This window comes from Crinia signifera, chromosome 5 (assembly GCF_055691185.1).
Source record: "Crinia signifera chromosome 5, ASM5569118v1, whole genome shotgun sequence".
NCBI lineage: Eukaryota > Metazoa > Chordata > Amphibia > Anura > Myobatrachidae > Crinia > Crinia signifera.
In genome coordinates, this window is record NC_139221.1 from 8,311,060 (window position 1) to 8,455,238 (window position 144,179).

At 48.2% G+C, this 144,179-nt stretch overlaps 4 protein-coding genes across 5 annotated transcripts; 1 reads left to right on the plus strand and 3 right to left on the minus strand.

Moving 5' to 3' along the window:
* Nucleotides 1–646: 646 nt before the first annotated feature.
* On the minus strand, nt 647–13,414 carry RARRES2 (retinoic acid receptor responder 2). Its single transcript, XM_083186653.1, has 6 exons — nt 13,239–13,414; nt 5,175–5,400; nt 3,694–3,798; nt 2,891–2,986; nt 1,789–1,908; nt 647–956 (listed from the first exon to the last, which is right to left on the minus strand). Exons 1-5 carry the CDS (start codon nt 13,406–13,408, stop codon nt 1,810–1,812), a joined length of 696 nt encoding a protein of 231 aa, XP_083042779.1. The 5' UTR covers nt 13,409–13,414; the 3' UTR covers nt 647–956; nt 1,789–1,809.
* A 4,235-nt stretch (nt 13,415–17,649) lies between these two features.
* LOC146079927 (uncharacterized) lies at nt 17,650–63,772 on the minus strand. The gene is made up of 8 exons (XM_083186655.1): nt 63,604–63,772; nt 46,468–46,602; nt 43,439–43,570; nt 42,203–42,304; nt 28,094–28,261; nt 24,007–24,159; nt 21,713–21,850; nt 17,650–20,251 (listed from the first exon to the last, which is right to left on the minus strand). The coding sequence occupies exons 2-7, from the start codon at nt 46,546–46,548 to the stop codon at nt 21,716–21,718; spliced, it is 771 nt and encodes a 256-aa protein (XP_083042781.1). The 5' UTR covers nt 46,549–46,602; nt 63,604–63,772; the 3' UTR covers nt 17,650–20,251; nt 21,713–21,715.
* A 7,164-nt stretch (nt 63,773–70,936) lies between these two features.
* Nucleotides 70,937–94,130, plus strand: LOC146079926 (zinc finger protein 777-like). Its single transcript, XM_083186654.1, has 5 exons — nt 70,937–71,088; nt 72,782–72,908; nt 89,769–89,870; nt 89,999–90,061; nt 93,972–94,130. Exons 1-5 carry the CDS (start codon nt 71,074–71,076, stop codon nt 94,055–94,057), a joined length of 393 nt encoding a protein of 130 aa, XP_083042780.1. The 5' UTR covers nt 70,937–71,073; the 3' UTR covers nt 94,058–94,130.
* Nucleotides 94,131–101,585: 7,455 nt separating this feature from the next.
* Nucleotides 101,586–116,884, minus strand: LOC146079918 (uncharacterized). Of its 2 annotated transcripts, none has more exons than XM_083186638.1 (4): nt 116,778–116,884; nt 108,896–109,022; nt 108,633–108,710; nt 101,586–108,520 (listed from the first exon to the last, which is right to left on the minus strand). In XM_083186638.1, the coding sequence occupies exons 1-4, from the start codon at nt 116,856–116,858 to the stop codon at nt 105,267–105,269; spliced, it is 3,540 nt and encodes a 1,179-aa protein (XP_083042764.1). In that variant the 5' UTR covers nt 116,859–116,884; the 3' UTR covers nt 101,586–105,266. The 2 variants fall into 2 exon arrangements, with proteins under 2 accessions (XP_083042764.1, XP_083042763.1); XM_083186637.1 differs by having other exon boundaries at nt 101,586–108,523.
* Nucleotides 116,885–144,179: the final 27,295 nt, after the last annotated feature.

A 144,179-nucleotide genomic window follows, 5' to 3' on the forward strand; every position in this document is an offset into this window, starting at 1 on the left:
CACCCCCCTGCCTGCACACCCCCCCCTGCCTGCACACCCCCCCCTGCCTGCACACCACCTCCTGCCTGCACACACCCCCCTGCCTGCACCCCCCCCCCTGCCTGCACACCCCCCCCTGCCTGCACACCACCTCCTGCCTGCACACCACCCCCTGCCTGCACACCACCCCCTGCCTGCACACCCCCCTGCCTGCACACCACCCCCTGCTGCACACCACCCCCTGCCTGCACACCATCCCCTGCCTGCACACCACCTCCTGCCTGCACACCACTCCCTGCCTGCACACCACCCCCTGCCTGCACACCACTCCATGCCTGCACACCACCCCCTGCCTGCACACCACTCCATGCCTGCACCACCCCCTGCCTGCACACCACTCCATGCTTGTATACCGCCCCCTGCCTGCACACCACCCCCTGCCTGCACACCCCCCCTGCCTGCACACCACCCCCTGCCTGTATACCACCCCCTGCCTGTATACCAACCCCTGCCTGCACACCACCCCCTGCCTGCATACCACCCACAGCCTGCACACCACCCCCTGCCTGCACACCACCCCCTGCCTGTATACCACCCCCTGCCTGCACACCACCCCCTGCCTGTATACCGCCCCCTGTCTGTAGTGGCTAGTATCACACTGACACACTTTCCATCTTCATATGACTTTATTACATCCAGTGTACACTATTACAAGTGACGATCCCGATATCAGCGCTGGGAGGGATCAGCTGTGTAATTGTGACGCCAGAGATACATCAGAGGTTCCGTGCAGCTTCTCCGTCACCTGTATAATGCGCGTGGCAGCTGCTGTGTACAGTGCTCACTGTAGCCCTGCGTGTGAGGAGTAATGGTGCTGATATAGTATATACAATGTGGCATACAGGTAACTGGCAGCTCGGCAGAGGGTGTGATCTTCCTCAGTCCCATCAGCAACGACGGTCTTCTGCTCCGGGAACCTAGGGAGGGGAGAAGGCATCAGAGGGCAGAACCGGCACAGCACATAATGCATAGCTCTCTCTGTTATATCCCCCTATCTGTCTGTATGTCAACATTCCATCAGTGTCGCAGGGGCGTAACTATAGCACCACCGCGGGGGGGCGCTGTGCATGTGGGGGCGCCGGGGGCTGCGGTGCTATAGTTACCCCCCCAATCCCCCGCAGACTTACGTATCTTGCTGGTCCCGGCGGCTCCGTTCTTCTGATGAGGACCACAACAAAATGGCCGCCCCCATATAGCAAACTGTTCTCTGAAACTGTCTGCTGTACGGGGGCGGCCATTTTGTGGTGGTCCTCAGCAGATGAACGGACGGAGCCGCCGGGACCAGCGCGATAGGTAAGACTGCGGGGGAGGGGGGGGGGAACTATAGCACCGCAGCCCCCGGCGCCCCCACATGCACAGCGCCCCCCCCCCGCGGTGGCGGGGGCTGCGGTGCTATAGTTAGGCGGCGACGGGGTGGCCGGGGGGGGGGGGGGTGCTCGACGGGGCGGCGGCGGGGGGTGGGTATGGGCGCCCCCCCTAACGGTGGGGGGGCGCCCAAAACGTAGCTACGCCACTGCAGTGTCGACATATTGAACGTCACAGTGAGGAGGATCGTAGAGATTACCAGAAGACACATGTAACCTGGGGACACGTGTGATATCTCCTGTGTTACATTGTTGATGAATAAAATATTAATATTCACCAACTTTGGAAGAATTGAATGGGACTCGCAAGTCACGTGTGTCATTCCTCACTGTATGTCTGTAACCTCCACACTCTCCGCTTCCACTGACCCAGACCGTCTCTCACCTTTCTGTGTCCCAAAGACTGTTACTCGGACTTCACAAAACTGTAGGATCCAATTCTCCTCGGACCGGCAGATTTCAAGGAAACTTCTGTACAGGTTTTGTTCCTCTGATCCACCCGGCCCTAGAGAGATGGTGATGGAGGGAGAGAGAAGAGACAGAGAGAGAGAGAGAGGGTGGGTGGAGTCACTGAGGGGTGCAGGCTGCGCAGAGTTATCACCAGCTGAGGGGTGACACTGAAATTCTGTCTCCTGCTCATTGACAGGTTACTACCGACCTCTCTCGGTTACTACCGACCTCTCTCGGTTACTGCTGACCTCTCTAGGTTACTGCTGATCTCTCTCGGTTACTGCTGACCTCTCTCGGTTACTGCTGATCTCTCTCGGTTACTGATGACCTCTCTCGGTTACTGCTGACCTCTCTCGGTTACTGCTGGCCTCTCTCGGTTACTGCTGCCTCTCTCGGTTACTGCCGGCCTCTCTCGGTTACTGCCGGCCTCTCTCAGTTACTGATGACCTCGCTTTGTTACTGATGACCTCGCTCTGTTACTGATGACCTCTCTTGGTTACTGCTGACCTCAGGTTACTGCTGACCTCAGGTTACTGCTGACCTCTCTCGGTTACTGATGACCTCTCTTGGTTACTGATGACCTCAGGTTACTGCTGACCTCTCTCGGTTACTGCTGACCTCGCTCTGTTACTGATGACCTCGCTCTGTTACTGATGACCTCGCTCTGTTACTGATGACCTCTCTTGGTTACTGCTGACCTCAGGTTACTGCTGACCTCTCTCGGTTACTGCTGACCTCGCTCTGTTACTGATGACCTCTCTTGGTTACTGCTGACCTCTGGTTACTGCTGACCTCTCTCGGTTACTGCTGACCTCTCTCGGTTACTGCTGACCTCTCTCGGTTACTGCTGACCTTGCTCTGTTACTGATGACCTCTCTTGGTTACTGCTGACCTCAGGTTACTGTTGACCTCTCTCGGTTACCGCTGACCTCAGGTTACTCCCTGCACTGGAATCCCTCCAATTTCAATAAGATCTATAATACTTGGTAGTGTAATTCCACACACATGTGATACGCACTCAGTATCGGATAACTTACCTCCACAAAGCGCGGCCGGACGCAGTCGATGACCTGAGATATAACCTTGTGGGTCTCATACTCAAACTTGAAGCAGGCAAAGCAATTGAACATCCCCTGTATAGGAACAGAAGAAGAACAGAGGGAATGACGTAATGTCACACATTGCTGAGGTAGTAGTATCCTTTCCTGCAGACAGTTCTCTATGAAAAACCATCCGGAGAGTTAAGTCAGAAATTCCCAGTATCAGGGGCTTATTTATCTAATCATATTTGCAGAATATCCCCTGAATGTAAGCAAAGGCATCATTTACCCCCTCCAAGGACATAGACGTGGGAACTGACAGAGTTCAAGTAAATTACAGACAACATTACACCAATCCTGCCCTTCTTCTGGATCAAGCTTAGCCAGAAGGGGATAGGGATATTAGAATATTAGAGTTCAGCTATTGAAAACTACTGGTAATTGTTTTGTTGTTAATTGAATTTAATAGTTTAATTGTAATGGCCTACCCCCTTATCTGGGTAAATATATATGTAAGGAACACTGCTGTGTGGCATAATGTGTACAGGGCTACAACTGTGTGGTGTAATGTGAATATGGAGTATTACTGAGTGGCTTGTTATGTATAAGGGAGGCTCAGGTGATACAGTATTACATATTCCCGCCCTGACGCTTAGATCCTATGCAGCCAGACATATGATTGGTGGAGGATGTATGGGGTGAAATATGAACAAATAATTTGGATTTTGGGGATTTGATTATTCTGCTATTGGGATGAGTCTGAGTAAATTGATCCCTAAACATCATTGTGCGCCCCTCACCCCATTTCGGTTGAACTCGCAGTCAGACTTCTTCCAGTGATGTTTCGGGCAGGTCGTCTGTTTCACAGTAAACTCCACACTCACAAATACCCCGGCCACATATTCCTAGAGGAAGATAGATATAGTCATGAAGTACACAGAGGTAACCCCATATTTCATGCACCCTACATACTAGGGGACAAGGGGACAACTGGAGTAGGGAAACTGTGTCATCAGGGATGGACGCAGTGGTGATGACGTACACTGCAGAGCGAAACTTTCTCACTCTGCATATTATTTGCGCTGCACATGGCTGCCATGGTCTTGCAGTGGCGGTTGCAGTAATGCTAGTAATAGGGGAGGGGAGACTGAAATTTGGGTGTGTTGAACATGTCTGTGTTGACCATATCTGGACCTGCGACTGCTATCCTGTATGTGGGGTGGTCCAGAAACTCACTTTGAAGAGCCACGCCAACTGCCACCACGGGCACGGGTAAACATTGCCGGTGGACTCACTGGCAGTTGGTGGGGATCCCCCTATTTAATTTTTTTAAGCCACGTCTCTGTGGCAGCCACTTGACACAAGTGACCGATGTCCTAACTCTGCTCACGCTTCCCACTCCTGACCGCTCTGTGCCAGCACCCTGTGCTGTAGGTGAAGCTCCTCACAGATAGTTTATACCAGGGGTGGCCAAACCTGTCCTCAAGATCTACCAACAGTTCATGTGTCTCAGGCAACCTGTGGATCTATAGTAGGAATGATGCAGCATCCTTGAAAATATAACAGTTAGTAATGACTACAGCTGTGCACCAGCTAGGTGATCTGGGAATGTGACAGTTAGTAATGAATACAGCTGTGCACCAGCCAGGTGATCTGGGAATGTGACAGTTAGTAATGAATACAGCTGTGCACCACCTAGGTGGTCTGGGGAATGTGACAGTTAGTAATGACTGCACATGTGCACCAGCTAGGTGATCTGGGAATGTGACAGTAATGACTACACATGTGCACCAGCTAGGTGGTCTTGGAAATGTGACAGTTAGTAATGACTACACCTGTGCACCAGCTAGGTGATCTGGGAATGTGACAGTTAGTAATGACTGCACCTGTGCACCAGCTAGGAGGTCTGGGAAATGTGACAGTTAGTAATGACTACACCTGTGCACCGGCTAGGTGATCTGGGGAATGTGACAGTTAGTAATGACTGCACCTGTGCACCAGCTAGGAGGTCTGGGAAATGTGACAGTTAGTAATGACTACACCTGTGCACCGGCTAGGTGATATGGAAAACATGGATCGTTGGTAGATCTCGAGGACCGGTTTGGCCAGCCCTGGGTTACACCAACCAGATGCAGGTCCCCTCATATCAGAGTCATCCTAGTGGCCCCTATTGTCCAGCAGTTATGGCCCCTAGTGGCCTGGGTCCCTGGGGGTAACTAGCTTCCTCCGATAGGAGCAGAGGAGATTCCGTATATCCCACTCTCTATCGTACAACACTTACAATTTCATCCTTTTTCACTAGGGAGGAAAACTTGAAGCCATTCTTCAGGTAGTCCTTGCTGTGGAAATCCTCCATTACCAGCCTGACCGCCTTGTTCTGCATCTCCGAGAGTCCATTAACATGGACATCACCCGCTGCGGCCACAACTAGCAGCGCAGAAATCAGCCACCAAGTCCTAGTGGCGGGGCTCATGACTATGGACAGACAGCGCTGGGTCTTCTGGGAACTGTGGGGAGAAGAGCGCACCTCATTACTGGACGAGGATCACACATTACTGGACGAGGATCACACATTACTGGACGAGGATCACACATTACTGGACGAGGATCACACATTACTGGACGAGGATCACACATTACGCCACGAGGATCACACATTACGCCACGAGGATCACACATTACGCCACGAGGATCACACATTACGCCACGAGGATCACACATTACGCCATGAGGATCACACATTACGCCCCGAGGATCACACAAACCCATTTTTCCCCTGCAACAATAAAACTGCAGCGGAAACAAGGCTTCGTCTTGTGCATGATAATTGCTAAATCATGTGCCCGGGTGCCCCAAATGCATGGTCTATGCCTGAGCTGGCCCAGGCACATAGCGGGTGGCATTGCCATGTAGCCCAGTGAAAGAAAAAAGGGAAAGATTGTATTTTTTGCTGGCGCACTAAAGAAAGAAATTGAATCCTATTAAAATATACCCTTTAATTACCCTTTACCTCTAGTATCTAACATAAACTAGATGACAGAAAGTAGTGTGTAGGCTGTCTCTGTATAACACTGAATATTGTGCAGTGTGGCATATTATGAACTGGGGTCACTACTACTATTTGGCATAATGTGCACCGGGGCCCTGATATAATGTGGCATAATGTGCACTGAGGCACGAATATAATGTGGCGTAATGTGCACTGTGGCACTACTACTATGTGGCATAATGTGCACTGGGGCACTAATATAATGTGGCTTAATGTGCACTGTGGAACTACTACTATGTGGCATAATGTGCACTGGGGCACGAATATAATGTGGCGTAATGTGCACTGTGGCACTACTACTATGTGGCATAATGTGCACTGTGGCACTACTACTATGTGGCATAATGTGCACTGGGGCACGAATATAATGTGGCATAATGTGCACTGGGGCACAAATATAATGTGGCATAATGTGCACTGGGGCCCTGATATAATGTGGCATAATGTGCACTGGGGCACAAATATAATGTGGCGTAATGTGCACTGGGGCCCTGATATAATGTGGCATAATGTGCACTGGGGCACTACAATGTGACATAATGTAAACGAGCAGCACTGTGTTTCTATGGGGCCCGCAAAGTGTTAGTTATGCTATTGGCCTGAGCACCTATGAGTGTCTGCAGAGCTCTGACAAACAGCCAACCACAAAGGGGATCATCATCCTCATTACACTGACCCCGGCCCGAGCTCCCGCAGGGTATACGTCACAGATGTGCAGGCATCTACCTGTTAATACATATATTCCCCATACTAACTCAGCCTGTGCAGGCTTTTTAGTCAGCTCCATTGGTTTAGGGACTGGATGACACTGCAGCATATTCCGGCATGATAACATTTCTGTAACAACTGTCAGTGTTTCTGGGTTTTAGAATTTACCAAGAAGCAGGATTTGCATAACAGTCAGTTGGAGGGGGGGGGGGGGGGGGGGGGGGGGGGGGGGGGTGTCACAGACTATAGATAGTGCACAGTCAGATACACCAGGCTATGAAGACTTTTACATGCACAGTCACCCAGACTTTCCTCCTTCTCCCAATAACAGGAAGCCCAGTGGTCCCCCTGCGAGCGACTCATTTCCTGGGAGCTGGCAGCATCCCGTGTGGAGTTAATTCAATTGTTTACAGGAAACCGTCACATTCCGGGAACGCAGAGTCCTCAAATGTAGTGGGGGACGGGGACATGTATGAAAGGGGCAGACTCTATGGGCCGAATGGTTCTTATCTGCCGGCAGATTCTATGGATGGAATGTAACAGGGTGAGAGAATCAGAAAGTGAGAGGTTTGGTACATAAGTTGCATAGTTGCCTCCCCTCCTGCATTCTGCAGGAGACTCTCTGAAATAGCAGCAATCTCCCTCTCTCCCTCATTAGTCTAGCAATCTCCCTCATGTCACCTATCCCACATTACACTATTACATCATAGTTACCTCCCCTCCTGCATTCTGCAGGAGACTCCCTGAAATAGCAGCAATCTCCCTCTCTCCCTCATTAGTCTAGCAATCTCCCTCATGTCACCTATCCCACATTACACTGTTACATCATAGCTACCTCCCCTCCTGCATTCTGCAGGAGACTCCCTGACATAGCAGCAATCTCCCTCTCTCCCTCATTAGTCTAGCAATCTCCCTCATGTCACCTATCCCACATTACACTGTTACATCATAGCTACCTCCCCTCCTGCATTCTGCAGGAGACTCCCTGACATAGCAGTAATCTCCCTCTCTCCCTCATTAGTCTAGCAATCTTCTTCATGTCACCTAGCCCACATTACACTGTTACATCATAGCTACCTCCCCTCCTGCATTCTGCAGGAGACGCCCTGACATAGCAGTAATCTCCCTCTCTCCCTCATTAGTCTAGCAATCTTCTTCATGTCACCTAGCCCATGTTACACTGTTACATCATAGTTACCTCCCCACCTGCATTCTGCAGGAGACTCCCTGACATAGCAGCAATCTCCCTCTCTCCCTCATTATTCTAGCAATCTCCCTCATGTCACCTAGCCCACATTACACTGTTACATCATAGTTACCTACCCTCATGCATTCTGCAGGAGACTCCCTGACATAGCAGCAATCTCCCTCTCTCCCTCATTAGTCTAGCAATCTCCCTCATGTCACCTAGCCCACATTACACTGTTACATCATAGCTACCTCCCCTCCTGCATTCTGCAGGAGACTCCCTGACATAGCAGCAATCTCCCTCTCTCCCTCATTAGTCTAGCAATCTTCTTCATGTCACCTAGCCCACATTACACTGTTACATCATAGCTACCTCCCCTCCTGCATTCTGCAGGAGACTCCCTGACATAGCAGTAATCTCCCTCTCTCCCTCATTAGTCTAGCAATCTTCTTCATGTCACCTAGCCCATGTTACACTGTTACATCATAGTTACCTCCCCACCTGCATTCTGCAGGAGACTCCCTGACATAGCAGCAATCTCCCTCTCTCCCTCATTATTCTAGCAATCTCCCTCATGTCACCTAGCCCACATTACACTGTTACATCATAGTTACCTACCCTCATGCATTCTGCAGGAGACTCCCTGACATAGCAGCAATCTCCCTCTCTCCCTCATTAGTCTAGCAATCTCCCTCATGTCACCTAGCCCACATTACACTGTTACATCATAGCTACCTCCCCTCCTGCATTCTGCAGGAGACTCCCTGACATAGCAGCAATCTCCCTATCTCCCTCATTAGTCTAGCAATCTCCCCCATGTCACCTAGCCCACATTACACTGTTACATCATAGCTACCTCCCCTCCTGCATTCTGCAGGAGACTCCCTGACATAGCAGTAATCTCCCTCTCTCCCTCATTAGTCTAGCAATCTTCTTCATGTCACCTAGCCCACATTACACTGTTACATCATAGTTACCTCCCCTCCTGCATTCTGCAGGAGACTCCCTGACATAGCAGCAATCTCCCTCTCTCCCTCATTAGTCTAGCAATCTCCCTCATGTCACCTAGCCCACATTACACTGTTACATCATAGTTACCTCCCCTCCTGCATTCTGCATGAGACTCCCTGACATAGCAGCAATCCCCCTCTCTCCCTCATTAGTCTAGCAATCTCCTTCATGTCACCTAGCCCACATTACACTGTTACATCATAGTTGCCTCCCCACCTGCATTCTGCAGGAGACTCCCTGAAATAGCAGCAATCTCCCTCTCTCCCTCATTAGTCTAGCAATCTCCCCCATGTCACCTAGCCCACATTACACTGTTACATCATAGCTACCTCCCCTCCTGCATTCTGCAGGAGACTCCCTGACATAGCAGCAATCTCCCTCTCTCCCTCATTAGTCTAGCAATCTCCCTCATGTCACCTAGCCCACATTACACTGTTACATCATAGTTACCTCCTCTCCTGCATTCTGCAGGAGACTCCCTGAAATAGCAGCAATCTCCCTCTCTCCCTCATTAGTCTAGCAATCTCCCCCATGTCACCTAGCCCACATTACACTGTTACATCATAGCTACCTCCCCTCCTGCATTCTGCAGGAGACTCCCTGACATAGCAGCAATCTCCCTCTCTCCCTCATTAGTCTAGCAATCTCCCTCATGTCACCTAGCCCACATTACACTGTTACATCATAGTTACCTACCCTCCTGCATTCTGCAGGAGACTCCCTGACATAGCAGCAATCTCCCTGTCTCCCTCATTAGTCTAGCAATCTCCCTCATGTCACCTAGCCCACATTACACTGTTACATCATAGTTACCTCTCCTCCTGCATTCTGCAGGAGACTCCCTGACATAGCAGCAATCTCCCTCTCTCCCTCATTAGTCTAGCAATCTCCCTCATGTCACCTAGCTCACATTACACTGTTACATCATAGTTACCTCCCCTCCTGCATTCTGCAGGAGACTCCCTGACATAGCAGTAATCTCCCTCTCTCCCTCATTAGTCTAGCAATCTTCTTTATGTCACCTAGCCCACATTACACTGTTACATCATAGTTACCTCCCCTCCTGCATTCTGCAGGAGACTCCCTGACATAGCAGCAATCTCCCTCTCTCCCTCATTAGTCTAGCCATCTCCCTCATGTCACCTAGCCCACATTACACTGTTACATCATAGTTACCTCCCCTCCTGCATTCTGCAGGAGACTCCCTGACATAGCAGCAATCTCCCTGTCTCCCTCATTAGTCTAGCAATCTCCCTCATGTCACCTAGCCCACATTACACTGTTACATCATAGTTACCTCCCCTCTGCATTCTGCAGGAGACTCCCTGACATAGCAGCAATCTCCCTCTCTCCCTCATTAGTCTAGCAATCTCCCTCATGTCACCTAGCTTACATTACACTGTTACATCATAGTTACCTCCCCTCCTGCATTCTGCAGGAGACTCCCTGACATAGCAGCAATCTCCCTCTCTCCCTCATTAGTCTAGCAATCTCCCTCATGTCACCTAGCCCACATTACACTGTTACATCATAGTTACCTCCCCTCCTGCATTCTGCAGGAGACTCCCTGAAATAACAGCAATCTCACTCTCTCCCTCATTAGTCCACCAATCTCCCTCATGTCACCTATCCCACATTACATTGTTACACCATAGTTACCTCCCCTCCTACATTCTGCAGGAGACTCCCTGACATAGCAGCAATATCCCTCTCTCCCTCATTAGTCTAGCAATCTCCCTCATGTCACCTAGCCCACATTACACTGTTACATCATAGCTACCTCCCCTCCTGCATTCTGCAGGAGACTCCCTGACATAGCAGTAATCTCCCTCTCTCCCTCATTAGTCTAGCAATCTTCTTCATGTCACCTAGCCCACATTACACTGTTACATCATAGCTACCTCCCCTCCTGCATTCTGCAGGAGACTCCCTGACATAGCAGTAATCTCCCTCTCTCCCTCATTAGTCTAGCAATCTTCTTCATGTCACCTAGCCCATGTTACACTGTTACATCATAGTTACCTCCCCACCTGCATTCTGCAGGAGACTCCCTGACATAGCAGCAATCTCCCTCTCTCCCTCATTAGTCTAGCAATCTCCCTCCTGTCACCTAGCCCACGTTACACTGTTACATCATAGTTACCTCCCCACCTGCATTCTGCAGGAGACTCCCTGACATAGCAGCAATCTCCCTCTCTCCCTCATTAGTCTAGCAATCTCCCTCATGTCACCTAGCCCACATTACACTGTTACATCATAGTTACCTCCCCTCCTGCATTCTGCAGGAGACTCCCTGACATAGCAGCAATCTCCATCTCTCCCTCATTAGCCTAGCAATCTCCCTCATGTCACCTAGCCCACATTACACTGTTACATCATAGTTACCTCCCCTCCTGCATTCTGCAGGAGACTCCCTGAAATAGCAGCAATCTCCCTCTCTCCCTCATTAGTCTAGCAATCTCCCTCATGTCACCTAGCCCACATTACATTGTTACACCATAGTTACCTCCCCTCCTGCATTCTGCAGGAGACTCCCTGACATAGCAACAATCTCCCTCTCTCACTGATTAGTCTAGCAATCTCCCTTATGTCACCTAGCCCACATTACACTATGCAAAATTCTACTACTAACTATAATCTCCCTGAAACTAGTTTTTTAAAAGTAGGCAAGTATGCATCAGTGGCAATCATTTACACTGCAGAACCAGTCTGATCCTCTCACCCTATTACATTTCACCCTGAGGGCCAGATGTATCAAGCTTCCAAAAGTGATAAAGTGGAGAGGGATATAATACTATAAAGTTAAAAAGTATATCTATCTATCTATCTATCTATCTATCTATCTATCTATCTATCTATCTATCTATATATATATATATATATATATATATATATATATATATATATATATATATATATACAAAATATTTCTATAGAATAACTAGCATGAAAAGAAAGCGAGTTCTATATAAGGAGGGCAGTGGCTCAGCTAGTAGGGCTCCCGCTAAGCAAGCAGAGCTAGACAACAGCCCACAGGTTCAAATCCCCAGAATACTATAATATATATATTAGCTGGTGCCGATGTATTGCTGGCTGCCTCTCCGATGGTACCGATGTATTGCTGCCTCTCCGATGGTGACGATGTATTGCTGCCTCTCCGATGGTGCAGCGTTACCCCAGAATAATGCGGTGTCTCACCTGACGGGTATTGGCTGATACTCCAGGCTGTTACTGTGTAATACTCCTATGTCCTAAATGCTATAATGCCAGTGCCATACCCAGAATGGCTGGCAGCGAGTGAGTGCTTATGCATAAGCTGTAGAACTACAAATGCCAGCAAACAAAAATACTGTGTGGTGTGTATGGGGCTTTACCTACTTCTCTGTCTTATTTTTCTCCTGTGAGTGGGTAAGACTGTGAGTGGGTAAGACTGTGAGTGGGTAAGACTGTGAGTGGGTAAGACTGAGTGGGGAAGACTGTGAGTGTGGAAGACTGTGAGTGGGTAAGACTGTGAGCGGGTAAGACTGTGAGCGGGTAAGACTGTGAGCGGGTAAGACTGTGAGTGGGTAAGTCTGTGAGTGGGTAAGACTTTGAGTGGGTAAGATTGTGAGTGGGTAACCCAAGGCCCAGTGTAGACCCCCCCTCCCCCCCCCCGCCCCTCTATCATTAAACCACAGATGAGATTGGGCCAAGCAGGTGAGGAGAACCCAAAACTGGACATTGATGAAAGTGGTGAAACTAAAGTTGCAGGAAGGTGCAGATGGAACGCTGTCACTCTCTCATTCTGCATACATATGTATATACATAGTAACAGCCCCTCCCCCACCTGGATGTGTGCAGCCACCAATAGCTGCCCCAGACAGACACATCGGGGCATTTGCCAAATAGAAAAGCTACATTTGCAACATTTAAAAGCTACATTTAGGGGGATATTTAACTAAACGTGGAGAGCGATAAAGTGCAGAGAGATAAAGTACCAGCCAAACAGCTCCTATCTACCATGTCACAGGCTGTGTCTGAAAAATGGCAACGAGGAGCCGACTGGCCACTACTTTACCTCTCTCCACTTTATCACTTTCCAAGTCTTAGTAACTCTGCCCCACAGCTTGTAATATGATAGGATCTGATTGGCTAGTAGTTTACTCCTCTCCATGGCTCAGTACATCTCCCTGCATGTGCATGGATCTCATATCAGCACCCCCCCAACCCCCCTCCCCCCCACCCGTCCTGCCCCCCCCCCCTCCCGTCCTGCTTTCAGTTTCCCTTCTCCGATATAACAAACAACTGGAAATGTGACAGCGACAGAATTCTCTGCGATATGTAACACGCCTGTACACAGAGAGGTCACTATGTAACACGCCTGTACATGGAGAGAGTAACATACGTACATGGGTCTCTGCTGTGTGCGGGGTCTCTCCTCTGGGTGGACTGAGAGGGGATTTCTGGTCGTCTGGATATGACAAGGGAGGATGAGGAGGGGGCCCAGGAAGGGGGCGTTCTGGAGGGTTTGGGGACGGGTATAGGGATGGGTAATCATATGATGTTTCATCGGTAACATCAGATTTTTGGTTCCATTGTTCGATGTTTAACCCTGCAATGTTGAGGATCCAATGTTTTCTCAACATCGCCACATTTCTCCATTTTTCTCAATTTTCAAATGTTTTTTCTTTTGTGTGTCACTGTGTGGTGCTGTCACTGTGTGGTGCTGTCACTGTGTGGTGCTGACACTGTGTGGTGCTGTCACTGGTCTCGGCAGCCAGCTCACTACTTGTTTTATATTCATTGACGACTTAAAAAACAGATACAAAACAGATACAAAACTAAGCTTCAAAAGTGATAAAATGGCGAGTGGTAAACCACAGCCAATCAGATCCTACCTGACATGTCACAGACTGTGTTTAAAAAATGGCAGGCAGGATCTGATCTGATTGGTTGGCGGTTTATCACTCTCCACTTTATCACTGTGTGTGGTGATGATACAGACTTCAGTTGAGAGAAGAGAAGAGAGAAACAGATTAACTACAGAGGAAGTGAGAACATTAAGGTCCTGTATAGTGTACTCCTATATTATGTTCTATGTTGCACTGTATGGACAGTTTTTTTTGTTATTTTCTATGTTCAACTTCAGTTATTAGCCTGTTCTTACTGTTATAAATCAAGTTAAAAATGGTACTTCCTCATCTTTGCGGCCACCGCTTACACTACGGAACTTACGTTGTGCCTGTGGTGAGCCGCAAGGGTTATTTTCGAGGTCCACACCACCATCTATTACCTTTATTAATGTTGTAGCGAGCGAAGCACAGTGAGCCACCGAGCCCGAAACACGGTGAGGAGACAATCGCGATTCACGTAGCGGCTAAGGTAACTGGTGTAAGCGGTGGCCACAAAGACGAGGAAGTACCTTAAAAATATTTAAAAATAGCAGATTGTGCTGTGAGTTGTTACAATAAAGTTTTGCTCGTTAATGCTTCATTTTGTTCCCTCAAATCATATATCCAATGTGTGTGTAAACTGTAAGCCTCCAACAAGATAAACTTAATAGAAGGATTATTTATCATTTCATAAGTGTATTATATTCTTAAGTAGACAGTTTATTGTAAAATACATCGGTTAACATCGGTTTTAGAGTACCAATGTTTAGGTCTAAATGATGTTTTCTAACCAATGTTGAAAAACATCATTTAACTGATGTTTTCTTTCGATGTCCCATCCCTAGACGGGTAGTCTCTCCAGCTGGGAATCTGCTATCTCCGGTCTCTGCTGCGCCCCTGGGCATTCTGGGGATCCTTAGCATCTGCAGGCTCAATACATCTGTTTTTATGTTGTTGTTGTTGTTTTTTTAAAGCCCCCATACATAGCCGCTTACTTTTGAAAATGAGGGAGATTGGCGAGCCGACGAGGGGGTGTGTTACACTCTGCTTAAAGGGCGTGTCTAACTCCACATATGGGCGTGTCTATGACTACATGCTTGCTGTTGTGAGATATGGCGTAGCCACACCCCTGTGAAAAAATAAAGGAGAGGGAGAGAGAAGACAGGCTGCCGCTGCAGCTGTCTCTCTCCACAGCACAGTACACGGCACTGATCAGCATGTGCTGAGCTGGGGAGAGAGGCTGTGCTGAGGCTGTGATACTGACCCACAGCCCATGGCCAGCAGTGTCCCTGCCTCATCTACTCAGAGAGACAGAGGGGCTGGGGGCATGGCCAGCAGCTCACAGAACACTGGCCATACCCACACAGTGACAAACACAGGGTCGTGGCCTCATGGGAGTGCCGCGATAATAGGCCACGCCCCCTAGCTGAGAGGCCATGTACTCAAATTTCCTGCACACGCAGACATCCCTACTACAGTGTCTCCGAAGCTGGGAAGTATGCAATAGTAACAATCTACTTTGGTAAGTTCTGGAAGTATTATACTAGTGTTGCTGTCTGCACTATGGGGTTTCTTGTTTGCACCTATATATTAGCTGTGATATTTATTTTCTTCTCACTCAGCACAGTATACATGATTGATGTGATGTCTGTGCAATAAATTCCAATTTGACCTTGTGTGACTTCATCCCTGAGCATATAAGTATATTTCTGGGGTATTAAATGTAATTTTATTGTGAATGCTGGACTGTGTGAAACTTGTATGTACTATACTTTCTATATGTATTGGATGTATTGTTTTCTTTACCATTATAACATTAGCCAAAATAGTATAAACACCAGATACTGTAATTAAAAAAATGTGTTTAACTACAGAAGGGTGACCTCCCCTCCTGCATTCTGCAGGAGACTCCCTGACATAGCAGCAATCTCCCTCTCTCCCTCATTAGTCTAGCAATCTCCCTCATGTCACCTAGCCCACATTACACTGATACATTTACAGTGAATCATCAGCGCCATTTCCCAGCACTTTACCAAGTATAGTAGCTCTTACTAACTGCTTTGGGGCTCATCTACATTTGGATATAAGTCATAATAAAAGATTCCTCTCAGATGTAGCAGTACACACCCACGCTTCTAGGTGCCACGTTCACAATCTCTCCATATAAGGAACTAGACACGCCCTTTGGGTGGAGCATGACATACCCCCTCAATAGGGCACTGTGCAAAATTCTATTACCACCTATAATCTCCCTGAAACTAATTTTCAAAAGTAGGCAAGTATGCCTCAGTACCCTGTGTCCGTTCTCGACTGCCTCGAGATGCCCACTTTCTATGCCCAGGCACACTGCAGCTCTGTTGAAAGATCTAAGATCTAGACAATTCCCTATCGTGTGCACCATCGACGCTTGTTCCTGCCCTATGGCAGCTGCAGTGTATAAATAACTATTCTGCTTCCCCCTCTGCGCCATGCTTGTCATTGGGTTGCCCTTGGAGCCTACTAAGGATCATCAGAATGTAAGTAAGTATGTAAGTTTTATTTATATATTTTATATCTCAGGCGCTTTACAGACATAAAACAACAATGTTTCAGACCTAGCTTGCGTATACTTGCAGCCTAGTGAATGGGTCATTGCCGCCCATCGCCCCATCCCCAGGTATACCAGATGAGGCAGCCATGTTGGCGCACTACGGAGGTGACACGGTGGGAGGTGAGCCATACTAAGGCCCAATACAGATATGGGAAAGCGGGTGCTTGTGTAGTAAAGTGATATCCACGTGAAGCACATCCTGCCCGCAGAGGAACCATCTTGGGTACAGTGCGCAGGTCACAGAGATGTCCTAAGTCTGGGGACAGGTCCTGCTGTAAAAGGTGAGAAGTTGAGGTTTAAATCTCTTATATATTTGTCATCATTTGGACACTGTTGGACCAAATTGGACGAAATCAATGCAAGGTGGCTTGATTGGGTCCAGATTAGGTTCACGACAACTAAGACCCCCATCTCGACTCCATAGGGGTCCTGGGGGCCCAAAAAGGGGTCCGGCCAATACACAAAGTGGGTCAGGTAAGCAAGATACAAACCCATGCAACATCAATGAGGGGAATGGAAGCAGCAGGAAGCCACAGACTGAGAGTTATATAGTGGGAGGAGCAGGGTCCCCAGCAGCACAGAGTATATCAGGAGATGAGTGATGTGTCAGTGAGGACAGGGCTTCATGTGACAGGGGCAGTGACATGATGTGAGGAGGGAAATGGAGGCAGCAGGAAGCCACAGACTGAGAGTTATATAGTGGGGGGAGCAGGGTCCCCAGCAGCACAGAGTATATCAGGAGATGAGGAATGTGTCAGTGAGGAGAGGGCTGCATGTGACAGGGGCAGTGACATGATGTGAGGAGGGAAATGGAGGCAGCAGGAAGCCACAGACTGAGAGTTATATAGTGGGATGAGCAAGGTCCCCAGCAGCACAGAGTATATCTGGAGATGAGTGATGTGTCAGTGAGGACAGGGCTTCATGTGACAGGGGCAGTGACATGATGTGAGGAGGGAAATGGAGGCAGCAGGAAGCCACAGACTGAGAGTTATATAGTGGGATGAGCAAGGTCCCCAGCAGCACAGAGTATATCTGGAGATGAGTGATGTGTCAGTGAGGACAGGGCTGCATGTGACAGGGGCAGTGACATGATGTGATGAGTAGAATGGAGGCAGCAGGAAGCCACAGCCTGAGAGTTATATAGTGGGAGGAGCAGGATCCCCAGCAGCACAGAGTATATCAGGAGATGAGTGATGTGTCAGTGAGGACAGGGCTGCATGTGACAGGGACAGTGACATGATGTGAGGAGGGGAATGGGGGCAGCAGGAAGCCACAGACTGAGAGTTATATAGTGGGAGGTGCAGGGTCCCCAGCAGCACAGAGTATATCAGGAGATGAGGGATGTGTCAGTGAGGACAGGGCTGCATGTGACAGGGACAGTGACATGATGTGAGGAGGGGAATGGGGGCAGCAGGAGGCCACAGACTGAGAGTTATATAGTGGGAGGAGCAGGGTCCCAGCAGCACAGAGTATATCAGGAGATGAGGGATGTGTCAGTGAGGACAGGGCTGCATGTGACAGGGGCAGTGACATGATGTGAGGAGGGGAATGGAGGCAGCAGGAAGCCACAGACTGAGAGTTGTATAGTGGGAGGAGCATGGTCCCAGCAGCACAGAGTATATCAGGAGATGAGGTATGTGTCAGTGAGGACAGGGCTGCATGTGACAGGGGCAGTGACATGATGTGAGAAGGGGAATGGGGGCAGCAGGAAGCCACAGACTGAGAGATATATAGTGGGAGGAGCAGGGTCCCCAGCAGCACAGAGTGTGTCAGGAGATGAGGGATGTGTCAGTGAGGACAGGACTGCATGTGACAGGGGCAGTGACGTGATGTGAGGAGGGGAATGGAGGCAGCAGGAAGACGCAGACTGAGAGTTATATAGTGGGAGGAGCAGGGTCCCCAGCAGCACAGAGTATATCAGGAGCTGAGAGTTGTATCAGTGAGGACAGGGCTGCATGTGACAGGGGCAGTGACATGATGTGAGGAGGGGAATGGAGGCAGCAGGACGCCACAGGCTGAGAGTTATATAGTGGGAGGAGCAGGGTCACCAGCAGCACAGAGTATATTAGGAGATGAGTGATGTGTCAGTGAGGACAGGGCTGCACGTGACAGGGGCAGTGACATGACGTGAGGAGGGGAATGGAGGCAGCAGGAAGACACAGACTGAGTGTTATATAGTGAGGAGCAGGGCCCCAGCAGCACAGAGTATATCAGGAGGTGAGTTATGTGTCAGTGAGGACAGGGCTGCATGTGACAGGGGCAGTGACATGATGTGAGGAGGGGAATGGAGGCAGCAGGAAGCCACAGGCTGAGAGTTATATAGTGGGAGGAGCAGGCTCCCCAGCAGCACAGAGTATATCAGGAGATGAGTGAGGTGTCAGTGAGGACAGGGCTGCATGTATGGCTGCATGTGTGGGCACATTTAGGAGCTGATTGGTCAGTGTGTGGGCACATTTAGGAAATGATTGGTCAATGTGTGGGCACATGTAGGAGCTGATTGGTCAGTGTATGGGCACATGTAGGAGCTGATTGGTCAGTGTGTGGGCCCATGTAGGAGCTGATTGGTCAGTGTATGGGCACATGTAGAAGCTGATTGGTCAGTGTGTGGGCCCATGTAGGAGCTGATTGGTCAGTGTGTGGGCACATGTAGGAGCTGATTGGTCAGTGTATGGGCACATGTAGGAGCTGATTGGTCAGTACATTATCACTCTGCGCAGTTAGATACATTTTCCCCGTACAGTCTCTGTAGATGTTTCCCCCGCACCACCTGGCCAGGTGACAAGAATAGCCCCTTCTGGTACCTATACACCATCGTTTTGACAGAAGAGGTATATACTTATCCAAGATTCATTCCTATGGGAAATGGTGTTATTACAGTATATAGGAATCCACAGACTTTGGCTATTGGAATGTTAGTAAATCAGGGGATCCCACGTTTGGCTGTGTGAAAGTATCGATGGTTTGACCACATGTTATTTTTAGAGAAATTTGGCTTTATTCTATTATACATTTGATTCGGACTTTATGGAATGTATCCCATAGGCTAAAAAAGGGGCAGACTACATGGGCCAAATGGTTCTTATCTGCCGTCAAATTCTATGTTTCTATGTTTCTACAGTGGCTTCTGCCACCCTCGGTGAGAGCTGCTGGGGCAAACTCTGGAACACTGTGCAATAGCATTCCGCTAATTGCTACATCTGACAGCCTTGCAGCCCTTACAGACACCTATAGGGGGCAGCGTTTGTCATCGGAATGGCGACAATGCAGCAGATATTGTAGATATGATCCGTACAGTACATTGGGGTGATAGCCAATATTTGTGGGTATAAGCCCTAAATACTGCACGATGCACAGCCCCCTGCACCTGGCGCTGTGACACTAGATTGTCCTGTATCACACAAGTCACAGCACAGCGTTTAGTCTCCATGGAAACGGGGCGATTCTGTGGGAATCTGGAGCCTTTCGCTAGTGACATTGTATCATCGGTTACTTCTATATAACATTCCAATCCCAAGAACAAGGTACTGATATGTGACAACAGACTACAAATATATCATATTTATATATAACTTATCCATTACATACAGGAGGTTTTATCCTAATAATTGTCTCTATTTTTCACATATAGGTTGAGAAGTACTAAGCCTCGGAGAGTGATAGGGCAGAGACAGAGAGAGATAAAATGTTAACAATTTGCTCCAGTCGGATTTACTAATATTTTATATACTGCAAATTTTCATCTGTTCTTTTTCAATAAATGTCATTATAATAATGGTGGCTATATATATACAAAGTGAATACGCCTGCCGCCCTCCGATCTCGTCTCTCCTCCTGTTGCGTTGACATCTTCAGCGCTGACGTCTATAGAATCAATGGAATATACTGGAGAACATCACGCGGTACACGCCTCCTCCTGCTGGCGGTATAACCAGAGGGCGCTCTGTACGGAGAGGAAGTGTGACACCATGTAACAACATAAAGGGGTCATTCAGAAGTGTGACACCATGTAACAACATAAAGGGGTCATTCAGAAGTGTGACACCATGTAACAACATAAAGGGGTCATTCAGAAGTGTGACACCATGTAACAACATAAAGGGGTCATTCAGAAGTGTGACACCATGTAACAACATAAAGGGGTCATTCAGAAGTGTGACATCATGTAACAACATAAAGGGGTCATTCAGAAGTGTGACACCATGTAACAACATAAAGGGGTCATTCAGAAGTGTGACACCATGTGACAACATAAAGGGGTCATTCAGAAGTGTGACACCATGTAACAACATAAAGGGGTCATTCAGAAGTGTGACACCATGTAACAACATAAAGGGGTCATTCAGAAGTGCGACACCATGTAACAACATAAAGGGGTCATTCAGAAGTGTGACACCATGTAACAACATAAAGGGGTCATTCAGAAATGTGACACCATGTGACAACATAAAGGGGTCATTCAGAAGTGTGACATCATGTAACAACATAAAGGGGTCATTCAGAAGTGTGACATCATGTAACAACATAAAGGGGTCATTCAGAAGTGTGACACCATGTAACAACATAAAGGGGTCATTCAGAAGTGTGACACCATGTAACAACATAAAGGGGTCATTCAGAAGTGTGACACCATGTAACAACATAAAGGGGTAATTCAGAAGTGTGACACCATGTGACAACATAAAGGGGTCATTCAGAAGTGTGACACCATGTAACAACATAAAGGGGTCATTCAGAAGTGTGACACCATGTGACAACATAAAGGGGTCATTCAGAAGTGTGACACTATGTAACAACATAAAGGGGTCATTCAGAAGTGTGACACCATGTGACAACATAAAGGGGTCATTCAGAAGTGTGACACCATGTAACAACATAAAGGGGTCATTCAGAAGTGTGACATCATGTAACCACATAAAGGGGTCATTCAGAAGTGTGAGCCGTCATCTGCCCCAGTAATTGTAATGGGGGATGGTCACTAGGTAGACTCTATTTAGGTCAACATACATTGCGTCGACCACATGAATTAGGTCAACATGCCTAAGGTAGTCAGGGTTAGCATGTCAACACAAGCATTAGGTCGGCAATGGGAAGGCCGAAAGTTAAAAGGTCGACGAGTTTTTCACAATTTTTGTCAACCTTTTGACACAAATATTAAGTATCCCCCAAATGTACCAAAGAGGGGCCGCAGCAGTAACCTCCGATCCCCCCTGCACCACCGCCGGCCGCATCCCCCATAGGTTTCTATGGGGCATTTACTAATTCCAGGGCCGCATTATGGCCCAGTAACCCTGGTGGTCACTGCTGGAAGGTGCTGGTATGAGGGCGTTTGTGGCCTGAGGAAACGTTGGGGGTCAGCAGACGACCCCCCCCCCCCCCGCATCATTGAGGGAGAGTCACTCACAGTTCAGTCGTCCTCCTCGCTGGAGCTGGAAGAGTCCTCAGAGAATCCTAGAGCCGTTCTGCAGCCAAGATGGCGGCAGTGGTTTCCCGTCCTGCGCTGCAGGGGCTGTTGTCTATGATGTCTGGTCACAGAGATCTGCTGGGGGAGGGGAAAAAACAAACATCATCCGGAGACAGAGAAATCACAGCAGTTTACCTCACAACTGTCCCGCAACCCATTTTTTTGGGACGTTCCTGCGTCCCTCCCGCGGACGGCACTGTCCCACGACGGGGGCCAGTTGTGAGTTCCCCCCTGTCATCCATGAAACGACGCTGTGTGCATGCGCACAGCATCTATTCATTGCGGCCAGAGGGACTCACAGAGCTGCTGGCCATGCCCCACAGCAACGAAAATGGGGGTCCAAAAAAATTTGGCACGAACACTGTCCTGTAACGCTGGAGACTACTGTTGGGAGGTATGCAGCCCCCCCCCCCCCTCCCACCCAGTAATATACAATGCAGGCCCCATAGTAATATACACTCCAGGTCCCCCCAATACTATACACAGCAGGCCCCCCAGTAATATACACAGCAGCCCCCCAGTAATATACAATGCAGGCCCCATAGTAATATACACTGCAGGCCCCCCAGTAATATACACTGCAGGCCCCATAGTAATATACACTGCAGGCTCCATAGTAATATACACAGCAGCCCCCCAGTAATATACAATGCAGGCCCCCCAGTAATATACAATGCAGGCCCCATAGTAATATACACTGCAGGCCCCCCAGTAATATACACTGCAGGCCCCATAGTAATATACACTGCAGGCCCCATAGTAATATACACTGCAGGCTCCATAGTAATATACACTGCAGGCTCCATAGTAATATACACTGCAGGCTCCATAGTAATATACACTGCAGGCTCCCCAGTAATATACACTGCAGGATCCATAGTAATATACACTGCAGGCTCCATAGTAATATACACTGCAGGGCCCCCCAATATTATACACAGCAGCCCCCCCAGTAATATACAATGCAGGCCCCCCAGTAATATACACTGCAGGCTCCATAGTAATATACACTGCAGGTCCCCCCAATAATATACACTGCAGGCTCCATAGTAATATACACTGCAGGCTCCATAGTAATATACACTGCAGGCTCCATAGTAATATACACTGCAGGCTCCCCAGTAATATACACTGCAGGCTCCATAGTAATATACACTGCAGGCTCCATAGTAATATACACTGCAGGCTCCATAGTAATATACACTGCAGGGCCCCCCAATATTATACACAGCAGCCCCCCCAGTAATATACAATGCAGGCCCCCCAGTAATATACACTGCAGGCTCCATAGTAATATACACTGCAGGTCCCCCCAATAATATACACAGCAGGCTCCATAGTAATATATACTCCAGGTCCCCCCAATAATATACACTGCAGGCTCCATAGTAATATACACTCCAGGTCCCCCCAATACTATACACAGCAGCCCCCCCCCCCCCAGTAATATACACTGAAGGCCCCCCAGTAATATACACTGCAGGCTCCATAGTAATATACACTGAAGGCCCCCCAGTAATATACACTGCAGGCTCCATAGTAATATACACTGCAGGCCCCCCAGTAATATACACTGCAGGCTCCCCAGTAATATACACTGCAGGCCCCCCAGTAATATACAATGCAGGCCCCCCAGTAATATACACTGCAGGCCCCCCAGTAATATACACAGCAGCCCCCCCAGTAATATACAATGCAGGCTCCATAGTAATATACACTGCAGGTCCCATAGTAATATACACTGCAGGCCCCCCAGTAATATACACTGCAGGCCCCCCAGTAATATACACAGCAGCCCCCCCAGTAATATACAATGCAGGCTCCATAGTAATATACACTGCAGGCCCCCCAGTAATATACACTGCAGGCTCCATAGTAATATACACTGCAGGCTCCATAGTAATATACACTGCAGGCTCCATAGTAATATACACTGCAGGCCCCCCAGTAATATACACTGCAGGCTCCATAGTAATATACACTGCAGGCTCCATAGTAATATACACTGCAGGCCCCCCAGTAATATACACTGCAGGCCCCCCAGTAATATACAATGCAGGCCCCATAGTAATATACACTCCAGGTCCCCCAAATACTATACACAGCAGCCCCCCTCCCACCCAGTAATATACAATGCAGGCCCCATAGTAATATACACTGCAGGCTCCATAGTAATATACACTGCAGGCCCCCCAGTAATATACACTGCAGGCCCCTAGCTATGTTCCACCCACCTCCTCACTGGAGCTGGAAGACATCACCCTTGGGTGTGGGTTGCACCTCGGCAGGACACAGGGGGCATCATATACTCGCTGTGGCTTCTGTGGCCTCTGTCTTCCCATTGTCTGCAGTGTCACTCCTCTTCCTGACCCGCTTGTGGTTCCCTCCTGTCCGGAGACAAATGTATGAATTATTTATATACAGATAACACTCAATGCAGAACTCACCCTGATAGGGTTACCACCTCCCCTTTAATTCCGGACACATATTAATAACACAGGTTCTGTGGAAGTTTAAAACCAGGTGAAATGGAGTCTTGAAGTCAGCCAGCCACAGAACCTGTGTAATTAATGTGTCCGGAATTAAAGGGGAAGGTGGTAACCCTACGCCCTGAAATTGTCCAAACCCCCGGGAATAATGGGAAATTCTCTGGATTTGTTTTATAGTTGCATACTATAATGGATGGTGGAAGTAGCATCCATTCTTATCACATAGATGGTATTACACAGGAAGTACTTGTCATACAGGAAGTACTTGTCATACAGGAAGTGCTTGTCCTACAGGAAGTGCTGGTCATATAGGAAGTGCTTGTCATACAGGAAGTGCTTGTTCTACAGGAAGTGCTTGTCATATAGGAAGTGCTTTTCATATAGGAAGTGCTTGTCCTGCAGGAAGTGCTTGTCATATAGGAAGTGCTTGTCATATAGGAAGTGCTTGTTCTATAGGAAGTGATTGTCATATAGGAAGTGCTTGTCCTACAGGAAGTGCTTATCCTACAGGAAGTGCTTATCCTACAGGAAGTGTATGCTATACAGCCACTGTTTAGTAGAATTGCACTGAGAAAAGACACACTTCTGCAGCTCTCCAGAGTCCTGTGGTGATAGATGCAGCCTCTTAATACCTGTACTGGGTCTAGTATTCACAATTAAGTATGCAAGTCATTGAAGCCAATCACATAGGGAGGCTGCCCATATGGGGACGAGCCAAACACACTATATAGTGAGAGAACTAGAACCACCCCAGCTCCCTGCATTATATGGTGGTCACAGTGGTGCTGCGTGTATTATATGCCGATCACTGCAATGGTTCCTGCCTTATGTAGCGGTCACTGCGATGGTTCCTGCATTAAATGGCGGTCACTGCGATGAGGAGCCGCATATACTTAATACAGATAATCATTATTTGGCTGTGTAGATGCCCCTTTAAAATAAAAACTTCTGAGTTCGGCCAGCGGACTCGCACCACAATGAGTTGGCCCCTGTGCTGTAACTTTGGGGGTTATTCTGATTCACTCAGAAAGGCGCAATCACTCTCTCATGGACAAAACCATGCTGCACTGCAGGTGGGGCTGATGTTACATGTGCAGAGAGAGTTAGATCAGGGTTGCCGACTTTAATATTCTCCTCTCTGGGAGAAGCCCGGAGAGTTTCAGCAGCTGCTCGGGGGGGGGGGGGCTTGAGTGTGATGTCACTAAGCCCCACCCCCACGATGTTAAACAGGTGAATTTGCGTATCTCCGTGGAGGGGGCGGGGCCAAAATTAAGCGATTTTGCCATTTTAGCCCCGCCCCCTCCTCTGAGACCCGCGGATTGCGGCAATTAAATGCCGCGATCTGGGAGGGTTGCCCACCCTTCCGGGGGGCCTGGAGGGGGACCCGATTTTCAGGAGACTCCTGGTCATTCCGGGAGGGTCGGCAACCCTGAGTTAGATTTGGGTGTTTTATTGTTTCTGTGCAGAGTAAATACTGGCTGCTTTATTCTTACACTGCAATATAGATATCAGTTTGAAGTACACCCCCCACCCAAATCTAACTTTCTCTGCACAAGTTTCATCAGCCCCACCTACAGTGCACATGGTTTTTGTCCATAATCAGAATAACCCCCTTTGTCTTACTTTGCATAACTCTTACATACATTACAGTAATAATTATAGAAATCATGCACCATTCCCCAGAAGGCTGGAGCGTGGGACTTAAGTCCACGTGGCCCAAAAACAGGTAGGTGAGGTCATTAAGGGAAGAGCACGTGGAAAGCTATTTTTTTTTTTTTACCATATGTCATAACACCATTTGCCCATCAGGTGGCGCTGCAACCCCAATAAATGCCAAAATAGATTTATAATTTCGCAGATGACAAAAATATAGCATTTATTTATTTGTTTGCGATATTTGCTATGATAGTTATTTATTTCTTCTCACTCAGCAAAATATCATTATTATTATTATTGTTTATATATATATATATATATATATATATATATATATATATATATATATTGGCGGCACAAGGGCGCCTAACAATACATAGGTAATCAAAAAGCAATGAAATAACGAATTACAGTCCAAAGTCATTGAGGACATGTACATGGTAAGTAAAGTCAGCTCCATCTGGGAACAGGACACAGAATGAATTATCAGGGTGGCAAAGATATATATATTCTAAGAAAAGCACATGAGGAGAGAGGGCCCTGCTCGTGAGAGCTTACCTTGTGAAGGGGAGTGGCAGACAGACAGGGGTGACACAGAAGGGGTAGCAGTGAGCATAAATAGAAGGTTAGATGGCTGGGTTTAAAGAAGAAGTGGGTCTTGAGAATATACATGATAATAAATTTGATGTCTATGCAATAAATTTCAAATGCAATATAACCTTGTGTACATTCTCACTTCTATCATGATCTCTAGGTAAAAATGGATTTTAAGCTTTTGCATCGTCCTTTTTTGTGTATAACTAAAGACTAGATGGGAACAAGTGCTTCTAATCTGCCAATAAATACGATTTTGTTACTAATAAAACATTCTCACCCGCAGAGCATTAGCAGACACTGCAATAAGAAGACTACTATTACACAGACTGTGTTCTCTGCTGCAGGGGGGGCTATAAGAGGGGGTTGCTGAGAGTCGTCATCAGGGACTGCTGTGCCCAGATAGCAGTCACAGTGACTGCAGAAAATAACGTTCTTTCAAATTCCTTGGTGGTATCCCGCTGTAGTAAACAAGCTGGGAGATCTGATTTATGATGCAGGGTAGCAGGAGATAAGGACTTCAAACAGGACTTTCCCACCGGATCTGGGAGGGTAAGCAACTGTGTATTCAATAGGTCGACACCATTGGTTACCTTGGTCGAAGGTTGACATTAGCAAAATAGTTGACGTGGTTAAAGTCGACACATGAAAAGGTTCACAAAAGTTTTTTTAGGGATTTTTTCTATTTTTTGGCCATTTTCATTCATTAACATCCACGTGGACTCAGGGGCCGATAAAGTGCACCAAGCGCATCGATAGCCGAGTAAGGACCCTGGCCTGAAGCATGGCGAGCGAAGCACTAACTGGTGGTCCATGTGCTCAGGTCAACAAAAAGTGAAAAACTCTCGTGAAACCTTTCATGTTTTGACCTTTTCCACCTCAATCTTTTGATTGAGTCTACCTTGTGACTGTAGACTTTTTGGTGTTGGTGTAGACATTGTTGACCAAATATACCACACCATTAAATATTATCACGCTCTTGTTTCATTTAGTAAAACATTTCTGTAATGGCGGATCCAGAGCTACAATCCCCCATCACTAAGGTACAGTATCACATATCGCTGTACAGGGGGCAGAGCGGTAATTCCCATAACAGAGGACAGAGAAATGTATAATAACCAGGGCGCTGCCAGCAGAGACTACAACACCAACTGGGCGCAAGTCCAGAGATTCCATCTAGGAGCAGAGACCACAGCCTCCATCTGGGAGTGAGTCCAGAGACTCCATCTGGGAGCAGAGACCTCAGCCTCCATCTGGGAGTAAGTCCAGAGACCACTACACTAACTGCCACCAACATCCAGGAGACCGGCCTTCTCATGTGGGGACATCACAGCAGCCCCAGCCGTACTACACAAACATACATGACCACATTATACAGGCATACATGACCAGAGATCAAAACCATACATGACCCTGCAATTTATCCTTTAAAGATAATAGAAACCACAGAACCAGAGAGGGGGCGGCAGATTCCCACCAGGGTCACAACTGGATGAGTTGCCACCGCAGCTCTCTGCGGAACATTACACCAGAATCTCCTTGCAGAACATTATACTTTAACCTCATCTGTGCAGAACCTTACCCGAGTCCTTGGTGTCACTCCTAGGGTGGGAGCCACAGTGTCGTGGCAGCAGCCGAGGCACCGGTCATTGATGGCATTTGGTTCAGTTCCTAGTGCTTCAACACCCTCGGCCCGGAAGACAATCTGCCCAACTGTGTTTGAGAGTTCAGGTCTGGAGGTTGCTCTACCCTGAGGACAAATCCACAAAGTATCTGTTATCTCATTGCAACTGTGACATCAAAAGCAATGGCTGAGGATATACTGCCCTCTGGTGACCACTAAGTTGTGGCTACTGAAGTAGGTCAAAAAATATAATTATTATTATTATTTCCCCCATATATTGGTTGATCTGATCTCCTCCAGTCCTTCAGCCATCTTCATGTCCTCTTCATAGTCTCCTACAATACTATGTCCTCTCCACAGTCTCCTACAAGATGATGTCCTCTGCACAGTCTCCTAAATTTATTTATTTATTAACAGTTTCTTATATAGAGCAGCAGATTCCGTTACAAAGGAGACAGTGATAAAACAAACTGGGTATTTACAGACAGTCAAAGTTATGAGGGCCCTGCTCGCAAGCTTACAATCTCCTAGACTATGTCCTCTCTACAGTGTCCTAAAGACCATGTCATCTTCACAGTCTCCTACAAGACCATGTCCTCTCCACAGTCTCCTAAAGACCATGTCCTCTCCACACTCTCCTACAAGGCCATGTCCTCACTACAGTCTCCTACAATACTATGTCCTCTCCACCCTCTCCTACAATACTATGTCCTCGCCACAGTCTCCTACAATACTATGTCCTCTCCACACTCTCCTACAATACTATGTCCTCTCCACACTCTCCTACAATACTATGTCCTCTGCACACTCTCCTACAAGGCCATGTCCTCACTACAGTCTCCTACAATACTATGTCCTCTCCACACGCTCTTACAAGACCATGTCCTCTCCACAGTCTCCTAAAGACCATGTCCTCTCCACACTCTCCTACAAGGCCATGTCCTCACTACAGTCTCCTACAATACTATGTCCTCTCCACCCTCTCCTACAATACTATGTCCTCGCCACAGTCTCCTACAATACTATGTTCTCACCGCAGTCTCCTACAATACTATGTCCTCTCCACCCTCTCCTACAATACTATGTCCTCGCCACAGTCTCCTACAATACTATGTCCTCTCCACACTCTCCTACAATACTATGTCCTCTCCACACTCTCCTACAATACTATGTCCTCTCCACACTCTCCTACAAGGCCATGTCCTCACTACAGTCTCCTACAATACTATGTCCTCTCCACCCTCTCCTACAATACTATGTCCTCTCCACAGTCTCCTAAAGACCATGTCCTCTCCACACTCTCCTACAAGGCCATGTCCTCACTACAGTCTCCTACAATACTATGTCCTCTCCACCCTCTCCTACAATACTATGTCCTCGCCACAGTCTCCTACAATACTATGTTCTCACCGCAGTCTCCTACAATACTATGTCCTCTCCACCCTCTCCTACAATACTATGTCCTCGCCACAGTCTCCTACAATACTATGTCCTCTCCACACTCTCCTACAATACTATGTCCTCTCCACACTCTCCTACAATACTATGTCCTCTGCACACTCTCCTACAAGGCCATGTCCTCACTACAGTCTCCTACAATACTATGTCCTCTCCACACGCTCCTACAAGACCATGTCCTCTCCACAGTCTCCTAAAGACCATGTCCTCTCCACACTCTCCTACAAGGCCATGTCCTCACTACAGTCTCCTACAATACTATGTCCTCTCCACCCTCTCCTACAATACTATGTCCTCTCCACACTCTCCTACAATACTATGTCCTCTGAACACTCTCCTACAAGGCCATGTCCTCACTACAGTCTCCTACAATACTATGTCCTCTCCACACGCTCCTACAAGACCATGTCCTCTCCACAGTCTCCTAAAGACCATGTCCTCTCCACACTCTCCTACAAGGCCATGTCCTCACTACAGTCTCCTACAATACTATGTCCTCTCCACCCTCTCCTAGAATACTATGTCCTCTCCACAGTCTCCTAAAGACCATGTCCTCTCCACACTCTCCTACAAGGCCATGTCCTCACTACAGTCTCCTACAATACTATGTCCTCTCCACCCTCTCCTACAATACTATGTCCTCGCCACAGTCTCCTACAATACTATGTTCTCACCGCAGTCTCCTACAATACTATGTCCTCTCCACCCTCTCCTACAATACTATGTCCTCGCCACAGTCTCCTACAATACTATGTCCTCTCCACACTCTCCTACAATACTATGTCCTCTCCACACTCTCCTACAATACTATGTCCTTCCACACTCTCCTACAAGGCCATGTCCTCACTACAGTCTCCTACAATACTATGTCCTCTCCACACTCTCCTACAAGGCCATGTCCTCACTACAGTCTCCTACAATACCATGTCCTCTCCACCCTCTCCTACAATACTATGTTCTCACCGCAGTCTCCTACAATACTATGTCCTCTCCACACTCTCCTACAATACTATGTCCTCTCCACAGTCTCCTACAATACTATGTCCTCTCCACACTCTCCTACAATACTATGTCCTCTCCACACTCTCCTACAATACTATGTCCTCTCCACACTCTCCTACAATACTATGTCCTCTCCATACTCTCCTACAATACTAAGCTTATGTCCTCTCCACAGTCTCCTACAATACTATGTCCTCTCCACACTCTCCTACAATACTAAGCTTATGTCCTCTCCACAGTCTCCTACAATACTATGTCCTCTGCGGAGGCGTACCTAGATATTCGTAGGCCCCATAGCAAAAGTTTAAAGGCCCCTTATTTAGCAACTGATGGTGATAAATGTAAAACATATTACTTAGACAGCAAGGATAGACCCCCTTCAGCTCTGGGCCCCATAGCAGCTGCACCCCTTGCAACCATGGTAGTTACACTCTTGGTCCTCAGCAGGCTCTACACCGGTTGTACCACAAGTCGGAGTAACCCCACAAATGTATTCTTGTTTAGCCACCCCACCAGAGTATCTACCAGAGAGATGCAACAGATCAGATGAGGCTTTGGCCAGGTCTTGTCCACAATACAAAATGTAAGGTCTCCAAGGGGTCCTATAAGACGAAGGGGCCCATTTATCATACAATATTGCAGCTAAATCCCCGAAAACAGACGTTTTCTGGGGTTAGTCGCAAATATTACGTAACACCTGAATGTATCAGGAGGGACCGGAGGCCACCAGCCGTCCCCCCCATAGGTTTCTCATATCTGCATGCAGCCAAAAAGCCAGGTATCCTTATACCAACAAGACTGCTCACTTCCATCATTCCGGACCCGTGTATACATCATCAGGGGACTAATTCATCTCTTATCCACATCCAGCCAACAAGCCAGGTATCCTTATACCAACAAGACTGCTCACTTCCATCATTCCGGACCAGTGTATACATCATCAGAGGACTAATTCATCTCTTATCCACATCCAGCCAACAAGCCAGGTATCCTTATACCAACAAGACTGCTCACTTCGATAATTCCGGACCCGTGTATACATCATCAGGGGACTAATTCATCTCTTATCCACATCCAGCCAACAAGCCAGGTATCCTTATACCAACAAGACTGCTCACTTCCATCATTCTGGACCAGTGTATACATCATCAGGGTACTGATTCATCTCTTATCCACATCCAGCCAACAAGCCAGGTATCCTTATACCAACAAGACTGCTCACTTCCATCATTCCGGACCCGTGTATACATCATCAGGGGACTAATTCATCTCTTATCCACATCCAGCTAACAAGCCAGGTATCCTTATACCAACAAGACTGCTCACTACCATCATTCCGGACCAGTGTATACATCATCAGGGGACTAATTCATCTCTTATCCACATCCAGCCAACAAGCCAGGTATCCTTATACCAACAAGACTGATCACTTCCATTATTCCGGACCAGTGTATACATCATCAGGGGACTAATTCATCTCTTATCCACATCCAGCCAACAAGCCAGGCATCCTTATACCAACAAGACTGCTCACTTCCATCATTCCGGACCTGTGTATACATCATCAGGGGACTAATTCATCTCTTATCCACATCCAGCCAACAAGCCAGGTATCCTTACACCAACAAGACTGCTCACTTCCATCATTCCGGACCAGTGTATACATCATCAGGGGACTGATTCATCTGTTATCAACATCCATCCAACAAGCCAGGTATCCTTATACCAACAAGACTACTCACTACCTTCATTCCGGACCAGTGTATACATCATCAGGGGACTAATTCATCTCTTATCCACATCCAGCCAACAAGCCAGGTATCCTAATACCAACAAGACTGATCACTACCATCATTCCGGACCAGTGTATACATCATCAGGGGACTAATTCATCTCTTATCCACATCCAGCCAACAAGCCAGGTATCCTTATACCAACAAGACTGATCACTACCATCATTCCGGACCAGTGTATACATCATCAGGGGACTGATTCATCTGTTATCAACATCCAGCCAACAAGCAAGGTATCCTTATACCAACAAGACTGCTCACTACCTTCATTCCGGACCAGTGTATACATCATCAGGGGACTGATTCATCTCTTATCCACATCCAGCCAACAAGCCAGATATCCTTATACCAACAAGACTGCTCACTACCATCATTCCGGACCAGTGTATACATCATCAGGGGACTGATTCATCTCTTATCCACATCCAGCCAACAAGCCAGGTATCCTTATACCAACAAGACTGCTCACTTCCATCATTCCGGACCCATGTATACATCATCAGAGGACTGATTCATCTCTTATCCACATCCAGCCAACAAGCCAGGTATCCTTATACCAACAAGACTGCTCACTACCATCATTCCGGACCAGTGTATACATCATCAGGGGACTAATTCATCTCTTATCCACATCCATCCAACAAGCCAGGTATCCTTATACCAACAAGACTGCTCACTACCATCATTCCGGACCAGTGTATACATCATCAGGGGACTAATTCATCTCTTATCCACATCCATCCAACAAGCCAGGTATCCTTATACCAACAAGACTGCTCACTACCATCATTCCGGACCAGTGTATACATCATCAGGGGACTAATTCATCTCTTATCCACATCCATCCAACAAGCCAGGTTTTCTTATACCAACAAGACTGCTCACTACCTTCATTCCGGACCAGTGTATACATCATCAGGGGACTAATTCATCTCTTATCCACATCCAGCCAACAAGCCAGGTATCCTTATACCAACAAGACTGATCACTTCCATCATTCCGGACCTGTGTATACATCATCAGGGGACTGATTCATCTGTTATCAACATCCATCCAACAAGCCAGGTATCCTTATACCAACAAGACTGCTCACTACCTTCATTCCGGACCAGTGTATACATCATCAGGGGACTAATTCATCTCTTATCCACATCCAGCCAACAAGCCAGGTATCCTTATACCAACAAGACTGCTCACTACCTTCATTCCGGACCAGTGTATACATCATCAGGGGACTAATTCATCTCTTATCCACATCCAGCCAACAAGCCAGATATCCTTATACCAACAAGACTGATCACTACCATCATTCCGGACCAGTGTATACATCATCAGGGGACTAATTCATCTCTTATCCACATCCAGCCAACAAGCCAGTTATCCTTATACCAACAAGACTGCTCAGTACCATCATTCCGGACCCGTGTATACATCATCAGAGGACTAATTCATCTCTTATCTACATCCAGCCAATAAGCCAGGTATCCTTATACCAACAAGACTGCTCACTTCCATCATTCCGGACCCATGTATACATCATCAGAGGACTGATTCATCTCTTATCCACATCCAGCCAACAAGCCAGGTATCCTTATACCAACAAGACTGCTCACTACCATCATTCCGGACCAGTGTATACATCATCAGGGGACTAATTCATCTCTTATCCACATCCAGCCAACAAGCCAGGTATCCTTATACCAACAAGACTGCTCACTTCCATCATTCCGGACCAGTGTATACATCATCAGGGGACTAATTCATCTCTTATCCACATCCAGCCAACAAGCCAGGTATCCTTATACCAACAAGACTGCTCACTTCCATCATTCCGGACCAGTGTATACATCATCAGGGGACTAATTCATCTCTTATCCACATCCAGCCAACAAGCCAGGTATCCTTATACCAACAAGACTGCTCACTTCCATCATTCCGGACCAGTGTATACATCATCAGGGGACTAATTCATCTCTTATCCACATCCAGCCAACAAGCCAGGTATCCTTATACCAACAAGACTGCTCACTTCCATCATTCCGGACCAGTGTATACATCATCAGGGGACTAATTCATCTCTTATCCACATCCAGCCAACAAGCCAGGTATCCTTATACCAACAAGACTGCTCACTACCATCATTCCGGACCAGTGTATACATCATCAGGGGACTAATTCATCTCTTATCCACATCCAGCCAACAAGCCAGATATCCTTATACCAACAAGACTGATCACTACCATCATTCCGGACCAGTGTATACATCATCAGGGGACTAATTCATCTCTTATCCACATCCAGCCAACAAGCCAGTTATCCTTATACCAACAAGACTGCTCACTTCCATCATTACGGAACCGTGTATACATCATCAGGGGACTGATTCATCTCTTATCCACATCCAGCCAATAAGCCAGGTATCCTTATACCAACAAGACTGATCACTTCCATCATTCCGGACCCATGTATACATCATCAGGGGACTGATTCATCTCTTATCCACATCCAGCCAACAAGCCAGGTATCCTTATACCAACAAGACTAATCACTACCATCATTCCGGACCAGTGTATACATCATCAGGGGACTAATTCATCTCTTATCCACATCCAGCCAACAAGCCAGGTATCCTTATACCAACAAGACTGCTAACTTCCATCATTCCGGACCTGTGTATACATCATCAGAGGACTAATTCATCTCTTATACACATCCAGCCAACAAGCCAGGTATCCTTATACCAACAAGACTGATCACTACCATCATTCCGGACCAGTGTATACATCATCAGAGGACTGATTCATCTCTTATCCACATCCAGCCAACAAGCCAGGTATCCTTATACCAACAAGACTGATCACTACCATCATTCCGGACCAGTGTATACATCATCAGAGGACTAATTCATATCTTATCCACATCCAGCCAACAAGCCAGGTATCCTTATACCAACAAGACTGCTCACTTCCATCATTCCGGACCAGTGTATACATCATCAGAGGACTAATTCATCTCTTATACACATCCAGCCAACAAGCCAGCTATCCTTATACCAACAAGACTGATCACTACAATCATTCCGGACCAGTGTATACATCATCAGAGGACTGATTCATCTCTTATCCACATCCAGCCAACAAGCCAGGTATCGTTATACCAACAAGACTGCTCACTACCATCATTCCGGACCAGTGTATACATCATCAGAGGACTAATTCATCTCTTATCCACATCCAGCCAACAAGCCAGGTATCCTTATACCAACAAGACTGCTCACTACCATCATTCCGGACCAGTGTATACATCATCAGGGGACTAATTCATCTCTTATCCACATCCAGCCAACAAGCCAGGTATCCTTATACCAACAAGACTGCTCACTTCCATCATTCCGGACCCGTGTATACATCATCAGGGGACTAATTCATCTCTTATCCACATCCAGCTAACAAGCCAGGTATCCTTATACCAACAAGACTGATCACTTCCATCATTCCGGACCAGTGTATACATCATCAGGGGACTAATTCATCTCTTATCCACATCCAGCCAACAAGCCAGGTATCCTTATACCAACAAGACTGATCACTTCCATCATTCCGGACCAGTGTATACATCATCAGGGGACTAATTCATCTCTTATCCACATCCAGCCAACAAGCCAGGCATCCTTATACCAACAAGACTGCTCACTTCCATCATTCCGGACCTGTGTATACATCATCAGGGGACTGATTCATCTGTTATCAACATCCATCCAACAAGCCAGGTATCCTTATACCAACAAGACTGCTCACTACCTTCATTCCGGACCAGTGTATACATCATCAGGGGACTAATTCATCTCTTATCCACATCCAGCCAACAAGCCAGGTATCCTTATACCAACAAGACTGATCACTTCCATCATTCCGGACCAGTGTATACATCATCAGGGGACTGATTCATCTCTTATCCACATCCAGCCAACAAGCCAGGTACCTTATACCAACAAGACTGCTCACTTCTATCATTCCGGACCAGTGTATACATCATCAGGGAACTAATTCATCTCTTATTCACATCCAGCCAACAAGCCAGGTATCCTTATACCAACAAGACTGCTCACTACCATCATTCCGGACCAGTGTATACATCATCAGAGGACTGATTCATCTCTTATCCACATCCATCCAACAAGCCAGGTATCCTTATACCAACAAGACTGCTCAAATCCATCATTCCGGACCTGTGTATACATCATCAGGGGACTGATTCATCTCTTATCCACATCCAGCCAACAAGCCAGGTACCTTATACCAACAACACTGCTCACTTCCATCATTCCGGACCCGTGTATACATCATCAGGGGACTAATTCATCTCTTATCCACATCCAGCCAACAAGCCAGGTATCCTTATACCAACAAGACTGCTCAATACCATCATTCCGGACCAGTGTATACATCATCAGGGGACTGATTCATCTCTTATCCACATCCAGCCAACAAGCCCTGTATCCTTATACCAACAAGACTGCTCACTTCCATCATTCCGGACCAGTGTATACATCATCAGGGGACTAATTCATCTCTTATCCACATCCAGCCAACAAGCCCTGTATCCTTATACCAACAAGACTGCTCACTTCCATCATTCCGGACCCGTGTATACATCATCAGGGGACTGATTCATCTCTTATCCACATCCAGCCAACAAGCCAGATATTCTTATACCAACAAGAGTGCTCACTTCCATCATTCCGGACCCGTGTATACATCATCAGGGGACTGATTCATCTCTTATCCACATCCAGCCAACAAGCCAGGTATCCTTACACCAACAAGACTGCTCACTTCCATCATTCCGGACCCGTGTATACATCATCAGGGGACTGATTCATCTCTTATCCACATCCAGCCAACAAGCCAGATATTCTTATACCAACAAGAGTGCTCACTTCCATCATTCCGGACCAGTATATACATCATCAGGGGACTAATTCATCTCTTATCCACATCCAGCTAACAAGCCAGGTATCCTTATACCAACAAGACTGCTCACTTCCATCATTCCGGACCCGTGTATACATCATCAGGGGACTGATTCATCTCTTATCCACATCCAGCCAACAAGCCAGGTATCCTTACACCAACAAGACTGCTCACTTCCATCATTCCGGACCCGTGTATACATCATCAGAGGACTAATTCATCTCTTATCCACATCCAGCCAACAAGCCAGGTATCCTTATACCAACAAGACTGCTCACTACCATCATTCCGGACCCGTGTATACATCATCAGGGGACTGATTCATCTCTTATCCACATCCAGCCATCAAGCCAGGTATCCTTACACCAACAAGACTGCTCACTTCCATCATTCCGGACCCGTGTATACATCATCAGGGGACTAATTCATCTCTTATCCACATCCAGCCAACAAGCCAGGTATCCTTATACCAACAAGACTGCTCACTTCCATCATTCCGGACCAGTGTATACATCATCAGGGGACTAATTCATCTATTATCCACATCCAGCCAACAAGCCAGGTATCCTTATACCAACAAGACTGCTCACTTCCATCATTCCGGACCCGTGTATACATCATCAGGGGACTAATTCATCTCTTATCCACATCCAGCCAACAAGCCAGGGATCCTTATACCAACAAGACTGCTCACTTCCATCATTCCGGACCCGTGTATACATCATCAGGGGACTGATTCATCTCTTATCCACATCCAGCCAACAAGCCAGATATTCTTATACCAACAAGACTGCTCACTACCATCATTCCGGACCAGTGTATACATCATCATGGGACTAATTCATCTCTTATCCACATCCAGCCAACAAGCCAGGTATCCTTATACCAACAAGACTGCTCACTTCCATCATTCCGGACCAGTGTATACATCATCAGAGGACTAATTCATCTCTTATTCACATCCAGCCAACAAGCCAGGTATCCTTATACCAACAAGACTGCTCACTACCATCATTCCGGACCCGTGTATACATCATCAGGGGACTGATTCATCTCTTATCCACATCCAGCCATCAAGCCAGGTATCCTTACACCAACAAGACTGCTCACTTCCATCATTCCGGACCCGTGTATACATCATCAGGGGACTGATTCATCTCTTATCCACATCCAGCCAACAAGCCAGGTATCCTTATACCAACAAGACTGCTCACTACCATCATTCCGGACCCGTGTATACATCATCAGGGGACTGATTCATCTCTTATCCACATCCAGCCAACAAGCCAGATATTCTTATACCAACAAGAGTGCTCACTTCCATCATTCCGGACCCGTGTATACATCATCAGGGGACTGATTCATCTCTTATCCACATCCAGCCAACAAGCCAGGTATCCTTACACCAACAAGACTGCTCACTTCCATCATTCCGGACCCGTGTATACATCATCAGGGGACTAATTCATCTCTTATCCACATCCAGCTAACAAGCCAGGTATCCTTATACCAACAAGACTGCTCACTTCCATCATTCCGGACCCGTGTATACATCATCAGGGGACTAATTCATCTCTTATCCACATCCAGCCAACAAGCCAGGTATCCTTATACCAACAAGACTGATCACTTCCATCATTCCGGACCTGTGTATACATCATCAGGGCACTGATTCATCTCTTATCCACATCCAGCCAACAAGCCAGGTATCCTTATACCAACAAGAGTGCTCACTTCCATCATTCCGGACCCGTGTATACATCATCAGGGGACTGATTCATCTCTTATCCACATCCAGCCATCAAGCCAGGTATCCTTACACCAACAAGACTGCTCACTTCCATCATTCCGGACCCGTGTATACATCATCAGGGGACTAATTCATCTCTTATCCACATCCAGCCAACAAGCCAGGTATCCTTATACCAACAAGACTGCTCACTTCCATCATTCCGGACCCGTGTATACATCATCAGGGGACTGATTCATCTCTTATCCACATCCAGCCAACAAGCCAGATATTCTTATACCAACAAGAGTGCTCACTTCCATCATTCCGGACCAGCGTATACATCATCAGGTGACTAATTCATCTCTTATCCACATCCAGCCAACAAGCCAGGTATCCTTACACCAACAAGACTGCTCACTTCCATCATTCCGGACCCGTGTATACATCATCAGGGGACTAATTCATCTCTTATCCACATCCAGCCAACAAGCCAGGTATCCTTATACCAACAAGACTGCTCACTACCATCATTCCGGACCAGTGTATACATCATCAGGGGACTAATTCATCTATTATCCACATCCAGCCAACAAGCCAGGTATCCTTATACCAACAAGACTGCTCACTACCATCATTCCGGACCCGTGTATACATCATCAGGGGACTGATTCATCTCTTATCCACATCCAGCCAACAAGCCAGATATTCTTATACCAACAAGAGTGCTCACTTCCATCATTCCGGACCAGCGTATACATCATCAGGGGACTAATTCATCTCTTATCCACATCCAGCCAACAAGCCAGGTATCCTTACACCAACAAGACTGCTCACTTCCATCATTCCGGACCCGTGTATACATCATCAGGGGACTAATTCATCTCTTATCCACATCCAGCCAACAAGCCAGGTATCCTTATACCAACAAGACTGCTCACTACCATCATTCCGGACCTGTGTATACATCATCAGGGGACTGATTCATCTCTTATACACATCCAGCCAACAAGCCAGGTATCCTTATACCAACAAGACTGCTCACTACCATCATTCCGGACCCATGTATACATCATCAGGGGACTAATTCATCTCTTATCCCATCCAGCCAACAAGCCAGGTATCCTTATACCAACAAGACTGCTCACTTCCATCATTCCGGACCAGTGTATACATCATCAGGGGACTAATTCATCTCTTATCCACATCCAGCCAACAAGCCAGGTATCCTTATACCAACAAGACTGCTCACTTCCATCATTCCGGACCAGTGTATACATCATCAGAGGACTAATTCATCTCTTATCCACATCCAGCCAACAAGCCAGGTATCCTTATACCAACAAGACTGATCACTTCCATCATTCCGGACCAGTGTATACATCATCAGGGGACTAATTCATCTCTTATCCACATCCAGCCAACAAGCCAGGTATCCTTATACCAACAAGACTGCTCACTTCCATCATTCCGGACCCGTGTATACATCATCAGGGGACTGATTCATCTCTTATCCACATCCAGCCAACAAGCCAGATATTCTTATACCAACAAGAGTGCTCACTTCCATCATTCCGGACCAGCGTATACATCATCAGGGGACTAATTCATCTCTTATCCACATCCAGCCAACAAGCCAGGTATCCTTACACCAACAAGACTGCTCACTTCCATCATTCCGGACCCGTGTATACATCATCAGGGGACTAATTCATCTCTTATCCACATCCAGCCAACAAGCCAGGTATCCTTATACCAACAAGACTGCTCACTACCATCATTCCGGACCAGTGTATACATCATCAGGGGACTGATTCATCTCTTATCCACATCCAGCCATCAAGCCAGGTATCCTTACACCAACAAGACTGCTCACTTCCATCATTCCGGACCCGTGTATACATCATCAGGGGACTAATTCATCTCTTATCCACATCCAGCCAACAAGCCAGGTATCCTTATACCAACAAGACTGCTCACTTCCATCATTCCGGACCCGTGTATACATCATCAGGGGACTGATTCATCTCTTATCCACATCCAGCCAACAAGCCAGATATTCTTATACCAACAAGAGTGCTCACTTCCATCATTCCGGACCAGCGTATACATCATCAGAGGACTAATTCATCTCTTATCCACATCCAGCCAACAAGCCAGGTATCCTTATACCAACAAGAGTGCTCACTTCCATCATTCCGGACCCGTGTATACATCATCAGGGGACTAATTCATCTCTTATCCACATCCAGCCAACAAGCCAGGTATCCTTACACCAACAAGACTGCTCACTTCCATCATTCCGGACCCGTGTATACATCATCAGGGGACTAATTCATCTCTTATCCACATCCAGCCAACAAGCCAGGTATCCTTATACCAACAAGACTGCTCACTACCATCATTCCGGACCCATGTATACATCATCAGGGGACTAATTCATCTCTTATCCCATCCAGCCAACAAGCCAGGTATCCTTATACCAACAAGACTGGTCACTTCCATCATTCCGGACCTGTGTATACATCATCAGGGGACTAATTCATCTCTTATCCACATCCAGCCAACAAGCCAGGTATCCTTATACCAACAAGACTGCTCACTACCATGCTGATAATTCTGTGTCACCTGAGACTCTACTGGGCATTTATCTGGGACTTTGCTATCATCTTCCATTTCTACCACAAGGAAACTCCTTCAGCATCTCTGCTTATACCCATCATCAGTCTGGTAACCATTATACACCATTATATACCCAATTCTCAATGTTAGCATCCATACGTATATATTTGTGTGCACACTCCCTATACTTCAGGCACAGCCTGGACTGATAGGAAGCTATTGGCTGGTGCAGGCCCATTCCTCTGCTCTCATTCCTGCCTTGATGGGGACAGCGCAGCCCTGTAGGTGCCGAGTACCCAAACTCCCTACTAGGGGACCCCTGTACTATACATTGAGCTCATATTACAACCTTGCCACACAGCAGGTCCCTGTTACATCACCACCTACCCCCCTCCATGTGATACAGAGTATTTTTAGGATTAGTATATAGTACCCCCATGTATTCTGCCCTCACCCCCCCCCCCCCCCACCCCCCATACCATTTACTTACATTGACTGGTGCTTTAGCCCCACAGCAGCCGAGGCAGCGAAGTTCCAGCCCACTCTCCGGGTCTATTGGTGGGGGAGTGGTCTCTTCCACCTTCCCAGCGACCTGCACAATACATGGGAATTACATTATACTCCGCACATCCTTCTTCACCTCTCCGCTGTTACCTCCATGGCGGGCTGGCAGTGCTGACATCATCACAGTGTTGTGCACACCCCGCCCATCACATATGACATCACTGCTTACACATTACCATGCCACCCAACTATTTGTAGCCGGAGGTGCACCCGAAATTAGGGGGTCGTCTCCCCCCCATTTTCAGTCACTGTGGGGGATGCAGAGGAAGGGGCCCATGTTTATGGGTGTGGCCAGTCTCTAGAAGGGTGTGGCCAGCCACTACAGAGGTGTGGCTATCCATTAGAGAATGCACGGTGTGTGCTCCCTGATAAATGTATATATAGTAAATACCGCTGGTGCCTGCATGATATCGTACCAGAGTAACAGCAGCAATGCACAGACAGAATATACCATAGTCCTGTGCAGTGTATAATACAATCCTAGAGACGGGGGTGGGGGCCCCTTGTAGGCCAGTCCAACCCTGCCTGGGACTGACAACATAGGCGGGGCCCCCCCACTCTTATTTTACATACATCCTATAGGTTTACATATAGGACACCCTCGCTAGCAGTGGTGGGATGAGGGGGTGCAGCACAATTCAAACTTCAAATAGGGGAGCAGCACTAACTGCCAGTGAGTCAGTTTGGAATGACAGTTGGTGGCAGCGGGTTTCTCCCCTATTTGAATTTTGAGCTGTGCCGCAGCCCCCCCTCTGGATCCGCCACTGCTCCCTAGTATTCTTATCTGACCGTTACAAAGTAACACCTATAGGATCTCACCACGGGGAGCTGGATACACCGATCACTGACTACCAGGACAGTCACAGAGGGTTGGTGGTGGCCTGGAATCCCTCTATCCCAGCCTATGTCCTAGTGACATGTGGTCGCTCGTCCCCCCATTCCATGAACTTTGTGCCTGATACAGTAATTCTGCCGCTGGAGACTGTGACGCTGCCAGTGAGTGTTCCAGGTCAGTGTGTGATATGTGAGGGGGAGATACACTGACTGCCTCTGGCAGGGTTATACTGTATATTATATGTAGAGACTGGGGGGCTTCTCTCAGCATTCTACTCTCCTGCCACTAGAGGGAGACTCTGACCGCGGCTCATTATCAGCTCCTTACCAGGAATGCCAGCGACCTGTGGCCAGGCTTGTAGGACCAGATACTCTTCTTTCTCCCACGTTGGGCCGTGCGCGGTTGATATTGGAGGATTCCTCTTCTCTTAGTGGGGTCAGTCCGCACCGGGGTCCTTATCTAATAGAACCCAGGGAGATAGTTATTCTATATATATATATAGATATATATATATATATCTATATATATATATCATTGTCTGTATATTATTATTATTATTACCTTTATTTTCAAGTTTTATTTTTAAGCATGTGCAGCGCCGTACAAAATCTGTCCAGCAAACAGTAAGACTGTGTCAGAGCATAAACACAGCATGCAAATATCCAACATGGCGGAAACACTGGGGACGAGGATGGAGGGCCCTGCCTATAAGGGGCGGAGGAGGACAGTACCAGGGGCTGGTACAGTTGCGTATAAATATAGCACATGGGACACTGGCTGAGATTTTGATTCATTGAGGGAGCGAGATCGACTGTGATTAATGTTGACAGATTCAAAAGGTTGACATGACAGTGGTCGACAGTGGCATAACTACTGTAAGGCAGCCCCAGCAGCCGCTTGGGGGAGCAAGTGGCAGCGGGGTCTGTGTGGGCGCCGGCACCCGCTCGACGCACTGGCATGTTGCTGCCTGCCGCTGCCCACTGGCTGAGCACCGGAGACGAGTCAGCGACAGCACGGGTGGGGCCATGGCAGAGACGACAAGCCCCCCCCCCACCCACGGATTCAATTGATTGTACACAGAGCCGGCTATTGGCTACTGTGTACAGGATGGGCGGGCGGATGGGCGTGCTGGGGCGGCCTGTGTACAGGATGGGCGTGCTGGGGCGGCCTGTGTACAGGATGGGCGTGCTGGGCCGGCCTGTGTACAGGATGGGCGTGCTGGGCCGGCCTGTGTACAGGATGGGCGTGCTGGGGCGGCCTGTGTACAGGATGGGCGTGCTGGGCCGGCCTGTGTACAGGATGGGCGTGCTGGGGCGGCCTGTGTACAGGATGGGCGTGCTGGGGCGGCCTGTGTACAGGATGGGCGTGCTGGGCCGGCCTGTGTACAGGATGGGCGTGCTGGGGCGGCCTGTGTACAGGATGGGCGTGCTGGGGCGGCCTGTGTACAGGATGGGCGTGCTGGGGCGGCCTGTGTACAGGATGGGCGTGCTGGGGCGGCCTGTGTACAGGATGGGCGTGCTGGGGCGGCCTGTGTACAGGATGGGCGTGCTGGGGCGGCCTGGGATGCGTCGGAGCCAAGGGAGTCGGCACTGTCTGCTGGTCTCTCTTCCTCTCTCCTGCTGCAGCTTCTCTGTAATGCGTCATCACGTCACACGCTGGGGAAACAGGCTGGAGAGGAGCCGAGGGGGGGGGGCGCCACATTTATAGTAACGCCACTGGTGGTCGACTGCCGATAATTGACATGTTGACTGTTGAACTCTGTCGGCCTGAGACACAGTCGACCTTTTGAACATGTCAACTCCTGCAGCAATTAGTTCCCTGATCTCGGTCCTTTATTATTTGTGTGCATCCCTCAAACGCCCTCTCCCCCAAATGTTCTGGTATGGGTCATTGGGTCGACCAAATTAAGGTTGACATACATTGGGATGACCACTGAAGGTCAACATGCCTATGGTCGACAAGCTCAGAAAGTCGTCACTAGAATTAGGTTGACATTGGGAAGGTTGACAGTCAAAAAGTCAACATGGGTTTTTCAGGTCTTTTTTGTCCCAAATGTTGTCACAGTCGACATGGACATCGCTCGGCACACTATTATATTCTCCCTCCACGCCCTAGGGCATTAAATACCGCCTGTCGGCACATGTCGGCTCAAAGAAACATGAAAAACTCATGTCAACCTTTTGACTGTCAACATTCCCAATTTCGACCAATTTCGCTTGTGTCAACCTTTTGACCCTGTTGACCTAAGGCATGTCAACCTTTTTCATGGGTCAAGGTCGACCCAATGTATGTACATGTACATGCACATCTGTCATCATGACGTCGATCGCTTCCTGTATTCAGAGGCGTAGCTATGGTGGAGCCGGCGGAGCACAAGCTCCGGGCGTCTAAATGTCACCTGGCGCCGGCTCCCCCGCTGTGCCCGGCATCAGTCTCAGTGGGGTAAGGTTAGTAATAATCCGGCGAGCGCTCTCACTGTTTTGGGACACCGGAGGCAGGGATGTGGCGCTCTGATGTCATGGCGCCGCATCCCTGCCTCCGGTGCCCCAAACCAGCGCATGCGCAGTGAGAGCGTTCGCTGGATCTTTACTTTTCCCATTGAGACTGATGCCGGGCACAGCGGGGAGCGGGGGAGCCGGCGGCTTTGCGTGTTCTAGGCCAAGGCCAGCTGCTGCATACAAAGATGCAGCAGTGTTCATAGAGCAGCCAAGTATCAGCTTCTGAGGTAAAGTTCTTTCTGCCATTATTTGTAATGTGTGCACCACTATCTGTGACAATACAAGAAGTCTGTGTTTTTTCAGCTTTTCATTTTATTTTAAGTTCTTCTACTGTTATCACTTGGATATTTTTACACCCCTACCTGTAACTTCTATAATTAAAGTCACTCGATGGACCGCTCGCCAATAGGCGCTTGGCAACAAGCAAGGTCAGTCCTTTTAGCAACGAGCAAGGACAGTCCCCCTTGGCAACGAGCATGAAGCCCCGGCATAGAGCATGAAGTTCCTAGCAATGAGCATGTAGGTAAGTGGCACTTATGTGACAAATGTGCAATGGGCACTACGGTGTGTGGTATAATGTTAGGCCGTGCCCCCTTTTTGCTGTGCAAGGGTCCCACCTACTGCAAATCGGGGGGGGGGGGGGGAACATGTCCTTGCTCTGGGCACCGTGGAACCGAGCTACACCACTGCCTGTATTCATACACAGATAGTATAATGCACAGCACACGCGTCACCATGACCTCGATCGCTTCCTGCATTCATACACAGATAATATAATGCACAGCACACGCGTCACCATCACGCCGATCGCTTCCTGTATTCATACACAGATAATATAATACACCGTGCATCACCCACCTGTTTGTTGCTGGGACTTTCCGCCCCCACAGGGACACCCAGGGCTAGGAGCGCTACCGTCAGGAAGATGGAGCATCTCATGCTGCGAGCGGTCTGGGCCTTGTGGTGGACAGCGAATGTCTCCTCACGTGCAGGCTGTATGAGAGGACAACACAGTAATGCAGACACGTGATTGGATCATAGCTGTCGGAGCCTGGCCGTGTACACTGTACAAAGCAACCAATCAGCTCCTGTTTGTCATTTTGGATTGAGATTGACAACTTTATCTCTCTCTGTGTTTTCCACGACTCCCCTAATTAGAGACATCTCATTTAAAAAGAAATTGAAGTCTGAGGCGCACTCTCCAATTCCCTCAGCACAAACAGAATGGGCCCATGGACGCATGCACATGGCTTGGTGTGTGGCGATTCTGTCACTATCCTGACATTTATTCACATGCACGTGCCCATACACGGTACAATTATTGTATGCAATTTGGATTAGATTGTATCACATCACATTGCAAAACGTATGTGATGCAATGCAATCTATTTCAAATTGCATACAATAATTGTACAGTGTATGGGCACCTTTTCACCAAAGTGCGAGGAGCGCAGCACCGGAGAATGGCCCTTTTTCTGGTTCACTCGCAAAGGCAAATTTCTTCTCAAATAGACAAAACCAAAATGCACTGCAGGAGGGGGGGTGGTATGGGGCAGATGTAACATGTGCAGAGAGTTAGCTTTGGGTGAGTTAGTTTGTTTCTGTGCAGGGAAAATACTGGCTGCTTTATTTTACACTGCAATATAGATCTCACTTTGAAGTAAAACTCCCAAATCTAATTCTCTCTGGATGTTGTCCTTACCCAGTGTGACGCTGTGACAGCCGCGGAAGCCTGTCCCTGTATGTCCAGTCGCTGAGCACTGTGACGCTGTGACAGTCCCGGAAGCCTGTCCCTGTATGTCCAGTCGCTGAGCACTGTGACGCTGTGACAGTCCCGGAAGCCTGTCCCTGTATGTCCAGTCGCTGAGCACTGTGACGCTGTGACAGTCCCGGAAGCCTGTCCCTTTGTGTCCAGCCGCTGAGCACTGTGACGCTGTGACAGCCCCAGAAGCCTGTCCCTTTGTGTCCAGCCGCTGAGCACTGTGACGCTGTGACAGCCCCAGAAGCCTGTCCCTGTATGTCCAGCCGCTGATCACTGTGACGCTGTGACAGTCCCAGAAGCCTGTCCCTTTGTGTCCAGCCGCTGAGCACTGTGACGCTGTGACAGCCCCAGAAGCCTGTCCCTGTATGTCCAGCCGCTGAGCACTGTGACGCTGTGACAGCCCCAGAAGCCTGTCCCTGTATGTCCAGCCGCTGAGCACTGCGAGGCTGTGACAGTCCCAGAAGCCTGTCCCTGTATGTCCAGTCGCTCAGCACTGTGACAGTCCCAGAAGCCTGTCCCTTTGTGTCCAGCCGCTGAGCACTGTGACGCTGTGACAGTCTCAGAAGCCTGTCCCTTTGTGTCCAGCCGCTGAGCACTGTGACGCTGTGACAGTCCCGGAAGCCTGTCCCTGTATGTCCAGTCGCTGAGCACTGTGACGCTGTGACAGTCCCGGAAGCCTGTCCCTGTATGTCCAGTCGCTGAGCACTGTGACGCTGTGACAGTCCCGGAAGCCTGTCCCTTTGTGTCCAGCCGCTGAGCACTGTGACGCTGTGACAGCCCCAGAAGCCTGTCCCTTTGTGTCCAGCCGCTGAGCACTGTGACGCTGTGACAGCCCCAGAAGCCTGTCCCTGTATGTCCAGCCACTGAGCACTGTAACGCTGTGACAGTCCCGGAAGCCTGTCCCTTTGTGTCCAGCCGCTGAGCACTGTGACGCTGTGACAGTCTCAGAAGCCTGTCCCTTTGTGTCCAGCCGCTGAGCACTGTGACGCTGTGACAGTCCCGGAAGCCTGTCCCTGTATGTCCAGTCGCTGAGCACTGTGACGCTGTGACAGTCCCGGAAGCCTGTCCCTGTATGTCCAGTCGCTGAGCACTGTGACGCTGTGACAGTCCCGGAAGCCTGTCCCTTTGTGTCCAGCCGCTGAGCACTGTGACGCTGTGACAGCCCCAGAAGCCTGTCCCTTTGTGTCCAGCCGCTGAGCACTGTGACGCTGTGACAGCCCCAGAAGCCTGTCCCTGTATGTCCAGCCACTGAGCACTGTAACGCTGTGACAGTCCCGGAAGCCTGCCCCTGTATGTCCAGCTGCTGATCACTGTGACGCTGTGACAGTCCCAGAAGCCTGTCCCTTTGTGTCCAGCCGCTGAGCACTGTGACGCTGTGACAGCCCCAGAAGCCTGTCCCTGTATGTCCAGCCGCTGAGCACTGTGACGCTGTGACAGCCCTAGAAGCCTGTCCCTGTATGTCCAGTTGCTGAGCACTGCGAGGCTGTGACAGTCCCAGAAGCCTGTCCCTGTATGTCCAGTCGCTCAGCACTGTGACAGCCCCAGAAGCCTGTCCCTTTGTGTCCAGCCGCTGATCACTATGACGCTGTGACAGTCCCAGAAGCCTGTCCCTTTGTGTCCAGCCGCTGAGCACTGTGACGCTGTGACAGTCCCAGAAGCCTGTCCCTGTATTTCCAGTCGCTAAGCACTGTGACGCTGTGACAGCCCCAGAAGCCTGTCCCTGTATGTCCAGCCTCTGAGCACTGTGATGCTGTGACAGTCCCAGAAGCCTGTCCCTGTATTTCCAGTCGCTAAGCACTGTGACGCTGTGACAGCCCCAGAAGCCTGTCCCTGTATGTCCAGCCTCTGAGCACTGTGATGCTGTGACAGTCCCAGAAGCCTGTCCCTGTATGTCCAGTCGCTGAGCACTGTGACGCTGTGACAGCCCCAGAAGCCTGTCCCTATATATCCAGTCGCTGAGCACTGTGACGCTGTGACAGCCCCAGAAGCCTGTCCCTGTATGTCCAGTCGCTGAGCACTGTGACGCTGTGACAGTCCCAGAAGCCTGTCCCTGTATGTCCAGTCGCTGAGCACTGTGACGCTGTGACAGTCCCAGAAGCCTGTCCCTGTATGTCCAGTTGCTGAGCACTGCGAGGCTGTGACAGTCCCAGAAGCCTGTCCCTGTATGTCCAGCCTCTGAGCACTGTGACAGTCCCAGAAGCCTGTCCCTGTATGTCCAGTCGCTGAGCACTGTGACAGTCCCAGAAGCCTGTCCCTGTATGTCCAGTCGCTGAGCACTGTGACGCTGTGACAGTCCCAGAAGCCTGTCCCTGTATGTCCAGTTGCTGAGCACTGCGAGGCTGTGACAGTCCCAGAAGCCTGTCCCTGTATGTCCAGCCTCTGAGCACTGTGACAGTCCCAGAAGCCTGTCCCTGTATGTCCAGTCGCTGAGCACTGTGACAGTCCCAGAAGCCTGTCCCTGTATGTCCAGTCGCTCAGCACTGTGACAGTCCCAGAAGCCTGTCCCTGTATGTCCAGTCGCTCAGCACTGTGACAGTCCCAGAAGCCTGTCCCTGTATGTCCAGTCGCTCAGCACTGTGACAGTCCCAGAAGCCTGTCCCTGTATGTCCAGTCGCTGAGCACTGTGACAGTCCCAGAAGCCTGTCCCTGTATGTCCAGTCGCTGAGCACCTGAAGTACGGCTCCTACAGGGCGAATGGAGAGGCGATGGTTAATAGCCCAAATAATTGTATATTATGTCTCATAGATTCAGCATTTCCCGGATCCCCCTCACTGTGAGAAGGGAATGACAGGCGGATCTGTGGTCATAAAATCAGATCCAGATTTCTGGTCCGGTTCCCACCAGTCTCCAGATATTCTCTGTATTATGTATAGATCAAGTTTCAGAATTCCCCGTTACAGTCTCGCCTCGTTTCCTAACACTCCCTGCGGCTCCTGTTATTTCATAGGGGACGATGTCCGAAACCCAAGGTGCCCCCCACCCATCTGTATACCACCGTGCCCCCTCCTACCCATCTCTCCTCCCAGACTACAGACCCCTAGCTGTCCCCACCCAAAATATGTCAGGACATGAGCGCCTATTTATAAAATGAATAATAATAATAATAATAATAATAATAATACGGGGCTATGTAAAAACCGGACCCGGACAAAACCCCAGACCGGACATCAAAATCTGCAGTCCGGAGCTTGTAGTGTCTGGTTGGGGGGGGTCCCGTTCTGGGGGTGTCTTGTCTGGGGGGGTCCCGTTCTTTGGGGATGCCTGCGGTAGATTTCACACACACCCCTGGACAGGACACAGGGAGAGAAGTATTAGAAAACGAAGACATGCGCTGATGTGACATCACAGAAAGGGTAGTGGACAAGTGGAATAGCCTCCCATCAGAGGTGGAGAGGCTAGGACAGTACAACAATGTATACAGGAATGGGACATCCTTACACAGATATATGCATCACATAGGGTTTGAGGTAACAAATTGTTAAAAAGGGGTCTCATGCCTGCCCCCTGATGAAACTGTCCCTCCCAAAATGTCCACTGCCTTAGAGGACACAGTTACTATGGCTGCTAGAGGAGGCAGTGGCCATTTTGGGAAGGACATGAGGACATTTATTTTAATAAAAATGTTTTCAATCCCACACCACAAATATGCACAGGTTATAGGATAAAATGTATATAAATACATAATGTGGGTAATGTAATATCTTAATGGAGAATAAAAGAAAAGATAGGGAGGAAGGTAAGCTCAGGTAAAGGAGGGGTGGGGGTGGGGGGGGGAGTATCCCATCCGGAGTATGGAGAAAGAGCATTAAAAAAGCATTAGCGATATATTATTAATACATAAATATTTACGTATACCTTTTTTTCAAGTTGGGGGGGAGGTGTAGAGTTGCATTGGAAGGATTGATCGATGAGTATAGATGTGTCTCTTGGATTACTAACCATGTGGAAGTGAACATGAGGACATTTTAATGGGGGGAGACATGACACACCCTGACTGCACGGCTAGATTATAATGGTGGCACAAGGGGTCAGTACCCCTGGGCCCCCCTCTAGCTAGGGGCCCCCTGTGGTCGGCATGTATTTTCTGTGCATGCGAGTGGGGTAGTGCTGCAGCTTCTCCTATCTGCCAATGTGACAATGATCATTGGTGCTGAGCACCGGGAGCCAAGGCACACTGACTGCAATGCATTACTGGGAATTTTGTAAAGAGAGAAAGAGTGTCACTGGGTGGTGCACAAAAAGAATTAAACATAAAATGTAACTTTTATCTGATTCTCGTTAAAAAGGTTTTGTGAAATTTTGACATACAAAATACATAAAGCAACACAAGATGGGGAAATTAAAAAGGATGTTATATCCTCACACAGTGAGTTCCCCCTGTGCTTACTTCCCCACTAATTGGTTTTGATTTTATCTGAGGAGCGTCAGTTGTGTATATCCACTGTGGCCTTTTACTAAATGACTACCTCTGCACATAAAAAACATTGACTTATGGATATCATACAAGGAGAGCTCTCCCTCAATAATGATGGTATTTATTATGAGATGACATGCGGTAGAGAAATATAAGAGTTCATATAGTGGCTGCAGTGTAGGGCGGACACACTATGTTTAGCAGCAGGGGACCGGTCACATTATAGTACAATCTTGTCACGCAAGGATCAGTGTCTACTGCGGGTGGTTAAATTCCCTCGAGCCGGTCAGGTGCAGCGTACGGATGGCGTTTCCGACACAGAGGGGTAGATTTATTAAGCTCGGTGAAGTGATAAACTGTCTGGTTTTTATCACCAGCCAATCAGCTCCTTCCTGTCATATTTCAAATCAAGCCTGTAACTTCACAGGTAGGAGCTGATTGGCCGGTGATAAAAACCAGACAGTTTATCACTTCACCGAGCTTAATAAATCTGCCCCTGAGTCACGAACCGCTCAGAGGGGTGACCGTCGGCTGCGTGGTTTGCTGGTTAGCTGGAGGGGATCGGGGTGCGAAGATACGGCACCTCCGATGCACCGCCTGCCCTGGGGTTAAGAATCAGCGGTGGTTGGCGCCATACACACCGCTGTTCTAACTGTGTGGACTCAGTATACAAAAAAGATTTGAATCCAAAAGATCGTGCGCTAAATCAAGCAGCCCTGGTAACCACTTTCACAGAATTTTGAAGAACCACTTCAAACAAAGGGGGTTAACATACAATACCAATATGGATTGTGAACTGGTCTCCTGGGCGCTATAGCAATCCAGATTTGTGTGGACCCAGTGTCGACTGGCGCCCGTGTTTAACGCTCAATTTAAATAATACACAAATCAGAAATGCATTCAAAGGGGGAAGGGGGACACAGTCACTGCGGGTGTACTGGCCTGCGTACTCTTCGCAAACGAGCTTCCTTAGGACCAACCTGACAGTCTGTTGGAAGCCATTTTTATACCTATGTGATTCATGCATATTCATGAGGGGTGTCACCGTGGGTGTGGGTATTGACACACCAAAAACTTTAATCGCATGTGTGCTTTTGCACAATCATGATATTTATGGGTTAATTAACCTCCTTTCTTCTGGGGTTTTTGTTCTTTAATTCGATTAAAAGAGAACTGTTTGTGCAGTGTTTGCCTGTTATTAAATGACTGATGTTTCCTATTTGACCAGACCTCATACTTAACACCTGATTTTGTAAAGGAAGGGGAAGTATGGATAGATGCGGTTATATATGGATTTCCGAGGCAGAAGAGGTTTGAATTAGTGTGCGCATCACTTTGCAATATTGTGACATATATATAACCATATTGCACATTGTCTTGGTATATATAGAGATTTGCGAGGCAGAGAAGGTTTATGTCAGTCCGTGTCGTCTGGACATCACTGTGCAATATTATCACATATGTATAGTCATATTGCATATGTAATACCGCTATACATAGATTCACATAGAGGTTTATGTCAGTACGCATCATCTGCACGTCACTTGGCAACATTATCATAGGATGGTGATTTGCTAGAAATCATGGCGAATTATATCCTGCATTAATGAGTTTATAAGTAACTGTGTCCGTATTTAACAACGTGGTATATATATCAATTGATTGGTGACTAGCAAGAGAATATTGGATCACTCTGCAAAAAGCTATAATAAGTAAATTCGATACATTGTGGTAACCTATTAGTTACAGTGGTAATTGGGTGCGAGGCCACTAGTGCCGATATCGCATCATACTGAGACACACTCAGTAGTGAACATACACACTAATTACTGGGAGTTGACTAAGTCCCATGACACTTTGCACCGAGAGCAGAGGATGAGACGTTTGTGCTGAGCTCTGATTGGTGGAGCTCATTACATGCTTCTCAGAGAACAGCAGCAGCAGCCTAGTCATGGGAGGGTTTTTAATTAGAGGCAGCACATGTGTGTGTGTGTGCGTGTGTATATATATATTTATATATATATATATATAGACAATGTCCAGCGGCACTCAGGAACTTGAAAGAAGGACACAGCCTCAGGCGCTCTTAAGCCAACGTTTCAATAAGTTTATCTTATTTTCATCAGGGCATACTGAAAATAAGATAAACTTATTGAAACGTTGGCTTAAGAGCGCCTGAGGCTGTGTCCTTCTTTCAAGTTCCTGAGTGCTGCCGGACAATGTCTATTTGTGGGGACCGAGTGCTCCTAATTGCGGAGGGCAACAGGACCAGGATTGTGTTTATAGCGAGTGCCATTATCCATTTGGACTTTATATATATATATATATTTATTTATAATAATACAATCTCCGGCACTCGATCAAAGAAGGCTCACCACATCAGAAGTTTGCTATGCAACGTTTCGGACCTTTTATTAGGCCCGTCGTCAGGCAGTACAGTACTGTACTGGATACTGTACTGCCTGACGACGGGCCTAATAAAAGGTCTGAAACGTTGCATAGCAAACTTCTGATGTGGTGAGCCTTCTTTGATCGAGTGCCGGAGATTGTATTATTATTTGCACCTTCCGTGGTCCGGGCACCGCAAGCGCAATTAAGGAGAGCAAGTGCAGACTATTCGCAATATATATTTATTTATATATATATATATATATATATATATATATATAAAAATAGATAGATACGTGGTTACCCACACTCCAAGATACACATGACAACTGCCCGGGTGCTGCACTCAAAGAAATGGTTCTATCCTTGAAAATGGAGTAAAATCCGAAATGTTGGAGCTGATTGCGTTTGCGTAGTCATTTTTGTGAAGTCAAAAGGAGTGCCACTTTCCACACACATATATAAAATATCTATCTATCTATATCTATACAGTATATCCCCTGCAGTTACCCATTGACCAAGTTTATGCTGCCTTTACTCTGTGTTTTGATAGTGTAATATTCTCCCATGCAGTTTGCGGACAGTAATGACAAGTGCAAAGGGGGCCCCCCTGTCTAAACTGCCCCAGGCCCCATGAAGGCTTAATCTGGCACTGCCTGACTGCGCTGAGTGGTGACCAGAGGGAGGGGGGAATCCTCTCATAATGAGTAGGCACATTGGGGGGGAGGGGTGAATGTGTTTTTATTTGGCGGGATGCATTGTTGTAATTATGCCACAGCCAAGAATCACAGTACAACAGAGTTGCCTACCCTCCCGGAATGGCCGGGAGGGTCCCGGAAATCGGGTCCCCCTCCCGGCCCCCCGGAAAGGGGGGCAACCCTCCCGCATTAACCCCAATCCCCCGCGATCTGCCCCTCGGCGGGGGGGTCCGTGAGTAAAAGGACGCGATCGCGTCATTTTAACCCCGCCCCCCGCCGTGAGGCAGATGTAAAACCCCACCCAAATCTAATTATCTCTGCACAAGTAACACCTGCCTCACCTGCAGTGCTCATGGTTTTGTCCATCTAAGAAATATTTTGTCAGAAAGAGTGAGCTAGATTAAGGGCCACAGTTCCTGCTGGAGCCTGCACAAAAATAGCCCTGTATATATATATATATATATATATATATATATATATATATATATATATATATATATAACAATGATTATGCCACTGTTACTATCCACCTCTGGTGGGTCTGTGTAAATGCAGCCTGACTCTTGCATTTGTTCTGTGTGCAATTCACCTGTCATATAATTAGGCAATTAGCATCTGCCTTGTGTGTCAGGCTGCTCACCTGCAGTGACTTTCCTCATTTAGGGGGGTTGTCCATTCCGGCTGTTCTGATTGGATATTGATCCCTCCATTTCCCAGCCTGTCCTGAGCTCTGTGTTGGTTATGCTGCTTGTTTCTAGCATTGCAGCAGATCATACTCAGTCTTTCCTGACAAACCCTGATTTTGATCTAATCCTGACTAGCCTGTGTTACCCTGAGATATGCTAGCTTGCTGTTTCCCTGCACATGTCTGATCCTGGCTGTTCCAGCTTATACAGGCTCTGTTAAGAGCTTCTGTTTATGTAACTGTGTTTTCACCCATTCCAAGTCTGTAACTAGAACTGCCCCACAGTTTGGTCCTACTGCATGTTGCCAGTAGCTGTAACTAGAACTGCCCCACAGTTTGGTCCTACTGCATGTCTGTCCATGTTGCCAGTAGCTTCTACTCCGCTATGTAATATATATGTACTGTACTGTTTGTGTCACTACTAGCGATCTTTCTTATACCGGTCCTGCCTGTCTGTATCTACCCGCCTGTGCCGGATCTGCTCCATAATCCGGTCCTGTCCTTTGTCTGCCTGTACTATATTCTATTTATGCACTGCCTGGGACTGCACCTCTAACATCATTGTGGTTTAGTACCCAGTGCTTGGTAATTCCATCCCCAGTGCTGTGGTGCTCGTCTATACCATCTGCTGCAGTGGTCCCGTGCTAGTTGCACACAGTAGTGTGCTAAAGTTAGTATTTGTCTTGTGTCGTTGGTCCTTGATTTTGTGTCCCAGTCTGACTCCCGTATTTGCCTTGCCCAGGCTCCTGTAGCAGCCATGTCCCTCTGCAAGACCTGGCGGCACTGGAGTGTGGGCTGACCTAATTCGGCCTCACAAATGTGGCTGTTATAGGTGAAGCCTTAGCCTGCAGGAGGCTGTAAGGACTTCTGGGCAACAGCGCCACCTATACCACCTTGACCACACAGTAGTAATGCCTTTTATAGCACATTATGCTACACAGTAGTACCCCATATATGTGTTATGCCACATAGTAGTAATGCACCTTATACATATAATGCCACACACATTAAGAACCTGGGAATAATGTCTCATGGCAGACCTGCTCCGAAACACTCCCATCTGTTGGAAACAAGTTAAACTACATGTATCTTTTGAAGCATTTGCTTCCAGCCGGCTTACCAGTATTACAGTATATCATATAAATATAGTTACAACCAAAGTACATTGACTGTTTCAGCAGATGCTGACATCCGAAACCGATATTAGTCGATTTTCTGTAATCTGCACCTGCGTGCATGTGGCAGCATGCATGTGTGACCCCTTTAACTGCAGTTACATTCAGGAGCGTTATACCACGGTCTAAGGGTCGATGGGGGGCCTGCGACAGGGTGGTGAAGTGGCATTGGGGTGGCATTGACATGGTGATGTGGGGGGAACGATCTGGACAATGGAGGTAAGATTTTGCTATTAAATCGCTGGGAGGGACCGCATGCTAGCGTCAGGTGTTGTAGTTTTGCAATTACAACTGAATTGGACCCTTTGTCTGTATATGATGCCGGGGAGCTCCTGAGCTGTAAGCAGCCCAATCCCACCCTATGACTGTCTGCTGACTCACCTGACCTGCTGGGACTAATGCTGGGTACACTAGCCAATACACCGGCCAGCAGGAGTTACTGGGACTTGTAGTTCTCTAACAGTCAGAGAACCAGGGTTTACGGTCAGTTGGAAAACACTGAAGTGTACAGAAGACAGTGGCTAACAGGAGAAGTACATGTACAATAATCCAGTCACACACCCTGAAAATACAACCTCTCTGCCCCTTTATCTCATTATAGTAATCAGGCCCAGAGAAATATGTTGGTTTACAGCTCATTAAAACAATGCTTCGTTCCTCCTGAAAAGTGGGGAGCGTAAACGCTATTGCCTCCTGTATACCAATTACCAACTACTGATTATTGTCCTAAGATATTATAAGATGTCCTGGGCAGATGTATTTTTCCCCTCAGAAAAGATCATTATTAATTATAGTGATATTTAAAACTAATTGCTTTCTTCAATTAGCTTCACATTTGTCTTCAATCTTCTATTCAGTAATTCGGCCTAGAAAAATGCTGTTTGGTATCATCGTAGGCACCACACTAAGGGCCTTATTTTGGTTCATTCTTTCTGACAAAATCCTTCTTAGATGGACAAAACCATGTGCACTGCAGGTGGGGCAGATGTAACATGTGCAGAGAGAATTAGATTTGGGTGGGGTTTTACTTCAAAGTGAGATCTATATTGCAGTGTAAAAATAAAGCAGTCAGTATTTTCCCTGCACAGAAACAAAATTACTCACCCAAATCTAATTCTCTCTGCACATGTTACATCTGCCCCACCTGCAGTGCACATGGTTTTGTCCATCTAATAAGGATTTTGTCAGAAAGAATGAACCAAAATAAGGCCCTAAACCGGGACCTTAGAAAGCAAAGTTTAGAGGCGATCGTAAAAAAAGTTATAGACAAGTACATTAAGGAGTTTATTCTGGTTGACATGCAGCGCTGTGTCTAATTTTACGCCCGTATGCCGCTCGCACAGGCCGCCACCCCCCAAACCCACATCATTCGAATGATGTGAAAGGTTCATGCAAAACTAAGACACTCCCAGGTGTCTTAGCTTTGCGTGTGTTCTGAAGGGGAACATGGCGGGCAACTGACCTCCATTGATGTCAACTGCTTGCCCCCGGCACCCGCGTCACTGGGCCTGCGTTTTCATGGGAACACACATGGGAACTCCCATGGGTTGCGACTACCCGCCGCAACCCCGCCCGCACTGGCGCATAAATGTAAGGAAACATTGCTCACAGTTGCGAATTCGCAACAGGGCGCATAGATTAGAATAAGGTCCTAAAGATATAGGCCATAAATCCAAGCAGCGTAATCTTCCTGTGGCTACCGTTGCAAATATTAAGTCCATTGAACTGCATCCAACCTCTCTGGATGCAGCCGTAAGAGGAACATCAACAACAGATTAAACAGAAGAATAGTGAGAATCTTAAAAAAATTATAATAATAAAAAAGGAAATTTTCCCAAGAGATTCACACTCCAAGGTCAGGGTACGTCAGTGTCCCACGCTTTCGGAGTGACAGTGGGCACATGGAGGTGGAGGCCGAGGGCTCCACCTTTGAAATAAAACAACATAACAAAATTCCAAACTGGAGTTTGGTAAAATGCGCTGTAACACAAAGCTTCTGGGAGAACGCCCGGTGCACAATGAGTCAAAGGTGCAGCTGTCTGGTAAGTCACATCAGCTCTATGGGCCTAATTCAGGCCTGATCGCAGGGCCGGGAATTTACACAGCGTCCAGTTATCAATGTACTGCATATATGTCCGGTGCACAATGCGTGCCGTGTGCGCAACACTGGCCAGCGATGTAGTCCTGATGCTTATTCTAGTCGCAATGCGATTGACAGGAAGCCGGCGTGTGTGGGTGGTAACTGGCCGTTTCATGGGAATGCTAAGAAAAATGGAGGCGTGCCTAGGAAAACGCTGGGAGTGTCAGGGAAAATGGAGGCGTGTCGAGGAAAACGCTGGGAGTGTCAGGGAAAATGGAGGCGTGTCGATGAAAACGCTGGGAGTGTCAGGGAAAATGGAGGCGTGTCTGAGCATTTTAGTCCAAGAAGTAGAGTACTGGAAGGGGGAGGGAGATTTGGCGAAGCGGCAGCTCTCAATGGGACACATAACCAGGTATCAGCAGCCATCACAGATTGCAGGTGGTGCCCTGTGCGATTGTATGGCTCATCTGCTGGTAGAAACCAGGATATATTTGTGTGTGTGTATATGTATCACTGTAGTTCCCCTTATTATATTTATGTTACACCACACAGTAGTGGCCCTTATTCATACTACACTGCAGAGTAGTACCCCTTACACTGGTTATGCCACACAACAGAGCCCCTTATTCACAATATACTACACGGTAGTAAGGCCCTGTATAACACATTATCCCACACAGCGGTAATGCCCTGTATAACACATTATGCCACATTATGCCACGCAGCAGAAATGCCCTGTATAACACATTATGCCACGCAGCAGAAATGCCCTGTATATTAAACTATTAAGCGTTTGTGCATGTGTAAGAGAGAAAGAGATGTAGTTTTACTCGCTGGCAACAGATGATAGTGTTTCAGAGACACACATCAAACTCGACATATATATATATAAATGATTATGCCACTGTTACTATCCACCTCTGGTGGGTCTGTGTAAATGCAGCCTGACTCTTGCATTTGTTCTGTGTGCAATTCACCTGTCATGTAATTAGGCAATTAGCATCTGCCTTGTGTGTCAGGCTGCTCACCTGCAGTGACTTTCCTCATTTAGGGGGGTTGTCCATTCCGGCTGTTCTGATTGCATATTGATCCCTCCATTTCCAAGCCTGTCCTGAGCTCTGTGTTGGTTATGCTGCTTGTTTCTAGCATTGCAGCAGATCATACTCAGTCTTTCCTGACAAACCCTGATTTTGATCTAATCCTGACTAGCCTGTGTTACCCTGAGATATGCTAGCTGGCTGTTTCCCTGCAAGTGTCTGATCCTGGGTGTTCCAGCTTATACTGGCTCTGTTAAGAGCTTCTGTTTATGTAACTGTGTTTTCACCCATTCCAAGTCTGTAACTAGAACTGCCCCACAGTTTGGTCCTACTGCATGTCTGTCCGTGTTGCCAGTAGCTTCTACTCCGCTATGTAATATATATGTACTGTACTGTTTGTGTCACTACTAGCGATCTTTCTTATACCGGTCCTGCCTGTCTGTATCTGCCCGCCTGTGCCGGATCTGCTCCATAATCCGGTCCTGTCCTTTGTCTGCCTGTACTATATTCTATTTATGCACTGCCTGGGACTGCACTTCTAACAACATTGTGGTTTAGTACCCAGTGCTTGGTAATTCCATCCCCAGTGCTGTGGTACTCGTGTATACCATCTGCTGCAGTGGTCCCGTGCTAGTTGCACACAGTAGTGTGCTAAAGTTAGTATTTGTCTTGTGTTGTTGGTCCTTGATTTTGTGTCCCAGTCTGACTCCCGTATTTGCCTTGCCCAGGCTCCTGTAGCAGCCATGTCCCTCTGTAAGACCTGGCGGCACTGGAGTGTGGGCTGACCTAATTCGCCCTCACAAATGTGGCTGTTATAGGTGAAGCCTTAGCCTGCAGGAGGCTGTAAGGACTTCTGGGCAACAGCGCCACCTATACCACCTTGACCACACAGTAGTAATGCCTTTTATAGCACATTATGCTACACAGTAGTACCCCATATATGTGTTATGTCACATAGTAGTAATGCACCTTATACATATAATGCCACACACATTAAGAACCTGGGAATAATGTCTCATGGCAGACCTGCTCCGAAACACTGCCATCTGTTGGAAACAAGTTAAACTACATCTATCTTTTGAAGCATTTGCTTCCAGCCGGCTTACCAGTATTATATCATATAAATATAGTTACAACCAAAGAACATTGACAGTTTCAGCAGATGCTGACATCTGAACCGATATTAGTCGATTTTCTGTAATCTGCACCTGCGTGCATGTGGCAGCATGCATGTGTGACCCCTTTAACTGCAGTTACATTCAGGAACGTTATACCACGGTCTAAGGGCCAATGGGGGGCCTGCGACAGGGTGGTGAAGTGGCATTGGGGTGGCATTGACATGGTGATGTGGGGGAATGGTCTGGACAATGGAGGTAAGATTTTGCTATAGCATCGCTGGGAGGGACCGCATGCTAGCGTCAGGAGTTGTAGTTTTGCAATTACAACTGAATTGGACCCTTTGTCTGTATATGATGCCGGGGAGCTGCTGAGCTGTAAGCAGCCCAATCCCACCCTATGACTGTCTGCTGACTCACCTGACCTGCTGGGACTAATGCTGGGTACACTAGCCAATACACCGGCCAGCAGGAGTTACTGGGACTTGCAGGGCCGGTGCAAGGTTTCGTGACACCCTAGGCAAAAAGTCTGCCGCCCGCCCCCCCCCCCCCCCCCCCATAAAAATGTGCAAATGTGTGTGTAATACATGCCTATTTAATTATTTAAAGTTTGTCTTACTTTTTTTTCTTCACCTGCACTGGCAGAGTGCACACAGTGCAGGGGCCACGGTTTGCTCCTCTGTCCTCCAACGAGTACCAACTTTCTGTCCCCATGTGCTAGCTTTCTGTCCCCATTGGCTCTACCAGGATGGTCCTCACTTTAATGCTGTAAGGAGGCCATAGCAGCAGGGGTGGCCGCGCCTGTGTGCCTCCCGCAGCCAGCAGTACATACAGAGCATGGCTGCGGGCAAGCGTGTCTGCGGGCGGGTGGGCGAGCGTGTCTGCGGGCGGGCGGGTGGGCGAGCATGTCAGCACGGGCTCGGCACCGGGTGGGGGGGGCAGGAGCTGCGGCTAAGTTGCCAGCGAGGGCAGAGGCAGGAGCTGCCGCCGCCCGCCGCCGAAGTTTCCCGCTGGCCGCTGGCGCCGCGGCCTGATGACCGTCCGGGCGACAGCGAGTGACTGACTACTGTCTGTCAGCGCTGGCGGCAGGCCGGCGGCAGCCATGTACACGGGCGGGGGGGACGGGGGTAGTCCGTTATACTTACAAGCTCAGCTGTGCAGTTGTTGCTGAGCCTCGCCCTCAGCCTGTGTGGAGTCCAGCCGCTGCCTTCTTCTTCCTCCTCCGGCTCTCTCCTCTGCGGTAGCGTCGACGTGCGTAGCAGCTTCCTCCTGCTGCTGCTGGCCAGGCCAGCTCACTACCGCCCTCCAGTGGCCGGCGCCCTAGGCAAATGCCTAACCTTGCCTAGTGGTGGCGCCAGCCCTGGGGACTTGTAGTTCTCTAACAGTCAGAGAACCAGGGTTTACGATCAGTTGGAAAATACTGAAGTGTTCAGAAGAAGACGGCGGCTAACAGGAGAAGTGGCGTCCTGCCTTTATACCACACTGAGTGCAATGTTCTACCAGGACGTGCGCTACTCTGCGGTCTCTCGCTGCAGCGGCCGCTATATCTGGCCACAGACCTGTAATAACCTGTGTACTCGGTCAGGAATGTGCTGACGGCTGATTCTACATGTGCCCTGTATCAGATGCTCAGCACAGCCCTGCACCACATCCTCCTGATTCTGGCTCCCATCACTGTGACCTGGGACACTGGCCATATAATTACTGGGGTCTCAGATCAGGTGAAACAGGAACCTAATTACTCGTACAATGGATGCCTAGCTGACAGTTATTTATTTATTAACAGTTTCTTATATAGCGCACACAGATTCCGCAGAGCTTTACAGAGCATAGTTATAATCAAAAACACATAACAAATTACAGTACGAGACAGTTTAGGACAAGTACATGGTTAATATGGATAGTTGCACCAGGGGACAGGACACTGAAGCAAGCATCAGGGTGGCAGAGGTTTATATATTCTAAGAAAGGCACATGAGGAGAGAGGGCCCTGCTCGTGAGAGCTTACATTCTAAAGGGGAGGGTTAGACAGACAGGGGTGACACAGAAGACGTGAGCATAAACAGTAGGTTAGGATGAGAGATGGTCAGGTTTTATGCTGGAGGGTGGGAAGAGGTCAGCTTAGTCTTTAATATTTTAAGTCTAAAAAAGCGCCGGGTCATCCAGGAGTAGACAGCAGAGAGACAGTTGGAGATATGAGTGAGGATATAGGGAGAGAGAGATCAGGAGAGGAGCGGTAGGTTTCAGTGTTATCAGCATAGAGGTGATAGTGGAAGTTTAGTGAGCAAATAAGCTCACCCAGAGAGGACATGTAGAGATAGAGTTAGTTATACAGTGCTGGGTCACCTAGCAGTGGTGTCAAACTCATGGCCCTCCAGCTGTTGTGAAACTACACATCCCAGCATGCCCTGCCACAGTTTTGTCAATCCATTTTATAAAATCTGTGGCAGGGCATGCTGGGATGTGTAGTTCCACAACAGCTGGTGGGCCATGAGTTTGACACCACTATGACCTCTGACCTGTGTCCATTGGACAGGCAGCGGTTACTGGCAGCAGAGGCACAATTGTACTACACAACGGAATATGCTGGAGCTATATATGTAAATGCTAATAATATACCGAGGGATCGTGAACACTCACAGAGCTGGCGCGTATCGCTGTATCACTCACCGGGGGCTCCGCAGTCTGGATGGGGCGATGGGGTGAGAACTGTGATGCAGGAGTCAGTGGTTCTGGCTGTGCAGCTGCTGAGTCTGCGCCTCGCCCAGCACACGCTGCTCGCTCTCTCCTCCTCTGACTGAAGTGGTCTCTGAGAATCTGCAGATCCTACACGAGACATGACTCACCCTGACTGCCCACATATCCTGAGTCCTGCCCCTCACACCGGCCGGGCACACGGCTCACCCCATAACTGGCCCCAGTGACTGAGAGCTTGACCTCAAATCACTGGATGCAGTGGCAAAACTAGAAGTTTTGTGCCCCCTGCCAAAAAGGATTCTGCCCCTCCCCCCCTGTACATTATTTATATATTTTTTGCCTATGTACTTGTTGCCAGGGGTTACAAGCTCCTTGGGTACATGTGTAATAGCACGGCGCCCGGCTACGCTATGTTTTCAGCGCAGGCTAAGCTACGCTCTCAGCATAGCCTAATGGCTGCCTAGTGTAGTTAGCGTACTTAGCGTAGTGACTCCACGGCAGCCCGGCTCTGTCCCCGGCGTCTATGGCAAGCCTAGTGAGTGCCTCTCACACAGCGCCGGTAACCACCAGATCCCCTGTGCTGGCGGATGCCGGCGGAGAGGGGATCATGTGGGCGTTGGCGGAGCGGTGCTCCAGCTGTCTGAGACGCAGGTGCTAAATCCATTCATAATCCTATTTTATCCAATCAGTATTGTGTAATCCTCTCACCGTCTGTATCACTGTATGTTCCTGTACTGTTACCAGGGTATAGTCTATATGTCCACTTATTTTATAGCGCTGCAGTATAGGCTGGAGGAACACTCACAGACATCACCTATTCCTCTCCCACCTACATCTCTGACATTATCTGACCTCTCTTTACGCTCCCACCCGCCCTCTTCCCTCCGCTAATGCATGCCGCTGCATCCCTTGCTGCTCCTTTTCACTGGGGTTCTCTACCCCTCCCCCTCAGACTCTCCTCCTCTCTACAAAAAAACTTTAACTAGGCTCTGAAGACCATACGTCGTCAATACCCTAGCCATATCTTACACTAACCTTCTGTGTATGCTCACATCTACCCCTCCTGTCTGTCTGCCCTTCCCCTCTAGTATGTAAGCTCTCACGAGCAGGGCCCTCTGTCCCTCATGTGCTTTCCATCATTTATGTATTGTAGCTGCAGAACCTTTGTGGTGCCATATAAATAAATGATGATAATAATAATAATAATACTAATAAAAAGATACATTTATAGTGGATCTGGTTGGGGTTTATTTCCCTAGTGGGATATTAGTGGAGGGAGAATGATGTTATGGGGTAAATTGGATTATTATCCCTGTCATTGAGGGTTAGATGAATGTATGGATTTACCTGAAGGGTAAAAAAAGGGGCAGACTAGATGGGCCAAATGGTTCTTATCTGCCGTCAAATTCTACGTTTCTATGATTATTATATATAACTAGGTGATTCATTGCGCCCACACCATTGTAAGGGGCTGCGCCTACTTAACCTGTCAACGCATTTATTGCGTGGGTGAGGGTTGGTTGCAAGGGTGCTATGGTGGGGGGTAGGTGCTTTGGGGTGGTGTGGGGGGCCGGAGATGCTGGAAGAGATTGAGGAAGTGCTGGGGACACTGGCGGAATAGTGGGGGTGGGGGGCGGGGGATGCATTTTGGTGAAAATTACTTTCCATTACATTCCAAAACATTCCAAAACACACAGGCCACATTTAAGTAAACCCACATAAGTCAGTAAGCTGACTATAAACACACAGAAATACATGTCAGTAAGCCCACAAAATTACATGTTACTAAGAACACCTACATGTAAGGCCACTGTAAGCACACCAACACTGGCAGGAGATGAGGGGGGTGATGTTGCGGGATTGAGGAGGGGCTGGGGACACTGTGCAGCAATAACTGCGATGTCACAGATAAGAGATTTCCCTTCTGGCAGTCAGCAGCAGCGGGTAAGGGGCCAGATGTATCAAGCTTCAAAAGTGATAAAATGGAGAGTGATAAACAGCCAACCAATCAGCTCCTACCTGTTATTTTTCAAACCCAGCCTGTGACATGACAGGTAGGAGCTGATTGGCTGGCTGTTTATCACTCTTCATTTTATCACTTTTGAAGCTTGATACATCTGGCCCAAGGTGCGGTGTGCTGTGTCCCTGAGCAGCAGCAGCGTGTGCCCGCAGCAGCGGAATACAGACACGTGCACTGTGCGCCCTCTCTATAGATGTGTCACACAGACCTAGGGTGACCAACTCATCCCTTTAATCCGGGACACATATTAATTACACAGGTTCTGTGGCAGTTTAGAACCAGGTGAAAGCCAGCCACAGAACCTGTGTAATTAATATGTGCCCCGGATTAAAGGGATGAGTTGGTCACCCTACACAGAGCCCCCCTCTCACTGGCCACACGGAGTGCAGAGAGATCGGTAACACGGTAGTTTTGCTGGCCGATGGCGGGGGGAGACGGGGGCTGGTGCAGGCACCATCCATGAAACTTCCAAGCCGTGGCTGCGGTGGTTTACCGCTGTGCCTGTCAGACAAGTGTTGCTGCATGCAGCGGGACCCAGACGCACCGCTCTGACCCTGTCCGGCGCCGACCACTGAGCCCCTCTGCTGCCTGTGCACATACCGGGTCTTCACCACCTTTTCCAGGTACATCCTGTCCGTACTCTGGGAATCTTATGTGAATTTAGATATATATATATATATATATACTGTACATACACATATATACACACACACACACACACATCAGCAACAAGAAGCGTCACTCCGGGACTCTTTATAGTGAAAAACGGCTATGCTTTATTATGTCAACAGCGTTTCGGACAGTCGCCACTTCAGGACATGTGCTGAAGATGGGCGCTGCCCGAAATGCCATCGACATAATAAAGCATAGCCGTTTTTCACTATAAAGAGTCCCGGAGTGACGCTTCTTGTTGGGGCATTTCTTCTTGCTGATGTATTGTATGACAGACATTCCGTTTAAGCGAGCACCTGGGTAAGTACATTTGCGGCTTGGCACTACAGACAGTTTGCAGTGGGCACCAAAGATCCTAGAACCGGCCCTGCAGGAGCCCCTTTCCCCTGTGTGCCCACTGTTAGGGTGCTGATGGTGACCCCGGACTTACTGGCACACATTGGTATCTTCACATATTTGGGCTCCTACTCAGGTAACGCCCCTCACCCCAGGCTCTCCCTCCTCCCACTGCCCCCCCCCCCCCCCCCTGCTGCGTGTCCCCTCAGTGTCACTATCATGTAACAGAACAGAAATAAACTCAGTCAAGATCAGAACATGGGGGTTGCGGGACATTATGGGGCCCATTTATCAGTCAGTAATTGCGGCTAAATCCCTTCGGGGGTTAGCCGCAAATATTAAGTATCAGCTGAATGTAAGATGAAGGGACCGCAGCAGGAATCTCCGATCCCTCCTGCATCGCCGTCGGCCGCATCCCCCATAGGTTACTAAGGGGGATGCAAAGATACCTGATGTATCAACATCAGGCAGCACAGCTTCGCACCCCTGTCGCCCATTGTAGCCTCGGCGGGGGGGGGGGGGGGGGGGGGATCAGCACTAACACGCATGCGCAGACCCCTTGGCGCCCGGCTCAGCACATCGCAGGGACGGTCTCCTTTAGGACCCCGGTCCCTGCATGCAGGGTATAATACATTACAATGTGATCCTGGGCAGTATTGTTCCACCCAGATTGCCAGATGCTTCATAACTGGGCCTCTACATCACAATGTTCATATGTTTGGGAGGGGGAACCTGTGAGAGATTTTAAATCTCTCATGCTGAATCTCCCAGTATGAATCTCCGGCACAAATCTCTCTGTGTGTAGGGCACATATGACTCGCTGACAATTACCAAGAATTATATGAAAAACGTATTTAGCCTGTTTATTACAGAACGTAAGTAATATAATCACTTAGCCAATACTGCCCTCTATAGGAACCGTTGCAAACAGGGTGAATCTGAGAACACCCAAATATTGTCGCATTCATTCACGCTCTGTGGCCACATCTATAGGTACATCTGAATGTCTGACTGCTTGCTGTAACTCAGTGAAACAAGGGTTAATAAGAAAAAAATAATAATAATATATATATATATATACTGTGTGTGTGTATATATATATATATATATATATATATTTATTTATCCGTGATGACTGTCCTGCCCCCTGATGCAATTATCTATATGTACCATGCATTTGTCCTAAATTGCTTTGTACTGTAAAGTCCCCAATCCACTAGGGTGAGGTATCGGGGACCATACCTCGCCACATGCGACACCTCGCCATCGCACATCGCATGGGAACGTGCCTCACATCACAATCGCAGGTAAATGACGCGCAATGTGTCACTTTTTATGTGATCTGTCGCAGAAATGTGTCGGAATTGCAAAAAAGTCTCCATGTGGCATTAGTGGATGGCCGCTTTAAGTCTTTGTTGCTCATCTATGTATTGTTAGGCGCTGCGGAACCCTTGTGCGTCATATAAATAAATGATAATAATATTGGGTGAATGTAGGGATAATGTAGGGATTATGATGTGACCCCTGTGCTGGTCAGTGAGGGGGAGATGGGTGAATGTAGGGATAATGTAGGGATTATGATGTCCCCTGTGCTGGTCAGTGAGGGGGAGATGGGTGAATGTAGGGATAATGTAGGGATTATGATGTGACCCCTGTGCTGGTCAGTGAGGGGGGTATGGGTGAATGTAGGGATTATGATGTGACCCCTGTGCTGGTCAGTGACGGGGAGATGGGTGAATGTAGGGATAATGTCGGGATTATGATGTCCCCTGTGCTGGTCAGTGAGGGGGAGATGGGTGAATGTAGGGATAATGTAGGGATTATGATGTCCCCTGTGCTGGTCAGTGAGGGGGAGATGGGTGAATGTAGGGATAATGTAGGGATTATGATGTGACCCCTGTGCTGGTCAGTGAGGGGGAGATGGGTGAATGTAGGGATAATGTAGGGATTATGATGTGACCCCTGTGCTGGTCAGTGAGGGGGAGATGGGTGAATGTAGGGATAATGTAGGGATTATGATGTGACCCCTGTGTGTGCTGGTCAGTAAGGGGGAGATGGGTGAATGTAGGGATAATGTAGGGATTATGATGTGACCCCTGTGCTGGTCAGTGAGGGGGAGATGGGTGCATGTAGGGATAATGTAGGGATTATGATGTCCCCTGTGCTGGTCAGTGAGGGGGTATGGGTGAATGTAGGGACAATGTCGGGATTATGATGTGACCCCTGTGCTGGTCAGTGAGGGAGAGATGGGTGAATGTAGGGATAATGTCGGGATTATGATGTGACCCCTGTGCTGGTCAGTGAGGGGGAGATGGGTGAATGTAGGGATAATGTAGGGATTATGATGTCCCCTGTGCTGGTCAGTGAAGGGGAGATGGGTGAATGTAGGGATAATGTCGGGATTATGATGTGACCCCTGTGCTGGTCAGTGAGGGGGAGATGGGTGAATGTAGGGATAATGTCTGGATTATGATGTGACCCCTGTGCTGGTCAGTGAGGGGGAGATGGGTGAATGTAGGGATAATGTATGGATTATGATGTGACCCCTGTGCTGGTCAGAGAGGGGGAGATGGGTGAATGTAGGGATAATGTAGGGATTTTGATGTCCCCTGTGCTGGTCAGTGAGGGGGAGATGGGTGAATGTAGGGATAATGTCGGGATTATGATGTGACCCCTGTGCTGGTCAGTGAGGGGGAGATGGGTGAATGTAGGGATAATGTCGGGATTATGATGTGACCCCTGTGCTGGTCAGTGAGGGGGAGATGGGTGAATGTAGGGATAATGTAGGGATTATGATGTCCCCTGTGCTGGTCAGTGAGGGGGAGATGGGTGAATGTAGGGATAATGTAGGGATTATGATGTGACCCCTGTGCTGGTCAGTGAGGGGGTATAGGTGAATGTAGGGATAATGTCGGGATTATGATGTGACCCCTGTGATGGTCAGTGAGGGGGAGATGGGTGAATGTAGGGATGTCGGGATTATGATGTGACCCCTGTGCTGGTCAGTGAGGGGCAGATGGGTGAATGTAGGGATAATGTAGGGATTATGATGTGACCCCTGTGCTGGTCAGTGAGGGGAGATGGGTGAATGTAGGGATAATGTAGGGATTATGATGTCCCCTGTGCTGGTCAGTGAGGGGGAGATGGGTGAATGTAGGGATAATGTCGGGATTATGATGTGACCCCTGTGCTGGTCAGTGAGGGGGAGATGGGTGAATGTAGGGATTATGAAGTGACCCCTGTGCTGGTCAGTGAGGGGGGTATGGGTGAATGTAGGGATAATGTAGGGATTATGATGTGTCCCCTGTGCTGGACAGTGAGGGGGGTATGGGTGAATGTAGGGATAATGTAGGGATTATGTGTCCCCTGTGCTGGTCAGTGAGGGGGTATGGGTGAATGTAGGGATAATGTAGGGATTATGATGTGACCCCTGTGCTGGTCAGTGAGGGGGAGATGGGTGAATGTAGGGATAATGTAGGGATTATGATGTGTCCCCTGTGCTGGACAGTGAGGGGGGTATGGGTGAATGTAGGGATAATGTAGGGATTATGATGTGACCCCTGTGCTGGTCAGTGAGGGGGAGATGGGTGAATGTAGGGATAATGTAGGGATTATGATGTGACCCCTGTGCTGGTCAGTGAGGGGGAGATGGGTGAATGTAGGGATAATGTAGGGATTATGATGTGACCCCTGTGCTGGTCAGTGAGGGGGAGATGGGTGAATGTAGGGATAATGTAGGGATTATGATGTGACCCCTGTGCTGGTCAGTGAGGGGGAGATGGGTGAATGTAGGGATAATGTCGGGATTATGATGTGATCCCTGTGCTGGTCAGTGAGGGGGAGATGGGTGAATGTAGGGATAATGTAGGGATTATGATGTGACCCCTGTGCTGGTCAGTGAGGGGGGTATTGGTGAATGTAGGGATAATGTAGGGATTATGATGTGACCCCTGTGCTGGTCAGTGAGGGGGTATGGGTGAATGTAGGGATAATGTAGGGATTATGATGTGTCCCCTGTGCTGGTCAGTGAGGGGGGTATTGGTGAATGTAGGGATAATGTCGGGATTATGATGTGACCCCTGTGCTGGTCAGTGAGGGGGAGATGGGTGAATGTAGGGATAATGTAGGGATTATGATGTGACCTCTGTGCTGGTCAGTGAGGGGGTAGGCAGGGAGCAGCAGGAGGTGATGATGGCGGCGCGCAGGGCACGCCGGGATTTGTAGTCCTCAGGGCCCAGCTGCCGCCGGATGTAAGGGGAGTTATGACTACATATCCCGGCGTGCAGTGCGGCGGTGCCTGGGACGCGGCGGCCGCCAGCAGCTAGCTGTGTGTCCGTGTGATATTATGGGAGAGGGGACAGGTCTGAGGCCGGGGGCTGCCAGCCATGCTCGTGTCCCAGGTAAGGCTGCGGGGGAGTGAGGGCAACCGCGGGGTGCAGTACTGTGTGGGGCCCAGCAGGGGGCGGTATAGAGTCCGGGACCCTGCATGGGGTGTTTGTAGTCTGTGGTCCTGCAGGGGGGTGTGGGGGCCTCACATGAGTGCAGTATATTGTGGGGACCCTGCAGGGGGATGGAGGACTGTGGGGCCGCACATGGGTGCAGTACATTGTGGGACCCTGTAGGGGGTGTGGGGGCCACACATGGGTGCAGTATATTGTGGGGACCCTGCAGGGGGATGGAGGACTGTGGGGCCGCACATGGGTTACGGATGGTGTAATGGTTAGCATTACTGCCTCACAGCACTGAGGTCATGGGTTCAATACCCACCATGGCCCTAACTGTGCGGAGTTTGTATATTCTCCTCGTACTTGCGTGGGCTTCCTCCGGGTACTCCGGTTTCCTCCCACAATCCAAAAATATACTGCTAGGCTAATTTGGCTCCCAACAAAATTAACCCTAGAATGTCTGTGTGTGCGTGTACATGTGGTAGGGAATATAGATTGTAAGCTCCACTGGGGCAGGAACTGATGTGAATGGTCAAATATTCTCTGTAAAGCGCTGCGGAATATGTGTGCTCTATATAAGAAACTGCTAATAAATAAATAATAAATGGGTGCAGTACATTGTGGGGGCCACATATGGGTGCAGTACATTGTAGGGACCCTGCATGGGGTGTGGGGGCCTCACATGGGTGCATTATATTGTGGGAACCCTGCAGGGGATGGAGGATTGTGGGCCACACATGGGTGCAATACATTGTGGGACCTTGCAGGGGGGTGTGGGGCCACACGAGTGCAGTACAGTGTGGGGGCGCTGCAGGGGGTGTGGTGGACTGTGGGGGCCACCCATGGATGCAGTACAGTGTGGGGACCCTGTAGGGGGTGTGGTGGACTGTGGGGTCACACATGAGTGTAGTGTGGGGCCACACATGGGTGCAGTACAGTGTGGGAACCCTGCATGGAGTACGGTGGATTGTGGGGTCACACATGGGTGCAGTATGGAGTGGGGGCCACACATGGGTGCAGTACAGGGTGGGGACCCTGCAGGGAGTGTGGTGGACTGTGGGGCCACACATGGATGCAGTACAAGGTGAGGACCCTGCAGGGTGTGTGGCAGAGCATGGAACCCTCCAAGGTGTAATCTGGGACTATGCAGGGGAGCACAGTGGGTTCTGGGGCCCAGCAATTGGGAGGGAAAGAAAGGTGGGGACCTGTGCAGAAGGTGGGAATGCAGCATTTGAGTCTGGGGTGTGTAGTACAAGTTGTGGGCCCTGATGAGGGTTGTAGTGAAGTAAAAGAAGCTAGGGTTTGATGGTAAAGTTGGGGGGTGTACAGTAGAAGCTGGGGTCCCTGCAGGGGGGCAGGTTGTTCTGCAACAGAGGCTTGTTAGCAGCAATAGATGTGGGTGGTGTAGTAGTGGTCAGCTTCCATAGGGGGGGGGGGCGTGCAGTATAGGCTGGGTCCCCTGCAGGGTGTGTGGGAGCAGGGGTTGCAGCGATGATAGGGGGAGTGGTGGTTGGTAGAGGCAGGAGTGGGCTGCAGTATAGAATGAGTGCAATGGTAAAGGCAGGGGGTATGGGAGCAGAGATTGCAGCAGATGCCCTGGTAACGGGGGTGTCTCTCACTAATGCTGACTGTCTCTTTGGTTCCACAGACCCCTGTCCATTTTGATGATGTCGCTGTGTATTTCACAGAGGACGAGTGGCGTAGCTTAGAAGAATGGCAGAAAGAGCTGTACAAGGATGTGATGAAGGAAAATTACCAGACACTGGTGTTTGTGGGTGAGTGTCGCTTCCCTGCGCTTCCTCCTGTCACTTCTACACCTTTCATGCTGAGAATACATCCTATTAGCCCCAGTCTGATTGTCATTATTGGGCTGTCCAGTTACTGCCCTTTTTTTTTTCGGGGTGAAGCTTGTTCAGTTTTCAGGCGATGCCACGTGGGATCTAGGATAAATTCGCGGATCACAGCAATTATCACTGGTCCGCAGGCTGTTCTATTGGGGATTATACTTTAGGTGCCTGCGGCACCAGAAGTATAATCCCCAATAAGTGCCGTCATTGGGGAATCGGGACGCGGCATTGCGGCTAATAGGATAGCCCCAGGTACGTTACTCCTGCTACTATTATGGCCCCATTAGAGGTATGGACAATTTCACAGTTTAAGACAGCCTCAAAAACTTACAAGTGTCCACATATATGCATAGGAACTATGATTGTTATATGCATTCCTGGGGAGAGTATATCATCTGCAGAGCTTCCTTGTGTGGGCTATTCTATTACCTGCGACGCTGCGTCCTGATTCCCCAATGCCGGCACTTATTGGGGATTATACTTCTGGTGCCGCAGGCAGGGAGAGTATATCATCTGCAGAGCTTCCTTGTGTGGTCTGTATCTATCGCTGACTCACTTCTGATGGCTTCTTCTACTGGCTATGAGGTCCCCGAATATGGATAAAGTATGGTCCTGTATATGGAATATACGATCCTCCGGAGTAACCACATATATTGTCCTTTTATATACAAAGATTTTCCCCATCATTTTTTGTGAATATTATCTCGATTGGACCATAATGGTGGCACCCTTGTCATCTGCTCAACACAAATGTGGTTACAAGCGTTTATGGACATTTTAAATGCTTGCTGAAGGATTGCAGTAAAGAATAATGTGCACAAGGTGGCGCCAATCTATCTAGAACAGCAGTTTAGTGCCATGATATCAGGTTTGCTGGGCCATGCGTTCTGATTTGTTTGTCAGCCTTATACCATAGAGATATTCCAATGCATTTATACTAATTAACATCCAATTTATATCTTCCGCGTTCTTGCACTCAGTGACTGCACTCACCCAGGTCTGGGCTGCATTACACCCTTATGACGGTTTGCTGCAACGCTCTTAGGCCCTTATTCAGATCTGATCGCAGTACTAACTTGTTCTCAAAATGGGCTAAACCATGTGCACTGCAGGTGGGGCAGATGTAACATGTGCAGAGAGAGTTAGATTTGGGTGAGTTATTTTGTTTATGTGCAGGGCAAATACTGACTGCATTATTTTTACACTGCAATTTAGGTTTCAGTTTCAACACCCCCCACCCAAATCTAACTCTATACATGTTACATCTGCCCCACCTGCAGTGCACATGGTTTTGCCCATTTTGAGAACAAATTTACACTGCGATCAGATCTGAATAAGGGCCTTTGTGTGACCTTATACGGCGGGTAACCTGCTGCTACAGGACATCATGTCGGCGGTGCTTCATAGGGTAAGAGTCAGTATTGAATCCGCAGAATGTATTAGTAGAGTGTTAGCTCTTGCTCACAGGGTTAGAGCATGTAATAGGCTGTGATCCAGGGTCTACTGCTCCTGAGTCCTCAAAGGGACTGATATGTGTTGTCTAACATATAATTCTGGTAGCTCTATTCCTATAGGTATACAGGTAATACAATATATACGTATACTCAGTAACTATAGAACGATGAACTTCCCTTCCACACAGATGTGACCTGAGGCGTACATAATCTCAATAACATGTTTTACAGATATTGCTTTGTCTGTTTATTCCCAGAATAGATTTCCCTCCTTCCAACATGGTCCGCAGACCGGGGACTGGCTCCAACTGGCCGGTAACCCCCACACATTCCATTGTGCTCATTACTCTACTCTACAAGGACATCTCGATGAGATATTGCCAATTAGTTATGTGCTGAAAGTCAGACGCTATACCCATATAAGTATTATATCCGCATTAGGAAACAGTGTGATATTATTCTGTAATAATGAGTGTTCCATATTGTATGGGGAGGTTAGCATTGCAAAAAAAGTGCTTTATACGTATTTATTAACAGTTTCTTATATAGCGCACATATTCCAACACCAGTCCCTGCCCCAGTACCACATGTACACGCACACAGACATTCTAGGGTTAATTTTGAAGGAAGCAAATTAACCTACCAGTATATTTTTGGATTGTGGGAGGAAACCGGAGAACCGGAGGAAACCCACGCAAGTACGGGGAGAATATACAAACTCCACACAGTTAGGCCCATGACCCCAGTGCTGTGGGGCGGTAACGCTAACCATCGCACCGTCCTTGCTGCCCCGCAGTGTTGGGGATGACGCCCCAGGTATTGTACTCGGACATGTACCCAGAGAGTATCTTTTTGCTGTTTGATGTAGGTGATGTGTAGGTTTTTTTTTTTTTTTTATGGGACACGGTCATTAGGTCGACATGACTGAAGGTTGATGGGGTTGTTAGGTCGACACAAGCATTAGGTTGACATGGGGAAGGTCAACATGTGGTTTTTCACACTTTTTTTCGGGGGGGGGGGGGGGGGGCGAAGCATGGCGACGCGGTGCTAAGTTTCAGTGTCCATGTCGCCTGTGTCTACATTCGGAACAAAATTCTGTGAAGAACCCCATGTTGACCTAATGCGAGTGTCGACCTAATGACCTTGTTGACCTTCACACATGTCGACCTAGTGGTGCCGACCCAATGCTTGCCAATGATCCCATTCCGTTTTTATCCAATAAATAGAACGTCTGTAAGGATTGGACGCACCATGATCACTACAACCGGAGACAATGTGGCGCGTATCCAGCTTACCTGGTGCCGGACTTACCCAGGCCCCACATCTTACACTATATGTTGGTCCGTCCCTTGATATTCCACCAATCTGCTCCAATTTGTACAGTTCCCTCCCATTACCCCCAGCCTGGGGGAATCGGGCTGTTTTAACTCCCTGCGGTGAATCTTTGTCACTGAGAATATGATTCACCCGATTCAATGTTCACTGTTCACCGAAAGCGCACAGTGAGTGCCGGCCAGTTCTCGTTTCATGCTCGCTGCAATTCGCTGGTGTATTTCAATGGGGTTTTCACTGGGATTCGCCGTGGGGGTATTCAATGCTAGGATGGAGAACTGCTTTCAGCATGATTTTCGCCATGATTCACCGTTTTGCATTCGACATCTTTTTTTAAGGTGAACTGGACAGTGATCTTTTAAAATAAAGGTTTTTTTTTTTTTTTTTGGTGTAACAAAAAATCAGTAATTTTATTATGTGAAGGGGCGTGAAGCACGTGAATATATATATATATTTATGCTCGGAGCGGCATAGTGAGGGATTGACGGAGGCTGCTGTGCAGTGATGGCGTTTCTGTGTCTGTGACAGTCACTAGGGACAGATTACTGGTGAGGAAACCATCCTGAGAGACTGCTCGGAGCGGCATAGTGAGGGACTGACAGGGGATGCTGTGCAGTGATGGTGGTCCTGTGTCTGTGACAGTCACTAGAGACAGATTACAGGTGAGGAAACCATCCTGAGAGACTGCTCGGAGCGGCATAGTGAGGGACTGACAGAGGCTGCTGTGCAGTGATGGCGGTCCTGTGTCTGTGACAGTCACTAGAGACAGATTACAGGTGAGGAAACCATCCGGAGAGACTGCTCGGAGCGGCATAGTGAGGGACTGACAGAGGCTGCTGTGCAGTGATGGCGGTCCTGTGTCTGTGACAGTCACTAGAGACAGATTACAGGTGAGGACACCATCCTGAGAGACTGCACGGAGCGGCATAGTGAGGGACTGACAGAGGATGCTGTGCAGTGATGGCGGCGCTGTGTCTGTGACCGTCACTAGGGACAGATTACAGGTGAGGAAACCATCCTGAGAGACTGCTCGGAGCGGCATAGTGAGGGACTGACAGGGGATGCTGTGCAGTGATGGCGGTCCTGTGTCTGTGACAGTCACTAGAGACAGATTACAGGTGAGGAAACCATCCTGAGAGACTGCTCGGAGCGGCATAGTGAGGACTGACGGGATGCTGTGCAGTGATGGCGGTCCTGTATCTGTGACCGTCACTAGGGACAGATTACAGGTGAGGAAACCATCCTGAGAGACTGCTCGGAGCGGCATAGTGAGGGACTGACAGGGGATGCTGTGCAGTGATGGTGGTCCTGTGTCTGTGACAGTCACTAGAGACAGATTACAGGTGAGGAAACCATCCTGAGAGACTGCTCGGAGCGGCATAGTGAGGGACTGACAGAGGCTGCTGTGCAGTGATGGCGGTCCTGTGTCTGTGACAGTCACTAGAGACAGATTACAGGTGAGGAAACCATCCTGAGAGACTGCTCGGAGCGGCATAGTGAGGGACTGACAGAGGCTGCTGTGCAGTGATGGTGGTCCTGTGTCTGACAGTCACTAGGGACAGATTACAGGTGAGGAAACCATCCTGAGAGACTGCTCGGAGCGGCATAGTGAGGGACTGACAGTGGATGCTGTGCAGTGATGGCGGTCCTGTGTCTGTGACCGTCACTAGAGACAGATGAGAGGTGAGGAAACCATCCTGAGAGACTGCTCAGAGCGGCATAGTGAGGGACTGACGGAGGCTGCTGTGCAGTGATGGCGGTCCTGTGTCTGTGACAGTCACTAGAGACAGATTACAGGTGAGGAAACCATCCTGAGAGACTGCTCGGAGCGGCATAGTGAGGGACTGACAGGGGATGCTGTGCAGTGATGGCGGTCCTGTGTCTGTGACCGTCACTAGGGACAGATTACAGGTGAGGAAACCATCCTGAGAGACTGCTCGGAGCGGCATAGTGAGGGACTGACAGAGGCTGCTGTGCGGTGATGGTGGTCCTGTGTCTGTGACAGTCACTAGAGACAGATTACAGGTGAGGAAACCATCCTGAGAGACTGCTCGGAGCGGCATAGTGAGGGACTGACGGAGGCTGCTGTGCAGTGATGGCGGTCCTGTGTCTGTGACAGTCACTAGAGACAGATTACAGGTGAGGAAACCATCCTGAGAGACTGCTCGGAGTGGCATAGTGAGGGACTGACAGGGGATGCTGTGCAGTGATGGCGGCCCTGTGTCTGTGACAGTCACTAGAGACAGATTACAGGTGAGGAAACCATCCTGAGAGACTGCTCGGAGCGGCATAGTGAGGGACTGACAGGGGATGCTGTGCAGTGATGGCGGCCCTGTGTCTGTGACAGTCACTAGAGACAGATTACAGGTGAGGAAACCATCCTGAGAGACTGCTCGGAGCGGCATAGTGAGGGACTGACGGAGGCTGCTGTGCAGTGATGGCGGTCCTGTGTCTGTGACAGTCACTAGAGACAGATTACAGGTGAGGAAACCATCCTGAGAGACTGCTCGGAGCGGCATAGTGAGGGACTGACAGGGGATGCTGTGCAGTGATGGCGGCCCGGTGTCTGTGACAGTCACTAGGGACAGATTACAGGTGAGGAAACCATCCTGAGAGACTGCTCGGAGCGGCATAGTGAGGGACTGACAGGGGATGCTGTGCAGTGATGGCGGCCCTGTGTCTGTGACAGTCACTAGGGACAGATTACAGGTGAGGAAACCATCCTGAGAGACTGCTCGGAGCAGCATAGTGAGGGACTGACAGGGGCTGCTGTGCGGTGATGGTGGTCCTGTGTCTGTGACAGTCACTAGAGACAGATTACAGGTGAGGAAACCATCCTGAGAGACTGCTCGGAGCGGCATAGTGAGGGACTGACAGAGGCTGCTGTGCAGTGATGGCGGTCCTGTGTCTGTGACAGTCACTAGAGACAGATTACAGGTGAGGAAACCATCCTGAGAGACTGCTCGGAGCGGCATAGTGAGGACTGACGGGATGCTGCGCAGTGATGGCGGTCCTGTGTCTGTGACAGTCACTAGGGACAGATTACAGGTGAGGAAACAATCCTGAGAGACTGCTCGGAGCGGCATAGTGAGGGACTGACAGAGGCTGCTGTGCGGTGATGGCGGTCCTGTGTCTGTGACAGTCACTAGAGACAGATTACAGGTGAGGACACCATCCTGAGACACTGCTCGGAGCGGCATAGTGAGGGACTGACAGAGGCTGCTGTGCGGTGATGGCGGTCCTGTGTCTGTGACAGTCACTAGAGACAGATGACAGGTGAGGAAACCATCCTGAGAGACTGCTCGGAGCGGCATAGTGAGGGACTGAAAGGGGATGCTGTGCAGTGACGGCGGCGCTGTGTCTGTGACAGTCACTAGAGACAGATTACAGGTGAGGAAACCATCCTGAGAGACTGCTCGGAGCGGCATAGTGAGGGACTGACGGAGGCTGCTGTGCAGTGATGGCGGCCCTGTGTCTGTGACAGTCACTAGAGACAGATTACAGGTGAGGAAACCATCCTGAGAGACTGCTCGGAGCGGCATAGTGAGGGACTGACAGGGGATGCTGTGCAGTGATGGCGGCCCTGTGTCTGTGACAGTCACTAGAGACAGATTACAGGTGAGGAAACCATCCTGAGAGACTGCTCGGAGCGGCATAGTGAGGGACTGACAGGGGATGCTGTGCAGTGATGGCGGTCCTGTGTCTGACAGTCACTAGAGACAGATTACAGGTGAGGAAACCATCCTGAGAGACTGCTCGGAGCGGCATAGTGAGGGACTGACAGAGGCTGCTGTGCAGTGATGGCGGCCCTGTGTCTGTGACAGTCACTAGAGATAGATTACAGGTGAGGAAACCATCCTGAGAGACTGCTCGGAGCGGCATAGTGAGGGACTGACAGGGGCTGCTGTGCAGTGATGGCGGCCCTGTGTCTGTGACAGTCACTAGAGACAGATTACAGGTGAGGAAACCATCTTGAGAGACTGCTCGGAGTGGCATAGTGAGGGACTGACAGGGGATGCTGTGCAGTGATGGCGGTCCTGTGTCTGTGACAGTCACTAGAGACAGATTACAGGTGAGGAAACCATCCTGAGAGACTGCTCGGAGCGGCATAGTGAGGGACTGACAGGGGATGCTGTGCCGTGATGGCGGCCCTGTGTCTGTGACAGTCACTAGGGACAGATTACAGGTGAGGAAACATTCCTGAGAGACTGCTCGGAGCGGCATAGTGAGGGACTGACAGAGGCTGCTGTGCAGTGATGGCGGTCCTGTGTCTGTGACAGTCACTAGAGACAGATTACAGGTGAGGAAACCATCCTGAGAGACTGCTCGGAGCGGCATAGTGAGGGACTGACAGGGGATGCTGTGCGGTGATGGCGGTCCTGTGACAGTCACTAGAGACAGATTACAGGTGAGGAAACCATCCTGAGAGACTGCTCGGAGCGGCATAGTGAGGGACTGACAGAGGCTGCTGTGCAGTGATGGCGGTCCTGTGTCTGACAGTCACTAGAGACAGATTACAGGTGAGGAAACCATCCTGAGAGACTGCTCGGAGCGGCATAGTGAGGGACTGACAGGGGATGCTGTGCAGTGACGGCGGCCCTGTGTCTGTGACAGTCACTAGAGACAGATTACAGGTGAGGAAACCATCCTGAGAGACTGCTCGGAGCGGCATAGTGAGGGACTGACAGGGGATGCTGTGGAGTGATGGCGGCCCTGTGTCTGTGACAGTCACTAGAGACAGATTACAGGTGAGGAAACAATCCTGAGAGACTGCTCGGAGCGGCATAGTGAGGGACTGACAGGGGATGCTGTGCGGTGATGGCGGTCCTGTGTCTGTGACCGTCACTAGAGACAGATTACACGTGAGGAAACCATCCTGAGAGACTGCTCGGAGCGGCATAGTGAGGGACTGACAGGGGAATGCTGTGCGGTGATGGCGGTCCTGTGACAGTCACTGGAGACAGATTACAGGTGAGGAAACCATCCTGAGAGACTGCTCGGAGCGGCATAGTGAGGGACTGACAGAGGCTGCTGTGCGGTGATGGCGGTCCTGTGTCTGTGACAGTCACTAGAGACAGATTACAGGTGAGGACACCATCCTGAGACACTGCTCGGAGCGGCATAGTGAGGGACTGACAGAGGCTGCTGTGCAGTGATCGTGGTCCTGTGTCTGTGACAGTCACTAGGGACAGATTACAGGTGAGGAAACCATCCTGAGAGACTGCTCGGAGCAGCATAGTGAGGGACTGACAGAGGCTGCTGTGCGGTGATGGCGGTCCTGTGTCTGTGACAGTCACTAGAGACAGATTACAGGTGAGGACACCATCCTGAGAGACTGCTCGGAGCGGCATAGTGAGGGACTGACAGAGGCTGCTGTGCAGTGATCGTGGTCCTGTGTCTGTGACAGTCACTAGGGACAGATTACAGGTGAGGAAACCATCCTGAGAGACTGCTCGGAGCGGCATAGTGAGGGACTGACGGGGGATGCTGTGCAGTGATGGCGGCCCTGTGACAGTCACTAGAGACAGATGAGAGGTGAGGACACCATCCTGAGAGACTGCTCGGAGTGGCATAGTGAGGGACTGACGGAGGCTGCTGTGCAGTGATGGCGGTCCTGTGTCTGTGACAGTCACTAGAGACAGATTACAGGTGAGGAAACCATCCTGAGAGACTGCTCGGAGCGGCATAGTGAGGGACTAACAGAGGCTGCTGTGCAGTGATGGCGGCCCGATGTCTGTGACAGTCACTAGGGACAGATTACAGGTGAGGAAACCATCCTGAGAGACTGCTCGGAGCGGCATAGTGAGGGACTGACAGGGGATGCTGTGCAGTGATGGCGGTCCTGTGTCTGTGACAGTCACTAGAGACAGATTACAGGTGAGGAAACCATCCTGAGAGACTGCTCGGAGCGGCATAGTGAGGGACTGACAGGGGATGCTGTGCAGTGATGGCGGTCCTGTGTCTGTGACAGTCACTAGAGACAGATTACAGGTGAGGAAACCATCCTGAGAGACTGCTCGGAGCGGCATAGTGAGGGATTGACAGGGGATGCTGTGCAGTGATGGCGGCCCTGTGTCTGTGACAGTCACTAGGGACAGATTACAGGTGAGGAAACCATCCTGAGAGACTGCTCGGAGCGGCATAGTGAGGGACTGACAGGGGATGCTGTGCAGTGATGGCGGCCCTGTGACAGTCACTAGAGACAGATTACAGGTGAGGAAACCATCCTGAGAGACTGCTCGGAGCGGCATAGTGAGGGACTGACAGGGGATGCTGCGCAGTGATGGCGGTCCTGTGTCTGTGACAGTCACTAGGGACAGATTACAGGTGAGGAAACAATCCTGAGAGACTGCTCGGAGCGGCATAGTGAGGGACTGACAGAGGCTGCTGTGCGGTGATGGCGGTCCTGTGTCTGTGACAGTCACTAGAGACAGATTACAGGTGAGGACACCATCCTGAGACACTGCTCGGAGCGGCATAGTGAGGGACTGACAGAGGCTGCTGTGCAGTGATCGTGGTCCTGTGTCTGTGACAGTCACTAGGGACAGATTACAGGTGAGGAAACCATCCTGAGAGACTGCTCGGAGCAGCATAGTGAGGGACTGACAGAGGCTGCTGTGCGGTGATGGCGGTCCTGTGTCTGTGACAGTCACTAGAGACAGATTACAGGTGAGGACACCATCCTGAGAGACTGCTCGGAGCGGCATAGTGAGGGACTGACAGAGGCTGCTGTGCAGTGATCGTGGTCCTGTGTCTGTGACAGTCACTAGGGACAGATTACAGGTGAGGAAACCATCCTGAGAGACTGCTCGGAGCGGCATAGTGAGGGACTGACGGGGGATGCTGTGCAGTGATGGCGGCCCTGTGACAGTCACTAGAGACAGATGAGAGGTGAGGACACCATCCTGAGAGACTGCTCGGAGCGGCATAGTGAGGGACTGACGGAGGCTGCTGTGCAGTGATGGCGGTCCTGTGTCTGTGACAGTCACTAGAGACAGATTACAGGTGAGGAAACCATCCTGAGAGACTGCTCGGAGCGGCATAGTGAGGGACTGACAGAGGCTGCTGTGCAGTGATGGCGGCCCGGTGTCTGTGACAGTCACTAGAGACAGATTACAGGTGAGGAAACCATCCTGAGAGACTGCTCGGAGCGGCATAGTGAGGGACTGACAGGGGATGCTGTGCAGTGATGGCGGTCCTGTGTCTGTGACAGTCACTAGAGACAGATTACAGGTGAGGAAACCATCCTGAGAGACTGCTCGGAGCGGCATAGTGAGGGACTGACAGGGGATGCTGTGCAGTGATGGCGGTCCTGTGTCTGTGACAGTCACTAGAGACAGATTACAGGTGAGGACACCATCCTGAGAGACTGCTCGGAGCGGCATAGTGAGGGACTGACAGAGGCTGCTGTGCAGTGATCGTGGTCCTGTGTCTGTGACAGTCACTAGGGACAGATTACAGGTGAGGAAACCATCCTGAGAGACTGCTCGGAGCGGCATAGTGAGGGACTGACGGGGGATGCTGTGCAGTGATGGCGGCCCTGTGACAGTCACTAGAGACAGATGAGAGGTGAGGACACCATCCTGAGAGACTGCTCGGAGCGGCATAGTGAGGGACTGACAGGGGCTGCTGTGCGGTGATGGCGGTCCTGTGTCTGTGACAGTCACTAGAGACAGATTACAGGTGAGGAAACCATCCTGAGAGACTGCTCGGAGCGGCATAGTGAGGGACTAACAGAGGCTGCTGTGCAGTGATGGCGGCCCGGTGTCTGTGACAGTCACTAGGGACAGATTACAGGTGAGGAAACCATCCTGAGAGACTGCTCGGAGCGGCATAGTGAGGGACTGACAGGGGATGCTGTGCAGTGATGGCGGTCCTGTGTCTGTGACAGTCACTAGAGACAGATTACAGGTGAGGAAACCATCCTGAGAGACTGCTCGGAGCGGCATAGTGAGGGACTGACAGGGGATGCTGTGCAGTGATGGCGGTCCTGTGTCTGTGACAGTCACTAGAGACAGATTACAGGTGAGGAAACCATCCTGAGAGACTGCTCGGAGCGGCATAGTGAGGGACTGACAGGGGATGCTGTGCAGTGATGGCGGCCCTGTGTCTGTGACAGTCACTAGGGACAGATTACAGGTGAGGAAACCATCCTGAGAGACTGCTCGGAGCGGCATAGTGAGGGACTGACAGGGGATGCTGTGCAGTGATGGCGGCCCTGTGACAGTCACTAGAGACAGATTACAGGTGAGGAAACCATCCTGAGAGACTGCTCGGAGCGGCATAGTGAGGGACTGACAGGGGATGCTGCGCAGTGATGGCGGTCCTGTGTCTGTGACAGTCACTAGGGACAGATTACAGGTGAGGAAACAATCCTGAGAGACTGCTCGGAGCGGCATAGTGAGGGACTGACAGAGGCTGCTGTGCGGTGATGGCGGTCCTGTGTCTGTGACAGTCACTAGAGACAGATTACAGGTGAGGACACCATCCTGAGACACTGCTCGGAGCGGCATAGTGAGGGACTGACAGAGGCTGCTGTGCAGTGATCGTGGTCCTGTGTCTGTGACAGTCACTAGGGACAGATTACAGGTGAGGAAACCATCCTGAGAGACTGCTCGGAGCAGCATAGTGAGGGACTGACAGAGGCTGCTGTGCGGTGATGGCGGTCCTGTGTCTGTGACAGTCACTAGAGACAGATTACAGGTGAGGACACCATCCTGAGAGACTGCTCGGAGCGGCATAGTGAGGGACTGACAGAGGCTGCTGTGCAGTGATCGTGGTCCTGTGTCTGTGACAGTCACTAGGGACAGATTACAGGTGAGGAAACCATCCTGAGAGACTGCTCGGAGCGGCATAGTGAGGGACTGACGGGGGATGCTGTGCAGTGATGGCGGCCCTGTGACAGTCACTAGAGACAGATGAGAGGTGAGGACACCATCCTGAGAGACTGCTCGGAGCGGCATAGTGAGGGACTGACGGAGGCTGCTGTGCAGTGATGGCGGTCCTGTGTCTGTGACAGTCACTAGAGACAGATTACAGGTGAGGAAACCATCCTGAGAGACTGCTCGGAGCGGCATAGTGAGGGACTGACAGGGGATGCTGTGCAGTGATGGCGGTCCTGTGTCTGTGACCGTCACTAGAGACAGATTACAGGTGAGGAAACCATCCTGAGAGACTGCTCGGAGCGGCATAGTGAGGGACTGACGGGATGCTGTGCAGTGATGGCGGCCCTGTGTCTGTGACAGTCACTAGGGACAGATTACAGGTGAGGAAACCATCCTGAGAGACTGCTCGGAGCGGCATAGTGAGGGACTGACAGGGGATGCTGTGCAGTGATGGCGGTCCTGTGTCTGACAGTGACAGTCACTAGAGACAGATTACAGGTGAGGAAACCATCCTGAGAGACTGCTCGGAGCGGCATAGTGAGGGACTGACAGGGGATGCTGTGCAGTGATGGCGGCCCTGTGTCTGTGACAGTCACTAGAGACAGATGAGAGGTGAGGACACCATCCTGAGAGACTGCTCGGAGCGGCATAGTGAGGGACTGACAGGGGATGCTGCGCAGTGATGGTGGTCCTGTGTCTGTGACAGTCACTAGGGACAGATTACAGGTGAGGAAACCATCCTGAGAGACTGCTCGGTGCGGCATAGTGGGACTGACGGGATGCTGTGCAGTGATGGCGACCCTGTGTCTGTGACAGTCACTAGAGATAGATGAGAGGTGAGGACACCATCCTGAGAGACTGCTCGGAGCGGCATAGTGAGGGACTGACGGGGGATGCTGTGCAGTGATGGCGGTCCTGTGTCTGTGACCGTCACTAGAGACAGATGAGAGGTGAGGAAACCATCCTGAGAGACTGCTCGGAGCGGCATAGTGAGGGACTGACAGGGGATGCTGTGCGGTGATGGCGGTCCTGTGTCTGTGACAGTCACTGGAGACAGATGTGAGGTGAGGAAACCATCCTGAGAGACTGCTCGGAGCGGCATAGTGAGGGACTGACAGGGGATGCTGTGCGGTGATGGCGGCCCTGTGTCTGTGACAGTCACTAGAGACAGATTACAGGTGAGGAAACCATCCTGAGAGACTGCTCGGAGCGGCATAGTGGGACTGACGGGATGCTGTGCAGTGATGGCGGTCCTGTGTCTGTGACAGTCACTAGAGACAGATTACAGGTGAGGAAACCATCCTGAGAGACTGCTCGGAGCGGCATAGTGAGGGACTGACAGGGGATGCTGTGCAGTGATGGCGGTCCTGTGTCTGACAGTGACAGTCACTAGAGACAGATTACAGGTGAGGAAACCATCCTGAGAGACTGCTCGGTGCGGCATAGTGAGGGACTGACAGGGGATGCTGTGCAGTGATGGCGGCCCTGTGTCTGTGACAGTCACTAGAGACAGATGAGAGGTGAGGAAACCATCCTGAGAGACTGCTCGGAGCGGCATAGTGAGGGACTGACAGGGGATGCTGTGCAGTGATGGCGGCCCTGTGTCTGTGACAGTCACTAGAGACAGATTACAGGTGAGGAAACCATCCTGAGAGACTGCTCGGTGCGGCATAGTGGGACTGACGGGATGCTGTGCAGTGATGGCGACCCTGTGTCTGTGACAGTCACTAGAGACAGATGAGAGGTGAGGACACCATCCTGAGAGACTGCTCGGAGCGGCATAGTGAGGGACTGACAGGGGATGCTGTGCGGTGATGGCGGCCCTGTGTCTGTGACAGTCACTAGAGACAGATTACAGGTGAGGAAACCATCCTGAGAGACTGCTCGGAGCGGCATAGTGGGACTGACGGGATGCTGTGCAGTGATGGCGGTCCTGTGTCTGTGACAGTCACTAGAGACAGATTACAGGTGAGGAAACCATCCTGAGAGACTGCTCGGAGCGGCATAGTGAGGGACTGACAGGGGATGCTGTGCAGTGATGGCGGTCCTGTGTCTGACAGTGACAGTCACTAGAGACAGATTACAGGTGAGGAAACCATCCTGAGAGACTGCTCGGTGCGGCATAGTGAGGGACTGACAGGGGATGCTGTGCAGTGATGGCGGCCCTGTGTCTGACAGTCACTAGAGACAGATGAGAGGTGAGGAAACCATCCTGAGAGACTGCTCGGAGCGGCATAGTGGGACTGACGGGATGCTGTGCAGTGATGGCGGTCCTGTGTCTGTGACAGTCACTAGAGACAGATTACAGGTGAGGAAACCATCCTGAGAGACTGCTCGGAGCGGCATAGTGAGGGACTGACAGAGGCTGCTGTGCAGTGATGGCGGCCCGGTGTCTGTGACAGTCACTAGGGACAGATTACAGGTGAGGAAACCATCCTGAGAGACTGCTCGGAGCGGCATAGTGAGGGACTGACAGGGGATGCTGTGCAGTGATGGCGGTCCTGTGTCTGTGACAGTCACTAGAGACAGATTACAGGTGAGGAAACCATCCTGAGAGACTGCTCGGAGCGGCATAGTGAGGGACTGACAGGGGATGCTGTGCAGTGATGGCGGTCCTGTGTCTGTGACAGTCACTAGAGACAGATTACAGGTGAGGAAACCATCCTGAGAGACTGCTCGGAGCGGCATAGTGAGGGACTGACAGGGGATGCTGTGCAGTGATGGCGGCCCTGTGTCTGTGACAGTCACTAGGGACAGATTACAGGTGAGGAAACCATCCTGAGAGACTGCTCGGAGCGGCATAGTGAGGGACTGACAGGGGATGCTGTGCAGTGATGGCGGCCCTGTGACAGTCACTAGAGACAGATTACAGGTGAGGAAACCATCCTGAGAGACTGCTCGGAGCGGCATAGTGAGGGACTGACAGGGGATGCTGTGCGGTGATGGCGGCCCTGTGTCTGTGACAGTCACTAGAGACAGATTACAGGTGAGGAAACCATCCTGAGAGACTGCTCGGAGCGGCATAGTGAGGGACTGACAGGGGATGCTGTGCAGTGATGGCGGTCCTGTGTCTGTGACAGTCACTAGAGATAGATTACAGGTGAGGAAACCATCCTGAGAGACTGCTCGGAGCGGCATAGTGAGGGACTGACAGGGGATGCTGCGCAGTGATGGCGGCCCTGTGTCTGTGACAGTCACTAGAGACAGATTACAGGTGAGGAAACCATCCTGAGAGACTGCTCGGAGCGGCATAGTGAGGGACTGACGGGGGATGCTGTGCAGTGATGGCGGCGCTGTGTCTGTGACAGTCACTAGAGACAGAACACACACACACAGCGATTTACATGCATTTTCTGAGGGGTTTAGTAAAATCGTTTAGAAAATACCGTAATGTCGCCCCGTGCGTAGGACCTATCAGCTGTCCCTTCTGTCTATACAGTCTCCTAATTACCACAAAGCGCGGTAACATGTGACAGGACTGCCCTCACTAACGGAGCTACCTCATGTATAGGGAGCCAGGCACAGTGTATATCAGGGGTCCGGGAACTTTTTTACCTTTTACCCCAAAATATATTTAGATAGAACGATGTTTCCCCCTTGATTTGAAAGTAAGGAAATCCTATAATTGTAATACACACTGTACCCCTAGAAACTGATGCTATATCCTGATAGTACGGTACACAGCCCGACAGCCGATGATGAGGATAACCATCACCATGTATAGCTGTGCGGGGTACAATATTTGTACCATGCAGCCTACATGGTTGTCACCCTCAGTGGCTGCCGGGCAGTGTGTGGTATGGCCATTGATAATGGGACATCCCGGTAACTATCAGTGTCAGTATTACAAGGTGATATAAGGACAGTCTGCAGTGTTTCCCCATAGACTAGAGATGGTTATACCCTGACAGGAGCCTATAACCAGGCAAAGAAACTCTGTGCCGCAGCGGCAGTACAGACTGTGCGCTGCCGAGATGGCGCCGCAACCAGACGACTCTACTGGAGAAGCGGCTGATGCACTGCACTGTGTCAGGTCCTTGTACAATGCAGTACTGTAACGCACACAGCCGGGCATGCATATAGATTTTATATATAGATTCCGTGTTCAAAAATACGTTTACTGACAATCCTTCTTAGTTTCTTATATGTACGTACCAATAGTAACAAGACAGCTCTCGCGTAGCGATGTCTTTCACTTATTAAGTGGGGTATTCAATGTCAGGGGCACGGCTGTCGAGCTAGCGCGACAGCCGTGCCCCTGTCCCGTTCTCGGTGAGCTCGCCTGGAGCTCGGCAGTCGGGATTCAATGTCCCGGCCACCGAGCGGCGAGAAGGCGGCGTGGCCGCCAGTTGCGACTGGGAAGTGACGAGCTGCAGCCGGCAGCTCGTCACTTCCCGGCTGTTCTCGGCAGAACGAGCCCGACAGCTAGAGATGTCGGGCTCGTTCTGACAGGAAACCCTGTTCAATGCTGTCGGGGAAGACAGCATTGAATAGGGCCCGTCGAGCATCTCCCCCACGGGAGATGCTCGACGGCGATTGAATCTCCCCCTAAGTCTCCTTCCTTTTCACCGTTTCCCATAGAAGCAGTCAGACATGGGGAAAGTTCCAGGAGTATTTTATTATATCTGCAAGGCGATTTCTATGTAGCTCAGTGCCGGACTACACACAATGTGCTTGTGCAGAAATGTGTGACGGAACATCGCCACCTTGTGGCCATTACAGTGATCACCCTGTGATAAAACAGATTAAAAAATATAGAAGTGCACTCACACTCAGATTGTGCATATCCAGGTGAGGTTCCCAACAGGTACCATCCAGGAATCCTTAAAACCAAAAAGTCTCCCAGCAAGGGAAAGGCTCATAGTAGTGAGCTATTGTTTTTCAAAAATACATTTATTTAAAACTATACTCAAACAAAACTATACTCATACATCAAAATATAATAACAGTAATGGTGGACTCGTACATTAGCATATAACTATTTTCGCTTATCTGATTTGATGCCAGCGGGGATGGAGAGGTAAATATATAGTAACGTAGATAGGAGTTGTCCTCTGTGTGCTATGAGGTGGGAAGGACGGTGCCATCTAATTGTCTCCCTCTTCTGGTTCCATCAGGGCAGCCGGAGATCTTATCCCGGATTGAGAGAGGAGAGGACCCCTGTATCAGGGTACATCCGCTCTCTGAAGAGTCGCGGCCAGAGGGTGGTGCACAGAATGGTGAGAAGAGGAGGGGCCATGTGATGTCACTCATAGGGAGTGGTCGGGGGAATCTGCACTGCAATATGTTTCCTGCTGTAGGGGGAGGGGTCACACCCGGTATATATTTGTGTTGTATTGTTGCACAGATTGGACAGACCGGGCATTACTGGAGGAAGAACTGGACATGGAGCTGCAGATTCACTGCCCAGGTATGTAATAAATGGCTGCCATGTACGGTAGCAGTGTATCGTGCATATCGCACACACTGGGTCATGCACAGGCTGAATACACTGCACAGGGTAATGATGACTTTCCTTCATCTGGGGGGCACGTCATAGCAGTGGGGTTAGTGGGGGATCGCTCAGTCCACCCCTCCAGTAGGTTAGCTCTGAGTATCTGGACATGGGGTTCGCTCTCTGTCCATGTAAGATACTCTTGATAAAGTGGTAACCGTGTCAGTACCCTACAGCCATGTAAGATACTCTTGATAAAGTGGTAACCGTGTCAGTACCCTACAGCCAAAGACAGATTGGGTTTTACTCCAAATTATTTTTGGTCCCAAAACCAGACTTGAGTCTGAGACCTTTCTTACATTTTTAAGGAATTAAACTTAAAAATAGATTCAGGGAGTGTAGGGTCAGCCATAAACTGTATGGAGACCGAATTAGGTGTTGGCATGTATAAACCTCAACAAAGCCTTTCTTCATATACTTATATGGGGGGGCATCAGTCTTAAGAATTGCCCTCATGGGGAAAACATTTCCAGTTCTGGGCTCTGCCTTTTGGCCTGACAATAGCTCCTCCCATATATATTTATAGAAGTAATGGCAGCTATGTCGTGGAGTCTAATGAAGATGGGAAGAATAATTGCTTCATTGATCTACTGTTCAAAGCCGACTCCGAAGAGGCACACTGGTTGTCTTGGTTGGATCATCAATTGGACAACACAGATTTAAATTTTGGGTCTAAAATTCAGCACTGTAGACTTACTGGCAACAGAAAAGATCAGAGAGATTCTGATGCGACTCAGAAGGATTTTAGGACTCAGAAGCCCATCCGTTCTCTGGCGTTCTGAAACTGTATTTTCAAAATCAAAACTGTCCAATACGCAAGATTCCAATTAAACAGAGAGTTGGTCTGGATCCAACCATCCACTACAGTACGTTACTTTGTCCCCCAGTGACATGAGTCACTCTGGTGGTAGACTCGGGCAAAAAAATCTGTGTCTTTCCCAGGGTCTGATTATGAGATGGGGACAACCAGCGATAGATTGTGTGGCCTCTGTTCAATTCAGAACCGACAGGTTGCAGGACCGGCGAAATGTTTGCATCTCTAATGTGCACAGGGCCTGGCTGCATGTCATCCTGTCCATCTGCCACCAGTACACACGCTGCATGTCATCCTGTCCATCTGCCACCAGTACACACGCTGCATGTCACCCCGTGCATCTGCCCCCAGTACACACGCTGCATGTCATCCTGTCCATCTGCCACCAGTACACACGCTGCATGTCACCCCGTGCATCTGCCCCCAGTACACACGCTGCATGTCATCCTGTCCATCTGCCACCAGTACACACGCTGCATGTCATCCCGTCCATCTGCCACCAGTACACACGCTGCATGTCACCCCGTGCATCTGCCCCCCAGTACACACGGTGCATGTCACCCCGTGCATCTGCCCCCAGTACACACGCTGCATGTCACCCTGTGCATCTGCCCCCAGTACACACGCTGCATGTCATCCTGTCCATCTGCCACCAGTACACACGCTGCATGTCATCCCGTCCATCTGCCACCAGTACACACGCTGCATGTCACCCCGTGCATCTGCCCCCAGTACACACGCTGCATGTCACCCCGTGCATCTGCCCCCAGTACACACGCTGCATGTCACCCTGTGCATCTGCCCCCAGTACACACGCTGCATGTCATCCTGTCCGTCTGCCCCCAGTACACACGCTGCATGTCACACCGTCCGTCTGCCCCCAGTACACACGCTGCATGTCACACCGTCCATCTGCCCCCAGTACACACGCTGCATGTCATCCTGTCCGTCTGCCCCCAGTACACACGCTGCATGTCATACCGTCCATCTGCCCCCAGTACACACGCTGCATGTCACACCGTCCATCTGCCACCAGTACACACGCTGCATGTCACACCGTCCATCTGCCACCAGTACACACGCTGCATGTCACTCCGTCCATCTGCCCCCAGTACACACGCTGCATGTCACCCCGTCCATCTGCCCCCAGTACACACGCTGCATGTCATACCGTCCATCTGCCCCCAGTACACACGCTGCATGTCACCCCGTCCATCTGCCCCCAGTACACACGCTGCATGTCACCCCGTCCATCTGCCCCCAGTACACACGCTGCATGTCACCCCGTGCATCTGCCCCCAGTACACACGCTGCATGTCATAGCGTCCATCTGCCCCCAGTACACACGCTGCATGTCATAGCGTCCATCTGCCCCCAGTACACACGCTGCATGTCATAGCGTCCATCTGCCCCCAGTACACACGCTGCATGTCACACCGTCCATCTGCCCCCAGTACACACGCTGCATGTCACACCGTCCATCTGCCCCCAGTACACACGCTGGTACTTGTGGAGTATCATGGCTCCCACGGCCTTCATCGTATGCTGATTGTATGCTAAAAATCGCATCGCATGCGATCAAATCGCATGCGATGCGATCGCACCCGATTTTGCACTGAAATGCATCAGAATGCATTGAAATGTGTATTAAACTTGTGAAATGCCCCCAAATGCCATTTTTCATAGTGCACCACCCCCACTATCAACGTGAACCCGAAGCGTGGCGAGCCCGCGAGGGGCGGCGGTACGCGTCCTACGACCTTTTCATACCCCCACTATCCACGTCGGCGTGGAGCTGAGAATAGAATAGTGTGGCGAGCCCGAAGCGTGGCGAGGGGACGCGGATACCTTCACAGCTATACGCGTCCCCTCGCGGGCTTCACAGGTATCCGCGTCCCCCCGCGGGCCTCGCCACGCTTCGGGCTCGCTGCGCTCGCCACACTGTTCTATTCTCAACTCCACGCCGACGTGGATAGTGGGGGTATGAAAAGGTCGTAGGACGCGTACCGCTGCGCTCGCCACGTTTCGGGTTGACGTTGATAGTGGGGGTGGTGCACTATGAAAAATGGCATTTGGGGGCATTTCACTAGTTTAATACACAATTCAATGCATTCTGATGCATTTCAGTGCAAAATCGGGTGCCATCGCATCACATCGGATGCCATCGTATGGCATCCGATGCGATCGCATACGATTTTTGAGCATTTTTGCTCAAAAATCGGTAAAACATCGTATGCCACTACATATGGCATACGATGGGGATGCGATGGCATACGATTTTTGAGCAAAAATGCTCAAAAATCGGTAAAACATCGCATCGTATGCCACTACATATGGCATACGATGCCATACTATGGGAGCCGTGATACTCCACAAGTACCCACACGCTGCATGTCACCCCGTCCATCTGCCTCCAGTACACACGCTGCATGTTACCCCGTCCATCTGCCTCCAGTACACACGCTGCATGCCATCCCGTGCATCTGCCTCCAGTACACTCGCTGCATGCCATCCCGTCCGTCTACCCCCAGTACACACGCTGCATGTCATCCCGTCCGTCTGCCCCCAGTACACACGCTGCATGTCACACCGTCTGTCTGCCCCCAGTACACATGCTGCATGTCACACCGTCCGTCTGCCCCCAGTACACACGCTGCATGTCATCCCGTGCATCTGCCTCCAGTACACACGCTGCATGTCATCCCGTCCGTCTACCCCCAGTACACACGCTGCATGTCACCCCGTCCGTCTGCCTCCAGTACACACGCTGCATGTCATCCCGTCCGTCTGCCCCCAGTACACACACTGCATGTCACACTGTCCGTCTGCCCCCAGTACACACACTGCATGTCACACCGTCCATCTGCCCCCAGTACACACGCTGCATGTCACACTGTCCGTCTGCCCCCAGTACACACACTGCATGTCACACCGTGCGTCTGCCCCCAGTACACACGCTGCATGTCACCCCATGTATCGGGGAATGTAACAATCTCTCTCTCTTCTTTGCAGAGGAGTTGGTGGACGATTTGGAGAATCCGCCACAATGGGACATGGTGGACATCTTAATATTCCTCGATGAGCTATTTGACTTCTAGGGAAACCTTGGTTTGGTTTTTGTTTTGTTGGGGTTTTTTGTGTTCCTTTCTTTATTAAACAGTTTATTTTTTATCTTGTGTCTGAGCCGAATCCTTTGCTCCAGGAACAAGAGGTCCAATATGTCCATTTTACGGTGACGTCAGGTATATGGGTTTATGCCAGGGACATGGGGTCCCGTCTGTCTGGTCACGCCAGGAACATAATAATACTAGCACTATTTCTAGACACACAAATGACATAAAAGCAATAACTGATCAAATAAAAAACTTTATCCAGTGCCCTTTAGTAAGTCGAATGTTAAGTTTAAAAAAAAAAAAAAGTAAAAAAAGTATTTGTCCCATGGCATGGGCACCGTGTGAAATACCCAATCCGGACATAGAAACAGAGAATGTAACCACTTGGCCCATCTGGTCTGCCCTCCTCCTTTTTTAAATTGTGTTTTTTTTTTACCTTGTGCTTATATCAACCCTATTTAAACCTTCATTCTATGTAAGGATGTCCTCCTATCTATCCCAGGCATGTATACATTGCTCTACTGCAGGGGTAGCCAACTCCAGCCCTTCACAGCTACAACAGTTAATGTATTTCATGTCTCCTCACAGAATCACAAGTGAAGTAATTAGCTCCACCTGTGGATCATTTATAATGTGTCAGTCAGTAATGAGTGCACCTGTGCCCCAGCTAGGTGATCTCGAAAACGTGAACTGTTGGTAGCTCTTGAGGACAGGAGTTGGCTACCCCAGCTCTACTGTCTAGCCTCTACCACCTCTGATACAGTATGTGGTAGTCTGTAATATGCCCCCCCCCCCCCCCCTTTGCCTTCTCTCCTCCAAACTTATTTTGTGATGTAGGCCATGTACCATGTTATGTGCCCATCTTTGTACAGTCTCTAATGTACTTATATCCTTCTTGGAGATATGGCTCTAGAATTGTGCACCTTATTGTAGAAGATTATCCTACCAGTAGCCTGCTCAGAACACTAGATGAGTTCTGTATAGGTCATTGCTACGACCTTAGAGCATGGTGTACAGTTCTGTATAGGTCACTGGTGCTCTAGATGAGGCTGCACCTGTGACCTATACAGAACTGGGCACAGTATCTAGATGAGGCCGCACCAGTGACCTATACAGAACTGGGCACAGTATCTAGATGAGGCCGTACCAGTGACCTATACAGAACTGGGCACAGTATCTAGATGAGGCCGCACCAGTGACCTATACAGAACTGGGCACAGTATCTAGATGAGGCCGTACCAAGGACCTATACAGAACTGGGCACAGTATCTAGATGAGGCCGCACCAGTGACCTATACAGAACTGGGCACAGTATCTAGATGAGGCCGCACCAGTGACCTATACAGAACTGGGCACAGTATCTAGATGAGGCCGCACCAGTGACCTATACAGAACTGGGCACAGTATCTAGATGAGGCCGTACCAAGGACCTATACAGAACTGGGCACAGTATCTAGATGAGGCCGCACCAGTGACCTATACAGAACTGGGCACAGTACCTAGATGAGGCCGCACCAGTGACCTATACAGAACTGGGCACAGTATCTAGATGAGGCCGCACCAGTGACCTATACAGAACCGGGCACAGTATCTAGATGAGGCCGTACCAAGGACCTATACAGAACTGGGCACAGTATCTAGATGAGGCCGTACCAAGGACCTATACAGGACTGGGCACAGTATCTAGATGAGGCCGTACCAAGGACCTATACAGAACTGGGCACAGTATCTAGATGAGGCCATACCAAGGACCTATACGGTGGACCTGTGAAAAAAAATACTTATCAGCTCCAGTGTAGATCGCATCCTCTTCGGTCCATGAAGGCATCCAGCGTATAAAAACAAACAGCTGACACGCAATCGGGAGGACTGAGAAGCTGCATGTGTCCGATAATGAGGGGAATACCACGGACCTCAGTCACAGGGCCTCCCTTCAGCCTATTGGGAGCGAAGGAGTGAGCTCCAGAGGAACTCTGCGTCTGATAGGCATTTTATATATTTACATAATCTTGTCTTAACTTTAATAGTAATTCAGTAGACAATGGGCAGTATTCAATGAGGCTGATTCGCCATGTTTTATGTCGATTTTGTGCTATTTTCGTGCTGTACGGCGATTTTTTTTTTTTTGACTAAAACGGTGAATCACCCTATTCAATGACCAGATGGCGAATACATTTCAAGGTTTTTATCGCCATGATTCACCGAGTAGCAATCGCTATCTTTTTATGGTGAAGTGGACTGTGAACTTTTAAAATAAAGTGTTTTGTTTTTTACATTTGGTGTAAAAAAAATCAGGAATTTTATTCTGAGGAGGGGCATGCTATTTTTATTCATGTGATGTAAGCACATGAATATATATTTTATTTTTAAAAAAATATCTATTTTTTTACACAGCAGGGGGCCGGGAGCCGAGCCGCTCATTAGATATTCATATATTCACTGCACCCGATCATTACATATGCACGATCGGGTGTAGTGAATACCCGGTCCCTGTTGGCTATCCCGGGGGGCAGCCTGTGCTGCCTGGCTCCCGGGGAGCCCACCTCCCCCCCCACAAACATTCTGGGGCAGGCAGGGAGACTTCCATCTCCCTGCCTGCCGCCGTCCTCAGGCTCCCTGCGGCATCGCCGCAGGAGTTAAAATTCCCGGTCAGGGGCAGTGAGCCCCTGACTCATTGAATACTGGAGCCGGCGAGGCTCCGGAAAGCGGCGGGCAGTGGCGAATGTGCAGCGAATCCTAAACAGGATTCGCTGCACATCGTCAAAATTCTCATTGAATACTGCCGAATGTTTCTGAGAACACTGTAGGTTATTGATGCCTTTATTCCTCTCTTTGAGACAATGGGACTTTAGCACAACTTGTCTGAGTCACCATACGTGAGGACCATCAATAACCAGGTAACTGGCACGGTGGCATCATCTGGAGCATAGCCAGGTGGGATGTATCCGATACTGGTGCATTCCATGTGCAGCACAGACTCGCTCCTCCGGGACCCCAGACTCTTATGGCTGATTAGGTCTCCTAGAATGTAATGTGACCTACACAGAGTACATGTACCAAGCACAATCACCCGTGAGCACAGGTATGCTGATCTCTGAGTGGGTGGTGGTGGGAACATAGTGAAGTGCAGGGTAGTGTGGCCTGCATGCGGTGTATTGATAATTTTTGTTTATGTAGTGCGCTCTCTCCAACAGGACTCAAGATGCTTTATAGACAATGCACATAATATAGACGATGGAAGTAATACAGCAATAGACAAACCATGCACCGAAACAAAACCCGTGCGCACAGTAGGCATAATGCAGGATTGGCGTGGGCATTATGAGTCATAAATTGCACGGGTTGTGTATTCCACCCTCACAAGGTACCAGGTGAGGAGGTTCTCTTCAGGTGCACTGTGTAGGATTACCCTGGGTGGAATAGGAAACCCCTAGAAGACATGACAAAAATGGGGTGATTGCAGGGTCCCACTGTTTAGGGTAGGGTCAGGAGCGTAAGAACTTCTGTCGCCCGGTGCCAAATTGGAGTTTGGTGCACCCCATCTGAAATATGTTGTGTGCAAACATTCACCTCTGCGTATCATCCTGTCCCCTATAGCGGGCCATGCAGTGCGGCTGTGGGCGGGCAGAGCAGCTATTTGGCCTGCACAGCGTGACCTTTGCCCACGACGCTGCGCAGTGCTATAGGCCAGGCATCGGGACCAGTCGGGCAGCATCTGAGCGAGTGATCAGACGCTGCCCAGCATTAGACTGCGTATGCGCAGTCTAATCCCGAAATTGAAAGCTTCAATCTTTGGGGCCAAATAACGGGATCCCGCCGATCCCTGGATTGGCCACCCTAGCCTATACCTATGAATATACTGTTATTTTTGTATTTTATTATATGGCATTTACCCCTAACTTTAATGGTGGCCGCACACTCTCTGAGTGACCACCTGAATTTATTTTAAAATCTCTTTCTAGCTCTGCTACTTGAGTGTTGTTGGCCTCTGCATTGCAGTTCACAAAGGTCTCTTCAATATTTGGAGAGGTCCTTTGAGGAATTGCGACTTAGGGAGTCACCGAATCACCCGCTCTACTTTTTCCATTTCAGGGACAGCTGGATTGGGTCCTCCAAGGACCGTTAGGGGTATTTTCCATAGGTTAGATCATTGCCTTCCAGAAAGGGTGATTGTTACGGTTCTGGCGGATTTAGTGGCCTCAAGTTTTTTTTTAACAATCTGTTCATGGATGAGAAGTCATTTTAGCTAATTCTGAAACTCCTAATCTTCAAAAACAAGGCTGTGTGTTCTGGATGGAGTCTTTTCGGTCCGTAATCTGCAGTAACGAGGGAATATTTAGCCTCCCCAGACATAAAGGGGGGAATTTAATGGAAATCACTGCACCTTTTTAGGAAAAACACTAGTACTTTCTCTGGCATCCTTAGGTAACATCTCCCTACCAGAGGACTATTTACGCAATTAGACATATACTATATGCTCAGTCTGTAATTACTCACCTTCCATGGTGGTCAGGATCCAGACTCCTGTAGTAATGGTGAGTGTAATGGGGTTGGGTATGGGAATCCGGTATTGAGCATGCCGGAGGTCAGAAGACTGACCTTGTTGTAGAGTAAGTATTCTAACCTACTCCTCTCCCTTCCCCCTCCTTTCTGAGGAAGCTGATTAGAGAGGTGGAGAAACGCGTTGAGTACTCTTATCTGCAGAGCTAGTCTGCCGGTGCCATTTGAGTCTACTGAGTTGACATTTTTGACCTGGAAACTATTGCATTAACCAGACAGGTTCATGTGTTCAGCCATTTGTTTCTTCTGCAGATCTGGGCAACTTGGCTCTTTTGGATGTGGTTTGTTTTGTATTTGGTCCTTACTGTGGATTTAGAACATTCATAAACATGGTTAATTGTTTGGTGGGTAACCACTGTGATATGGATCTACTATGTTCTTTAGGCTTACTCCAGATGTGTCCTACTACACTGCATCGTCAATTGACCCAAATAGCCCTTATGGGCGCATCATGTCCTGAGCGACTACGCCATGCTTAACACATTTCTCCATCAAAATATGCCCTTCATTCACATCAAGAAAACAGGGAATCTGGATACGAAGGGCATTGTATGATCTCCCAATTGTCATTAAACCGACATCAGAATCTCAACCGCCGGGACTATGATGGGGGGCTCTACAAAGCCCCTTGCGGGCTTGATGGCTCACCACAGGTTCTGTTCTCCCTCTATGGAGGCCGTGGAGCCCCACGAGGGAGAATAACCCCTGTAATTCGGGATCCCAACTACCGGGCTTTTAACAGTTGGGATTCTGTTGTCTGTCTACTGACTGTTGGAATCCCAACTGTCGGGAGGTCATCCGACATCCCGGGGAGAAAGCAGCGACTGCAGATTTTTCTGATGTCAGATTTAATTGTTCTTAATCAGTTATTCTGATTGGCCTATTTATACACTCATTTAGTGTTAGTATAAGGAAGTTCCCCGCTCCTCGTTACAACAGTTGAGCTAGCTTTACACTAGAACGATATTTTGTATGAACACATGGTTTTGATGGGCCGTGCAATCTTTTGTGTGGTGTATCGCTTTGATGCACTGTCCAGCTGGTCCATCCCCAGATCATGCTGCATGTCTGAGTAGTGATTGGGTGCAGATCAAGAGTTGGTTTTTGCACATGCGATCGGTCATTCAATGGATCGTACGCCTCATTTGACTGGTAGTTTCCAGGACACTCCCACCCGCCTCCTCTGGCGACTAGTCGCATGTGGCAGCTAGATCGCACAATGGATTGTAAGCACATTAACACATCGTGTCAAAAATGCCCCAAATCATTAGTCCAGGGCTGCCGGGAGTTCAAAGGAAATCATGACACAATCAGAAGCTCAAGCTGGTCGTTCTAGTGTATGGCCAGCTTTAGAGTCTCATTGTTTATTTGAATAGTGACCCTAAACGCTAATAGTTTATAGCAGTGGTTCCCAAACTGTGTGCCGTGGGAACCATGGGGTGCCTTGGGTTGGTAGTCCAGAACCAATTCAAGTATTTTATGTTCATTATAATAGTCAAATTGTGGACAAACAGAAGGGAATCCTGTCCATTACCACATAACTGATCCTAAAGATGAGATAGAAATAAATATTAAGCTAAATTAATTGTGTTTAGGACTTTCTCAATAAGAAACCTTTAGCCTAGGGGTGCCGCAAAAAAAACAATTCTGATACTTTGGGGTGCGTGATTCAAAAACTTTGGGAACCCCTGCCTTATAGGACAATATAGCAACTTTCTCATCCGACTTTTTGCAACAATGTTTCTCTTTACTTCAGTGTATGGAAGGACAAGAATTGTACATAACAAGAAGTCGTCAGGACAGTTTGCTGATGTTTCTTGTTTCACTATAACTGGTTATGCTGAGTGACCTCCTTTATGTACTACTAGTCCCTATCTGCGCCTACCTCCAAGTCTTCACCGCTCCCTCTCTCCATATACAGGAAGTTTCAAACAGGTCATTTTTGGTTTCACTTTCTGTTAAGGAATAATTTGGTCTGAGTGGCCTCTAGTGGTCACTGACAGTACTTCACCTCAGAAAGGTGAGGAGATTTAGCCTTTTATATATAGTGACTATATTCAAATTGTTAGACAATGACCAGAGTAAAGGAGTATGTGCGAATTCGGTTGGCATCATCTTGTCGACATGAGGTGTTTTTTTTTTTTTTTTTTAATACTGTAAAGTGTGCCGAGTTCAGCAACGCACCTTGCCGAAATCATGGTGAATGAAGTGTGCCATGCAACGGGACGTGGTACACTTACTTGCCATCCATGTAGCTTATTTAACTCTGTTATAACATTGCTATTCGATGTTCGCAAATCTGCACCTGCGTTGCCTCTTAAACTGAGGTAGCACTGCTAAAAATGTGACCGCAGTCTGAGGGCTGGAGGCAGTGATGGGTCGTGACTGAGGCATGGTCCGTACAATGGAGGAGTATTAGTACCATTTGGAGGGTGGGTCAGATGTCACACTCAACCCACACATGGTGGCCTGGTTTCACAGCCAGGGGGCTACTGGTGATGTACGAGTGCTCACAAGATTTAGCGAACGCATTGGTGGGTTCGACGCAGCCTCCCGCATGCTAACATCATGGATTGTAGTTTAGCGATTATTTGCAGAACTACAAGCTGTAGTGAACTAGGCCCCATGTTATAAAATCTACAAAGATAAAAACAATGCATAACTCATGTCAAGCTGCTGAGGACTGGCAGTGGGCGGCAGGAAGCGAGCAGGAGAATTTTTTTTTTTTAAAGAACTGTCAAAAGACTGTCCGGCTACTGATTTTTTAAAATTCTTCTGTCCCCCACCGCTGCAGCTCCCCGGGAATCTTTACATGCGATAAAACTCATGCGATTTATCGCATGTAAAAATATGGCACATCAATGCCAAATCATAAGGGAGCTTCAAGGGAAATTAGGCCCGACTTGTCCTCACAGCCAACAATACCGCGTGGTCATAAATAAGAGCCACAAAATGATTGAAGTACACATTTTATTCTCACTGCATACAGCAAGTATTTATTCCATATAAAATCATCTACAGATACCCCCCAGGTGGGGCAGTTTCCGGTCAGTGCAAGTTTATTGTAGCATGCAAGGAACACTCATCAATAGAATACTGTCCTAGGAATGGGCAGAAGTATTAGACAGTGCAGAGAGAGGCGGAAGCAGCAGCCACGTATATATCACCCCAGTGTCGTCACACCCGGGATACAGTGTTCCGCTAAATAAGCCACAGCTAAAGTGACAGGGATGTACAAAGATATAGAGTAAACCTGGTACTGCACAGCACCGCGGACTCTGCCTGCTGCGCCTGTGGGGTGATCCACTTGCGCAGCTCTGCAAGTGTCTGTCCCACTAATATGGCTGCGCCTATGCCGTGACTGTATGTGATTATATGTACAGCCCATGTTATATTGTGTTTTTGTCCTTATTAAGAGTTTCATTTGTTGCACCTGCATAATCTCTGTCCTATGATAACTGCATGTATTCGTTATATAACACATTATACGATTATCTCCAAACACTGTAGCTGGAGGAATTCACCCTGATCAGATCTTCCTCAATATAATCTTTAAATCAATTTAAATCATAATAGCTATTTATTTTTTTGAGCAACTACTCAGCATTGTTTTGATGGTCCAGACGATAAGGTGTGTGATGGTGATATGCGGTAAGGCAGCAGAATGTGGATAAGCGGCCAGGTTGTTGGGAAATAACGCTTCAAATGTTTTGTTTTTGTCTTCGAAAAATCAACGAGCGGGTTTACCCTTTAGGATGTGAATTGTAGGGAAGCCCCTGCTACTAGTCTGCCCTAAATTCACGTATAATGAAGTATTTCGAACACTTGCGGTATATAGCAAACTAACAGAATACAGTTATATGTCGGGACCTACAGTAAACTTTCCATTAACTCATTAGAACACACAATTTAGTTTGCTCGATTATCTGGAAGGATTGTGCATTGTGCACGCGGAGACCATCATATTTGACAAACCGGGTGCTAGTTGAATTTGGGGAGGGGGGGTTGGATTGTTATACAAATGAACACAGGGTGCCAGATATGAGGAGCAAGTCCAGCGGCTGTGCGAGGTGACGGCTGAAGGTTTTTTCTTTATTTTAATGGGAGCATTTAATGGCCTGTAAATGTTTGCCCCTTTTTAAAGGAAAAAAAATTGTCATCCTGAGCAGCCGCCAGACTCACAGCAATATATCCGACCCAGTACTTCTAAATAAAGCAAATAAATGTATTTAGCACATCAGTCACTGCACCAGTGGAGCTTATAATCTATACTTCCTACCACATGTACACGCGCGCACATAGACATTCTTGGGTTCATTTTGTTGGAAGCCAATTAACCTACCAGTAGGTATATATTTGGAGTGTGGGAGAACATAAATGAATTGGAACAGGTACAGAGAAGGGCGACTAAGCTAGTAAAAGGTCTCGAATCACTAGAATACAAAGATAGGGTAACCAGGCTGAATATGTTTTCACTGGAGAAACGGAGGTTGAGAGATGATATGATTGGTATGTTCACATACAGGATTAGGAATCATATGGAACTGGGAGATTATTGGTCACTAACAGGCCTATACTTAGGACACAGGGGCATGTACTGAGGCTCGAGGAAAATAAATTCCGTACTGGATTAAGAAGAGGATTCTTCACCATTAGAGCAGTAACATTCTGGAACTCATTGCCGGTGGGGTGATCACAGCAACTACTGTTAATGAATTTAAATCAAAACTGGATGCATTTCTGGCCACTAAGGGAATCCTATAGATATGACTGACTTATTCACATCAGTAGTTACAAGTCAGATAAGTTGAACTCGATGGACTAATGTCTTTTTTCAGCCTTAATTACTATGTTAGTGTGTGTATAATTGGCCTGATTTAGCCCTCATCCCTAAATTAACAAAACCAGGGACCTGATTCAGAGTTGATCGCTGTTGCAGGTTGATCAATTATTGAATGACTGCGCCTATGAACCATATGCACAGGCAAGTGGAAATAGCGACAGCGTATGGATTGTAATCCCCTCATAGTTTGACTGACAGGAAACCAGCGGTTTGGGGTGGTAACGGTATGTTTTCTGGGAGTGTCTGACAAAACGCAGATGTGCCCAGGCGTTTCAAGGGAGGGTCGTGACATCGGCTCTGGCCCCGATCAGTCTGATTATGTTGCAGATGGCAGTATGGTACTTTACATTTGCACAGATCGGGAAATAATTTGATGGAACGGGAGTTGCAAATGAATTTGCTGGTGACTATTGAATAGTGATTCATTCACAATTCTCTCACAGGTTTACACAGGGCGGAATCTTCATTATCAATCAGAACTGAATCAGGTCTGGGTGTTTTTAAATTCTAAACCGTTAACTTTTTTTTTTAATGTGTCATTATCCAGATTAGGTCATTTTAGGTCTTGTAGAAATAAAGGGCCTGATTCTGGTTGACTCTCTAAGCAGCGAAGATTCCAACGAGCACTGTAACGCCGCTCGCCGGACAAGTGAATGCCCGCTCCCTGCCGCCGCCACGCGTACATCCCCACCACAATGCCTATGGATGTGTTCACGTTAAAATCCATTCGCATGCGAGTGTACGGACCAAAAATAATTTGATGGTCGCTGATTTATCTAAGCTGACTTATTTATGAACAGCGTGGCCAAAAATGTCAGGTCCCCACTCCGCGCAGGCTTCGGTGCGCCTGCATTTGGATTGGGATGCCCAGCAGTTTTTCCGAAAGCACCCCGTTTTTGTGGGAATGCCCCCATGCACGCTGACCGACCTCCAGCCAGCCCCCCTCCGTGCGAACACCTGCGTTCGCACAGCAGCCCTGCACATGCGCAGAAGCAAAACATCGGTCACTGGTGCGAATACCTCAGGGACTGGGTGAATCAGAATCAGGCCGTAAGTCTGTTATTCCCGGTACATAAAACGTAAAAAGACATTTTAATTTTTAGCGTAAGAAGGGTTAGAATAGGTAAGAACCTAAGAATTCAGGGCTTAATAATAACATAACAATGGGCATTTTACACAAGACTAGAACACATGACAAAAAGGAGGAAGTGTTGGGGGCTGCAAGACACGGTTGTCAGGGCTGCGTGGGAAGGCTCGTCAGGGGGTCTGCGCGGGAAGGCATCTCGCAAGTAGCCCCAGAAGTGAGATTCAGGCTCAATGGGGCTAGGGGTCTCTCACAGCCTGTAAACATTGTAGTGCTTGATATTTTGGAAACTATTACAGTGCCCAGATAATTCTCACTCCAAGAAAGTTGGGGAAACAGTATCGAGCACCCAATTCCATAGGATAATTTATAATATCTGCCCTCCATGGGGCAATAAGTTATTTCTATAAATTTTTAAAAATCATCATCATCTACATATTTTTTTGTCCATTCAGTTATCGTATATACGTGATTCCTAACGTATAAATATTTCCTGAAATTATTTCTCAACATGATAATCGTATCATTTTCATAGGATTACAATATGCTGAAAGCTACCCCGGGAGGTAGACGCTGGGCAGGGCTTGTCCCCAATGTTCTCTCACTTACAAAGACTCTGCTTCACCGAATCTAGAATAACGGACTTGTTTCCTAAACACCCGCGATGCCTCAGACACATAAAATTGACACAATGTCTCTACTTCTGTTCAGTCCTTATTTCTTTTGTGAATGAGTTCGTGTTTCCGCAGCTTCGGGCGGTCGACAAACCTTTTCGAGCACTGGGAGCACCCGTGTGGCCTCTCCCCTGTATGTATCATCTCATGTCGCTTCACATGAGACTGTTGAGCGAACTTCTTCTTGCAGAAGGAGCAAGAGTAGGGTTTCTCCCCCGTGTGAATTCTCTGATGGTGCCGGAAAGTGGAGCGATCACTGAAGCTCTTGCCGCACTCTTTGCACTCAAATGGACGCTCATCAGTGTGCGTCCTCAGATGCACCATGTAGGCCGAATTCTGACTAAAGCATTTTCCACACTCCTGGCAGGCGTAGGGCTTCTCTTTAGTGTGCAGTCTCATGTGCACCTTAAGGTATCCGCCGTCACGGAAAGTCTTCCCGCATTCCTTGCAGGTGTAGGGACGCTCGCCAGTGTGTATCATGCGGTGCTGGAGAAGTGTGAAATGCCGAGTGAATATTTTGCCACACTCTTTGCACGTAAACGGTTCCATTCCCGCTAAAGGCCTCTTGCGCTTCTTGAGAATGCAACTGGCGCTGCTGCCTCCGCTCTCATCGGCAGGATTGTCCTGGTTGGGTGTCACATGCAAATTCAGCCTCTTGCCGCATTTGGGGCAAAGTTTGGCCTTCCGCTTTATTTTTTGGCCTTGATCAGGAGTACTAGACTCTTCCGTAGGTCTGGAGCTCTTAGTTTTATGCTTAGGGGGTGATTCTTTAGGCATCTCATCGTGGTCAACAAGATCAGACCTTCTTGGCTTAGCGGTGGAAATGGACCTAGTTTTAACAGGCTTATTTAGCTGAACACTGGTCAGTGGGTGTTTCTTTGGGAAAGCGTGAAAATGTTTTCCACAGTTTGTGCATACCTCACGCGTTTTACTTACAAGAATCTTATCTGCCTCTGTCTCCTGGTTCTTATTACCAGCAGTCATGTTTAGGCCCTTTTTATTGTGCTTTACAGCAATGTTGCTTCTTTGGGAATCCAAGCCAGATATAGGATTTTGCTTTTCTGCAGGGTCCACCCTGCTCTGTATTTTGCGCAGAACCAATGCCGCAGATTTCTTCTCTGCAGCTATATTAAGACCTGGACTTAAGTTGTTACTGGAAACTGTACTCTTAGTAGAGGTTCCAGATCTGTCCTTGCGATGGACTTTGGGATCCTCTGAATCACAATGCTTACAATTACTGCACAGTACAGATTTTTTCCTGTGGTTGGTGCTTTTATCTTTGACTTGAACGGAATGTTTGGCTGGACTTGCGGACTTGGTTGTGTTTTCCTCATTCTTCTCTTTGTCTGCATCGTAGTTATTAGCAGCTGTTGAGCTACTCACTGTTTTTTCTATACCGGGTGAAGAGTTTGGTTTCTTCTTATCGGGAGTTGCCGGCAGTGCTGTTTCACCAGATGTGGCAGAATTTACATGGGAGCGGGTTGGCATGCTGATCAATGTTGGCGAAGCAGTCACATTATTAGCATTTGCCTTCTGGTTATTACCAGCTGTTGAGCTACTCACTGTTTTTTCTATACCGGGTGAAGAGTTTGGTTTCTTCTTAACGGGAGTTGCCGGCAGTGCTGTTTCACCAGATGTGGCAGAATTTACATGGGAGCGGGTTGGCATGCTGGTCACTGTGGCCGAAGCAGTCACATTATTAGCATTTGCCTTCTGGTTATTACCAGCTGTTGAGCTACTCTCTGTTTTTTCTATACCTGGTGAAGAGTTTGGTTTCTTCTTATCGGGAGTCACTGGCAGTGCTGTTTCACCAGATGCGGCAGAGTTTACATGGGAGCGGGTTGGCATGCTGATCAATGTTGGCGAAGCAGTCACATTATTAGCATTTGCCTTCTGGTTTCGGACGCATCTTCTACACATATGAGGAAGAGACTTCTCTATGTTCTTCTTCTGAGAGTCAGTGAGCCTGGACCAGTGAAGAACTTTACCACAATTAGCACAAGCATAAGATTTAATAAATGCCTGGGGCAAGTTGGCGGCAGTGTCCACCTTGTTTTCTGCTTCCCTTACCACATCCAGTTGGTGCTTCCGTTTACTGTTCATATCCACTGGTATGTCGTTCATGTCTGCACCATCAGATGGGTGTGACTGCTTAATGGACTCGACAGAAGCAGAATCTGCCAGATCTGTGGTCCTTCTGGTAACCATCCCACCCATGGTCTTCTCAGGGCTTTTCTCTACTTTTGCCACCTTTTTGGTGCATTTTAATGAGCTCAGCCTTGGTCTTTTCCCTTTGTGGCGTTCCACACTATGGTTCTGTGGCGTAAAAGATCTTTTCCCTGCTCGCTGCATGTCCGGCGACGTTCCGGAATTCTCTGGAGTCATCCTACTATCTTCATCTACTACTCCAATGTCACCTTTTAATGTCAACTGCACCTTATTCTTGCGTGGCTCACTTAAATTAGAAAGGAATCTTCTATTCCGTAGCTTCACTCTCTCCTCAATCCCCACGGCGTGGCTTTCATCAGACTGTGGATCAATTAGAAACATAGTAACTACCTCATTAAACTTTACATGTCTATCTTCCTTCTTCGCATTTCTAGAGCTCATTCCCTTCTTTCCATTTACAAAGCTCTGGTTTCTTTGCCTGCTGAAGCTCTTGTTCCTTTGAATGGAACCGTTGACTTCCTTCACATCTGTGGACACCTTCTCTGACAAAGGATCATGTTTTGTGGTGGTGGCAGCAGTTCTTGGGTGTCCATTGAGCTGTTGACCGGCCTTAACGCTCCTGCCCGGCTTTGGTTTGCAAAGAAGCTGCTGAGCCGTTGAAGCTATTGTGACTTTTTCAGCTTTGCGGTTCCGGAGCTTAAGTTCCAGCGGCGTTTTTGTTATGCAACGACCTGCCAGGGCCATACTTTTATCAAGCAAGGCCAGAGTTGAGATCCCAGGACTCCTGTCATTCTCTGCGTCCGCTGCATTTGTACTTTGATCACCAGGATCTTCCACATGTAAGTCATCATTGATAGCAGTGCAGATATCAGAGTTCTGCCCTCTCTCTCTGCCTGGAGAGCTTCTGGATTTATCCGTATTCTGATTGAAAGAACGACCAACGCGTTTCTTTGATTTCTTCTCTTTCTTCACCCATCTGACTGGGTTCACTCGGGGGTATCGCCGCTGTCTCTTCACCTGTGGTCCAGAGCTACTACCGCTCTCATCTCCTGTGTTGCTGCATCTTTCCCGGAGGGACATTGTCTCAGACTCCAACAATTTCTTGTATTGCCAGGAACCTGCTGAGAAGAGAGAAGCATTTGAGGAATATTCCATTGAGCGTTCCCCAGGAACACAAGAAGAATTCGGCTCCCACCCATAGTGATTATTCAGAGGTAATATGGCTCTCACCTTGGCCGTTGAGCTTTGCGTCGCTTATCACATATGGCTCGCATCCTAATTCAATATTTGAAATGATGTCTGGACGGTCTGTGGGGGAAACAAACACAAACATGAAACCTCAGACTCCGATCTCACGCTACATAGCGGTGTCGTACATTGACCCCTTTGGCTTAACAAGAGCAGCACCATGTACTATGTAATTCATTATATAATATGTGCTTAGTGGGGCTCTGGAACAGGGATACATTAGGAGGCATGCGGGAAACACTCACTGAGCGAGAGAATCATCTGGTAATTATCATTCATTACATCCTTGTACAAGCTCTTCTGCTCATCGTTTAAGCTCTTCCATTCCTCCTCGGTGAAATAGATGGCCACGTCCTCAAAGGTCACCAGAGCCTGGAAAACAAAGGCAGATTTAACAGGCGGAGATAGGGGACGGGGATAGGGTCCATCACACGCCCAACCAGGATCAGTTTATGGGATGTGCACAACATCCACCAGGAGCTCTGCCTTTATTACATGAAGACCTATCAGTACTGCCCCATCTGCTTGCTGGCCTGCACCCACCCTCACCTGTATACTGCCCCTCCTCCACCCACCCTCTACTGTATACTCTTGCTCCTCCATCCACCCTCACCTATATACTGCCACTCCTCCACCCACCCTCCCCTGTATACTCTTGCTCCTCCATCCACACTCACTTGTATACTGCCCCTCCTCCATCCACTCTTCCCTGTATACAGCCCCATCCTCCATCCACCCTCACCTGTAAACTGCCCCATCCACCCTCATCTGTATACTGCCCATCTTCCATCCACTCTCACCTGTATACTGCCCCTCCTCCATCCACCCTCACCTGTATACTGCCCCGCCTCCATCCACTCTCACCTGTATACTGCCATGCCTCCAACCACTCACCTGTATACTGCCCCGCCTCCAACCACTCTCACCTGTATACTGCCCCGCCTCCAACCACTCACCTGTATACTGCCCATCTTCCATCCACTCACCTGTATACTGCCTTATCCACTCTCACCTGTATACCATCCTCCATCCACCCTCATCTGTATACTGCCCCTCCTCCATCCACTCTTCCCTGTATACAGCCCCATCCTCCATTCACCCTCACCTGTAAACTGCCCCATCCACCCTCAACTCACCTATACTGCCCCGCCTCCAACCACTCACCTGTATACTGCCCCGCCTCCAACCACTCTCACCTGTATACTGCCCCGCCTCCAAGCACTCTCACCTGTATACTGCCCCGCCTCCAAGCACTCTCACCTGTATACTGCACCGCCTCCAAGCACTCTCACCTGTATAGTGCCCCTCCTCCACCCACCCTCACCTGTATAGTGCCCCGCCTCCACCCACCCTCACCTGTATAGTGCCCTCCTCCACCCACCCTTACCTGTATAGTGCCCCTCCTCCACCCACACCTGTATATTGCCCCTCCTCCACATACTCACCTGTATACAGCCCCATCCTCCATTCAAAGTATATATACTGGACCACCTGGGTGGAACGGTATATACAGGTGCTTTAAGGTGGGTTGTTTGGCGAGCTGCTCACAGAAAATGGAGAAGGAAGGAAACAGACAAATGGTGGAGCGCTAACACAAAAATTATATATATGACCAATTGGGTATCACAAATATTTTATTTACTAATAATAAAGATTAAAATATTAGCTTAAAAAACAATTGCGTATTTCATAATGCAAATAAAAAGTATACAGCCTAATTTGGGATGCATGGATTACTTATACATACATATATACAATTGGGGGTATCTCACTTGTACTCCTGGGGCGGAGTGTGACAAGCAATGGAAACTGGGATGGCGGGTATCCATAAACCTGCTGGAGTTTTCTTGGGACCTGATCCAGATTTTATTAGATCCTGGGGTTCAGTCCTTGATGCGGTAGCTCCAGATGCAATAGCAGGTGGTGGTGTCCCTTGGAATGTCTAGTAAATGTCCAACAGTTGGAAATGTACCTTTGAAAAAGTTGTCTGTGGACGACGAAACGCGTAAGGCCAAGCGTGTACAGCCTATCAATTTGGGTTTACAAAAAAGAACTCTCACTTGGACCAGCTCTCCATTTCCCCACATTTCCAACTGTTGGACATTGGGCGGTATTCAATGAGCCTGATTCGCCATGTTTTTATCGTTACGATCGGGTGTAGTGAATATACGCTCCCCTGCTGGCACCCCCGGGGGGCAGCCTGTGCTGCCTGGCACCCGGGGAGCCCACCTACCTCCCACAAAGTTCTGGGGCAGGCAGAGAGACTACCATCTCTCTGCCTGGCACCGTCCTCAGGCTCCCTGCGGCAATCGCCGCAGGAGCTCATATTCGCCAGTCAGGGGCAGCGAGCCCCTGACACGTTGAATACCGGAGCCCGCCGGCTCCGGAACGTGGCGAATGTGCAGCGAATCCTAAAAAGAATTTGCTGCACCTCGCAGGTATTCTCATTGAATACCGCCCATTTACTGATCTACCGCATCAAGGACTGAACCCCAGGATCTAATAAAATCTGGATCAGGTCCCAAGAAAACTCCAGCAGGTTTATGGATACCCGCCATCCCAGTTTCCATTGATTGTCACACTCCACCCCAGGAGAGTACTCCTAGGAACAAGTGAGATACCCCCAATTGTATATATGTATGTATAAGTAATCCATGCATCCCAAATAAGGCTGTATACTTTTTATTTGCATTATGAAATACGCAATTGTTTTTTAAGCTAATATTTTAATCTTTATTATTAGTAAATAAAATATTTGATACCCAATTGGTCATATATATATAATTGTTGTGTTAGCGCTCCACCATTTGTCTGTTTCCATCCTCCATTCACCCTCATCTGTATACAGCCCCATCCTCCATCAACTCTCACCTGTATATTGTACCTCCTCCATCCACTCTCACCTGTATATTGTACCTCCTCCATCCACTCTCACCTGTATATTGTACCTCCTCCATCCACTCTCACCTGTATATCGCCCCCTCCTCCATCCACTCTCACCTGTATATTGCCTTTTCTCCATCCACTCTTACCTGTATACTGCCCATCCTCCATCCACTCTCACCTGTATACTGCCCATCCTCCATCCACTCTCACCTGTATACTGCCCATCCTCCGTCCACTCTTACCTGTATACTGCCCATCCTCCATCCACTCTCACCTGTATACTGCCCATCCTCCATCCACTCTCACCTGTATATTGCCCCATCCTTCATCCACTCTTACCTGTATATTGCCCATCCTCCATCCACTCTCACCTGTATACTGCCCCTCCTCCATCCACTCTCACCTGTATACTGCCCATCCTCTATCCACTCACCTGTATACTGCCCATCCTCCATCCACTCTCACCTGTATACTGCCCATCCTCCATCCACTCTCACCTGTATACTGCCCATCCTCCATCCACTCTCACCTGTATACTGCCCATCCTCCATCCACTCTCACCTGTATACTGCCCATCCTCCATCCACTCTCACCTGTATACTGCCATTCATCTAACAATCTAACCAATCTTACCTGTATGAATCAGCACCCCCGCCATTTTATTTATTTATTAACAGTTTCTTATATAGCCCACACATATTCCGCAGCGCTGAACATTCGCATCAGTCCCTGCCCCAGTGGAGCTTACAATCTATATTCCCTACCACATGTACATGCACACAGACATTCTAGGGTTAATTTGTTGGGAGCCAATTAGCCTACTAGTATATTTGTAGACTGTGGGAGGAAACCGGAGTACCCGGGGGAAACCCACGCACGAACAGGGAGAATATACAAACTCCGCACAGTTAGGGCCATGGTGGGAATCTAACCCATGACCACAGCGCTGCGTGGCAGCAATGCTAACCATTACACCATCCATACTGCCCCGCTATACAGATGTAATGTATATATTATAGTGACTCAGCACCCCCCGTATACAGATGTAATGTATATATTATAGTGACTCAGCACCCCCGGTATACAGATGTAATGTATATATTATAGTGACTCAGCACCACCGGTATACAGATATAATGTATATTATAGTGACTCAGCACCATCGGTATACAGATATAATGTATATTATAGTGACTCAGCACCACCGGTATACAGATGTAATGTATATTATAGTAACTCAGCACCACCGGTATACAGATGTAATGTATATATTATAGTGACTCAGCACCCCCGGTATACAGATGTAATGTATATAGTATAGTGATTCAGCACCCTGGTATGCAGATATAATGTATATTATAGTGACTCAGCACCCCCGGTATACAGATGTAATGTATATTAGTGTTCATTCTTGCACCCGCCATCTTTGAAAACCCATGCAGTTCCTGTTTCCTGCCTGGGGTGTCGCTGTCTGCTGTAGTGCTCCTAGCACATGTCTGGTTTGCATATCAGTGCCGATATACAGACCACACTGCTAGAAGCACTACAGCAGACAGCGACACCCCAGGCAGGGAAGAGGAACTGCATGGGTTTTCAAAGAAGGCAGGTGCTAGAATGAACACTGTATATAGTATAGTGACTAAGCACCCCCCGGTATACAGATGTATATTATAGTGACTCAGCACCCCCGTTATACAGCTATAATGTATATTATAGTGACTCGGCACCCCCCGGTATACAGATGTAATGCATATAGTATAGTGACGCAGCACCCCCCGTATACAGATGTAATGTATATAGTATAGTGACTCGGCACCCCCGTATACAGATGTAATGCATATAGTATAGTGACGCAGCACCCCCCGTATACAGATGTAATGTATATAGTATAGTGACTCGGCACCCCCGTATACAGATGTAATGTATATAGTATAGTGACTCAGCACCCCCGGTATACAGATGTAATGTATATAGTATAGTGACTCAGCACCCCCGGTATACAGATGTAATGCATATAGTATAGTGACGCAGCACCCCCCGTATACAGATGTAATGTATATAGTATAGTGACTCGGCACCCCCGTATACAGATGTAATGTATATTATAGTGACTCAGCACCCCCGGTATACAGATGTAATGTATATAGTATAGTGACTCGGCACCCCCGTATACAGATGTAATGTATATAGTATAGTGACTCAGCACCCCCGGTATACAGATGTAATGCATATAGTATAGTGACGCAGCACCCCCGGTATACAGATGTAATGTATATTATAGTGACTCAGCACCCCCGGTATATAGATATAATGTATATTACAGTGACTCAGCACCCCCGGTATACAGATGTAATGCATATAGTATAGTGACTCTGCACCCCCGTATACAGATGTAATGTATATAGTATAGTGACTCAGCACCCCCCGGTATACAGATATAATGTATATTACAGTGACTCAGCACCCCGGTATACAGATGTAATGTATATAGTATAGTGACTCGGCACCCCCGTATACAGATGTAATGTATATAGTATAGTGACTCAGCACCCCCGGTATACAGATATAATGTATATTATAGTGACTCAGCACCCCCGGTATACAGATGTAATGTATATAGTATAGTGACTCAGCACCCCTGGTATACAGATGTAATGTATATAGTATAGTGACTCAGCACCCCCGGTATACAGATGTAATGTATATAGTATAGTGACTCAGCACCCCCAGTATACAGATATAATGTAGATTATAGTGACTCAGCACCCCCGGTATACCGATATAATGTATATTATAGTGACTCAGCACCCCCGGTATACAGATATAATGTAGATTATAGTGACTCAGCACCCCCGGTATACAGATGTAATGTATATAATATAGTGACTCAGCACCACCGGTATACAGGTGTAATGTATATTATAGTGACTCAGCACCCCCGGTATAGAGATGTAATGTAAATAATATAGTGACTCAGCACCCCCGGTATACAGATGTAATGTATATAATATAGTGACTCAGCACCCCCGGTATACAGATGTATATTATAGTGACTCAGCACCCCCGGTATACAGATGTATATTATAGTGACTAAGCACCCCCAGTATACAGATGTATATTATAGTGACTCAGCACCCCCGGTATACAGATATAATGTATATTATAGTGACTCAGCACCCCCGGTATATAGATATAATGTATATTACAGTGACTCAGCGTCCCCGGTATACAGATGTAATGTATATTATAGTGACTCAGCACCCCCGGTATACAGATATAATGTATATTATAGTGACTCAGCACCTACAGATGTAATGTATATAGTATAGTGACTCAGCACCCCCGGTATACAGATGTATATTATAGTGACTCAGCACCCCCGGTATACAGATGTATATTATAGTGACTCAGCACCCCCGGTATACAGATGTATATTATAGTGACTAAGCACCCCCGGTATACAGATGTATATTATAGTGACTCAGCACCCCCGGTATACAGATGTATATTATAGTGACTAAGCACCCCCGGTATACAGATGTATATTATAGTGACTCAGCACCCCCGGTATACAGATATAATGTATATTATAGTGACTCAGCACCCCGGTATATAGATATAATGTATATTATAGTGACTCAGCACCCCCGGTATACAAATATAATGTATATTATAGTGACTCAGCACCCCCGGTATACAGATGTAATGTATATTATAGTGACTCAGCATCCCCGGTATACAGATGTAATGTATATTATAGTGACTCAGCACCCCCGGTATATAGATATAATGTATATTATAGTGACTCAGCACCCCCGGTGTATAGATATAATGTATATTACAGTGACTCAGCACCCCCGGTATACAGATATAATGTATATTATAGTGACTCAGCACCCCCGGTATACAGATATAATGTATATTATAGTGACTCAGCACCCCCGGTATACAGATATAATGTATATAGTATAGTGACTCAGCACTCCCGGTACCGTATACAATGGTAATGTATATAATAGTGACAGCACCCCCGGTATACAGCTGTATTATATATACATTGCTCCAGTACTCACCCGTTCCATGTAATGTATATAATGTAGTGACTCAGCACCCCCGGTATACAGATGTAATGTATATAATATAGTGACTCAGCACCCCCGGTATACAGATGTATATTATAGTGACTCAGCACCCCCGGTATACAGATGTATATTATAGTGACTAAGCACCCCCAGTATACAGATGTATATTATAGTGACTCAGCACCCCCGGTATACAGATATAATGTATATTATAGTGACTCAGCACCCCCGGTATATAGATATAATGTATATTACAGTGACTCAGCGTCCCCGGTATACAGATGTAATGTATATTATAGTGACTCAGCACCCCCGGTATACAGATATAATGTATATTATAGTGACTCAGCACCTACAGATGTAATGTATATAGTATAGTGACTCAGCACCCCCGGTATACAGATGTATATTATAGTGACTCAGCACCCCCGGTATACAGATGTATATTATAGTGACTCAGCACCCCCGGTATACAGATGTATATTATAGTGACTCAGCACCCCCGGTATACAGATGTATATTATAGTGACTAAGCACCCCCGGTATACAGATGTATATTATAGTGACTCAGCACCCCCGGTATACAGATGTATATTATAGTGACTAAGCACCCCCGGTATACAGATGTATATTATAGTGACTCAGCACCCCCGGTATACAGATATAATGTATATTATAGTGACTCAGCACCCCGGTATATAGATATAATGTATATTATAGTGACTCAGCACCCCCGGTATACAAATATAATGTATATTATAGTGACTCAGCACCCCCGGTATACAGATGTAATGTATATTATAGTGACTCAGCATCCCCGGTATACAGATGTAATGTATATTATAGTGACTCAGCACCCCCGGTATATAGATATAATGTATATTATAGTGACTCAGCACCCCCGGTGTATAGATATAATGTATATTACAGTGACTCAGCACCCCCGGTATACAGATATAATGTATATTATAGTGACTCAGCACCCCCGGTATACAGATATAATGTATATTATAGTGACTCAGCACCCCCGGTATACAGATATAATGTATATAGTATAGTGACTCAGCACTCCCGGTACCGTATACAACGGTAATGTATATAATAGTGACAGCACCCCCGGTATACAGCTGTATTATATATACATTGCTCCAGTACTCACCCGTTCCATGCCGTTGCCTGTTGCCCCGCTCCGGGCCGCCTGATGATCCTGTACAGAAACCGGAAGTGCAGCACGGGGCATGCTGGGAGATAGAGTCCCGCCCACTGCCTGAGGGCACACACGAGGGCAGAAGCTGGACTACAAATCCCGTCATGCCGTGGACACAGTGCATCACGTGATGTCTGGACACAGAGCCGCCAGAAAGACAGGAAAATTCTGATTCCTTCCGGGTACACAATACACATTGACTGATACAGCCAGTGTGATAGAGTGTCAGCTCCTGGGCACAGTCTATATAACTCCCTATACCTAGCCAGTGTGATAGTGTCAGCTCCTGGGCACAGCCTATATAACTCCCTATACCTAGCCAGTGTGATAGTGTCATCTCCTGGGCACAGCCTATATAACTCCCTATACCTAGCCAGTGTGATAGAGTCATCTCCTGGGCACAGTCTATATAAAGCCCTATACCTAGCCAGTGTGATAGTGTCATCTCCTGGGCACAGTCTATATAACTCCCTATACCTAGCCAGTGTGATAGTGTCATCTCCTGGGCACAGCCTATATAACTCCCTATACCTAGCCAGTGTGATAGAGTCATCTCCTGGGCACAGTCTATATAAAGCCCTATACCTAGCCAGTGTGATAGTGTCATCTCCTGGGCACAGTCTGTATAACTCCCTATACCTAGCCAGTGTGATAGTGTCATCTCCTGGGCACAGTCTATATAAAGCCCTATACCTAGCCAGTGTGATAGTGTCATCTCCTGGGCACAGTCTATATAAAGCCCTATACCTAGCCAGTGTGATAGTGTCAGCTCCTGGGCACAGCCTATATAACTCCCTATACCTAGCCAGTGTGATAGTGTCATCTCCTGGGCACAGTCTGTATAACTCCCTATACCTAGCCAGTGTGATAGAGTGTCAGCTCCTTGGCACAGCCTATATAACTCCCTATACCTAGCCAGTGTGATAGTGTCATCTCCTGGGCACAGTCTGTATAACTCCCTATACCTAGCCAGTGTGATAGTGTCATCTCCTGGGCACAGTCTGTATAACTCCCTATACCTAGCCAGTGTGATAGTGTCATCTCCTGGGCACAGTCTGTATAACTCCCCATACCTAGCCAGTGTGATAGTGTCATCTCCTGGGCACAGTCTGTATAACTCCCTATACCTAGCCAGTGTGATAGTGTCATCTCCTGGGCACAGTCTATATAACTCCCTATACCTAGCCAGTGTGATAGTGTCAGCTCCTGGGCACAGCCTATATAACTCCCTATACCTAGCCAGTGTGATAGAGTGTCAGCTCCTTGGCACAGCCTATATAACTCCCTATACCTAGCCAGTGTGATAGTGTCATCTCCTGGGCACAGTCTGTATAACTCCCTATACCTAGCCAGTGTGATAGTGTCATCTCCTGGGCACAGTCTATATAACTCCCTATACCTAGCCAGTGTGATAGTGTCAGCTCCTGGGCACAGCCTATATAACTCCCTATACCTAGCCAGTGTGATAGTGTCATCTCCTGGGCACAGTCTATATAACTCCCCATACCTAGCCAGTGTGATAGAGTCAGTCTATATAACTCCCTATACCTAGCCAGTGTGATAGTGTCAGCTCCTGGGCACAGCCTATATAACTCCCTATACCTAGCCAGTGTGATAGTGTCATCTCCTGGGCACAGTCTATATAACTCCCTATACCTAGCCAGTGTGATAGTGTCATCTCCTGGGCACAGTCTATATAACTCCCTATACCTAGCCAGTGTGATAGTGTCATCTCCTGGGCACAGTCTATATAACACCCTATACCTAGCCAGTGTGACAGTGTCATCTCCTGGGCACAGTCTATATAACTCCCCATACCTAGCCAGTGTGATAGTGTCATCTCCTGGGCACAGTCTATATAACTCCCTATACCTAGCCAGTGTGGAGTGTCAGCTCCTGGGCACAGTCTATATAACTCCCCATACCTAGCCAGAGTGATAGTGTCATCTCCTGGGCACAGTCTATATAACTCCCCATACCTAGCCAGTGTGATAGTGTCATCTCCTGGGCACAGCCTATATAACTCCCTATACCTAGCCAGTGTGATAGTGTCATCTCCTGGGCACAGTCTGTATAACTCCCTATACCTAGCCAGTGTGATAGTGTCATCTCCTGGGCACAGTCTATATAACTCCCTATACCTAGCCAGTGTGATAGTGTCAGCTCCTGGGCACAGCCTATATAACTCCCTATACCTAGCCAGTGTGATAGTGTCATCTCCTGGGCACAGTCTATATAACTCCCCATACCTAGCCAGTGTGATAGAGTCAGTCTATATAACTCCCTATACCTAGCCAGTGTGATAGTGTCAGCTCCTGGGCACAGCCTATATAACTCCCTATACCTAGCCAGTGTGATAGTGTCATCTCCTGGGCACAGTCTATATAACTCCCTATACCTAGCCAGTGTGATAGTGTCATCTCCTGGGCACAGTCTATATAACACCCTATACCTAGCCAGTGTGACAGTGTCATCTCCTGGGCACAGTCTATATAACTCCCCATACCTAGCCAGTGTGATAGTGTCATCTCCTGGGCACAGTCTATATAACTCCCTATACCTAGCCAGTGTGGAGTGTCAGCTCCTGGGCACAGTCTATATAACTCCCCATACCTAGCCAGAGTGATAGTGTCATCTCCTGGGCACAGTCTATATAACTCCCCATACCTAGCCAGTGTGATAGTGTCATCTCCTGGGCACAGCCTATATAACTCCCCATACCTAGCCAGTGTGATAGTGTCATCTCCTGGGCACAGTCTATATAACTCCCCATACCTAGCCAGTGTGATAGTGTCATCTCCTGGGCACAGTCTATATAACTCCCTATACCTAGCCAGTGTGATAGTGTCATCTCCTTGGTACAGTCTATATAACTCCATATACCTAGCCGGTGTGATAGTGTCATCTCCTGGGCACAGTCTATATAACTCCCTATACCTAGCCAGTGTGATAGTGTCATCTCCTAGGCAAAGTCTATATAACTCCCCATACCTAGCCAGTGTGATAGTGTCATCTCCTGGGCACAGTCTATATAAAGCCCTATACCTAGCCAGTGTGATAGAGTGTCAGCTCCTGGGCACAGCCTATATAACTCCCTATACCTAGCCAGTGTGATAGTGTCATCTCCTGGGCACAGTCTATATAAAGCCCTATACCTAGCCAGTGTGACAGTGTCATCTCCTGGGCACAGTCTATATAACTCCCCATACCTAGCCAGTGTGATAGTGTCATCTCCTGGGCACAGTCTATATAACTCCCTATACCTAGCCAGTGTGGAGTGTCAGCTCCTGGGCACAGTCTATATAACTCCCCATACCTAGCCAGTGTGATAGTGTCATCTCCTGGGCACAGCCTATATAACTCCCCATACCTAGCCAGTGTGATAGTGTCATCTCCTGGGCACAGCCTATATAACTCCCTATACCTAGCCAGTGTGATAGTGTCATCTCCTGGGCACAGCCTATATAACTCCCCATACCTAGCCAGTGTGATAGTGTCATCTCCTGGGCACAGTCTATATAACTCCCTATACCTAGCCAGTGTGATAGTGTCATCTCCTTGGTACAGTCTATATAACTCCATATACCTAGCCGGTGTGATAGTGTCATCTCCTGGGCACAGTCTATATAACTCCCTATACCTAGCCAGTGTGATAGTGTCATCTCCTAGGCAAAGTCTATATAACTCCCCATACCTAGCCAGTGTGATAGTGTCATCTCCTGGGCACAGTCTATATAAAGCCCTATACCTAGCCAGTGTGATAGAGTGTCAGCTCCTGGGCACAGCCTATATAACTCCCTATACCTAGCCAGTGTGATAGTGTCAGCTCCTGGGCACAGCCTATATAACTCCCTATACCTAGCCAGTGTGATAGAGTGTCAGCTCCTAGGCACAGCCTATATAACTCCCTATACCTAGCCAGTGTGATAGAGTCATCTCCTGGGCACAGTCTATATAAAGCCCTATACCTAGCCAGTGTGATAGTGTCATCTCCTGGGCACAGTCTGTATAACTCCCTATACCTAGCCAGTGTGATAGTGTCATCTCCTGGGCACAGTCTATATAAAGCCCTATACCTAGCCAGTGTTATGGAGTTTCAGACACTTGGTCCAGTCTAAATATCCAGCCAGTGTGGAGTGTCAGCTCTTGAGTCCAGTCTATGTATGTCCTTATACCCAGACAATGTGATAGATTGTCATTTCCTGGGCCCAGTTTATGTGTCTCCCTATACCCAGCCAGTGTAAAGGAGTGTCAGCTCTTGAGTCCAGTGTATTTATCTCTCTATTCCTCTGCTAGCTGGAACGTCAGCTCTTGCGGCCTGTGTATGTATCTGCCTATACCACTGCCTTAGAGTGTCAGCTTACAGGAATTCTTATGATACAATTGTTATAGGTCAGCTCTCTCGTTCTATAGTTTCCCTCAGGCGAGCCGTGTACACACAGTGAGATATTGGCTAATGGACAACTTTCACTAAGCGATTTTGTGTAACTAATGACCGTCCATGATCTAGTCACAATTGCCTGCACAGTCTATCTATGCTAGGAGATACTGACCGCGTCGTTATCTGTGCTAGGAGATACTGACAGCGTCGTTATCTATGCTAGGAGATACTGACAGCGTCGTTATCTATGCAGGACAAAAACTGGGGGATTTTGGCTAACCTAGGAGATTTTGACTAGTCTACACCCCTTTATTCTTTCCATAAACTGACATAATTCCTTCCAGGGGGTTGACCCTATTAACCCCGAAGGGTGGGAGTTGCCATTCAGGTGCCGGTTTAATGGTGAAAACAGCACCTGAATTAACCCTAATTCGCACCCTTCGCAGGGCCGAATTCACTGGAAATTGCTTGCACCCCGATGGAGGTGTGAGCACTTTTCAGCGAATTCGGCCCACCGTAAAGTGGGCCCACTTTCGTGATGATTCGCAACTTGTAAATCATTCCACACCGTTCAGGGTTAATAGGCTCGACCCCCAGGTGTGTGATTGACTGTAACCATCACACTGACATGGCTCCTCCCAGTTGTGTGAATGACTGTAACCATCACTACACTGACATGACTCCTCCTAGGTGTGTGGCGTAGACTGTAAATATCACACTGACATGGCACCTCCCAGGTGTGTGACTCCGACTGTAACCATCACACTGACATGGCTCCTCCCAGGTGTGTGACTCCGACTGTAACCATCACACTGACATGGCTCCTCCCAGGTGTGTGACTCCGACTGTAACCATCACACTGACATGGCACCTCCCAGGTGTGTGACTCCGACTGTAACCATCACACTGACATGGCTCCTCCCAGGTGTGTGACTCCTACTGTAACCATCACACTGACATGGCTCCTCCCAGGTGTGTGACTCCGACTGTAACCATCACACTGACATGGCTCCTCCCAGGTGTGTGACCTAGACTGTAACCATCACACTGATATGGCTCCTCCCAGGTGTGTGACTCCGACTGTAACCATCACACTGACATGCCTCCTCCTAGGTGTGTGACTCCGACTGTAACCATCACACTGACATGGCTCCTCCCAGGTGTGTGACTCCGACTGTAACCATCACACTGACATGGCTCCTCCCAGGTGTGTGATTACGACTGTAACCATCACACTGACATGGCTCCTCCCAGGTGTGAGACTCTGACTGTAACAATCACTGCACTGACATGGCTCCTCCCAGATGTGTGACTCCAACTGTAATAACAATCAGTGCACTGACATGGCTCCTCCCAGGTGTGTGACCTAGACTGTAACCATCACACTGACATGGCTCCTCCCAGGTGTGTGATTCCGACTGTAACCATCACACTGACATGGCTCCTCCCATGTGTGTGTCTCCGACTGTAATAACAATCACTGCATTGACCTGGCTCCTCCCATGTGTGTGTCTCCGACTGTAATAACAATCACTGCACTGATCTGGCTCCTCCCAGGTGCGTGACTCTGCCTGTAACCATAACACTGACATGGCTCCTCCCAGGTGTGTGACTTCACCTGTAACCATTACTCTGACATGGCTCCTCCCAGGTGTGTTGACTTCACCTGTAACCATAACACTGACATGGCTCCTCCCAGGTGTGTGAATTCAACTATAACCATTACTCTGACATGGCTCCTCCCAGGTGTGAGACTCTGACCGATAAGAATCCCTGCACTGACATGGCTGCTCCCATGTGTGACTCCGTCTGTAACAATCACTGCACTGACATGGCTCCTCCCAGATGTGTGACTCCAACTGTAATAACAATCAGGATACGGTCGTATTGTCGACACCACTTAGGTCGGCAGTCATTCATTCGACCCCCGTTGGGTCGACAGGTGGGAAGGTCGACAGGTGTCTAGGTCGAATTGGGCGAAGGTCGACAGGTGGCAAGGTCGACATAGCGTTAGGTCGACATGGGTTAGGTCGACAGGTCGGAAGGCCGACATGATTTTTTTTGCTGTTTTTTTGAGCTGACATGTGCCGACAGGCGGTATTTCATGTCCTACCATCCACTAGGGCGTGGTGGGAGAATAAAATAGTGTGCGAGGCACCGAGCCCGAAGTATTGCGAGCGATGCGAGGGGCTGCGGTTGACTTCCAACTGTGTCCATGTCGACTGTGTCAACATTCGGGTAAAAAAAAAAAAACATGTCTACCTTCCGAACTGTCAACCTAAACTATGTTGACATAACGCTATGTCGACCTAAACCCATGTCGACCTTGTCCCATGGCGACCTTGCCACCTGTCGACCTTCACCCATGTCGACATAGACACCTGTCGACCTTCCCACCTGTCGACCCAACGGTGTCGACCTAATGACTGTCGACCTAAGTGTGGCCGATAAAATGATCCATACCCATAACAATAACTGCACTGACATGGCTCCTCCCAGGTGCGTGACTCCGCCTGTAACCATCACACTGACATGGCTCCTCCCAGGTGTGTGACTCCGACGGTAACCATAACACTGACATGGCTCCTCCCAGGTGTGTGACTCCGCCTGTAACCATCACACTGACATGGCTCCTCCCAGGTGTGTGACTCTGCCTGTAACCATCACACTGACATGGCTCCTCCCAGGTGTGTGACTCTGCCTGTAACCATCACACTGACATGTCTCCTCCCAGGTGTGTGACTCTGCCTGTAACCATCACACTGACATGGCTCCTCCCAGGTGTGTGACTCTGCCTGTAACCATCACACTGACATGGCTCCTCCCAGGTGCGTGACTCCGACGGTAACCATCACACTGACATGGCTCCTCCCAGGTGTGCGACTCCGAGTGTAATAACAATCAGTGCACTGACCTGGCTCCTCCCAGGTGTGTGACTCCGACTGTAATAACAATCAGTGCACTGACCTGGCTCCTCCCAGGTACGTGACTCTGCCTGTAACCATCACACTGACATGGCTCCTCCCAGGTGCGTGACTCCGACGGTAACCATAACACTGACATGGCTCCTCCCAGGTGTGTGACTCCGAGTGTAATAACAATCACTGCATTGACGTGGCTGCTTCCAGGCATGTGACTCCAAATGGAATATCAATCACTGCACTGACATGGCTCCTCCCAGGTGCGTGACTCCGCCTGTAACAATCACTGCACTGACATGGCTCCTCCCAGGTGTGTGACACCAACTGTAATAACAATCACTGCACTGACATGGCTCCTCCCAGGTGTGTGACTCCGACTGTAATAACAATCACTGCACTGACATGGCTCCTCCCAGGTGTGTGACTATGACTGTAATAACAATCACTGCATTGACATGGCTGCTCCCAGGTGTCTGACTCCGACTGTAATAACAATCACTGCACTGACATGGCTCCTCCCAGGTGTGTGACTCCGACTGTAATAACAATCACTGCACTGACATGGCTGCACCCTTAATGGGTGTGATGCGATGTGCACTCCCGTGCACATTATATTGCACAGCACAGAAAGTATGTGCTGCATGTACTTTTTGAACTAGATTGCATCGTATCTAATACAAACCACACAGTGTTTAGAACGTCTAATGCTTTTTGGAATAGATGCGATGCAATCAAAATGCACAAAGTTTATCGCTCTGTGTATTGGCAGCATAACAAGAATCACTGCAATAACATGGCTCCTCCCTGGTGTGTGAATCCGACTCTAACAATCACTGCACTGACATGGCTCCTCCCAGGTGTGTGACTCCGACTGAAATAACAATCACTGCAATAAATTGGCTCCTCCCAGGTGTGTGACTCTGACTGTAATAACAATCACTACACTGACATAACTCCTCTCAGGTGTGTGACTCAGACTGAAATAACAATCACTGCAATAAATTGGATCATCCCAGGGGAATCGGGACATCTGTCAGAATGAACTTAGGTCTACAGTCATTAGGTCAACCCCACTAGGTCGACTGGCAGGAAGGTCGACCTGACTTAAGGTCGACATGGCCCAAGGTCGACATGACTTAAGGTCGAATTTGCATAAAGGTCGACATGAGGAAGGTCGACTGGTTATAAGGTCGACATGGGTTTTTCACTGTTTTTTTATCCGAATGTCGACACAGTCGACATGGACACAGTTGGCAATGAGAATCGGACCCTCGCATCGCTCGCAATGCTTTGGGCACGGTGCCTCGCTGCGCTCGGCACACTATTTTATTCTCCCACCACGCCCTAGTGGATGGTAAGGCATGAAATACCGCCTGTCGGCACATGTCGGCTCAAAAAACAGTGAAAAACCCATGTCGACCTTATGACCAGTCGACCTTCCTCATGTCGACCTTTAGTCATGTCGACCTTAAGTCAGGTCGACCTTCCTGCCAGTCGACCTAGTGGGGCCGACCTAATGACTGTAGACCTAAGTTCATTCTAATAGATGACCGCATCCCATCCCAGGTGTGTGACTCCTGCTGTAATAACAATTATTGGACTGACATGGCTCCTCCCAGGTGTGTGACACCGACTTTAATAACAATTATTGGACTGACATGGCTCCTCCCAGGTTTGCAACTCCGAATGTAACACCGACTGTAATAACAATCATTAGACTGACATAACTCCTCCCAGGTGTGTAACTCCGACTGAAATAACAATCACTGCACTAAATTGGCTCCTCCCAGGTGCGTGGGATAAGAATCACTGCACTGACATGGCTCCTTGCAGATGTGTGACTCCAACTGTAATAACAAACACTGCACTAAATTGACTCCCCTCAGGTGTGTGACACTGACTGTAACAATCACTGCACTGAAATGGCTCCGCCCAGGTGCGTGATACCGACTATTGAGAATCCCTGCACTAACATGGCTCCTCCCAGGTGAGTGACTCCGAATGTAACACCGACTGTAATAACAATCACGGTACTTGGGTAGTTTCATGGCGTCACTTGTCAGCATCAGCGTCGGCAGCTTGTATCTGCGACTGTGTGTACATTCGCAGCTAATCGGAGCTTACGCAGTTAGTGTAGTTAGTCAGTGTTACGCAGTAAGCATAATCAGTGTGCGTTGTGTCACCGCGAGCAGCGGATGACATGACATGTGTGAATGTGTTCCTGAAACACCCCCACATTGGCGTGGAGTTGATTTTACATATATTCCGCGTCCCCTCAACCACGCTTCGGGCTCGTTTTCCGCCTACCCTCGGGGGGCCCATTGCGCTCGCCACGATTCTGGCTCTGTGGCTTACTGCACTCACCACACTTTATGAAATCAACTCCACACCGACGTGGATAGTGGGGGTATGAACAGGTTGGGATGACACGTACCACGTCCCCTCACGGAGCCCGCTTCGAGCTGACGTGGATAGAAGAGGTTTGAAATGGAGGCATTTGCCAGTAACATGGAGCACTGGCAAATGCGTCCTTTATTGTGTATGAGATGCACTTGCGGCTGCACCCCCCCTTTGTGCACGAGACGCACTTGCAACCGAACCCCTAACCCTGACCATCTCTCTGAAGCGGACATGGGCAGGGTTGCCGTACCCTGCCACACAAATTACTGAGACGCATGCGTATGAGACTCTTGTGTGTCCCTCTCCGCCGGCGTCCGCTGGCGCAGGGGATCTGGTGGTTACCGGCACTGTATGCGAGGCGCTCACTAGGCTTGCCAGGGATGCCGTGGACAGAGCTGCAGCTTGCGGGGAGAGTATGTGACTACGCTGCCTGACGGGGACACTACGCTGACTATGCAGGGCTGCCGCGGGGACACTACGCTGACTATTCTGGGCTGCCGTTGTTCTACTCTGACAACATAGCTTGGCCTACGCTGACAACGTAGCATAACGTGGCGCCGTAAAACTACACAAGTACCACAATCACTATACTGACATAACGGTACTTGTTTCCTAGCACGGCGCCAGCAATTTTAATCATTGCAACCAAATCCCATGCGATGACGGAAAAAAAGGCTAAAAATAGCCAAATATCGGGTTGGTCGCATCAATTGCATACCTTAAGTTACCTTAACTAAAGGTATGCGATCACCCACGACGGGCGCCATGCTAGGAAACAAGTACCGACATAACTCCTCTCAGGTGTGTGACTCCGACTGAAATAACAATCACTGCACTAAATTGGCTCCTCCCAGGTGTGTGACATCGACTAATAAGAATCACTGCACTGACAAGGCTCCTCCCAGGTGTGTGACTCAGACTGTAACCATCACTGCACTGACATGGCTCCTCCCAGGTGAACGACTCTGACTGTAACACTGACTGTAATAACAATCACTACACTGATATAACTCCTCTCAGGTGTGTGACTCAGACTGTAATAACAATCACTGCACTAAATTGGCTCCTCCCAGGTGTGATACTCTGACTGATAAGAATCACTGCATTGAAATGGCTCCTCCCAGGTGTGTGACACTGACTGTAATAACAATCACTACACTGACATAACTCCTCTCAGGTGTGTGACTCTGACTGTAATAACAATCACTACACTGACATAACTCCTCTCAGGTGTGTGACTCTGACTGTAATAACAATCACTACACTGACATAACTCCTCCCAGGTGTGTGACTCTGACTGTAATAACAATCACTGCACTGACATGGCTCCTCCCAGGTGTGAGACTCTGACTGATAAGAATCACTGCACTGAAATGGCTCCTCCCAGGTGTGTGACTCTGACTGTAATAACAATCACTGCACTGACATAACTCCTCCCAGGTGTGTGACTGTGACTGTAAAAATAATCACTGCACTAAAATGGCTCCTCCCAGGTGTGTGATACTGACTACTAAAAATCCCTGTATTAACATGGCTTCTCCTAGGTGTGTGACTCCGATTGTAACCATCGGGGCACTAAAATGGCTCCTCCCAGGTTTGTGACTCTGACTGTAACAATCACTGCACTGACATAGCACCTCCCAGGTGTGTGACTCCGACTGTAACTATCGCGTTACTGCATGGCTCCTCCCAGGTGTGTGACTCTAACTGTAAAAACAATTATTGAACTGACATGACTCCTCCCAGGTGAGCGACTTTGCCTTTAACACTGACTGTAATAACAATCACTACACTGACATAACTACTTTTAGGTGTGTTACTCCAACTGTATTACCAATCACTGCACTAAATTGACTCCTCCCAAGTGTGTCACTTCGACTAATAAGAATCACTGCACTTAAATGGCTCCTCCCAGGTGTGTGACACCAACTGTAACTATCACGTTACTGCATGGCTCCTCCAAGGTGTGTGACTCCGACTGTAACCATCACTGCACTGACATAGCTCCTCCCAGGTGTGTGACTCCGACTTTAACTATCGCGTTACTGCATGGCTCCTCCCAGGTGTGTGACACCAACTGTAACTATCACGTTACTGCATGGCTCCTCCAAGGTGTGTGACTCCGACTGTAACCATCATTGCACTGACATAGCTCCTCCCAGGTGTGTGACTCCGACTTTAACTATCGCGTTACTGCATGGCTCCTCCCAGGTGTGTGACACCAACTGTAACTATCACGTTACTGCATGGCTCCTCCAAGGTTTGTGACTCCGACTGTAACCATCACTGCACTGACATAGCTCCTCCCAGGTGTGTGACTCCGACTGTAACTATCGCGTTACTGCATGGCTCCTCCCAGGTGTGTGACTCCGACTGTAATAACAATAAGTAATCTGACATGGCTCCTCCCAGGTGTGCGACTCAGATTGTAAATATCGTTGCACTAGCATCAGAATGACTGCATTAACATGGCTCCTCCCAGGTGAGCCACTCTGCCTTTAACACTGACCGTAATAACAATCACTACACTGACATAACTCCTTTTAGGTGTGTGACTCCGACTGTATTACCAATTACTGCACTAAATTGACTCCTCCCAGTTGTGTCACTTCGACTAATAAGAATCACTGCACTTAAATGGCTCCTCCCAGGTGTGTGACACCAGCTAATATGAATCACTGCACTTAAATAGCTCCTCCCAGGTGTATGACACTGACTGTAATAACAATCACTACACAGACAAAACTCCTCCTAGGTGTGTGACTGTAATACCAATCGCTACATTAAATTGGCTCATCCCAGGTTTGTCACACTGACTAATAAGAATCACTGCACTAACATGGCTCCTCCCAGGTTTGTGACACTAATAAGAATCACTGCATTGACATGGCTCCTTCCAGATGTGTGTCTCCAACTATATTAACAATCACTGCACTAAAATGGCTCCTCCCAGGTGTGTGACACAGACTACCAAGAATCACTGGACTAACATGGCTCCTCCCAGGTGTGTGTGACACCGACAGTAACAATCACTGCACTAAAATGGCTCCTCCCAGGTGTTTGACTCCAACTGTAATAACAATCACTGCACTAAAATGGCTCCTCCCAGGTGTTTGACTCCAACTGTAATAACAATCACTGCACTGAAATGGCTCCTCCCAGGTGTGTGATACGGACTAAAAAGAATCACTGGGTACTTGTTTCCTAGCACGGTGCCCACATTTTCAATGTACGCGAACGTAGTGAAATTGCATCGCATTGCATGCCACAATATAGTGTCATACGATGCGTGCGATGCGATTTCAGTCACTCCTGTTCCCTCTTACTGGTAATCCCGCCCCCTGTCACATCCTCACATAAATCACTCTGAGGTGTGGACGTACATTTGTGAGCTAGTGATTGATTCTTGGTGATTTGCTTCTTTCGACTGAAATGGCTGCTGCGAAGAATTTATTTTCATTGCCGCAGACGGAGGCGGAGGCAATTGAATTCTTCCAGTGCAATCATCTTTTGCTGGTGGCGGCGAATTGCGCCAATGGACACAGTATGCTGCTGAGTCTCAAGGAAGGTATGTGTCAGTGCCATGTGAAGGTTTGTCGGCTAAAGGCAAGCCTTAGAGCGGCACACTTTTTCCCCGGGTGTCGCTTACCCTTCCTGACATTGGTGAGGTTTATCTACTCCTGGGCTTAGGAGATGACCTCGGTAGAGTACTGCCAGCAGCAGCTTGATATGTCCAAGAAGACTGCAGTACTGTACAATAAATGGATGCGGGAGGCCTGCTTGATGGATCTAATGTCGCCATATTGGTGGGCCAGACCGCATAGTAGAGGTGGACGAGACTTTATATGTCAGGAGACAAAGCAATGTAGGCCGGATGTTACCCCAGCAGTGGGTATTCAGGGGAATCTGCAGGGAAACAGGGCAGTATTTCCTGACACAGATGGCCACCCGCGATGCCAGCACATTAATGTCGGCTATAATGGACAACGTAGAGCCTGGATCTACAATATATACAGAGTGTTGGAGGGCATACAGCACAGACCAGCTGTGATTGGCCGGATACGAGCACGCCCAGGTGAACCACAGATATATTTCATTGACCCATCAACGGGGGTACATACGCAGAACATTGAAAGGATGTGGGGCACAAGTAAATGGCGCAATAAACGTCATCGGGGCACCGCAAGGCACATGTTGCAATCGTATTTGGAAGAATTCATGTGGCGGAAAGCTTTGGGTGGGGATGACCCTTTTGGACGTATCCTCCACGCCCTGACACTGCTACCGAAGGACAATTTAATTATTTGATCTTGATTACATGGTATAAATTAATCTTTCCTGTTTTAAGTCAATTGTTTGTATTATCTGTTATTTTGTGGTTTATTCGTTTTTTCAGTAAATTATACTTCTTAGTCAACACATGTCGTCATTACTGTGTCAGTTGCATGATTTTGCAGGGGTGAATGAGTTAATAAAACACCACCACTATCCACGGCATCCCGAAGCGTGGCGAGCGGCGGCGGAACGCGTCCTTCGACCTTTTTATTCCCCCACTATCCACGTCGGCGTGGAGTTGATTTTAGATAGTGTGGAGAACGCAGCGAACCCCACGAGGGGACGCAGATTACTTTACATGTATTACACACTATCTAGAATCAACTCCACACCAACATGGATAGTGGGGGTATGATCAGGAAGGGGGGTTAGGTCTGCACACTATAATTGTAGCTTCCCCTTATATTTAGGGGTGTTCCACCTTATTTCTACTGGTGGGGGTGCGGTCTCAACAACCAGGAATAATGGACAAGCAAGAGAAGAGAGAAGCGGTTGCAAGTTTTGGACGCACACCTGGATACTAATTCTGTATAATTATCAAATTAACTTTTTCTTAAAAATGACCCGTCTGTTTTTCTTTTATTTCACTGAAACTCAGGGTCACACTACATACAATTAGACAAGACGAAATAAGGGGTTAAAATCACACACTTTTAGACATACTAACATAGATTATGTGTAAAGAGAAAAAGCTTAGAAAAATAAGTGCAGAAAAATAGCATTAAAAAATGCAGAGCCTTTGTTGTGCCATGTGTTATACTGTGAAGGCACTGGGTTTATTGGAAAGTGTAATAAATCACTGTAATGTATCACTTTATTTTCTGTCATAGAGCCCTGGCTTTTGTGTGTGTAGGATGGGTTGTTATTGTAGCTATTGGTATTATTCATACATTGTAGCTTCTTGCTCATTGTAGCTTCTTGCTCACTGAGCAGACCTGATAGAATGACCGCATTCCTAAATTGGTAGTGAGAGCAATTCTTAGTGCTAATTTGCATACTATGTCACTTTGCCAATCTGGACTCTCCAGTCTATCAGGCAATATTTTATTTTAAGCCTCTGGTTCTAAGTCCAAATCTGTAGCAGTTTCTGGCCGATTATAGGCAATCAAATTCTATCAGGTCTATAATCACAACCTCATCTCAAACACATTTTAAATATTTCTGGGCATATTGCAACATTGTAGCGGCAATAACGCAGGCCCTGTGGTCCGACACGTGTTTCCTCCTGTCTAAGCAGGCTTTATCAAGGCTAGTGGGGGTAAGAAAAGGTCGGAGGACACGTTCCGCTCACCATGCTTCTGGGTGGCGTGGATACTGGGGTTGATGCTAAACAATGGCGTAGGTGCAGGTGTTTACAACTGTAAGCACCCATCACATCATAGGCACACATCACATAGCATCACATCTCATTGTAAGCACCCATCACATCTCATTGTAAGCACCCATCACATCATAGGCACACATCACATAGCATCACATCTCATTGTAAGCACCCATCACATCTCATTGTAAGCACCCATCACATCATATGCACACATCACATAGCATCACATTTCATTGTAAGCACCCATCACATCTCATTGTAAGCACCCATCACATCATATGCACACATCACATAGCATCACATCTCATTGTAAGCACCCATCACATCTTATTGTAAGCACCCATCACATCTCATGGCATGGGGGCTTGTACAATGAAATATCGCATCACATTTCCTGTCATGCGATCCTATGCGATATTTTATTGTATAAGCACTCCTGTGCAGTTAACATGGACATCACATCGCACACATCGCACAGCACTATAGACGGTATGCGATGCGATGCGATTTCACTACGCAGAATAGCACACTAAGGTATTTGCGTAGTGGGTGCCGTGCTAGGAAACAAGTACCAATCACTGTACTAACATGGCTCCTCCCAGGTGCGCGACTGTAATGACAATCACTGCACTAAAATGGCTCTGCCCACGTGTGTGACACCGACTAGTAAGAATCACTGCATTGACATGGCTCCTCCCAGGGGTTAGACTCCAACTGTAATAACAATCATTACACTGACATGGCTCCTCCCAGGTGTGAGCCTCTGACTGTAAATGAATCATTACCCTGACATGGTTCCTCCCATGTGTGACTTCGACTGTAATGACAATCACTGTATTGACATGGCTCATCCCAGGTGTGTGACTCCAACTGTAATAACAATCACTGCACTAAAATGACTCACAGATTAATAAGAATCAATGCACTGACAAGGCTCCTCCCAGGTGTGTGACTCTGACTGTAATAACAATCACTGCACTGACAGGGCTCATCCAGGTGTGAGACTCCAACTGTAATAACAATGATTGCACTGACATGGTTCCTCCCAGATGTGTGACTCCAACTGTAACCATCATGGTACTGACATGGCTCCTCCCAGGTATGTGATTCCGACTGTAAAACAATAACTGCACTGACATGGCTCCTGCCACGTCTGTGAATCCAACTGTACTAGCACTCACTGCTCTGACATAGCCATACCCTCCAACATCTGACGAGCAAATGTTGCTCACAAGGTGAAGGACCATGAGAAGGGCAGTGGGGACAGGTGCCGGATGCCTCTCCAACAGTGGGGATCCTGACAGTCAGTATCCCGATGTTGGGATCCCGACTGCCGGTGCTCTGACTGAGGATCCTGACTCACAGGGGCTATTCTCCGTTGTGGGGTCCACGACCCCCATAGAGGTTGAATAGAACCTGTAGTGAGCCACCGGGCCCGCAGCATGGCGAGCGCAGTGAGCCTGCAAGGGGCTTCTTTGCGCTCGCACCTCTGTTGGAGCACCAGCAGTTGGGATCCCAATGTCCGGATACTGACTGTCGGGATCCCCCTTGTCGGAGGCACATACCACACCCGTGGGGACCAGGAGAGCTGCGGCCGTAGGAGAGCCAGGAGGCTGGCCATTGTGAATGGGAGACCCACCCAATGCTATTGAGATTGGACCTGCCTCCACTTTCCACCTTCTCCTCTACCCCCTTTCACCTCAGCTCCTTTTAGCTTGCCCCTCGCCCCCTTGCCTCAGTCCATTGCCTCGCCCCCTGTCACCTCAGCCTGTTGCCTCTCCCCCCTCTTGCCTCAGCCTGTAACCTCGCCCCTTCTTACCTCTGCCCATCATGGTGCTCCTTTTCACCTCAGCCTGTCACCTCGCACCTTCTTGCCTCAGCCCATCACCTTGCCACTACTCACCTCAGCCCATCGCCTCTCCCCCTCTTGCCTCAGCCCGTGACCTCACCCCTTCTCGCCTCAGCCCGTCAACTTTCCCCTTCTCACCTTAGCCCATCGCCTCGACCCTCTTGACATATGATCCGATGTACGTATAAGAGATAGATGCTGTGATTGGTCTGGGTTTAGGGAATGGCTTCATAGATGAATCTTCTGCTTATTTCCTTACTCAAATACAATCCCAGAATTTATGTTTTACTGAAAATCCATAAAACTCTTGTGAGTCCTCTGGGTCGACCTGTTATTTCATTGGGATTTTTAGTTACAGTCTATAGTTAAGAATACACGTTATTAGTTAAAGGACACTACTGATTTAATCACTAACTTGAACAATCGGAGCACAATACCTACAGTATCACCTCCCTACTTGTTACACTGCACACTTTGTATATAAACATCAAACATGTTGATGGACTTCATGCAGTCAGAAGTTTGGTTTCCAACAGTCTCCATTATAAAGGTACCAATGTAATTTTTTTTGTAATTATTAATGGAAATAGTATTTATAAAAAACTATTTTCTTTTCTTTTTTTTTAGTTACAGGGGACAGCTATGGGGTCTAACATGGTCCCTCTTTTTGCAAATCTCTATATGCACATGTACAAAAATCAACATATTATAGCTAACAGTTTATTTTCCTCACTTATATTTTTTTACATTCTATATAGATGATTTATTTTTAATTTGGACTGGTGGCAACAAACTTCTGACTGACTTTGACTACTTGAATTACTTGAATTCTTTAGCAGCATCTTCTTGGTTCACTATGGCTTTCAGTGAGACCACTCCTAGTTTTTTTGGATTTTTTTTTTGTAATCAATATTTAAACATTTTCTTTAGCTAAAGGTTTTGTGCATGGGAGTTGGCGAGTGCTGTAGCTTCACCTTTCTGCCAATGTGACAATGATTAATGGTGCTGAGCATCAGGAGCCAATGCCCACTGACTGCACAAGTGTGCAGTGCATTACTGGGAGTTTAATAAGTCCCATGAGACTTTGCACAAGAGGTCAGAGGCTGAGAGGCCTGTGCTGAGCTCTGATTGGTGAAGCTCATCACATGTTTCTCAGGCCCATGGAGGACAGCAGCAGCAGCCATGTTATGGGAGGGTTTTAAATCAGAGGCAACGCTGAGCCTGTGAGGTCTCATACAGAGTAAGGTACAGAGGGACAAACACAGGACTTTCATGTAGTATGTATGTATGTGTATATAAGATCACACTAACCCCTTCCACTTGAAGATGGAGAAGGATAAAGAACCAGCACACGGATTAGGTGAATAAAGAGTTAAGTGTATTTACAGGAAATACATATCAGCACAATGCAGATGTTAAACAGCTGACCCGACAGCTGTTTTAACCAGTCTCAGCTGGTTTTCCTCAGGGGTGCCAGGCAGGTCCCTGTCAGGGATTTATATACATGTAGAATGAGCAAATAACGGGCGCCAAACCCGCCCCCCCTGACCCTGGCAGCCACAGGGTGAGTGATGAACACAAATAAACAAACAATTACCGCTTATGCAGTGGAGCGGTCGCTGGCGGCTAAGTACAGCTGAAGTGTCAATGGAGCACAGAGCGGTTCTAGGTGCTGGGGTACCGCTATCACTCTTATATAAATCAGAGAGACAGTATATAAGGCCATTCATTATGTGCTTGAAAGCCTAAGGTCCCAGTGTGGTGCTCATTAAATGGTTGGCCAGATATGGTAGTGTGAAGGAGCCAACCTAAAAGGTGCTTATCTTATTAACGTAATTTGTGCCTGTTAGTAAGCCAAGCCGCTGCATGGTTCAACAGGGATGATATCAGGGATATGAACAGGTGAAAGCCCGGCCCAACCTGTGGATAAAAGTAATGTATATATTATTATTTTATTTATAAGGCGCCACAAGTGTTCTGTAGCGCCGTACAAAGGAACAGTACAGGGAGACAAAATAGAATAATCAGTGATTATTCTATCTCTAGAATGATGTGCCACAATGTTGGAGTCATCGATTAGAGTGGTTGAGTCGTGTGTCTAGCCAAGACACAATAAGGATTGGTCAGAGTGGGATATGGTAAAGTGCACTGAGCAACTCACAGGGTGCAATGTGCACAATTAGCCAAAGGGCAATTTAAACTGGTGCTGTAATGTTACCACTGAAGTCCATTAGTCAATATATACAACCATATAACAATAGTCATCTCAGTGCTGCCACCACGGGCCAGACCACTGGGGTGTTATATATACATTAATCATGCAGTCATCCAGAATAATAATTAATCTCTCAGTAAATCAATTGGTTGTCCAGGAATCAATGTTGACACAAATGTAGGTAAAAGGTATTTTTGTCAACCAAACGCAGACTGGTACACTCGGCCGTGCTCACCTTATTTAAGCATACTAAGACGCTGTGTGTAAGCCTTATGGTTATTGGTTTTATAGGTAGCACGCTAACTTGCAGTCCTCATTAATCCATGGGGGGCCAGGCAGTCCAGGCGGTATATCCATTGGAGTTCTCTCTGGAGAATTTTTTATCTCTATCACCTCCACGTCTTGACGGAGGGACGTGATCCATAATGAAACACTTCAGTTGGTTCACTTTATGTCCCATCTCATGGAAATGTCTTTCGACCGGAAGACTATTAAAGTCTGTCTGTGTCGATGTTGTAGTGTCCAATCCTTTTTTGATTGATGAACGATGTTGTCCCAGCATGTTGCTCGTTTTGCCTACATAAACTAATTTACATGAGCAAGTCAGGATGTAGATAACGTATCTACTGTTGCAGTCCAGCCTGTATCTAGATTTGTATTCCTTTTGATCTCTTGGGTTTGTAAAGCTTCTGCCCAAAGTCAGAAATGGGCAGTTCACACAGCCTGGGCATTGTACACCCCTGTTTTTTTAGTTAGCCAAATATTTGGTTTATCAATCACTCATGTTCTGTCAGTGATGACTAATTTGTCTTTAAGATTTGGTCCTCTTCTGTATGCAAATCGTGGAGGTGTTGCAAGGGTATTTGCCAATACTGGGTTACTAGAAACCAGATACAAATGTTGAAGTACTTTCTGTTTAATGTGTTTGGATGCCGTAGTAAATGTGCTACAGAAGTTGAGTCTCTCCCCTTTATCCCTCTCTGTTAGATTCTTGCCAGTGAGAAGATCGTCTCGGTTGAGAAGTGAGATTTTGTCACGTGCCTCCTCGATATCAGTTTTGGCATAATCCCTCTCCAGGAATTTATCAGCCATCTGGGTTAATGATTCTTGCAATTCCTTCGGGTCTGATGTGATCCGCAATACCCCTAGAAGTTGCGAGAAGGGGAGTCCCCGTTTCAGGGGATCAGGATGAAAGCTGCTCGCATGGAGCAGTGTGTTTTTGTCTAATACCTTATTAAAGATGTGTGTACTGATCTTGCAGTCTTCCAGGTTGATAGTTAAATCCAGAAAGCCGATCATCACCAAACTGAATCTTATTGTTCCTGGTATGGAGTTGAGATAGTTGGTAAAGGCTAGTAGTTTCTCTTCTCAATCCCACAGGAAGAAGAGATCGTCAATGAACCGAACGTGGAATGTTATGTTTTCTCTGTAGATATGATTACCCATGATGTGCTCTTTCTCATATGCTGTCATGAAGAGGTTGGCGTAGGAGGGCGCCATGTTGGACCCCATTGTGGTTCTTGCTTTTGCAGGAAGAAACTGTTCTCAAAAACAAAGTAGTTCTTATTCAGAATTACATCCATAAGTAGTATGAGGAATTCTGAGGGTGGTCCGCAGTATTCAGTATTGTTAGTGATCGCCTGTTTGCATGCTACTAGTCCCAAGTCATGTGGAAAATTGGTGTACGTGCTTGACACGTGATATTCTGGACATTATTCAGTTTTCTCAGGAAGTCAGTTGTATCAAGTATGAAGCTGTCATTGGTATTAACAATAGCCTGTAGGAAGAAGTCCACATATTGGCCTTTATTCAGATCTGAGCTCAGTAAAAAATTTGGTTGAAAAATGGGCAAAACCATGTGCACTGCAAGTGGGGCAGAAGTAACATGTGCAGAGAGAGTTAGATTTGTGTGAGTCATTTTGTTTCTGTGGGTAAATACTGTCTGTATTATTATCTTTACACTGCAATATAGATTTCAGTTTCAACACACCCCACCCAAATTTAACTCTCTCTGCACATGTTACATCTGCCCCACCTGCTGTGCACATGGTTTTGCCCATTTTCCAACCAAATTTGTACTGCAATCAGATCTGAATAAGGGCCATTGTGATAATGTTTGGCATAAAGAGCCCCTGGCCTAAATGATCGGTCTACCTGAGGGGGATGTCAAAGATTTGTGGACTTTTGCTAGGGTCCTCCACCGCGTCTGAATTGGACCCGTGGTCTTCTTACGTTGATGCGGGAGTACCATGCGGATACCCTACTGTCCTTATAATTTTGTTTTACCTGTTTGTATTTTGTTAAAAAAAAAAAAATATATATATATATATATATATATATATATATATATATATATATAGCTTAATGCCGGCACTCACAGCGATCCTCCATTTAAGCCAATGATGCCCAGGTGCCTTATTCAACCCAAACAGCCGGTCCGGGTAAGTATACAAACAGTCAATCGGCACTCACAGGGCCTTAGTCAACTAGGTAAAAAACTGACACGGAGGTCAAGAGGTACAGCAACGTTTCGAGCCTTTATTGGCTCGTCATCAGGCTTAACAGTACAGTCATAAACCACTTACCTATATCACCTTCCACCACCGTGCAGACTGGGTTGCTGCAGCTGCCGTCCGCCCACCCGGCGTCCTTTGCCGATGACGTCATCTCTCACCTGACGTTCACCGCGCTCCGTCAGCCGTGCAGCTCTGCGGTTGCTACGCAACCCTAACAACAAAAACAAAACACGTGCACATAAATACACAGTTAAAAATGCAAAACACCAAATGACACAGATCCAAACATGCACAAGTGTCGGGAGCATAACCCTGCAGTGAAACCAGACAGCAGACATGGATATACAGGGCAAATACTATATCAAAATGAGGTAACTATACCTAAAGTCGAGTGCCGCAATAAATAGCGGGCATATGCCAAAGGTGTGCACTATCCAGATAGAGAATAAGGAGCATCATCTGAAAATCAATAGGTCGACATACCGTGTCGACACAAGTGGACCACTGATCCAGCATGATAAGCCAAACAGAGAACAATCCTGCAACAAGGATATCGGAGCCCTCATAAAAAGCAGTTATAACTGCAGTGCTCATTGAGACCCGCTGGATGCACCGTATTTAGTTTGTGTATCCAGCGTGTCTCACACTGCAGTAAGAGTTTATCGCGATCACCACCTCGCAATCTCCTGGGTATATGGTCAATAATCTTATAGCGGAGGGTGGCTAGACCATGTCCTTTTTCCCTAAAATGACGGGGAACGGGTTGTTCATTGGCAGCTGGGTGGCCCTCAATCGACTGACGAATGGTAGATCTATGAGTCCCCATTCTCTCTTTAAACGTCCTTGTAGTCTTCCCCACATATAGAAGACCACAAGGACATCGGATAATATAGACGATGTACGAACTGGAACATGTGAGAACATGCTTAATGGGGATACGCACCCCAGACTGTGGGTGAAGGAAGTAGGCGCCTGTTTCTAGATAGCTGCAGGTGGTGCAACCCACACACCTGTAGCACCCGGGTTTCTTAGTCAGGAAATTTTGGGGGGTTACTCGGTCTAGACCCGTTATATCATTTCTGACCAGCCAATCCTTAAGATTGCGCTGTCTCTGAAAGCTGGGTAATAGCGAGCACCCTTTTAGGGCCTTGATGCCTGAATCCCTTTGGACCATAGGCCAAAGGTCCTTGGCTGATTTGACGATATCAGAACTAGCACTGTTATATTTCTGTACAAAAGCAATTTTAGAAGTCCCCAAGCCAGCTGTCTTCTGCTTGGGTCTAAGGGTGGACATCCTTGACGTGGTCATCACCTTGTTTTTGGCTTTGATTAACTCCTTGTAGTTATACCCACGAACTAAAAATTTCTCAACCATCAGGTCAATTTCCCTCTCAGCATCCTCAGGATCTGCGCAAATACGCCTGGCCCTGAGGAATTGTGAGAAGGGAAGACCCCTAACCGTCGCCACGGGATGGTGACTGGAACAATGTAACATCGTGTTCCTATCGGTGTTCTTTTTATATAGACTGGTATGAATTTTGCCATCAACAAGAGTGAGGACCACGTCCAGATAATGTACCGCTGTAGAAGTATTAGTTCTACAGCGGTACATTATCTGGACGTGGTCCTCACTCTTGTTGATGGCAAAATTCATACCAGTCTATATAAAAAGAACACCGATAGGAACACGATGTTACATTGTTCCAGTCACCATCCCGTGGCGACGGTTAGGGGTCTTCCCTTCTCACAATTCCTCAGGGCCAGGCGTATTTGCGCAGATCCTGAGGATGCTGAGAGGGAAATTGACCTGATGGTTGAGAAATTTTTAGTTCGTGGGTATAACTACAAGGAGTTAATCAAAGCCAAAAACAAGGTGATGACCACGTCAAGGATGTCCACCCTTAGACCCAAGCAGAAGACAGCTGGCTTGGGGACTTCTAAAATTGCTTTTGTACAGAAATATAACAGTGCTAGTTCTGATATCGTCAAATCAGCCAAGGACCTTTGGCCTATGGTCCAAAGGGATTCAGGCATCAAGGCCCTAAAAGGGTGCTCGCTATTACCCAGCTTTCAGAGACAGCGCAATCTTAAGGATTGGCTGGTCAGAAATGATATAACGGGTCTAGACCGAGTAACCCCCCAAAATTTCCTGACTAAGAAACCCGGGTGCTACAGGTGTGTGGGTTGCACCACCTGCAGCTATCTAGAAACAGGCGCCTACTTCCTTCACCCACAGTCTGGGGTGCGTATCCCCATTAAGCATGTTCTCACATGTTCCAGTTCGTACATCGTCTATATTATCCGATGTCCTTGTGGTCTTCTATATGTGGGGAAGACTACAAGGACGTTTAAAGAGAGAATGGGGACTCATAGATCTACCATTCGTCAGTCGATTGAGGGCCACCCAGCTGCCAATGAACAACCCGTTCCCCGTCATTTTAGGGAAAAAGGACATGGTCTAGCCACCCTCCGCTATAAGATTATTGACCATATACCCAGGAGATTGCGAGGTGGTGATCGCGATAAACTCTTACTGCAGTGTGAGACACGCTGGATACACAAACTAAATACGGTGCATCCAGCGGGTCTCAATGAGCACTGCAGTTATAACTGCTTTTTATGAGGGCTCCGATATCCTTGTTGCAGGATTGTTCTCTGTTTGGCTTATCATGCTGGATCAGTGGTCCACTTGTGTCGACACGGTATGTCGACCTATTGATTTTCAGATATTGCTCCTTATTCTCTATCTGGATAGTGCACACCTTTGGCATATGCCCGCTATTTATTGCGGCACTCGACTTTAGGTATAGTTACCTCATTTTGATATAGTATTTGCCCTGTATATCCATGTCTGCTGTCTGGTTTCACTGCAGGGTTATGCTCCCGACACTTGTGCATGTTTGGATCTGTGTCATTTGGTGTTTTGCATTTTTAACTGTGTATTTATGTGCACGTGTTTTGTTTTTGTTGTTAGGGTTGCGTAGCAACCGCAGAGCTGCACGGCTGACGGAGCGCGGTGAACGTCAGGTGAGAGATGACGTCATCGGCAAAGGACGCCGGGCGGGCGGACGGCAGCTGCAGCAACCCAGTCTGCACGGTGGTGGAAGGTGATATAGGTAAGTGGTTTATGACTGTACTGTTAAGCCTGATGACGAGCCAATAAAGGCTCGAAACGTTGCTGTACCTCTTGACCTCCGTGTCAGTTTTTTACCTAGTTAACTAAGACCCTGTGAGTGCCGATTGACTGTTTGTATATATATATATATATATATATATATAGATACAGAAGTACCAACACACTCGCCATTCCTAGGAATGGGGTGCAAACAGCACCCACATCCCAGGGTGGGGTGCGGTGGCCTGTGACCACACACTCTAGTAAATACAAACACAGGGGGCCCAGCACTCACTACAACAAACTAACTCACCTTAACATTCAAATAATCAAAAAATAAATAATGGGGTTTTAGTTCATGAATTGATCAATGCATTTAAGCTTGCAGCCCATCGCCAAGGGACCCCATTTCACTGCAAGTCCTACACTAGCAACTGTTTTTCTTGAGAACCTGGCACCTGCTTACACATCATAGCTAAAATGAACATGTGTTTTTTTTCCTGGGTTAATGCTCAACTGCCAAGTAACATGGCTTTTATAAGGTGAGACAATCCCAAACACAGCACCTGAATTAGAATTAAAGGGGCAGCTGTCACAGGTTTCAGGTAAATGAGCTTATCAAGGGTGCATGAGAAAGCTATGATCACAGTAACAGAGGTTAATTAAAAATCAACCCAAATATATAGATACAGAAGTACCAACACACTCGCCATTCCTAGGAATGGGGTGCAAACAGCACCCACATCCCAGGGTGGGGTGCGGTGGCCTGTGACCACACACTCTAGTAAATACAAACACAGGGGGCCCAGCACTCACTACAACAAACTGACTCACCTTAACATTCAAATAATCAAAAAATAAATAATGGGGTTTTAGTTCATGAATTGATCAATGCATTTAAGCTTGCAGCCCATCGCCAAGGGACCCCATTTCACTGCAAGTCCTACACTAGCAAATGTTTTTCTTGAGAACCTGGCACCTGCTTACACATCATAGCTAAAATGAACATGTGTTTTTTTTCTGGGTTAATGCTCAACTGCCAAGTAACATGGCTTTTATAAGGTGAGACAATCCCAAACACAGCACCTGAATTAGTATTAAAGGGGCAGCTGTCACAGGTTTCAGGTAAATGAGCTTATCAAGGGTGCATGAGAAAGCTATGATCACAGTAACAGAGGTTAATTAAAAATCAACCCAAATATATAGATACAGAAGTAGGATATATATATAGATAGGAATATACAGTGTATATAGATAGACAGATATAGATATATTTATATCTAAATTAATCCCCCCCCACCCCGCAGTTACCTATTGACCAAGTTTATACTGCCTTTACTCTGTGTTTTGCAGTGTAATATTCTCCCATGCAGTTTGCGGCCAGTAATGACAAGTGGGAGGGGGCCCCCCTATCTAAAGTGACCCAGGCCCCCGAAGGCTTAATCCGCCCTGATGTAGTGGAATCTTTGTGTGAATTGGGCAATACATTTCTTGAACGGGAATACAGACACAATTTCCTTCTGCTAGTCTTCAAGTCCGGTCCAGTATCCTGGTTAAGTCTTCTGGTTCCAGTCTTCTTCTGCTATTCTTCAAGTCCGGTCCAGTATCCTGGTTAAGTCTACTGGTTCCAGTCTTCTTCTGCTATTCTTAAAGTCCGGTCCAGTGTCCTGGTTAAGTCTTCTGGTTCCAGTCTTCTTCTGCTATTCTTCAAGTTGGTCCAGTATCCTGGTTAAGTCTTCTGGTTCCAGTCTTCTTCTGCTATTCTTCAAGTCCGGTCCAGTATCCTGGTTAAGTCTTCTGGTTCCAGTCTTCTTCTGCTATTCTTCAAGTCCGGACCAGTGTCCTGGTTAAGTCTGAAGGCTTCAGTCTTCTTCGTGTTGGACTACATTGTTACCTCACTTATGCGCAAGCACTTTATGCATCCAACTACCTTCCAGTCGCCTGGACTTGCTACACAACTTCCCAACCCCCAGTTGGATTTACAAAAACCCATAGCATGACAACTGGACACTTTTGTCAAGAAAATCCTTTTTTTGCTACAAGAAAAGTAATAATATTAGGGACATAAAAGCCAAATCTGATTTAACCCCTCTTCCAGATTTGTAAACTGTCAGCTTCTTCTAACAAGATCCCACTTCACCGACCCTAAGACCTCCAACACGAGAAAGGGCCTAATTCCGGTTGTCTTACCGAGTGCCAGAGAGGCCGCCCCACTGAATACCCCGCCCAAAGCCATTTCCCCTCACTACCATGCGTGTGATCAGGAATTGGCCCCTAAATTCCACTTGGACTGTGATA

Bases quoted from the DNA above. Each gene is read 5' to 3' on its own strand.
- RARRES2 (XM_083186653.1), bottom strand. From the start codon at position 13,408: ATGTTACCGATGAAACATCATATGATTACCCATCCCTATACCCGTCCC. The intron at 3,799-5,174 runs GTAAGTGTTGTA...ATCTTCCTCTAG, and splicing joins TAGTGAAAAAGGATGAAATT to GAATATGTGGCCGGGGTATT. The intron at 1,909-2,890 runs GTAAGTTATCCG...CCATCTCTCTAG, and splicing joins TCCGGCCGCGCTTTGTGGAG to GGCCGGGTGGATCAGAGGAA.
- LOC146079927 (XM_083186655.1), bottom strand. From the start codon at position 46,548: ATGAGATGCTCCATCTTCCTGACGGTAGCGCTCCTAGCCCTGGGTGTC. The intron at 43,571-46,467 runs GTGGGTGATGCA...GGGTTCTATTAG, and splicing joins AAAGTCCCAGCAACAAACAG to ATAAGGACCCCGGTGCGGAC. The intron at 21,851-24,006 runs GTGGGTGGAACA...CCCCTCCCCCAG, and splicing joins CTTCCAGCTCCAGTGAGGAG to CAGATCTCTGTGACCAGACA.
- LOC146079926 (XM_083186654.1), top strand. The intron at 72,909-89,768 runs GTGAGTGTCGCT...TGGTTCCATCAG, and splicing joins CCAGACACTGGTGTTTGTGG to GGCAGCCGGAGATCTTATCC. The intron at 89,871-89,998 runs GTGAGAAGAGGA...ATTGTTGCACAG, and splicing joins AGAGGGTGGTGCACAGAATG to ATTGGACAGACCGGGCATTA.
- LOC146079918 (XM_083186637.1), bottom strand. From the start codon at position 116,858: ATGCCCCGTGCTGCACTTCCGGTTTCTGTACAGGATCATCAGGCGGCC. The intron at 108,711-108,895 runs GTGAGTGTTTCC...TTTCCCCCACAG, and splicing joins CCAGATGATTCTCTCGCTCA to ACCGTCCAGACATCATTTCA. The intron at 108,524-108,632 runs GTGAGAGCCATA...CTCTCTTCTCAG, and splicing joins CGCAAAGCTCAACGGCCAAG to CAGGTTCCTGGCAATACAAG.